This window comes from Dendrobates tinctorius, unplaced genomic scaffold, assembly GCF_039654945.1.
Source record: "Dendrobates tinctorius isolate UK_male_01 unplaced genomic scaffold, ASM3965494v1 ptg000171l, whole genome shotgun sequence".
NCBI classification, from domain to species: domain Eukaryota; kingdom Metazoa; phylum Chordata; class Amphibia; order Anura; family Dendrobatidae; genus Dendrobates; species Dendrobates tinctorius.
The window spans coordinates 2,950-147,128 of NW_027361838.1; the positions used below are offsets into that span (position 1 = coordinate 2,950).

At 44.7% G+C, this 144,179-nt stretch overlaps 1 protein-coding gene across 8 annotated transcripts; it reads left to right on the forward strand.

The window, feature by feature from the left end:
- The first annotated feature begins 6,299 nt into the window (after positions 1-6,299).
- SS18 (SS18 subunit of BAF chromatin remodeling complex) lies at positions 6,300-103,731 on the forward strand. Of its 8 annotated transcripts, none has more exons than XM_073550812.1 (11): positions 6,300-6,318; positions 50,663-50,739; positions 64,739-64,823; positions 69,342-69,495; positions 84,620-84,841; positions 84,995-85,162; positions 86,671-86,775; positions 95,644-95,736; positions 96,397-96,519; positions 101,566-101,699; positions 102,675-103,731. In XM_073550812.1, the coding sequence occupies exons 2-11, from the start codon at positions 50,663-50,665 to the stop codon at positions 102,699-102,701; spliced, it is 1,188 nt and encodes a 395-aa protein (XP_073406913.1). In that variant the 5' UTR covers positions 6,300-6,318; the 3' UTR covers positions 102,702-103,731. The 8 variants fall into 8 exon arrangements, with proteins under 8 accessions (XP_073406913.1, XP_073406914.1, XP_073406919.1 ...); XM_073550813.1 differs by having other exon boundaries at positions 103,041-103,731; XM_073550818.1 differs by lacking the exon at positions 6,300-6,318 and adding an exon at positions 8,922-8,942.
- The last annotated feature ends 40,448 nt before the right edge of the window (positions 103,732-144,179 follow it).

Sequence of the window (144,179 nt, forward strand, 5' to 3'; positions counted from 1 at the left end):
GCTGGTAACACCCAAGGAACCCCCTTGGTTAAATTGACTGGATCTGCCCACCATGCTAAGGAGTGTATTGTTTTTTGTGAGATGTCTAAATTCCCGAGTAGGGAAACACCTGCGTCTAGTATTTCCCACTGTAGGTCTCGAGTATGGGTTTGTGCCCACTGTACAGCCGGCATGCAGGCTGTCATTGATCCCAATGGAGACATTGCTTTTCTCAGGGTAGTGACCGGGGAAGCTGACATTTGTGACACTATCTGTGCCATTTTTTGAACCTTCATCTGCGGAAGATAACATTTCTGTTTGGTTGAGTCTAGTATTATCCCCAAGTACTCCTGTACCTGACTTGGTACAAGTCTGGATTTGGGTAAATTCAGCATCCATCCTAGACTCGCTAGAGATCTCATGACCATGTCCAATTGTTGTTTGCAGTGGTGAAAGGAGACGCCTACCACTAAGAAATCGTCCAGGTATGGGACGATCAGGATGTTTTGCTCTCTTATGTGGGCCATTATTTCTGACATTATCTTTGTAAATACCCTTGGAGCAATAGCTAGCCCGAACGGGAGAACTCTGAACTGATAATGTTTTTTCTCCCCCTGGATCGTCACTGCTACCGAGGTATTTCCTGTGGTCTCTGAATGGGTACATGGTAATATGCGTCTCTCAAGTCTAATACGGTCATGAAGCATGATGGGGAAAGCATTTTTACACAAGATTTTATTGTTTCCATTTAGAAATGCTGAATTTCCAGGAACACGTTCAGTCTTTTTAGATTTATGATCGCCCTGTACGTTCCGTCTGGCTTTCTGCGAAGGAAGAGAGGGGAGTAGAAGCCTTTGCCTTTTTCCTGGTAGGGGACTTCTTGTAATACTTGCTTCTCCCTTAGATTCACGATTTCTTGCTGAAGAGCCAACTGTTCGTGTGATGTCTTTTGGGGCGATATCACAAAAGAATTGTTTGGGAGGGTATTGAATTTTAGTCTTAGACCTTCTTTTATTAAGCTCAATATCCATGAGCTTGTGGATATTTTTTCCAAGGCCTGGAGAAAGTAGGACAATCTTCCCCAGACCCGGGGAGCACCTTCATTGTAGCTTTTTGTTGTCGGGGGGGTTGTTAAACATAAAGCCTTGGTTTCTATTTCTTTTATCCTCCCATCCATCTTTGTTTCCTTTTGGGGGTCTTAGTCACATAAATCTTCTGCTCCGAAAAGGTCATTTGTATGACTGACTAGGGAACCCGGGAAAGGACTTTTTCTTGTCTCCTGCCTTGTTCAAGAGGTCGTCTAGAGTTGAGCCAAATAGAAACTCGCCCTCACATGGGATTGAGCACAATTTGGCTTTAAGGTACTGTCACACTTAGCGATGTACCAGCGATCCCGACCAGCGATATGACGCGGTCAGGATCGCTGGTACATTGCTAAGTGGTCGCTAGTGAGCTGCCACACAGGCAGATCTCACCAGCGACATCGCTGGGGACGGGGATCGCTACTTACCTGTCACACCAGGCGATCCTGCGTCCTCCCGCCCGGCTCCACGCGTCGCTCGTCCTCACAGCAGGAAGCGCCACAGGAAGCTGACGACGAGAAACAGTCCTGAACGTTCTCGCGCGATCAGCGATAACCAGCGGGGGAGCGGGTCGTACGTATCACACACAGATATCGCTAGCAATATCGCTATAACGTCACAAGTTATAGCGATATTGCTAGCGATATCGCTTAGTGTGACATGCCCTTTAGTCTGCAAGTCTCCTGGCCAGCATTTTCGCCATAAGACGCGTCTCGCGGCATTTGAGAAGGAGGCTGCTCGGGCTGCCAACCTAGTCGAGTCCACTGACTCATCCGCCAGGAAAGCGGCTGCTCCTTTCATTATAGAAACTGATCTTTGAATCGTTTCTCTTGAGGCCGTTTCTTTTAGTTGGGAATCTAAATGATCCAACCAGACCATTAGGGCACGTGCCGTACACGTGGCTGCTATGGCTGGCTTTAATCCACCTCCTGCAGCTCCCTAAGAGTTTAAAAAAGCTTCTGCTTTTTTATCCATTGGGGCCTTCAGGGTGCCCATGTCTTTGAAGGGCAGGGCAATCAAATTTTTTAGAAGCTTTTGCAATAGCCACGTCTAGTTTAAGTGCTTTGCTCTGCGGGAATTCCGCAACGTGTGCACACAGCCTTACAGTGATACTAGATTTATATCCTTTTTTCATGTTTAGCTTCTGTCACACACTAAGGCTGTGTGCACACGCTGCGGATTTTGCTGCGGTTCCGCAGCGGTTTTGGCCGCTGCAGACCCGCAGCAGTTTCTGCTGCGGTGTACAGTACCATGATTCCCTATGGGAATCAAAAACCGCAATGCAGACGGTGCGGAATTTTCAGCGCGGATTATCTGCGGTTTTCAATCCGCAGAAAGAATTGACATGTCAATTCTTTCTGCGGATTCTCCTGCGGTTTGCCATCTCCTCCATTTGTCTTTTGACCTGCGGTTTCACCTGCGGATTTTACAAAATTCACGCGGATGAATCCGCACCTAATCCGCAGCGTGTGCACACAGCCTTAAAGATGCTTTTTTTGTAAGAATTTTTTGTAAGAAGTTTTTGCATCGCCGTATTTTGAGAGCTATGATTTTTCTATATTTCAGCCGACAGTCATGTGAGGGCTTGATTTCTGCAGGACGAGATGACATTTTCATTGGTACCATTTTCAGGTACATGACGTTTTTTGATCGCTTTCTATTCAGATTTTTGTGGAGGCAGAATGAAGAAAAACCAGCAATTCAGGAATTTTTTTTTTCCTCCGTTCTGTGTGTGGTAAAATTGGTAAGGCAGTTTTATTCTTCGGGTCAGTACGATTACAGCGATATAGTTTTTTTTATGTTTGTTTTTTTTTTTCTTTTTACACAAAGTTTTATAGAAAAAATTATTTTTGCATCACTTCATTCTGCAAGCGATAACTTATTTTTTGATGGAGCTGTATGGCGGCTCGTTTTTTGTGGGAAAAGATGGCACTTTCAGTGATACTAATTTTATTACCATTTGTTTTTTTTTTTTATCGCGCTTTATTCCACTTTTTCCAAGCAGTATGATGATACCGCTTGGAAAAAGTATAATTTGCTACTTTTTTGTGTTTTTTTTTTTTTTTTTTTTTTTTTTTTTTTTAACGGCGTTCACTGAAGGGGTTAACTACGGTGAAACTTTAATAGATGGGATTTTTACGGACGCGGCGATACCAAACGTGTTTTTTCCGTTTTTTTACATGAAAATGTGTATTTTTTAGGGGAATTTTTTTTAATATTTAACGGGTGTTTTTTTTACAAATTTTTTTAAAAAAGGTTTTTTTTTTTACCTTGTCCCTTTATGGGACTTTCACTTTTCACTGCAGGTATAATACACTGCAATGCTCCAGCAGTGCAATGCATTATGCCCATGTAGAAAGCTAAAGAGACCATACTGTGAGCATGGTCTCACAGGCTTTCCGTAGCCTGATGATCCGGGGGTTGAAATGTCAACCTCAGGTCATTATGGCACAGATCGGGCCCCGCCATTACATCGCGGGGACGCCGATCTGAGGCAGAGGGAGAACCCGACCCTCTGCCTCCCCCTGAACGCTGCGATCACGCTCGATTGCAGCAATCAGTGGGTTAACAGCCAGAGGCGGCACGGGCGCCGCTCCTGGCTCTAAGTGCAGAAAGCTCAGCCACTAGCAGCGCTGAGCTCCTGCACTTAGCGGGCAGGAGATGCTGATCGATCGCAGCGTTCTGGGTGCGGGGACTGACTGCAAGAGTCCTCGCACCTCTTGCTGTGCCTGTCAGCTGTCTATGACAGCTGTCAGCACTGAGGCAGTGACAGTTTAAATGGATGACGGGCATAGCCCGTCATGATGTGGGAACTTACATCCTGCAATGACGGGCTATGCCCGTCATTGGACGTTAAGGGATTAAGTGAGTAGTGATAGCATTTCTTACAAAGCATCTGCCGACATGATCGGTGGGGAGGGTGCATCTGACTTAGACCACATTCAGTATTTGGTCAGCTTTTCGCATTAGTATTTGTAAGTCAAAACCAGGAGAGGAACAATCAGAGGAAAGGTCTAATAGAAACACGTCACCACTTCTGTATTCATGACTCCCTCCTGGTTTTGGCTTACACATACTGATGTATAACACTGACCAAATACGGAGCGTGTGAACGTGGCCTTAAGCTAATGAACAAGACAAGTGCATAGTACTCACCCATTGTGCATGAGACTGGAGAGCTGCAAGGGGTCATAGGGCACAGTCCAAATCTAAAGCAGAAGTGGGCTCTGACGACTACCCCTATTACATTCTAGGGGTCAGAATGATTATGGCGATATCAAATATTAGGAGATTGTTTTGTGTTACAACTTTTGCACAAAATTAATGCATTTCATAAAATAAAGTTGTGTGGACACTTATTCTTCATGTTTCTGTTGATGGCATAAAGTGAATGGCCGCTGGTGTGCATGCAGCATGTAGGCGCACGTTCACACTGGCCACTAAACAGACAAAACCCAAGACAAAGTGAGCATAAATGACTGGCGATAGTGCATGAAAGTCATATAGGGTACATTAACCCAATAATATACAATCAGTATACATCCTGATAAGACATACTGATAGGGAACTTAGATTGTGAGCCCCATCAGGGACAGCGATGATAATGTGTGCAAACTGTAAAGCGCTGCAGAATATGTTAGCGTTATATAAAAATAAAGATTATTATATCTCATACTAAGTCTCCGGTATTATTGGATGTGCAGTCATTTCTGCTTGTGTAGCTGGGCTGGTTGTGACGGGTTCCAGCCCATTCTGGCCATCACTGCCCTGCACACCCCAGGTTTCCTCCACCCTCTGCCGGCCCCTGCTGTAATGAGGGCGGCAGTGTCAGCGCCATGCCAGCCATTGTTCTCAGGTGTAGATGGAGCAGCACCGGGCAGAGCCGGCAGTACTCACCCAGCACCGGGCAGAGCCGGCAATACTCACCCAGCACCGGGCAGAGCCGGCAATACTCACCCAGCATCGGGCAGAGCCGGCAATACTCACCCAGCATCGGGCAGAGCCGGCAATACTCACCCAGCATCGGGCAGAGCCGGCAGTACTCACCCAGCACCGGGCAGAGCCGGCAGTACTCACCCAGCACCGGGCAGAGCCGGCAGTACTCACCCAGCACCGGGCAGAGCCGGCAATACTCACCCAGCACCGGGCAGAGCCGGCAATACTCACCCAGCACCGGGCAGAGCCGGCAATACTCACCCAGCACCGGGCAGAGCCGGCAGTACTCACCCAGCACCGGGCAGAGCCGGCAGTACTCACCCAGCACCGGGCAGAGCCGGCAGTACTCACCCAGCACCGGGCAGAGCCGGCAGTACTCACCCAGCACCGGGCAGAGCCGGCAGTACTCACCCAGCACCGGCAGTACTCACCCAGCACCGGGCAGAGCCGGCAGTACTCACCCAGCACCGGGCAGAGCCGGCAGTACTCACCCAGCACCGGGCAGAGCCGGCAGTACTCACCCGGGGGGATCTGGAAGTTGGCCGGTAACTGGATGGCTGCCGGCGCCGCTTTGAGGGGGGCACCTGGCGGCGCTGCTGCCGTCATCTTTGGAGCACCTGTTACTTTCCTCACCAGGGTGCAGACAGCCGCGGGTGCCGCTGTCACCAGCCCGGCATTATCAGGGGGCTTAGCGGTGACTGACACACCGGTGTAGCTGCCGGCAAGCACCGGTACCAGCCCATGGCTCCCCACAGCTGTGGCGCTGGTAGAAGAGGCTTGACTGGCACTCATGGCATACAGGACACGGCGGCCTGTGGTAGTAGTGTTCTTCACAGTGTCAGTGTGGTGTACACAGAGCCGCCACATTGGCTGCTCATCCCGGGACGCTCCCGTCCGCAACACGCGGCAGCCATGCTTATATAGAGTCCGCCATGTGCTGGCGGCGCCGGCTGTGAGGTGAGGTAAGTGCCGGCAGGGCGGGGCCACCAGCGAGTGGTGCGCTGTGTTTCTGCCGGCTCCCCTCAGCGTGACCCTAGCCCCCTCCATAGCCGGGAAACGGGGCTTGTTTTCAGCGTAACGTATGGCAGTGTTCACACTCCTGTGCTGAGGACGCTACACTATCTGGAGGGGCCGCAGGTCACATGTGGCTCTGGGCAGGCGCCCACTGTACAGGAAAAGCCAGACAATAAAGAGGTTGGCCACTACTTTTACATTGATGCCGGGGTCTGACACTTGGCACTCCTGCCGGCCAGAAGTGTGGAGCTGGCAGTCTGCTTGTAGTGACCTGGGCTTGTTACTGCACATTCCGCCTCCCAGTCAGGTAACTACAAAGCTGTGGGCCCCCACCGATGCTAAAAATACATGCACATCTCCGCTCCGTCCACCTCGTACACACACGGCTCCGCTCCGTCCACCTGGTACACACATGGCTCCATATGGACCTGCGGCCCCTCCAGATAGTGTAGCGTCCTCAGCACAGGAGTGTGAATGCAGCCATATGCTCCGCTCTGTACACCTCCTACACACACGGCTTCTCTCCGTACATCTCGTACATGCGTGGCTCCGCTCTGTACACCTCCTACACACACGGCTCCGCTCCGTCCACCTCGTACATGCGTGGCTCCGCTCTGTACACCTCCTACACACACGGCTCTGCTCCGTCCACCTCGTACATGCGTGGCTCCGCTCTGTACACCTCCTACACACACGGCTCTGCTCCGTCCACCTCGTACATGCGTGGCTCCGCTCTGTACACCTCCTACACACACGGCTCCGCTCCGTCCACCTCGTACATGCGTGGCTCCGCTCTGTACACCTCCTACACACACGGCTCCGCTCCGTCCACCTCGTACATGCGTGGCTCCGCTCTGTACACCTCCTACACACACGGCTCTGCTCCGTCCACCTCGTACATGCGTGGCTCCGCTCTGTACACCTCCTACACACACGGCTCTGCTCCGTCCACCTCGTACATGCGTGGCTCCGCTCTGTACACCTCCTACACACACGGCTCCGCTCCGTCCACCTCGTACATGCGTGGCTCCGCTCTGTACACCTCCTACACACACGGCTCCGCTCCGTCCACCTCGTACATGCGTGGCTCCGCTCTGTACACCTCCTACACACACGGCTCCGCTCTGTACACCTCCTACACACACGGCTCCGCTCTGTACACCTCCTACACACACGGCTCCGCTCTGTACACCTCCTACACACACGGCTCCGCTCTGTACACCTCCTACACACACGGCTCCTCTCTGTACACCTCCTACACACACGGCTCCTCTCTGTACACCTCCTACACACACGGCTCCTCTCTGTACACCTCCTACACACACGGCTCCTCTCTGTACACCTCCTACACACATGGCTCCGCTCCGTCCACCTCGTACACACGTGGCTCCATATGGACCTGCGGCCCCTCCAGATAGTGTAGTGTCCTCAGCACAGGAGTGTGAATACAGCCATATGCTCCGCTCTGTACACCTCGTACACACACGGCTCCGCTCTGTACACCTCGTACACACACGGCTCCTCTCTGTACACCTCGTACACACACGGCTCCTCTCTGTACACCTCGTACACACACGGCTCCTCTCTGTACACCTCGTACACACACGGCTCCGCTCCGTACACCTCGTACACACGCAGCTCCGCTCCGTCCACCTGGTACACACGTGGCTCCATATGGACCTGCGGCCCCTCCAGATAGTGCAGCGTCCTCAGCACAGGAGTGTGAATACAGCCATATGCTCTGCTCTGTACACTTCCTACACACACGGCTCCTCTCTGTACACCTCGTATACACCGCTCCGCTCCGTCCACCTCGTACACGCACGGCTCCGCACATCTCGTACACATGCAGCTCCGCTCCGTCCACCTTGTACACACGTGGCTCCATATGGACCTGCGGCCCCTCCAGATAGTGCAGCGTCCTCAGCACAGGAGTGTGAATACAGCCATATGCTCTGCTCTGTACACTTCCTACACACACGGCTCCTCTCTGTACACCTCGTATACACCGCTCCGCTCCGTCCACCTCGTACACGCACGGCTCCGCACATCTCGTACACATGCAGCTCCGCTCCGTCCACCTTGTACACACATGGCTCCATATGGACCTGCGGCCCCTCCAGATAGTGCAGCGTCCTCAGCACAGGAGTGTGAATACAGCCATATGCTCCGCTCTGTACACTTCCTACACACACGGCTCCTCTCTGTAGACCTCGTACACACAGCTCCGCTCCGTCCACCTTGTACACACGCAGCTCCGCTCCGTCCATCTCGTACACACGTGGCTCCATATGGACCTGCGGCCCTTCCAGATAGTGTAGCGCCCTCAGCACAAGAGTGTGAATACAGCCATATGCTCCTCTCTGTACACCTCGTACACACAGCTCCGCTCCGTACACCTCCTAGTCCGCTCTATACACCTTGTACTCACACAGCTCCGCTCCGTACACCTCCTAGTCCGCTCCGTACACCTCCTACACACAAGGCTCCACTCTATACACCTTGTACTCACACAGCTCCGCTCCATACACCTCCTACACACACGGCTCTGCTCCGTCCAAAATTGTACACAGCACTGCTACATCCAGGGCCGGCGTTTGGGACAGGCAGACCAGGCAGATGCCTTGGGCCCCCACCTACAAAGCGGGCCCCCTGCGTCTGCAGCCCATTTATCAAGTGCCCGGAGGGTGTACAGCAGTGAATAATGCTTTGCATTGCTCTGAAGTCTTGACATGTCTCAAAGCCCCTTGAGCCCCCCTGTCTCTTTCTCCCTGCAGTTACGTTAAAAGTTGAGGGGGAGGGGCCGATTACAGCATAGTGACAGCGCAGGAAGATGCCCGCAGCTCTGTATGTCTCCTCCTGAGTCCTGATCATGACTGCTCCTAGCACTGTCCTGAGAATGGATATGCCTAAGTGAAGCCACAGAACCTGGTAAGAGCAGCAATAACAGGTCAGAGTGCAGTGATTTACTCACTGTGGTCCAGAGCTCTGTGCTGATTGCTGCAGGATCAGGTTTCACAGCCACATACAGCAGCGATCAGCATCAGCTCTGACCACAGTCACTAAATCACTGCTTGTAATGTGGCAGGGCGACCTCCTGTCACTACTGTCTGGATGACACAAGACAGGGATATTGTCTGCTGAATCAGGGGATTTATGATATAGAAATAAATGAATTCCCATGTGAAATAATAAGGGTAAACCATACATATACAGTATATAGTACTAGTACAGGTGTGCATTTGAATCAGCGTTTTTGGTGCATTTTTTTTGTTTTTGCTGCCAAAGCCAGCTCTCTTGGCAGTAAAAACACTGCTTCCAAAACACCCATTTTTTAGGGTATGTGCAGACGATCCGGAAATGGCAGCACTTTGGACGCAGCGGACATCTAAAGTGCTGCCATCTTACGCAGGTGATTCGACATGTGTTCATCCCATCCACTATGCTGTAACATCTGGCCGCTGCGGATGTACGCAGCATCCAGAGTTTACTGATTGTGGACACAGACCCTTAGAGCTTTTGCTGTTTTTTTTTTGTATAGTATTCATTTTGTCTACAGTACATGTTTGATAAAGTTTGTTTTATTCACTAAAAACAGCGAAAAACAACGTTGCGACATTTGCAGCTTTCCTAAAACTTTTTCATTGCTTTCTACGGGTGAAAAAAATTGCTGAAAGAAGTGACACGCTGCGGATTTAAAAAATGCTGCAGTTGTGAAATTCAGTCAGGAGAAAATAAAAGGGTGTGCAGGAGAGCACTGAAAATCTCAGTCTTTGCTTGTGCTGTAAACTTCTTATTTGCAGAAGAAAAAGCTGCAAAAATTCTGCATATGACCGTGGCCAAAAGCGGCTTTTTAAAGTGCCAGCAAAACATATGAGATTTCCGAAATCTCCAGCATGCGCTTGTTTTTTTCTGATTGAATTTCAGAACTGTAGCACTTTTTAAATCTGCAGCGTGTCACTTCATTCAGTGTGTTTTCACCTGTAGAAAGCAATGAAAGAATATAAAAAAAGAAAGCTGCAGATATTGCAATGGCATTTTTCGCTGCAATTTTTTAGTGGTTTTGGTGAATTAAACTATTAAGTGTCGTTTACATGTTTAGTAATTGGTCAGTATTTCACATCAGGATTTGTAATGCAGAAACAGCAGTGGAACAATCAGAGGAAAAGTATAATAGAAACACATCACCACTTCTGGATTTCTCACCCTCCTGGTTTTGACTTGCACATACTGATGTGAAATATTGACCGAATACTCAATGTGTGAACGTGGCCTTAAACATACTGTAGACAAAGCAAACATCCTCACTTTAAAAAAAGCTGAAAAAAGTGTAAAGAACACCAGAAAACAAGCTGAAAAACAGGTGTTTTAAATGCAACATTTTTACTGCCAATAGAACAGGTTTTGGCTACTGAAAAAAAATGCATGTGAACATAGCCATAGCATTTCAGAGTAAGACTATCTGTGGTGTTACATAGGACTGCAGGTGACGTCTACTACATTATCTGTTCTCAGAGAGTTATTACTGCTCTCTCTGGTGTTGCGTAGGATGAGGTCACAGTCATGTGACTGGTCACGTGAGCAGGGAGGGCTTCTGTTCTGGAGTGTGCTGTGTATAGAGGGAATTGTATGGCGATCAGTACACAGTCCCTTCTGAAATTACAGGTGGGCGTGGCGGCTGATTTGCAGTGCAGGAAAACAATCCCGCAGGTGGGAGTGTCAAAATCTGGACTGTCCCGCTGGATCCAGGACGGTTGGGAGCCCTGCTGTTATCTGCAGTGTTAAAAAAAAAAAAAAAAAAGAGGGGGTTGGGGAACAAATCTTTGTCTTTTGGGCTTGGGCCCCCCAATCTTTTCTGACCCTAGCAACGCCCCTGTGTAATGCCAATAGTGGCAGACCCATCGGCCGATATAAGGCCCCTGAATATGGGGGCCACAGTGCCAGCACTGGCTCCAGGCCCCTCTGCCAACTGTTCATGTAATGTAAACTAAATGTATGATTTTACAATGTTAGCATTTGGGGCCCCACTTTAAACTTTTGCCTGGGGCCCCACTTTGTCTAAAACCGGCCCTGGCTACATCCACCCTGTAAACCTCTCCTGACCCCACACACAAACTTTACCTCATCCAGCACAATGACAACCTGCACAGCAGAGTCCTGCAGACACCGAGGCCCCTGATCATGTGACCCCTGACTCCTCCCCTCCTGTGACCTCATCACAGGTCCTGTGCACACATTAGAGAAAATAGCCTAGCAACGTCATTGCAGGCTGTGAGGGACTGCGGTGGGTCTCTGCGGGAGGGAGAGGATGGGATGCATGGGGGGGCGTGGCGGCTCAGTGCAGTGCGGGAAAAATAGACTAGCAGGTGGGGGGGGGTCAAAAACGGGATTATCCCATTGGGAGATATGCCTGCCGGGCCCCTGACTCCCCCTGGGCCCCGTCGCAGTGGCGACTGCTGCGACCGTGGTAGTTACGCCCCTGCCGCCTCCTATTGAACTGAATAAGAGGCAAATATTGTAGTACCCGCTCCACAGCACTTCTGGCCAGGAGCTGGTTGGCGGGAGCGCCAAGTCCCGTACCCCAGCCGATCAGCCTGAGGATAGGGCATCAATGTAAAAGTATGAGGCCTAAAAGTAGTATTTCAGAAGTTTTTCACTTTTAGGCCTCATACCCATTGGCAATTAAAAAAAGGTCCGATTTCTGGACTGGAAAAAAGGGTGGAGTGTTATGCCAATGTCATGCGATTTCTATGCGATTTTTTTTTTTTTTTTGTTTTCCATCCTTTTTTTTCCCCAGCCACTCTTTTTCTACAGTCATTTACAGGACCATTTACAGTGTCCTATACCACAGAATGGTGATGTATCCGTTAAAAACGGATGGTCCGTTTTTGGTCCGTTTTTTAATCGCACCCATTCACTTCTATTGTTTAAAATTGCTGCAAATCGCAGCATGCTGCGATTTTTTTCTCAGACCGATTTTGGCTGAGAAAAAATTTGCAAGTGAGATGTCACCCATTGACTAACATGGGTCAGAGTGCAATCCGATTAAAAATCGGATTGCAATCGGCCGATTTAATCGCCAATGGGTATGAGGCCTTACTGACAAATACATCAAGTTTGTGTAAAAACCTTTATTTTTCAAGTCTTCGACCCTTTGCTCTGGCAGCTGGGTATCTCCTGATTGATGACCGCCTGTTCTTGTCTAATCAGTGCTTTTCCTTGCACTTATTGAGGATTGGTCATTGCTTTTAGCCGCGTTTCACTACGCATGCGTCGTTTTGGCATTTGAGGTGGGGCGTGGCTAACGCAACATGTTGCAATTTTGGAGGCGGCAATTTGCCGCCTCCATACGCATGCGACCGCTTGCGGAAGGAATGCGTCGAAACAATGCATTACAGTCTATGATAACGCATGCTAACGCTAGTACATGCGTTCGCTAGCGTTTCCGTACGCATGTGTTTTTCCTGATTAAACTTGTCTAGACACTGGTTAGCCACCCCCCACACAAAATAGATAAAAAGAGGGGCTGTTCAGTCATTGTCCATTACTCTCAAGACACTGGAGACAGCAAGACTTTACATTACTGAATTCCAGGCAAATGTAAGTATACAACCTAATGTCTGTGTGTCTTTTGTAATTTAACTCCCTGCAGTCTGTAATGTTCTGTCTCTGTCTTGCAGCACTCTTCAGCATGGCCTCTAGCCCTGAGCAGACAGGGCAGGACAGGATTCTGACGTGAGTATCTTTGCAACTATGGTTGGTAAGTATCACTGTACATATGTGCCAAAATCATGTTTTTTCTTTTACAGAACACTTCATCAAGTGGCCAGGAACCACACCAGCAGGAGCAGGTCAAGCAGAGGGAGGCACAAGGACCCGTGGGCAGACGGCATATAAGTTATTTTTTCTTTGAATGTTGCTAGTTTTTCTGGCTTTTTTTTTTTTTTGGGGGGTGGGGGGGATTTTCCTTGTTTTATCTTGACAACAGTAATGTTTTTATTTCATTTCTAGGTTCCACAGCAGGAGGAGGACTGATCTCCTCATCTCCCTCGTTGATTAGAGAGTTGCCCTGTGGGACACCCGGCTTGGTGACCACTCGGAAATGGTGGTGCTTCGGCGGCAGTGGAATGAGGTGGCCAAAGAGCTGATGGATGACTGGGACAACGCTACGCCAAGAGCCAGAAAGGACTTTCGTAAGTATTGCAATGTTGTCTGACACAGCAGTGAACCTGTAAAGGTCGGGATCACACAACCATGTGTGATGCGATAAACTCCTGCGAGTTTCTCGCATCACACATGGTTGTGTGATCCCGGCATAAAGTGCATTGTTTAACCCTTTTTTTTATCCCCCTTCACAGTGACCAAAGTCAAAACCCGGTGGCGTTCAATGAAGGATCGCTCCAATAAGGACCTCAGGCAGGAGAATCAGGCTCGCAGTGGCAGTTGTGGTGGTGCAGCAAGGCTCAGGAAGAACAAGTATCACCATATGCTGGCTTTCCTGAGGCCCGTCCTTGCTCAGAGAACGTAAGTATTTTTGTGTTGTGTTCCCTAATCTGATTTTTTTCTATTCCACAGGAGATGGCGCTTGCACAATATATTGTTTTGTGGTACTAATGTTTGGCTTTTCTTTTCAAAGCACCTGGAGCAGCACCCTGGAGCCTGGTTCGTCCTCTGGAGCGGTCCTTCAACGAACAGCCTCGGAGCAGTCCCAGCCATCCACCAGCGACGCAGAAAGTAGGCCTGCGTCACAAGCTGAAGAACAGGCAGCTAACCCATCAGGCCTTCCCCTGTCCCAGGCCTCCTCCACCTCTTTTTTTTAATGTTTGGTCTTCACGACAACGGCAGAAGGCCTCGGACAGGACAATCATGCCTGAGTTTCTACACTTGAGCTCGGTTTTCCAGGATGGCATGAAGTCGATGGTAGACTGGATAGTGTTAGGAGCCATGTTGACACACTTTTCCAGTCTGTCCACCAGCGACTTGACCGTCTGGAATTCGACATACAGTGGCCAGCACATCATTTTTTTATGGCCATTGAACGGGGCATTGCGGAAAACCTTACGCCTGAACTTCAGCTGAATGTGATGCAGGCCTGCAATGCTGCATACGTTCAGGCTATGCAGCAGACTCGGTTGTACCCGCTGGCACCGGTATTTCCCACTGTGCCACTAGTTACCCGGTTCACAGCTCTACCGAGTTCTGCATACCCCTGTATGGCCACCACCGTGCCCAGTCCTGCCGCACTTCACTACAGCGCCTCCACGATGCCGAGTGCAGCTGAGAGCCACTCCACCACCACACCTAGTCCTGCTCGGATTCCCACTGCCACCATCACCTGGAGTCCTGATCCTGCCCAGCCGTCCACCGCCACAAGTACGCAGGTTCCGGCTACATCAAGGTCGTCCACCAGCTCATAGATTGCGGGTCCTACTGCGTCCACCGCCACCACACCTTCTCAACCCACCACTCCAAGGCGAAGAAAGTCGAGCAGCCACCCAACACATGGGAGACAGAAAAAAAAGAAAAGGGAACAGAGACAAGACAGTGGTGCTCCCTCCACCACCCTCACCTCCCAATGTGTCTGTTATGTCCAATTTGTCCCTCCCGTCTAATTTGTCTCTCCCGTCCCATGTTTCCACTCCTAATGTGTCCACCTCCATCCTTGATCTCCCAGACCCCACACATCTATTAGCCGCTTCCCCTGGTACCCCCTTCAGCATCCACCCCAAGCCAATCCTCCTGTCTGCACACCCCCCTGGTCCGTAACATTTCCCCCTCAGTATGTAAAAATATATATATATATACACTCACTGGCCACTTTATTAGGTACACCTGTCCAACTGTGTGTTAAGACTTAATTTCTAATCAGCCAATCACATGGCGGCATCTCAGTGCATTTAGGCATGTAGACATGGTCAAGACAATCTCCTGCAGTTCAAACCGAGCATCAGTATGGGGAAGAAAGGTGATTTGAGTGCCTTTGAACGTGGCATGATTGTTGGTGCCAGAAGGGCTGGTCTGAGTATTTCAGAAACTGCTGATCTACTGGGATTTTCACGCACAACCATCTCTAGGGTTTACAGAGAATGGTCCGAAAAAGAAAAAAAATCCAGTGAGCGGCAGTTCTGTGGCCGGAAATGCCTTGTTGATGCCAGAGGTCAGAGGAGAATGGGCATACTGGTTCGAGCTGATAGAAAGGCAACAGTGACTCAAATTGCCACCCGTTACAACCAAGGTAGGCAGAAGAGCATCTCTGAACGCACAGTGCGTCGAACTTTGAGGCAGATGGGCTACAGCAGCAGAAGACCACACTGGGTACCACTCCTCTCAGCTAAGAACAGGAAACTGAGGCTACAATTTGCACAAGCTCATCGAAATTGGACAGTAGAAGATTGAAAAAACGTTGCCTGGTCTGATGAGTCTCGATTTCTGCTGCGACATTCGGATGGTAGGGTCAGAATTTGGCGTAAACAACATGAAAGCATGGATCCATCCTGCCTTGTATCAACGGTTCAGGCTGGTGGTGGTGGTGTCATGGTGTGGGGAATTTTTTCTTGGCACTCTTTGGGCCCCTTGGTACCAATTGAGCATCGTTGCAACGCCACAGCCTACCTGAGTATTGTTGCTGACCATGTCCATCCCTTTATGACCACAATGTACCCAACATCTGATGGCTACTTTCAGCAGGATAATGCGCCATGTCATAAAGCTCGAATCATCTCAGATTGGTTTCTTGAACATGACAATGAGTTCACTGTACTCAAATGGCCTCCTCAGTCACCAGATCTCAATCCAATAGAGCATCTTTGGGATGTGGTGGAACGGGAGATTCGCATCAGGGATGTGCAGCCGACAAATCTGCGCCAACTGTGTGATGCCATCATGTCAATATGGTCCAAAATCTCTGAGGAATGCTTCCAGCACCTTGTTGAATCTCTGCCACGAAGAATTGAGGCAGTTCTGAAGGCAAAAGGGGGTCCAACCCGTTACTAGCATGGTGTACCTAATAAAGTGGCCAGTGAGTGTATATATTTTCAATAAAAATGTTTGTTGTTTGCCCCATACCACTGTTTGTTCTTTGTGTCGCCGGCAACTTACACCGTGCGCCGGCAACACACAAATCGCCGTATAAACACACTGTTTTTTTCCACCTCATAGCTCCATGAAACACAATTTTTTTTTATTTTGGTATTGTCTCTGTCATGGAAAACCTATGTGGTGGAAAAAAAACAGAGGCCTGATGCTCCTCACCCCAAAAAAAAGGTAAACAACAGAAATGGTCAGGGGTCTGCAATACTCACCTGCCCAAGTACTATTACACTCAGGATGCTGTATTTTTTGGCATCTTGAGTGCAGTAGTTCTGACACACGGGCTGGTGAGTAAAGATATGAAGTACATTTCCTCCATCTCTTCAGTGCGCATTAATCTATTGGACTATAGATTAATGCAGACTGAAGAGATGATGGCGCTCATGAGAACCAACCATAGCACTGACACATAGAACAGGTGAAGTGTAAAGCATGGGGACATAAAGTAAACAGGTGTTGTACAAATTTTTTTTTATGTAACATAAAACATTTAAAATACAGGTAAACATTCAAAGGCCATAACATTACATACAATTTAAACATTAAACCATTGCATCTTGCCATGCCACACGTCCAACCTCAGAAACAAAGTAGTCTGTAAATGTATCCCTCATTTCGGCAACTTCCCTTGTTGTCCTCAGAGGGTGATGCTGGTAATCTGGCAATGGGTTAGCAACTGGTTTGTCTAGTTCGAAGGATGGTCGCTCTTTAGCCATTATGTAATTGTGGAGAACCACACAAGCCTTGATGACTTCATCGACTGTTTGAATTTTAAGATTAATTGCTGTCCCTAGAATGCGCCATTTTGAGACAAGAATACCAAAGGCGTACTCCACAGTTCTGCGGGTCCTGGTCAGTCGGTAATTAAAAATCCTTTTTGTGTGGTTCAAGTCCCGACTGGAGTATGAAAGGCCTCATCCCCAACCACAACAAATGGCATTGGCGGGCCTTGAATGTTGTGAAGAGGTCGTGGGAGGGGGAAATTAAAAGTATTGGTATATAACCGTTGGCCCATGTCCGTTTTTAAAGGTTTGGGAGTCATTTCCACGGCCAAAAGAACCAATGTCGATGGCAATAAAACTACAGTCTGTGGCTGCTATGGCCATGAGCACTAAAGAAAAGTATTTTTTAAAGTTTAAGTAATCCACTTCGAGACGGTTTTGTTATCTTAATATGTTTCCCATCCACTGCTCCCACACAGTTGGGGAAATTACAAATTTCCCTGAATTTTTCAGCATTTTCCTGCCAGATTTCCATGTTGGGTAGGGGGATAAATTCATGACTAAGCACGTCCCACAAAGCCCGGCAGGTGTCCGCAACAATCCCAGAAAGGGTGGAAAGGCCTATCTGGAACTGGAAATGGAGCGATAATAGGCTCTCTCCGGTAACCAGAAATCTGCCAAACAGAAAAAGAAAACATTTTTATGAATAATAATATTAACGACAAGGGGTTTTGCCCCCCCAAAAAAGGGACATTGCAGAACAATATTAATTATGACAGGCGTGCATTTATTTTTAAATATTACGCACCTTTCTGTCTCCAGCAGACGTTCCTCAGCTGGAATAGCTCTACGGAGCTGGGTGTCCTGTCTGATGATGGCTCCTTCTACATGACCCAGCAATTCCTGGAAGCTCTCGAGACATCCACGTGTAATCAAACTATTTGTCCGGATTTTCACGGAGCTCACTGAATAAGGAGTGGTAGGCTCTATGGCTCTCCCGGACTTCAAGAATGGGGTGTTGACAAAAGCGTCAACGCCATCTTCTCCTTCTTTCTCTTTCCCTTTCTTGCTCACAAGCAAAGGCTAGAGCCAATTTGATATCCAAATCCAGTTTAAACAAGAAACTCTCCTTGGGAATATCCATCTTGACGCAGGATACAGCCTCAAAATCTGCTGTTTTCAGCTCTACAAGGGTCTATATAACAAAATCCCATGAGACATGCCCATTGGGCGTGGCTTGTCTCCCAGAATATCTCCTGGAAAAAAATTTCCAAATGGGAAGCATGCACATAAAAAAACGCATGCAAATGCATAAAAACGCAGCGTTTATTTGACATCTTGTGTAAGATGATGCAGCTAAAAACCGCTGCATTTTTAGGCATTTGCATGCATTTTTGCATGCGTTCATGGTTGCGGACGATACGCTGTGGACTCAACCACAAATGTGAACCTAGCCTTGGCTGTCACTTTTGCCTTGCGGTCTGGTCTCCATCATGCTGGAGAAAGCATTATTCACCACATTGCTACTGGATTGTTGGGAGAGTTTGCTCTTTGAGGATGTTTAGTTCTCATTCTTTATTCCAGGCAGTACTCTTAACCCCTTAGCGACAGAGCCAGTTTGCAGCTTAATGACCAGGCCAATTTTTACAATTCTGACCACTGTCCCTTTATGAGGTTATAACTCTGGAACGCTTTAATGGATCCTGCTGATTCTGAGATTGTTTTTTCGTGACATATTGTACTTTATGTTAGTGGTAAAATTTCTTCTATAAGTCTTGTGTTTATTTATGAAAAAAACAGAAATATGGCAAAAAATTTTAAAATTTTGCAATTTTAAAACTTTAAATTTTTATGCCCTTAAATCAGAGAGATGTGTCACATAAATTTCTTAATAAATAACATTTCCCACATGTCTACTTTACATCAGCACAATTTTGGATGCAAAGTTTTTTTTTGTTAGGAAGTTATAAGGGTTAAAAGTTGACCAGCGATTTCTCATTTTTACAACAAAATTTACAAAGCCATTTTTTTTTTAGGGACCACATCATATTTAAAGTCATTTTGAGGGGTGTACATGACAGAAAATACCCAAAAGTGGCACCATTCTAAAAACTAGACCCCTCAAGGTGCTCAAAACCACATTCAAGAAGTTTATTAACCCTATAAGTGCTTCACAGGAACGAAAGCAATGTGGATGGAAAAAATTAACATTTAACTTTTTTTTGGAAAAAAAATAATTCAGAACCAATTTTTTTTATTTTCACAAGTGTTAAAAGAGAAAATCAACCACAAAATTTGTTGTACAATTTCTCCTGAATACGCCGATACCCCATATGTGGGGGTAAACCCCTTTTTCAGCACACGGCAGAGCTCGCAAGGGATGGAGCACCGTTTGACTTTTTCAACGCAGAATTGGCTGGAATTAAGATCGGATGCCATGTTGCGTTCGGAGAGCCCTTAATGTGCCTAAACAGTGGAAAACTCCAACAAGTGACCCCATTTTGGAAACTAGACCCATTAAGGAACTTATCTAGATGTGTGGTGAGCACTTTGAACCTTCAAGTGCTTCACAGAAGTTTATAACGTAGAGCCGTGAAAATAAGAAATCCATTTTTTTTCCACAAAAATGATCTTTTCACCCCCAAATTTTTATTTTTACAAGGGTAACAGGAGAAATCATACCCCCACAGTTATTATGCGATTTGTCCTGAGTACGCTGATACCCCATATGTGGGGAGGAACCACTGTTTGTGTGCATGGGAGAGCTTGGAAGGGAAGGAGTGCCATTTTGGAATGCAGACTTTGATGGAATGGTCTGCAGGCATCATGTTGCGTTTGCAGAGCCCCTGATGGGCCTAAACAGTGGAAACCCCCAACAAGTGACTCCATTTTGGAAACTAGACCCATTAAGGAACTTATCTAGATGTGTGGTGAGCACTTTGAACCTTCAAGTGCTTCACAGAAGTTTATAATGTAGAGCCGTGAAAATAGGAAATCCATTTTTTTTTCCACAAAAATGATCTTTTCACCCCCAAATTTTTATTTTTACAAGGGTAACAGGAGAAATCATACCCCCACAGTTATTATGCGATTTGTCCTGAGTACGCTGATACCCCATATGTGGGGAGGAACCACTGTTTGGGCGCATGGGAGAGCTCGGAAGGGAAGGAGTGCCATTTTGGAATGCAAATGGTCTGCGGGCATCATGTTGCGTTTGCAGAGCCCCTGATGGGCCTAAACAGTGGAAACTCCCAACAAGTGACTCCATTTTGGAAACTAGACCCATGAAGGAACTTATCTAGATGTGTGGTGAGTACTTTGAACCTTCAAGTGCTTCACAGAAGTTTATAACGTAGAGCCGTGAAAATAAGAAATCCATTTTTTTTCCACAAAAATGATCTTTTCGCGCCCAAATTTTTATTTTTACAAGGGTAACAGGAGAAATCATACCCCAACAGTTATTATGCGATTTGTCCTGAGTACACTGATACCCCATATGTGGGGGGGAACCACTGTTTGGGCGCATGGGAGAGCTCGGAAGGGAAGGAGTGCCATTTTGGAATGCAGACTTTGATGGAATGGTCTGCGGGCATCATGTTGCGTTTGCAGGGCCCCTGATGGGCCTAAACAGTGGAAACCCCCCACAAGTGACCCCATTTTGGAAATTAGACCCCCTAAGGAACTTATCTAGATGTGTGGTGAGCACTTTGAACCCCCAAGCGCGTCACAGAAGTTTATAAACGCAGAGCCGTGAAAATAAAAAGTCTTTTTTTATTTCCACAAAAGTGATTTTTTTAGACCCCAATTTTTAGACCCCCAAAGTTGGTAAATAGTGGAAACCCCTCAATTCTTGCTCCAACCCTAACCCCAACACACCCCTAACCCTAATCCCAACCCTAATCCCTAATCCTAACCATAATCCTAGTTCGCCCTAACCCTAACCCAACCCTAGCCCAACCCTAACCCTTAACCCTAGCCCAACCCTAACCCTTAACCCTAGCCCAACCCTAGCCCTAACCCTAGCCTAACCCTAACCCTAGCCTAACCCTAGCCTAACCCTAGCCTAACCCTAGCCTAACCCTAGCCCTAGCCTAACCCTAACCCTAGCCTAACCCTAACCCTAGCCTAACCCTAGCCCTAGCCTAACCCTAGCCCTAGCCTAACCCTAACCCTAGCCCTTATGGAAAACTGAAAAAAAAAATATTTTTTTTTATTTCATTATGTGTGCCTATATAAGGGGGTGATAAACGGGGGGGGGGGGTTATGTACTATTTTTATTATTTTGATCACTATGATCGTTTATCATAGTGATCAAAATAATGAATGGAATCTGCCAGCCGGAGCCAGCAGATTCCCGGCGGGCGCACTGCGCATGCGCCCGCCATTTTCAAGATGGCGGCGCCCATCGGATGACGCCGGCGGGCGCGGGACCAACGGGAGGGGACGGAGGACAAGGGAGAGGTACCGGGAGGGGTCCGGGGACCCTATTTCTCTATCCTCTGATGTGCGATCACATCAGAGGAAAGAGAAATTAAATGTAAAATCGCGGCTTTTTTTTTTTTGCGGTCGCCGTTATAGGGTTAATAACGGCGATCGCAAAAGCGGGGGTCGGTAAAAACCGACCGATTCATGTTCTCTGGGGTCTCGGCTACCCCTGGCAGCCGAGACCCCGGAGAAAATCCGACACTGGGGGGCGCTATTCACTTAAATCACAGTGCCGTGAATTAACGGCGCTGTGGTTTAAGTACCCTTAATTACCGCCGTTAAAAGGCGTATCGGCGGTCGTTAAGGGGTTAAGTAATATTATGAATGAGCCCCGTCCATGGATGATCTGCAATTCAACACATGAAAGTTTATTATTTATTATTGTTTATTTTATTAGGACATGATTAAAGGGAACCTGTCACCCCCCCCCCCCCCAGGGCATTTTTAACTAAAAGAGCCACCTTCAGCAGCACTAAGGCTGCATTCTGTGAAGGTGGCTCTTCTGTTTCTGACCCCTAGTAATGCTGAAATATCGACTTTTATAAATGGCTCCTCATACCTATAATGTGTCCCATAGGTATGGTGTGTCCCACTGTATCAGCCGCCTACCATCCAACCATCATGATGCCCCTGTGCGTCGCTGCCTCCTCCTGTTTTGAATGCCGGCGCCCCCGCTGTGACAAGAGTTCTCGGGCACACTGCGGGGCGGGATCTGGGGCCTCCGCAACACGCAGGCGCAATTGCCGCCGCTGTCATCATCTCCCCCCCCGGCTTCTGATTGCTCCCCCTCCCAACTCCCGGTACTCACCGAGTGCCGTTATGGCTCCCGGTGTCCCGCGGTCCTGGACCATGGGCGCCGCCATATTGGAAAATGGCGGGCGCATGCGCAGTGCGCCCGCCGGCTCCAATTTCCATTCATTCATTTTGATCACTTTCACAGTGATCAAAATAGAATGAAATGTAAATAAACCCCCCGTTTATCACCCCCATAGGCAGGATCAACTGATAAAATAAAGAAATTATTTTTATTTTTCCATTAGGGTTAGGGTTGGAAAGAGGGTTAGGGTTGGAATTAGGGTTAGAATTAGGGTTGGAATTAGGGTTAGGGGTGGAATTAGGGTTAGGGGTGTGTTGGGGTTAGGGTTGGGATTAAGGTTAGAGATGTGTTGGGGTTAGGGCTGTGGTTAGGGGTGTGTTGGGGTTAGGGTTGAAGTTAGAATTGAGGTGTTTCCACTGTTTAGGCACATCAGGGGGTCTCCAAACGCGACATGGAGCAACCATTGATTCCAGCCAATTTTGCGTTCAAAAAGTTAAACGGTGCTCCCTCCCTTCCAAGCCCCGATGTGTGCCCAAACAGTGGTTTACCCCAACATATGGGGTATCAGTGTACTCAGGAAAAATTGCACAACAACTTTGTGGGTCTAATTTCTCCTGGTACCCTTGGGAAAATAAAAAATTGGGGGCTAAAAAAATATTTTTGTGGAAAAAAATATTTTTTTTAATTTTCACATCTCTGCGTTATAAACTTCTGTGAAGCACTAGGGGGTTCAAAGTGCTCACCAGACATCTAGATAGGTTCCTTGGGAGGTCTAGTTTCCAAAATGGGGTCACTTGTGGGGGGTTTCTATTGTTTAGGCACATCAGGGGCTCTGCAAACGTAACGACGACCGCAGACCATTCCATCAAAGTCTGCATTTCAAAACGTCACTACTTCCAGTCCGAGCCCTTATGTGTGACCAAACAATGGTTCCCCCCATATATGGGGCACCAGCGTACTCAGGACAAACTGTACAACAACTTTTGGGGTCCAATATATCCTGCTACCCCTGTGAAAATAAAAAATTGCTGGCTGAAAATCTTTTTTTTTTTTGGAAAAAAATTTATTTTTTATTTTCACGGCTCTGCGTTATAAACTTCTGTGATGCGCTTGGGGGTTCAAGGTGCTCACCACACATCTAGATAAGTTCCTTGGGGGGTCTAGTTTCCAAAATGGGGTCACTTGTGGGGGGTTCCACAGTTTAGGTACATCAGGGGCTCTGCAAATGTTACATGATGCCCGCAGACCATTCCATCAAAGTCAGCATTTCATAATGTCACTACTTCCCTTCCGAGCCCCGATGTGTACCCAAACAGTAGTCCCCACCCACATATGGGGTACCAGTGTACTCAGGACAAACTGGACAACAACTTTTGGGGTCTAATTTATCCTCGTACCCTTGTGAAAATAAAAAATTGCGCACTAAAAAATAATTTTTTGAGGAAAAAAAAAATTTTTTTATTTTCATGGCTCTGCGTTATAAACTTTTGTGAAGCACTTGGGGGTTCAAAGTACTCACCATGCATCTAGATAAGTTCCTTAGGGGGTCTAGTTTCCAAAATGGGGTCATTTGTGGGGGAACTCCAATGTTTAGGCACACAGGGGCTCTCCAAACACAATATGGTGTCCACTAACGATTAGAAGTAATTTGCATTTCAAAAAGTCAAATGGCGCTCCTTCCTTTCTGAGCCCTGCCGTGTGCCCAAACAGTGGTTCCCCCCCCCATATGGGGTACCAGCGTACTCAGGACAAACTGGACAACAACTTTTGTGGTCCAATTTCTCCTGTTAGCCTTGTGAAAATTAAAAATAGTGTGCTAAAATTCATTTTTGAGGAAAAAAAATATTTTTTATTTTCAATGCTTTGTTATAAACTTTTGTGAAGCACTTGGGGGTTCAAAGTGCTCACTACACATCTAGATAAGTTCCTTAGGGGGTCTAGTTTCCAAAATGGGGTCACTTGTGGGGGAGCTCCAATGTTTAGGTACACAGGGGCTCTCCAAACGCGACATGGTGTCCGATAACGATTGGAGCTAATTTTCCATTCAAAAAGTCAAATGGTGCTCCTTCCCTTCCGGACCCTGCCGTGCGCTCAAACAGTGGTTTATGACCACATATGAGGTATTGGTGTACTCAGGAGAAATTTTTTAACAAATTTTAGGATCCATTTTATCCTGTTGCCCATGTAAAAATGAAAAAACTGAGGCTAAAAGAAAATTTTTGTGAAAAAAAAAAAAGTACTTTTTTTTTTTTACAGATCAATTTGTGAAGTACCTGGGGGTTCAAAGTGATCACTATGCATCTAGATAAGATCCTTGGGGGGGTCTAGTTTCCAAAATGGGGTCACTTGTGGAGGATCTCCAATGTTTATGCACACAGGGGCTCTCCAAACGTGACATGGCAACCGCTAAATATTCCAGCATATTTTCCATTCAAAAAGTCAAATGGTGCTCCTTCCCTTCTGAGCCCTGCCGTGCGCCCAAACAGTGGTTTATGAGCACATATGAGGTATCAGTGTACTCAGGAGAAATTGCCCAACAATTTCTAGGATCCATTTTATCCTGTTGCCCATGTGAAAATGAAAAAATTGATGCTAAAAGAAAAGTTTTGTTGGAAAAATTAAAATGTCCATTTTTTTCTTTCCACGTTGCTTTAGTTCCTGTGAAACACCTGAAGGGTTAATAATCTTCTTGAATGTAGTTTTGAGTAGCTTGAGGGGTGCAGTTTTTAGAATGGTGTCACTTTTGGGTATTTTCTGCCATATAGACCCCTCAAAGTGACTTCAAATGTGAGGTGGTCCCTAAAAAAAAAATGGCTTTGTAAATTTTATTGTAAAAATGAGAAATCGCTGGTCAACTTTTAACCCTTATAACTTCCTAACAAAAAAATATTTTGTTTCCAAAATTGTGCTGATGTAAAGTAGACATGTGGGAAATGTTATTTAGTAACTATTTTGTGTCACATAACTTTCTGGTTTAACAGAAAAAAAATTCAAAATTTGAAAATTGCGAAATTTTCTAAATTTTCGCCAAATTTCTGATTTTTTTCACAAATAAATGCAAAAATTATCAACCTAAATTTACCACTAACATGAAGCCCAATATGTCAGGAAAAAACAATCTCAGAATCGCTAGGATCCGTTGAAGCGTTCCTGAGTTATTACCTCATAAAGGGACACTGGTCAGAATTGCAAAAAATGGCCTGGTCATTAAGGTCAAAATAGGCTTGGTCATGAAGGGGTTAACTTAAAAACGCCCTGGGGGGGTGACAGGTTCCCTTTAAGACTCCCTGCTGGACATTGAAACACCTACATGTATACCTGGTGTCCATATGCTATCTATACCGCTTTTTTTTTTTACTTTTAACTCCAGTTTCAAGTCCCCTGAGGGGACTAACAAATACAGTAGAGAAAAATTAAATAAAAAAAGCATAAAAAGTTGAATCACCCCATTTACCCTAACAAGAAAATATATTAAACATAAATACACAAATGAGTAATCACCGGGTCCATCTATCAAAATATGAAGTTAATTATCCTGACCAGTAAACACTGCAGACATAAAAAAAAAACTAAAAATGACAAACTTTCATTTTTTTTCATCACTGCAGTGCTGCCAAAAAATGGAGTGAAAAGTGATTATGATAATGTTGACTCACACAATAAAAAATAATCTTTCGCTCAACTCCTACAACCTAATATCACATTTTTAGGGGTCTCGGAAAATGGTGACATAATCCAATTTTTTTTTCTAAAAATTTAAGCATTTTTTTCCACTAAAACAGTAAAAAACTGGACAAATTTGCGGTAAAAAAAAATCGCCGTAATCATACTAAGGGCGGAGACACACTGGCGAATTTTTCGTCCGAGAATCGGATTGTAAAACTTGCCCTGGCCGGAACCTCTCCTGACCTGAACTTGACAGCTGCATAGTAATCCATCACACTGTCATGCTTAGGTCAGGAGAGGTGCCGGCCAGGGCAAGTTTTACGATCCGATTCTCGGCCGAAAAATTCGCCAGTGTGTCTCTGCCCTTACCTGGACATTCATAACACTAGGTCATTTTTACCATTTGTTTTCTTTGCAATTTAACTGCACTTAGATTTTTTTTCTTGAGGCAAGGAGCCTTCCTGGAGCCACACGGAACAGCTGTGCAGCTCCAAGGGAGTCCCTCCTCCTTTTCTGTGACACTCTGGTATATATGCGCACCACTCGCCAAGACACTAGAAGTAGAGCTGAGTCTGCGAGGGATCGTATGAACGTTAAGTATGAAATATGAAAAACCTTTTTTTTTTAATAAAATGGGCTTGGGGGTGTGGAAATGGTGATGAATTGAGGTTGGGGGACAAGGGACAATGAATGATGATGAATTGAGGTGGGGGAGCACAAATAATGATGAATTGGGGTTGGGTGACAGAAAAAGATGAATTGAGGGTGGTGGACAAGGGAAAGTGAATGATGATGTATTTAGGTGGAGGAGCTCAAATAGTGATGAATTGGGGGTGGGGGACAGCAAATGATGAATTGAGAGTGGGAGTGAGGACATAACAATAAATTGAGGCAGAGAGACATGTAAATATAATGAATCGGAGCGAGAAGTACAGAGTGTGTGGATTTGAGGATGCAGAAGTGTGACTAGTAATGAATTGGGGGAAAGAGTACAGGTTCTAATTAACATATATTTATTGGGTGGTAAAAGTTGCTATTTCTAGTCAGTGGGGGCACAGTGGTAAATTACAATTTATATTTGGATTGGTGGGTTGCATAGCTACTAATTATATATTAATGGTGGGTGCATGTCTCTATTTAGCTGCATAGCGTAGACATTGCGGAAAAAGTGGGGAATGTGCTGTTTGCGTTATTTTCTGAAGACAATTTCTGGCTGGAAGATGTGATGGCAGTCTGCGCTGGATGAAGAGGAAAAGCGAAGATGAAAAACTTAACCTAGAGACGTCACTAGTCAGTCGTGTGTTACCTGTACACTTACACTATAAAGCATATACAGAGCTCTGTGTATAATGTTACTGGTGATCACTGTATTATCTGTACACTGACACTATGTACAGAGCTCCTGTATATATTGTCACTGTTGATCACTATATTACCTGCACACTGACACTATGTACAGCGCTCTTGTGTACAATGTCACCTGTAATCCCTGTATTACTTGGACACTGACACTATATGCAGAACTCCCATGTATAATGTCACTGGTGAGCCCTGTATTACCTGTACACTATACACCATATACAGAGCTCCTGTGTATAACGGCACTTATGGTAATATTAGTATTGTATATTTTTTATTAATGATCACGATTGTAGTGTTTGGTCACCATGTGGTTGTATTTGTCCATTGTATTTGGTATTATTGATCACTATGTGGTGGTAATATGTGGTTTGGTCATAGTGTGATGGTCTTTCTCCCTTGTACATGATATTATTCAGTCACTATGTTGTGGTAATATGTGGTCCGTCCATGGTGTGATGGCAGAGGTGTAGCTAGGGTTTTGGTTCAGGGGGAGCCAAACTTCTGAGTGGGCCCCTAACCAGGTAACTTTGATTACAACTCGGTGACACACCCTAATAGTGGATGTAGGAGATGACTGCGCTGTTACTGAAAATAATCTCTATATAAAGACCAACATGGATATTACCGCCATATGGTCAGTGGTAAATACCAGTCCTACAAAACATAAGTGATTACTGCACAGTTATAGTTGGTGACTTACTGCTGACGTTCTTTCTGATGGAATCGGTCACTTTTCACGTCTTTTCCATCTGGCCCAGACCGACATGACAACTCCTCCAACCAGGACTCGGCTACAGAGAATACATCAAAGACACGTTTCACTTTTCATATTTCAGCCCCATGACCATGTATCCCCAACCTGCACAAACCCCTCATCCTGCTGATACCCCAATGCTGAGCCGCTGCTGCTGTATATGTCCCTATTACTTCACCTATTGTGTGCTTCTGTGTGACCTCTAAATTCTAAAGCATCCCTCTATAATACAGTAATGCCGGGTGCAAGTGCCCTAGAAAACAGTGCCCACATTTTGTCCCCTAGAATGTAATAATGCCCTCTGTGTTCCCCATTTGACAGTCACAGTAACCTGAGTTCCCCTATAACAATAAGTGCCCACTTTACATTTAATAATGTCCTGAGTCTCCCCCCTGTACAGCTCCCCTATACACAGAATAATGCCCCCTCACTATATACATACTGACCCCTTAGTATTCCCCAAAGGTGGGTCCAACACTGTATGATGGCCCCCTCACTATAATCTCCACATTGTATGATGGCCCCCTTACTGTAATCTCCACACTGTGTGATGGCCCCCTAGATAGCCTCCATATAGTATAATACACCAGCAGATAGTGCTCAATATAGCATAATGCAGCCCCCATAGGTAGACTCTGCAGTATAATGCAGCGTCCCCATAGGCAGACTCAATAGTATATTGCAGCCTATCATAAGCAGACTGTAATATAAGGCAGCACTCCCTCCATAGGCAGACTGTAATATAAGGCAGCACCCCCCCTATAGGCAGACTGTAGTATAAGGCAGCCCCCCATCTCCTCTAGGCAGACTGTAGTATAAGGCAGCCCCCCATCCCCTATAGGCAGACTGTAGTATAAGGCAGCAGCCCCCATCCCCTATAGGCAGACTGTAGTATAAGGCAGCAGCCCCCATCCCCTATAGACAGACTGTAATATAAGGCAGCCCCCATCCCCTATAGGCAGACTGTAGTATATGGCAGCACCCCTCCATCCCCTGTAGGCAAACTGTAATATAAGGCAGTACCCCCACCCTATAGGCAGACTGTACTATAAGGCAGCCTCCCCATCCCCTATAGGCAGACTGTAATATAAGGCTTCACCCCCATCCCCTATAGGCAGACTGTAGTATAAGGCAGAACCCCCCATCCCCTATTGGCAGACTAGTATAAGGCAGCACCCCCATCCCCTATAGGCAGACTGTAGTATAAGGCAGTACCCCACCATCCCCTATAGGCAGACTGTAGTATAAGGCAGCACCCCCCCATCCCCTATAGGCAGACTGTAGTATAAGGCAGCCCCCCTAGAGGCAGACTGTAGTATAAGGCAGCACCCCCCATCACCTATAGGCAGACTGTAGTATAAGGCAGCCCCCCTAGAGGCAGACTGTAGTATAAGGCAGCCCCATAAAAAAAAATCCAATACTCACCTTTCTGGCTCCTGCGCTGCTCACTGCTACCGCTCATCTCCTGACAGCGGGCGCCGGGCAGTGACATCATTGTGCCCGCTGTCAGCCTGCAATCGATGACAGGTGGGGGGCCCACTGCTGGCACCGGGCCCCCCCGCCGGCTCAGGGGCCCATAGCGGCAGTGCGGGGAGATCGATTCTGCGCACACCAATACAGTTACAGTAGCGTAGCTCCGGGTGGGCCCTCTCTGCCCCCCGGTAGCTACACTACTGTGTGATGGTATTTGTCCCTTGTATGTGGAATATTGGTCATTTTACAAAATGTATATGAAACATTCTCAAAGAAAAATAAATAAAAATATACCTAAAAAGAGTATTGGTTATTTTAAAAAAGGTTAATAGGTTAGAGCAGGGGTGGGCAATTAATTTTGCCATGGGGCCACATTAGAAATTGGGATGGTGTCAGAGGGCCGGACTAATATAATTACAAACCCAATACTATGTATGTATATAATATATAGTATACATATGCTATCTTTTCATAAACAAGGGGCTTTATTAGGCGCTGACCACTCTACCCAGAGTCCCAGACCCTGGCCTGACGTAAACACCCAGTCCAGACCCAGTCTAAAGTAATTGATGCTAGCCTTACGTTGCACCACAGTGTCACTGGTCTGCTTGCAGCAGTATAGATCACACCACGCCTCCACGCCCGCACGTTTTAGCACAGAGTTGGAGGAGTGGTGTTATGTATACTGCTGCAAGCAGACGCCACCAACGGCATCTACGCAGCCCTCTCTCAGACCACGCCCCCCTCCAGCCTCGACCAGTCAGCGCCGCAGGTCTGGTGTGTGGGCTGGAGGCAATGTTTCTGTGCCGCTCTCATGAGGTCGGGGTCCACTCCGCTCACCGCCGCGTCTAACGGGACTCCTTCTTCCTGCTTTCCTCATGAATGATTCATGAGGAAATCAGGAACCGGAGAAGTCCCGGACCCCTCAGCGGGCCGGTCACAGGCAGTGGGTGGGCTGGATGCGACCCGGGGGCCGTCCCTTGCCCAGGTCTGGGTTAGAGTAGAGTAAAATAGGATCGGTCAAAAGAGTCTACCTTGTCGTGGGTAATTTTGGGGTTATCCTGTAGTGACCCACACTTTTGTGATTGATTGTGCACATTTTCACCCCTTTTTTTTTAAAGGGGGCTTTTTGTGACTTCAGTTTACCTCCTTCCCCTTGTTATATAGGAATATATGCCTTCATCTCCCATGCTATATGGCGTAACTTTCTCTGCCCGAAATAGTGTGACCAGGGAATTTGTAAGCTACTTTTTGCAATATTTATATTTGTCCCGTTCACTTAAATTAACATGCCTGTGTAGTCACACCATGGTTGCATCATTATCCACTGGTTTTTTATCGTGTATAGTTCACTTGGTATTTATTGTAGATCTATGTATTTGCCCTAATTGTATTTAATAAAACTATTGGCACTTTTTGCATAGTTTGGGCATCGCTCTTACTATTTTCTGCCATGATTTTTCGTATAAACTTATGGAGATGTAAGCTCTCTTCAGTTGTTTCTATGTTTATTCATGTTCTATATAGAGTATCTCAATACTTCATTATGTTCTGTATGCTGGTCCAAAATTCTAGCTATGTTTTCACTTGTCGTGTTTGCAGACATAAAAAATCTTTTGGCCAAAACAAAAGCTGATGGCTATGTATGCGATATGGTGTTGTGTGGTCAAAACGAATGTCTCCCGGTTTGACCCAGGAAAGGAGGGTATGTATGAGTTATACAGTTAGGTCCATATATATTTGGACAGAGACAACATTTTTCTAATTTTGGTTCTAGAAATTACCACAATGAATTTTAAACAAAGCAATTCAGACGCAGTTGAAGTTCAGACTTTCAGCTTTCATTTGAGGGTATCCACATTAAAATTGGATGAAGGGTTTAGGAGTTTCAGCTGCTTAACATGTGCCACCCTGTTTTTAAAGGGACCAAAAGTAATTGGACAATTGACTCCAAAGCTATTTCATGAATAGGTGTGGGCAATCCCTTCGTTATGTCATTCTCAATTAAGCAGATAAAAGGCCTGGAGTTGATTTGAGGTGTGGTGCTTGCATTTGGAAGGTTTTGCTGTGAAGGAAACAAGAGGTCAAAGGAGCTCTCCATGCAGGTGAAACAAACCATCCTTAAGCTGCAAAAACAGGAAAAACCCATCCGAGAAATTGCTGCAACATTAGGAGTGGCAAAATCTACAGTTTGGTACATCCTGAGAAAGAAAGAAAAAGCACTGGTGAACTCATCAATGCAAAAAGACCTGGGCGCCCACGGAAGACAACAGTGGTGGATGATCGCAGAATAATCTCCATGGTGAAGAGAAACCCCTTCACAACAGCCAACCAAGAGAACAACACTCTCCAGGAGGTAGGCGTATCAATATCCAAATCTACCATAAAGAGAAGACTGCATGAAAGTAAATACAGAGGGTTCACTGCACGGTGCAAGCCACTCATAAGCATCAAGAATCAAAAGGCTAGACTGGACTTTGCTAAAAAAACATCTAAAAAAGCCAGCACAGTTCTGGAACAACATTCTTTGGACAGATGAAACCAAGATCAACCTCTACCAGAATGATGGAAAGAGAAAAGTATGGCGAAGGCGTGGTACAGCTCATGATCCAAAGCATACCACATTATCTGTAAAACACGGCGGAGGCAGTGTGATCTCTTGGGCATGCATGGCTGCCAGTGGCACTGGGTCACTAGTTTTTATTGATGATGTGACACAGGACAGAAGCAGCCGAATGAATTCTGAGGCATTCAGAGCCATACTGTGTGCTCAGATCCAGCCAAATGCAGCCAAACTGATTGGTCGTCGTTTCATACTACAGATGGACAATGACCCAAAACATAAAGCCAAAGCAACCCAGGAGTTAACCCCTTCATGACCCAGCCTATTTTGACCTTAATGACCTGGCCATTTTTTGCAATTCTGACCAGTGTCCCTTTATGAGGTAATAACTCAGGAACGCTTCAAACGGATCCTAGCGATTCTGAGACTGTTTTTTCGTGACATATTGGGCTTCATGTTAGTGGTAAATTTAGGTCGATAATTTTTGCATTTGTGAAAAAAACGGAAATTTGGCGAAAGTTTTGAAAATTTCTCAATTTTCACATTTTGAATTTTTATTCTGTTAAACCAGAGAGTTATGTGACACAAAATAGTTAATAAATAACATTTCCCACATGTCAACTTTACATCAGCACAATTTTGGAAACAAAATATTTTTTTGTTAGGAAGTTATAAGGGTTAAAAGTTGACCAGCGATTTCTCATTTTTACAACAAAATTTACAAAACCATTTTTTTTAGGGACCACCTCACATTTGAAGTAAATTTGAGGGGTCTATATGGCAGAAAATACCCAAAAGTGACACCATTCTGAAAACTGCACCCCGCAAGCTACTCAAAACTACATTCAAGAAGATTATTAACCCTTCAGGTGCTTCACAGCAGCTAAAGCAATGAGGAAGGAAAAAATGGACATTTTAATTTTTCCAACAAAAATTTTCTTTTAGCATCAATTTTTTCATTTTCACATGGGTAACAGGATAAAATGGATCCTAAAATTTGTTGGGCAATTTCTCCTGAGTACACCGATACCTCATATGTGGTTATAAACCACTGTTTGGGCGCAGGGAAGGAGCACCATTTGACTTTTTGAATGGAAAATATGCTGGAATATTTAGCGGTTGCCATGTCGAGTTTGGAGAGTCCCTGTGTGCCTAAACATTGGAGCTCCCCACAAGTGACCCCATTTTGGAAACTAGACCCTCCAACAAACTTATCTAGATGCATAGTGAGCACTTTGAACCCCCAGGTGCTTCACAAATTGATCCGTAAAAAAGAAAGGACTTTTTTTTCACAAAAATTTTCTTTTAGCCTCAGTTTTTTCATTTTCACATTGGCAACAGGATAAAATGGATCCTAAAATTTGTTGGTCAATTTCTCCTGAGTACACCGATACCTCATATGTGGTCATAAACCACTGTTTGGACGCACGGCAGGGCCCGGAAGGGAAGGAGCACCATTTGACTTTTTGAATGGAAAATTAGCTCCAATCGTTAGCGGACACCATGTCGTGTTTGGAGAGCCCCTGTGTACCTAAACATTGGAGCTCCCCCACAAGTGACCCCATTTTGGAATCTAGACACCCCAAGGAGCTTATCTAGATGTGTAGTGAGCACTTTGAACCCCCAAGTGCTTCACAGAAGTTTAAAACGCAGAGCCATGAAAATAAAAAATATTATTTTTCCTCAAAAATGATTTTTTTAGCCCGCCATTTTTTATTTTCACAAGGCTAACAGGAGAAATTGGACCACAAAAGTTGTTGTGCAATTTGTCCTGAGTACACTGATACCCCATATGTGGGGGGGAACCACTGTTTGGGCGCATGGGAGAGCACAGACGGGAAAGAGCGCGATTTTGGAATGCAAACTGATGGAATGTCCTGCGGGCATCATGTTGCGTTTGCAGAGCCCCTGATGTGCCTAAACAGTGGAAACCCCCCACAAGTGACCCCATTTTGGAAGCTAGACCCCCCAAAGAGCTTATCTAGATGTGTAGTGAGCACTTTGAACCCACAAGTGCTTCACATAAGTTTATAAACGCAGAGCCATGAAAAGAAAAAAATGATTTTTTTAGCCCGTTATTTTTTATTGTCACAAGGGTAACAGGATAAATTGGACCCCTAAAGTTGTTGTTCAGTTTGTCCTGAGTACGCTGGTACCCCATATGTGGGGGGGGGGAACCACTGTTTGGGCGCACGGCAGGGTTCAGAAGGGAAGGAGCACCATTTGACTTTTTGAATGGAAAATTGGCTCCAATCGTTAGCGGACACCATGTCATGTTTGGAGAGGCCCTGTGTGCCTACACTTTGGAGCTCCCCCACAAATGACCCCATTTTGGAAAATCGACCCCCTAAGGAATTATCTAGATGCATAGTGAGCACTTTGAACCCCCAGGTGCTTTAAAGAAGTGTATAACGGAGAGCCGTGAAAATAAGTAATTTTTTTTTCCTCAAAAAATGATTTTATAGCCCGCTATTTTTTATTTTCACAATGGTAACAGGAGAAATTGGACCCCAAAAGTTCTTGTCCAGTTTGTCCTGAGTACGCTGGTACCCCATATGTGGGGGGGAAACCACTGTTTGGGCACACGTCAAGGCTCGGAAACGAAGTAGTGACGTTTTGAAATACCGACTTGATGGAATGGTCTGCAGGCGTCATGTTAGGTTTGCAGAGCCTCTGATGTGCCTAAACAGTGGAAACCCCCCACATGTGACCCCATTTGGGAAACTAGACCCCCCAGGAACTTATCTAGATGTGTGGTGAGCACTTTGAACCCCCAATTGCTTCACAGAAGTTTATAACGCAGAACCGAGAAAATAAAAAATCTTTTTTTCACAAAAATCATTTTTTTTAGCCCCAATATTTTATTTTACCAAGGGTAACAGGAGAAATTAGACCACCAAATTGTTGTGCAATTTTTCCTGAGTACGCTGATACCCCATATGTGGGGGTAAACCACTGTTTGGGAACACGTCGGGGCTCGGAATGGAGGGAGCGCTGTTTGACTTTTTGAACGCAAAATTGGCTGGAATAAATAATGGCGCCATGTCGCGTTCTGAGACCCCGTGATGTGCCTAAACAGTCGAAACCCCTCAATTCCAACTCTAACCCCAACACACCACTAATCATAACCCCAACACACCCCTAAACCTAATCCCAACTCTAACCCTAACCACAAGCCTAACCCTAATCTTAACCCTAATTCCAGCCCTAACCCTAATTCCAACCCTAACCCTAATTCTAACCCTAATTCCAACCCTAACCCTATTTCTAACCCTAAATGGAAAAAATATTTTTTTTTTTTATTTTATTGTTTGTGCCTGGCTATGGGGGTGATAAACGGGGGGGTGCATTAACTTTTTTTTATCATTTTGATCACTGTGAGAGTTTATCACAATGATCAAAATGAAAAATGAATGGGCGTCCGGCCAATTCATGGGTGCCACCATCTTGGACAATGGCAGATGCATGCGCCCGCCATTTTACAAGATGGCGGCGTCCATTATCCGGACGGCGGGACACCGGGAGCCACAGCAGGGAATCGGAAGGTGGGGGGGAGCGATAGGAAGGGGAGGGGAAGCAGATGATGACGGCGGCTACAGATCGCCGCCGTCCATCGGTGGCGGGGGCCGATCGGTCCCGCCAGTCGGTGTGGGGGGTCGGGTGTTGGTGTCCAGCCATGTCCGATGCTATTGCAGCATCGGTCATGGCTGGATTGTAAAATTTCACCAAATTTCATTGGTGAAATATTACAAATCACTCTGATTGGCGGTTTCACTTTTAACAGCCAATCAAAGCGATCGTAGGCACATGGGGGCTAAGCCATGCCCCCTGGGATTAACCATAGTGTCCTCTATGTGCGGGTCAGGTGACCTTTCAGTGACCCCGGTCACCCGACCCGCAGGAGGGCGATTTATAGCATGACGCCTACGTAGGCATAATGGGTCGTTTGAGCACAACTTTTCATGACGCCTACGTAGGCGTCATGGGTCGTGAAAGGGTTAAAGCAAAGAAGTGGAATATTCTTGAATGGCCAAGTGAGTCACCTGATCTCAACCCAAATGAGCATGCATTTCACTTGTTAAAGACTAAACTTCAGACAGAAATGCCCACAAACAAACAGCAACTGAAAACCACCGCGGTGAAGGCCTGGCAGAGCATCAAAAAGGAGGAAACACAGCGTCTGGTGATGTCCATGAGTTCAAGACTTCAGGCAGTCATTGCCAACAAAGGGTTTTCAACCAAGTACTAGAAATGAACATTTTATTTACAATTATTTAATCTGTCCAATTACTTTTGGTCCCTCTAAAAACAGGGTGGCACATGTTAAGGAGCTGAAACTCCTAAACCCTTTATCCAATTTTAATGTGGATACCCTCAAATGAAAGCTGAAAGTCTGAAATTCAACTGTTTCTGAATTGTTTTGTCTAAAATTCATTGTGGTAATGTCTAGAACCAAAATTAGAAAAATGTTGTCTCTGTCCAAATATTTATGGACCTAACTGTACATACAGCTGTGCTCCAAAGATTACATACCCCAGCAGAATTTTTGCTTTCTTGGCCTTTTTTCAGAGAATATGAATAATAACAAACCTTTTTCTCCACTCATGGTTAGTGGTTGTGTGAAGCCATGTATTGTCAAACTACTTTTTTCTCTTTTTAAATTATAATGACAACCCAAAACATCCAAATGACCCTGATTAAAAGTTTACATACCTCATTTCTTAATACAGTCTATTGCCCTGTCTAACATCAATGACAGCTTGAAGTCTTTTGTGGTAGTTGTGGATGAGGTTCTTTATTTTCTCAGATGGTAAAGCTGCCCACTCTTCTTGGCAAAAATCCTCCAGTTCCTGTAAATTCCTGGGCTGTCAAACATGAACTGCACGCTTGAGATTTCCCCAGAGTGGCTCAATGATATTGAGGTCAGGAGACTGAGATGGCCACTCCAGAACCTTCACTTTGTTCTGCTGTAGCCAATAACAGGTCAACTTGGCCTTGTGTTTTGGATCGTTTTCGTGTTGGAACGTCCAAGTACGTCCCATGCGCAGCTTCCGGGCTGATGATTGCAAATTCGCCTCCAGTATTTTCTGATAACGTACTGCGTTCATCTTTCCTGTGCCTTTGTAGCTCACACATCCCCAAAAACATCAGCAATCCTAACGCCGTGCTTTACAGTAGGAATGGTGTTCCTTTCATCATAGGCCTTGATTACTTTTCTCCAAATGTAATGTTTATGGTTGTGGCCAAAAAGTTCAATTTTGGTCTCATCTCTCCAAATTACCGTGTTCCAGAAGTTTTGAGTCTTGTCTCTGGGCTGTTTTGCTTATTGTAGGCGAGATAATGGCTTTCTTCTGGCGACTCCACCATGCAGCCCATTTTTCTTCATGTGCCTCCTTATTGTGCATCTTGAAACAGCCACACCGCTAGTTTTCAGAGAGTCCTGTATTTCAGCTGATGTTATTTGTGGGTTTTTCTTTGCTTTCTGAACTGTGGTTTTGTTTTTACAGAGCCCCTGATTTTCCATTTGCTAATCACAGTTTGAACCCTGCTGACTGGCATTATCAATTCCTTGGATATCTTTTTGTATCCCTTTCCTGTTTTATACATTTCAATTACCTTTTCCCATAGATCCCTTGACAGTTCTTTTGCTTTCCCGATGACTCACAATCCAGAAACGTCAATGGCTGGATGACATATGCAAGAGTCTGTAGGAATCCCAGAACCTTGCTCAGCTTTTATGCACACACACTGATTACAAGCAAACAGGTCACAGGTGAGGATGTTACCTTTAGTAACCATTCAAACCCATTTGTGTCAACTTCTGTGCATGTTATCAGGCCAAAATCACCAGGGTATGTAAACGTTTGATCGAGGTGATTTGGATGTTTTGGGTTGTCATTATGATTTAAAAAGAGAAAAAACAGTAGTTTGTCAATAAATGGCTTCACCCAACCACTAACCATGAATAGAGAAACAGTTTTGGTGTTATCATTCATATTCTCTGAAAAAAGGCCAAGAAAGCAAAAATTCTGGTGGGGTATGTAAACTTTTGAGCACAGCGGTACACCTGGCCAATGGGCATGACCTCACTCTTCATATATTTGTACACCTCTTGATGGACACGCCCACTAGCTGTTCACGTCACTGGTCAGGGTGCGGCTTTGGCTCTATACAAGGCCAGGGGTATGTATAACTCATTGTAACTCATACAGAGCCTCTGTTCCAGAGTCTGAAATCTGCAAATCCCTGCAGCTCAGTGTGTTCTGGGGGGGATTCATAAGCCTGCAGTCACATAGTGACTGGACAACCCCTTTTGTGTGTGATTGATGAGGATGTGGTGTAGAAGTAGAGGTTTTCCAAGAGTGAGTGGTGGAACTATGGAAGGTTCAGGACCATAGGTGGAGCGTGGGTGGACCCCAGATTCTCAAGGGGGCACAAAAATTTACCAGAATGCATGTAGCACTAGCATCCCAGCATGCTTCCTGCCTCCCCCACCAGGGACGCAGACTCACTGCCGCAACCCCTGTCCCGCACTTCCTGCTGCTGCCTGGGATCTGAGCACGGCTCGCAGATGCACGGGCATTGTATTTAGGGTACGCATGCTGCTGCCTTCTTAAAGGGTTAAAGGGACTGCGTTCCGTTGTAAAGTGTCCCCAGGCAATGGCTGAGAGACACTTTTTTAAGGCACCTCCATTTGTGAGGAGGTGCCTGAGCAACGTGTACACTCTGCTTGTTGCATGCTTGCTAGTTCTCAGGGTCCCTGTTCTAGTTTGTCTTTCAGTATCTGCCCGTACCAGCCTGTATACCTGCCACGCCCACCTGTATACCAGCCATGCCAGCCTGTACCTGCCAGTGCCTTCCTGCATACCAGCTTGCACATGCCATACTCACCTATATATCAGCCTGCACCTGCCGTGCTCACCTGAATACCAGCTTTCACTTGCTGTGCTCACCTGTATACCAGCCTACACCTGCCATTCTCACCTGTATACCAGCCTGCACCTGCTGTGCTCACCTGTACACCAACCTGCACCTGTAGTACCTACCGGTATACCAGCCTGCACCTGTCAGTGCCTGCTTGTATACCAGCCTGCACCTGCGGTTCCTGTCTGTACCAGCTGTACTCTCCTTTTGGGCCATTCCAGCCACTAGGGGGTCAGCTGTCGTGCATCCATGGTTTGTCCTGGTGTCCATCTGGAGCCAAGTCTAACCCCACCATCAGGGACTCTAGTGAAGAGTCAGGAGTCCACCTAGTTATGCCCCTCCAGACTCTCCTCTGACCATGGCACAGTGGTTCCACCACTTTCGTTAAAATGGGGCCCTGAAATTCTTTGTGGCATCCCTGCTTAAAGTATGTCTAACCTACAGTCCCCTATGCAGGAAGTAATTCTACCTGTAATGTGTAATGCTGGATAATGTGGCAGGCAGCAGAATGTTCTGCATGGCGTCTCCAGATTCTGTCACATGTGCTCAGTGTGAACCTGCACGGTGTTGGGCTGTAAGACACCCACTTGTGGACATCGGACCCTCATGGAATGTTTCTGACAGTTTGAGCAGACACATCTGATTGTTAGTGGCCTGCTGGAGGTCACTTTGCAGGGGTCCAACACTGCTCCTCCTTGCACAAAGGAGAAGGTAGCAGTCCTGCTGCTAGGGTGTTCCTCTACTAAGGCCCCCTCCGTGTCTCCTGGTGTACTGGCCTGTCTCCTGGTATATGCTCCATCCTCTGGACACTGTGCTGACCAGACACAGCTACCCTTCTTGCCACAGTTTGCATTGATGTGCCATCCTGGATGATCTGCACTACCTGAGCATCTTCTGTGGGTTGTAGAGTCTGTCTCATGCTACTGTACCTCTAGGGGTGAGAGCAATGACAAATGTGAGCAAAGCAACAGCCAAAAAAGGATGAGAACAGAGAAATGGTCTGTGGTCATCACCAGCACAACCACCACTTTATAGGGGTTGTATTGCTAATTGCCTATCATTTCTACCTGTTGTCTGTTCCATTTGCACAACAAAAGGAGAAATTGATTGACAATCAGTGTTGCTTCATAACTGAACAGGTTGATTTCACAAAAGTGTGATTGACTTGGAGTTACATTGTGTTGTTTAAGTGTTCACTTTATTTTTTTGAACAGTGTATACCTCTTCTATTTCCATGTTCCTCTTCTTTAATTGACAGCTCTGGCTTCATCGATCCATAGAAGAGTGTAAATAGATGGAAAACAAGCAGGTGGAAAGGTGTATATAAATGATTGGCCCAGCCATGGAGCACCGAGCATCTGTACTTAGTTTGAACAGTTATTCTGTGCTGACAAGATCAATATTGGCTTTTTCACTTAGGGGTTAAACCCTTAACCACCGCCGATACGCCTTTTAACGGCGGTCGTTAAGGGTACTTAAACCACAGTGCCGTTAATTAACGGCGCTGTGGAAAAAGTGTATAGCGCCCCCAGAGTCGGATTTTCTCCGGGGTCTCGGCTGCCGGGGGTAGACCCCAGAAAACATGATTCGGGTCGGTTTTTACTGACCCCGCTTTTGCGATCGCCGTTATTAACCGTATAACAGCGACCGCAAAAAAAAGCTGCCATTTTGCTTTCACTTTCTCTCTCCTCTGATGTGATCACACATCAGAGGAGAGAGAAATAGGGTCCCTGATCCCCCTGGTACCTCCCGGTGGTCCTCGGGCCCTCCTGCCTCCTCCGGTGGGCGCCGGCATCTTGGTCCAGGAATATAATGGCGCAATGCGCCCACCGAATCTACCGGCCAGCAGATTCCATTCAATGTACATTTTGATCACTGTGACAAGCCCTATCACAGTGATCAAAATAGTAAATAAACCCCCCCCCCCCCCTTTATCACCCCCTTAGTTAAGGAAATATAATGAAATAAAGAAAATATATTTATTTTCATTTTCCCATTAGGGTTGGAATTAGGGTTAGTTAGGGTTAGGGATTAGGGTTGGAGATAAAATTGAGGGGTTTCCACTATTTATGCACATCAGGGGGTCTCCGAACATGACATGGCGCGACCATTGATTCCAGCCAATTTTGCGTTCAAAAAGTCAAATGGTGCTCCCTTCCTTCCGAGCCCAGACATGTTCCTAAATAGTGGTTTACCCCAACATATGGGGCATCAGCGTACTCAGGACAAATTGCACACCAACTTTGGGAGTCTAATTTCCTTGGGAAAATTAAAAAAAAAAGTCACTTTTGTAGAAAAGATTTTTTATTTTCACGGCTCTGCATTTTAAACTTCTGTGAAGCACTTGGGGGTTCAAATTGCTCACCACACATCTAGATAAGCTCCTTGGGGGGGTCTAGTTTCCAAAATGGGGTCACTTGTGGGGGGTTTCTACTGTTTAGGCACATCAGGGGCTCTGCAAACGCAACATGACGCCCGCAGTACATTCCATCAAAGTCTGCATTCCAAAACGGCGCTCCTTCCCTTCCGAGCTCTCCCATGCGCCCAAACAGTGGTTCCCCCCAACACATATAGGGTATCGGCGTACTCAGGACAAATTGCACAACTTCTTTTGTGGTCCAATTTCTCCTGTTAGCCTTGTGAAAATAAAAAATAGCGGATTAAATAATCATTTTTGAGGGAAAAAATTTTTTTATTTTCACTGCTCTGTGTTATAAACTTCTGTGGAGCACTTGAGGGTTCAAAGTGCTCACCACAAATCTAGATAAGTTCCTTAAGGGGTCTAGTTTCCAAAATGGTGTCACTTGTGGGTTTTTTCACTGTTTAGGCACATCAGGGGCTCTCCAAATGCGGCATGGCATCCAATCTCAATTCCAGCCAATTCTGCATTGAAAAAGACAAACGGTGCTCCTTCCCTTCAAAGCTCTGCTGTGCGCACAAACATTGATTTACCCCCACATATAGGGTATTGGCGTATTCAGGAGAAATTGCACAACAAATTTTGTGGTTCATTTTCTCTTTTAACACTTGTGAAAATAAAAAAAAATTGGTTCTGAAGTAATTTTTTTTGGCAAAAAAAAGTTAAAGGGAACCTGTCACCCCCCCAGGCGTTTTTAAGTAAAAGAGCCACCTTGTGCAGCACTAACGCTGCATTCTGCCAAGGTGGCTCTTTTACCACCGTAGAAATAATCGCTTTTAAAATTGTTCAAAAATACCTCAATTTTGACAGGGGTGCAGGTCTTTCCCCCTCTAACAGACACTTCGCATCCATCAGTCATTTCGTATTTGGCGTCGCCTCCTCAGTGTTCTTTTGAAATGCTGGCGCCTGCACTGTACTATAGTTTCGTGGGCATGCGCAATTAGCGCTGCCCGACATGCCCGTGCTCTCAGATCACATCCTGGCTTTCATATCGCGCAGCCACAGATCCCGCCCCGCAGTCGCTTATGATTTATTCACACTGCGGGGATGGGAATCTTGGGCATGAGAGCCGCAGAGAACTACTGCGCATGCCCAAGATTCCCAGCCCCTCAGTGTGAATAAATCATAAGCGACTGCGGGGCGGGATCTGTGGCCGCGCGATATGAAGACCAGGATGTGATGTGAGAGCACGGGCACGTTGGGCAGCATGCCCACGAAACTATAGTACAACGCAGGCGCCAGTATTTCAAAAGAAAACTGAGGAGGCGGTGCCAAATACGAAATGACTGATGGATGCGAGGCGTCTGTCAGAGGGGGAAAGACCTGCCCCCCTGTCAAAATTCAGGGATTTTTGAACAATTTTAAAAACGATTATTTCTGCGGTGGAACGGAAGCTAAGTAAAAGAGCCACCTTGACAGAATGCAGCATTAGTGCTACACAAGGTGGCTCTTTTACTTAAAAACGCCTGGGGGGGGGGGGTGACAGGTTCCCTTTAAGGCCGGGGTCACACTAACCAACGCAAAATACGGTCCGTATTTTACATGCGTAATACGGATGAATGGCTCCTAAACAGTGCTCCGTATGATCCGTAATCAAGGTGTGGTCGCGTATTTTGCGCATGTAAGCATCCGTATGTAATCCTTATGGCATGATTTTCTCGCAGGCTTGCAAAATGGACATATAATGGAGCCCTATGACAGGTTTTATAACACAAACCAAAGAATAGATATAGACATATAGAATGCATATATGTATTCTATGTGTCTATATCTATTCTTTCCTTTCTTTATTAAACCTGTCAGTGTGAGTTTACTGTACAGCGCACTGAATTGCCGGCTTTGCTAAAAGACACCTGGTGCGTATTTCTCGCAAGTCACGTGTGGGCCGTGTGTAATACGTATTTTTTGCGCACCCATAGACTTGCATTGGCGTATTACGGGCGTAGTACTCTGACTATCGCAGCATGCTGCGATTGGCACGGAGCGTAGAATACGGATGAGAAATATACGGCTGTTGGGAGCTGCCCCATAGAGAATCATTGGTCCGTGTGTAATGCGTGCTTTTAGCGCCTCTCACTCGGCCGTATTCCTCGCCAGTGCGACCCTGTCCTAAATGTTAATTTTTTCCTTCCACATTGCTTCAGTTCCTGTGAAGCACGTAAAGGGTTAATAAACTTCTTGAATGTGGTTTTCAGCATTTTGAGGGGTCCAGTTTTTAGAATGGTGTCACTTTTGGGTATGTTCTGTCATGTACACCCCTCAAAATTACTTTAAATATGTGGTCCCTAAAAAAAAAAATGGTTTTGTAAATTTTGTTGCACAAATGAGAAATCGCTGGTCAACTTTTAACCCTTATAACTTCCTAACAAAAAAAAAATTTGTTTCCAAAACTGTGCTGATGTAAATCAGACATGTGGGAAATGTTATTTATTAAGAAATTTGTGTGACATCTCTCTGATTTAAGGGCATAAAAATTTAAATTTTGAAAATTGCAAAATTTTCGCCAGATTTCCGTTTCTTTCATAAATAAAAACAAGTCATATAGAAGAAATTTTACCACTAACATGAAGCAAAATATGTCATGAAAAAACAGTCTCAGAATCAGTTAAAGCGTTCCAGAGTTATAACCTCAGAAAGTGACAGTGGTCAGAATTGTAAAAATTGGCCTGGTCATTAAGCTGCAAAATGACTGTCACTGAGGGGTTAAACCTGTAGTGTGTACTCTACTAATTACTCCATGTAGGGGGACCCCTGTTTACATGATCAGTGGGCCTAGCAGTCAGTTCCCTTTGATCATACACGTATCACCTATCCTGGCCATATAGCAGGTGACGGTTATTTATTGGCAAAACTCCTTTCGGATATAACACAGTGAAGAATTTTTAACCCCTTACTGACTGCTGACTAGAAAGTACGGCAGTGGTCAGTATCCCCTGCTTTGAGGTGGGCTCCGGCTGTTTTCAACAGCTGACATGTGCCTGCAATAGGCGTGAGCGGAATTGTGATCCGCCCGCTCCTATTAACTAGTTAAATCCCGCTGTCAAACCCTGACAGCGGGCATTTGAATAGAACTTCCGGCGTGCGGCCGGAAATGAGCGCATCCTGACCTCCGTCATGTGATCGGGGGTCAGCGATGCGTTGCCATGAGAACCAGAGGTCTCCTCGAGACCTCTATGGTTGTTAATGGCAGATTATGAGCACCACCCTGTGGTCGGCACTCATAGCAATGCTGTATTTCTGCTACATATAGGCAATCTGAGCATCGCCTCTATGTAGCAGAGCCGATCAAGTATGGCTTGCTTCTAGCCTCCTATGGAGGCTATTGAAGCATGTCAAAAGTAAAAATAAAAAGTGTTTAAAAATTTAAAAAAAAAACAAACATAAAAGTTTAAATCACCTCCCTTTCGCCCCAATCAAAATAAAAAAATTTAAAAAAAAAATCAAACCTACATATATTTGGTATCACCATGTTTAGAATCGCCCGATCAATAAAAAAAAATTACCCTGATCGCTAAATGGCGTAGCGAGAAAAAAAATCAAAACGCCAGAATTATGTTTTTTTTGGTCGACGCAACATTGAATTAAAATGCAATAACGGGAGATCAAAAGATTGTATCGGCACAAAAGTGGTATAATTAAAAAGGTCAGCTCGGCACGCAAAAAATAAGCCCTCAACCAACCCGAGATCACGAAAAATGGAGACGCTACGGGTCTCGGAAAATGGCACAATTTCTTTTTTTTAGCAAGCTTTGGAATTTTTTTTTTGCTACTTAGATAAAAGAGAACCTAGACATGTTTGGTGTCTATGAACTCGTAATGACCTGGAGAATAATAATGGCAGATCAGTTTTAGCATTTAGTGAACCTAGCAAAAAAAGCCAACCAAAAAAACAAGTGTGGGATTGCACTTTTTTTGCAATTTCACCGCACTTGGAATTTTTTTCCCGTTTGAGTACATGAAATACTAAAACCAATGGTGTCATTCAAAAGTACAACTCGTCCCACAAAAAATAAGCCCTCACATGGCCATATTGATGGAAAAATAAAAAAGTTACAGCTCTAGGAAGAAGGGGAGCGGAAAACTAACATGCAAAACCGAAAAAAAGCTCCGGTCATTAATGGGTTAAAAGGTTGTCTCTTGGACAGGTCAGATCACTGGAGTCTCCTTACTTTGTGTCTTCTTTCAGGGTGGGCAGTCCTTCTTGAGTGAAAGTTCTAGTAATAGAAGAGCTGCAGTGTTACAATGATAAGTTCTGCTATAACACATTCAGCCATCATTGGTTCGTTCTGTAGACTATACCGCTAGCATTGTATTTACCTATAGAAGTAACAGGGCATTTGAACAAACATACAGCTCTGGACAGTGAGTCCTGTGATTGGGAGACCTGCTCTGGAAGCAGCCTATGATAGTGAGGGTTGGTGATTTTGCAAGATTAATAACAGCAGCTTGTCAGGAGGTGAGCAGATAACCGTATACAAATCAATGGGCTGGAGAGAGGCGGCTGGAACTTTAAAAGTTAATGCCAATGAGTCATGGAATTATGTTTCTTTATATATTTGAAATTTATCTTAAAAAGTTTATTTAGAAGAGTATAACAGTGACTGGTGTAGTGTCTTTAGTCAGTGCACATCGAGAAGACACGGCTCCCAAACTTAATCCACCCTCATCATTTTGAAAACAGCCCGAAGGGGAGAAGTGACATCACACACATGCGCAGACCCCGCCCACATTTACTGCGGTCGTAATATGAGCTAGCACTACACTAGGTTTTTGATGACAAAAGTCAGCAGCTGCTCCCCATAGTGTGTAAAGGTTGAAAATATCAGAAGTTTTAGATTATTTTCCATATTTTACATTGTATTGAACTATTAGTGCGTTCACACTCAGCCGGGGTCTGGTGGCCGAGCTCCTTGGAAACCAGCTGTACACTATGTAAGATAAGAGCTCTCACAGCAGAATAACAGGAAATAAAAAGCAAGTCACTTGTAAACTTGCTTATTTTCCTGCGGTCCTACTTACTAAAGCAATGTAATAACATGAGACTTTAAACAAACAATAAACCCTTAAAAGAGGTGAAATATATGATATGTATAGACACTGGTGATGAGTAAGAGCTAGCACTGCCCCCCCATGGTGAAGGACTCAGGGAGCCATCTGCTCTTATGCTCCTGCAGAGAAGGTCACTGCACGGTAACGTCAGCCAATCAGAAGCCACACAGCACGGACCCGTGATGCACGTCACGTGACAGCACTCCAGCGTCTCGGCCCGCTCTCAGTGGCGGCCATTTTCCGTATGTCTAAAGCCATTAGCTTCATTTATGTCATTCTGTAGATGAAGCCAATCACATGAGTCACTTGGAGGAGACTTGTCCCCTCTCGGCCTGGGCTAGCCCATGTGTCAGGATATGTGGGGGGAGCTCAGTACTCCTCCTGCTGAATGTGTAATATCGGCCAGTCTTTTGAACGAAAACTGAGCAGCTGCTCCAAACGCCTAGTAAATAATGGAATAAGTCACGTAGCCGGCCATTTGGTACATTCCTACGAGTTTGCCTTTGTGGCCTTAGTAAGCCCGCTCCTGTGTGAGGAGTCAGCCCTGTGCAGCGCGGGAGCGGTTCTCACCCCTCATTTCTACGCACAATGGTGCGGTCACAGCCGCTGTTAGTTTCAGTACTTGACCTCCCCTCTGCTGGGACATACCAAGTGTTTAAGCGTTGTTCCCCACGCAGAGCATTGTGGGATCTCTGCACATCGGAGCGTCTCACAGCTCGCGACGGGGGTGCGGATTATAACAATGCGAGTGTTCGGCGTGTAGTCCCGCTCAGGGTGATGCCACACGTTGGCAGGCTATGTGCACCTCCTCCTACACTTTACGCCGTATCGGACACGTGTGTTTCCGGTTTCTGTCTTTAGGTTCGCTCTGAGAATGTTTGCTGTCCCCCCCCCTGACGTAGTCGCCTGTTGGTTTGGTCTAGGAGCGTGCTGGTGTGTACGCGCGGTGAGGAGGTTGTGTTCCAGCCGTTGTGTCTCAGTGAGGCCTCCGGTGTCCGGACTTCCTCGTTCCTGCTCGCAGCCTGCGCTCTGCCGGAGCTTTCCAGCGATATGTCGGTAGCCTTCGCGGCTCCTAGGCAGCGGGGGAAGGGGGAGATTACTCCCGCCGCCATACAGAAGGTAACACAAGAGCGCCTCCGTCACTAGCCGCGCTGTCTCCCTGAAGAGTCCCACTAGTGAGGAGCAGGGCATCCCGCTGAACTCGGCTCAGGGGTGCTGGGAGCCTCTGATTGGCCGAGGCTTATCAGGAGGATGGTAAAACTGGCTCTGAGAAAACCGATGGCTCTGTCCCATGCGGAGCCAGGACCCCGTTCAGCACAGTACATGTGCAGCTCCGAGCTCGCTGTGCTTCACTTATTCTTCCGCCATGGAGCCAGTGACAGACGCTCCAAACTGAGGCTTAAAGCTGGATTCACCCCCCAGCGCCTGACATACCACATTGCTGGTGGATCCCCAATTTCATCAGGGTTAAGAGCATGGCCCCCATTAAACAACGCCTGTAAAGAGGTGGTCTCTTATTAAAGCGAGCCTGTATATAAGATACGTCCGCCTCCTTTCAGGGCTTATCTACAGCATTCTTTAAAGCTATAAGACCCTGGTCTGACCTGAAAAATAAGTTTTATCCTTACCCGGGGGGCGGTCCGATGGGTGTCGCCGGTCCAGGGCCTCCCATCTTCTTATGTTCACAGTCCTGCTTGCTTTGTGTGGCTCCTGCGTCATCCACAGTCTCCTCGACCCCAAGAGCCTGCGCAGGCGTACTTTACCCTGTTGCGGGCAGAGGAAAGTACTGCAGTGCGCAGGCGCTGGGCCTCTCTGACCTTTCCTGGCACCTGCACACTGCAGTACTTTGCTCTGCTCGCAACAGGGTAAATAAAGGACGCCGGAGCCGAGGAGCGATCATAAGATGGGAGGCACCGGACCTGCAACACCCATCAGACCGGACCGTACCCCCGGGTGAGTATAATAAGTTATTTTTCTTCACTTGCAGGTCAGATCGGGGGCTTATCTACAGCATTATAGAAAGCTGTAGATAATCCCTGAAAGGCAGTGGCCGCATCCTATAGCGGCCAAACATGGTTACAGGTTCCCTTTCAATGGGTGAAAAATTGCCCAGTGCTCGTAAACTTAGCGATTTACCTCCTAACAATCCACTTTGTTGTGTTGTGTGCTGGTCCCTAGCCATCTCGGAAGTGGCCTGTGTCTTAGGTAAAAAGTGAACGCTTGCTAGCGCTGCTGTCAAGCTGACCCCGATCATTGGATTTTTGCCATTTCTGTCCCGCTGTGCTTCTCCCAGGCTACAGAGGCAGTTACCTAACAGCATGGGCGTGCATACAGTGTAGGCCAGCGGCTCGGCCATGTTGTAGGCCCAAACTGTCAGACTTTTGGAGCACAGCAGCTCCCATAGACTTGCATTTGTTGTAGAAAATCCGCAGGTAAAAAAATACGTTTATAGAGTGTTTCTGCTGAGGAAACGCATGAAATCAGCACATGACTGTATCAATAAAGCTTTGTCAAAGCAAAGTACTAGGAAGTATCAAAAGCAAAGTACCGTAGCTTTATTTAAAGCCTGACATACACAGAAGAGACAAAAACGCATGTAAAAAAAAACAAACCCTGCACACAATGAAAATGCATGCAAGTATTTTAAATATACATAATAGATGCAGAAATTCTGCAACATCAAAAGCTCATTGTGGGAATGTAGTCTTAAAGAGAACCTGTCAGCACAATTTTGTAAAGGTATTATTCTAATGGCCCTGTAATACTGATTACATTGGTACCTTTGGTGAAGAAAGCCGCTTTGTTGTTGTTCTGTAATCAACCTTTGATGATTTCTTAGATTTTGGTGCACAGGGGCCGGACTGTGCATCGGGGCTTCTCCTCCCTGTCTGTGATTCCCCAGCCCCTCCGCCTGCCTCTGGTCTGTGAATGACAGGTCATTACTGTGATTTCAAACAGAGGAGGCAGATCATTCACAGACCGGAGGCAGGCGATGGGGCCGGGGAATCACAGATAGGGAGGAGATGTCTCAGTGCACAGTTCGGCCCCTGCGCACCAAAAAGCTAAGAAAACTTCAATTGGTGATTAAGGAAGAACAGCAAAGTGGATTTCTTCACCAAAGGTATCAATGTGATCAGTATTACGGTGCCAATAATAATCTTTATATAGCGCCAACATATTCCGTATCGCTTTACAGTTTAACAGTTCCCACAAACAACAGTCATAAGTAACAACGTTAACAGTACAATATTTAAAGCCAAATAAGACAGCTCTGCTCGTGAGAGCCTACAATCTACATTACAGTTATGTTTTAACATTACAAAATTGTGCTTGTGTACTGGGACTGAACATCTGACTACTGTGGTCAGTAATAAACCACTATGCTGAATATACTGTCTACAGGGGTCTGCAGGTCTCCAGCAGCAAAATCTCCCACATTGTATGGCTTGTGCACATGGTGTGTTTAAGATGTCAGGAAAAGCCGAGTTTTCCAAGGCAAAGTCTCTTCCCCTGAAATGACTTCTGCAGAGGTTGTGCAGGGATTTTTGCATCATCTCCGCCACCAGCCTCTTGGCTGTATACTTTCATTTATATAGAGTGGGTAGCTTCCAAACGAAGCCTCCTGGAGAATGCGCATGTCACTACTTTTAACCACTTCAAGGTTTCCTAATCCTGAAGTAGTTAAAAGCAGTAACATAAGACAGAACATGTGCACAGGACTGTTACTTCAACATTGTTGTGCATTATGTTCATTTATTGGGTGATTTTTATTTTTTTTTTTCCCCGCCAGCACCCACTGGCATCCTATCTGCGCATTTCAGATCATTCACAGATATAGCTTGATATATGTATATAAAAATAAAAAATATTGCAATCTATTAATAAACTTGTGAATTGAAACATGCCTAAAATTCTCTGTGTTGAGTGTTATGTCTGCATCTAGTAATACAAAATGCCAGAGCAGGCATCATACCTACACCAAGGCATGCTGGGAGATTTCCGCTCCAAAGCCTTCCAATAGTGAGCGCATCTCTGGATTACTGTAGGTTATAGCCTGGAATCATGAACAAAATAACCTGCAAATACACTGCTATACTTATTTGAGTGTTTCTCTATAAATCTTATGTTTTGGAAAAGTAGAGGGATTAAGTAGCTAAGACAACCTCTCTTTCTGTGCCTTGTGGATGTCTGGGGGTACGTTCTGTCGACCACTAGGTCGTTTATTTGCCAAAGAGTTACCTTCATGAGACATCCACCTTAAAATAAGTGATTTCCTGCTACTCTCTCCATGCCCATATCCATTATTTTTTTTTTTTTTTTATTTACAGATGTTGGATGAGAATAACCACCTAATTCAGTGTATTATGGATTTTCAAAACAAAGGAAAGACCTCTGAATGTTCACAGTAAGTAATAGGAAATTCTATCTATTTGATGTACAGTTGTGGCCAAAAGTATTGACACCCCTGCAATTCTGTCAGATAATACTCAGTTTCCTCCTGAAAATGATTGCAAACACAAATTCTTTGGTATTATCTTCATTTAATTTGTCTTAAATGAAAAAGCACAAAAAGAATTGTCCTAAAGCCAAATTGGATATAATTCCACACCAAACATAAAAAAGAGAGTGGACAAAAGTATTGGCACTGTTCGAAAAATCATGTGATGCTTCTCTAATGTGTGTAATTAACAGCACCTGTAACTTACCTGTGGCACCTAACAGGTGTTGGCAATAACTAAATCACACTTAGTAGTAGAGCTTTTTGGGCAAAGGCATCAACATAGAGTTGACAGGAGTAAAAAAAGAGGCATTCAAAGAAAAGAACACGGTCCCTACAGTCAAACATGGCGGAGGTTCCCTGATGTTTTGGGATTGCTTTGCTGCCTCTGGCACTGGACTGCTTGACCGTGTGCATGGCATTATGAAGTCAGAAGACTACCAACAAATTTTGCAGCATAATGTAGAGCCCAGTGTGAGAAAGCTGGGTCTCCCTCAGAGGTCATGGGTCTTCCAGCAGGACAATGACCCAAAACACTTCAAAAAGCACTAGAAAATGGTTTGAGAGAAAGCACTGGAGACTTCTAAGGTGGCCAGCAATGAGTCCTGACTTGAATCCCATAGAACACCTGTGGAGAGATCTAAAAATGGCAGTTTGGAGAAGGCACCCTTCTAATATCAGGGACCTGGAGCAGTTTGCCAAAGAAGAATGGTCTAAAATTCCAGCAGAGCAAGAAAGAAACTCACTGATGGTTACCGGAAGCAGTTGGTCGCAGTTATTTTGGCTAAAGGTTGTTCAACCAAGTATTAGGCTGAGGGTGCCAATACTTTTGTCTGGCCCATTTTTGGAGTTTTGTGTGAAATGATCAATGTTTTGCTTTTTGCTTCATTCTTTTTTGTGTTTTTTCATTTAAGACAAATTAAATGAAGATAATACCAAAGAATTTGTGTTTGCAATCATTTTCAGGAAGAAACTGAGTATTATCTGACAGAATTGCAGGGGTGTCAATACTTTTGGTGACAACTGTATGACAATGTAAATGGTTTGTCCCATTTGAACTGCCCTTATCTATTTGGTGGGTACCATGTAACGCTACTTCTAAGGGCAATGTGCGTCTGCTCCCCAAACGTGGATAAACTTGTTATAGGGGTTGTCCTCCTGTGCCGGCTCTGTTCCAGCGGTGTCAGCACTCGCAGTCTAGGGGATGCGCCCAATCAGCACTGGCGTCACTGTCTCTGCCTTCTGTCAAAATGAGGAGAAAATTTGAGATCGCTTGTGGCCCGGACTTCCGCCTCATGTTCAGTCTATACAAAGGCCCCGGACAGTGACACCAGCGCTGATTGGGCATCACGTGTCATTCCACCGCATCACAGCTCCGGGACCGCGTGTGCCGACACCGCTGAAACGGCGCCAGCGCGCAAGGTGAGTATAGGTTTGTTTATTTTGTTTTGGCCAAACATTTAGTTTAAGAAGGGGTTGTCTTAGTAGTGAACGACCCCTTTAAGGGTGTGTGTACACGTTGCGTTTTTTGCTGCGGCTCTTTCTGCAGATAAACCGCAGCTCTTGACAGAAACAGCAGGGCAAAATAATCCTGCGGATTCCAAGTATGTGTTGAGCGGATTTGATGCAGGTTCTAGTGCAGTTTGGCAGTGTAAAGAGACATGTAGAGAGAGAGATACATGGTACTGTAAACCGCATGGAAACTGCTGCGGATCTGCAGGACCAAAGCCGCAGCAAAAACCGCAATGTGTGCACACACCCTAAGGGTTCCAACAACCAGCCCGCTGGTGATACATGGCTCACTTTGACATTTTCATTTGCTGTTACATGAAATCTAATGTTACGTGACTTGGCAATAGAAAAAAATGAAAAGACACAAATTGATTGCTGGGTGTCCAGGCCCAATTATTTCTCTTTCAGGCAGCATGGAAACCCATCTTGGATGACCGTTTACTTTGACAGTTTTTCTGCCTAAATGCATTAAAGGGAACCTGTCACCAGGTTTGTCAAGGTGTCAACTAAAAAGGAGCACTTTATTCAGCACCTGTGCTGCATTCCATAAGTGGTTATATAACTCCCGACTCCCCCTGTATTAACCCCAAAAACCTTTTAAAGTTCTCTTGCGCTGTATGTCTTTCCTGTCGTTCCGTTCCGAGAGGTGTCCGTTCTGGGCTCTCTACCCCTCCTTCCGACTACTGCTTGCTGTCCACCTGCTTTGATTGACGTGGATGACGCCTCCTGCATTATCTACATAGCCGGGCGAAATTCCACGCCTGCGCACTATGCTTTGCCCTACTGTAGATAGAGCTGAAAACATCAGTGCGCATACGCCGGCACACGTACTGGAATTCGTCTTTGTGGATGACACAGGAGATGTCAGCCATGTCAATCAAAGCAGGTGGACGGCAAGCAGCAGCCGGGAGGAGGGGTACACATCCCGGAATGGACGCCTCTCAGACCAAGCTCACAGGATTAACATACAGAGCTGAAGAACTTTGAAAGGTTTTTGGGGAATATACAGGCAACGTCAGTGGGTTATGTAACCATTTATGGAATGTAGAACAGGCTCTAAATAAAGTGATAGTTCCAGTCGACATGACAAAACTGGTGACAGGTTTCCTTTAAAGGGGTTGTCGAGTAGTGCAGCACACTTGCTCAATCACTCCACAGTGCCCCAGTATAAAATACAAAACAATGGATGCCCACTTTCCGCAGCAGCGCCATTCCTGCGTGTTGATGCTGCTTATCCTCAGTGGATCACCTGTACATGTGACCTGCCATTATTTTCTCTGGGACCCGGAATTGATTATTAATTAATTCCCAACATCCGCCATGGGAAGTGCGATCCCGCAAACCACTGTACTTGTAGGGCGCAATGATTTTGCTTGCTCGTAAGAGGAGGTGTCAGAATCATCAGCGGATGTCAGTTCTAAGTCATGGTTGACACTCTGCAATGCTGGCACTGATCACAGCCGCTTAGGCTGGTTTCACATTAGCGTTTTTTTTTGCACAGCGCATCGTGCGTGTCCGTGCGCACGCGTCATGCGTACCTATGTTTAACGTGGGGGGCGCATGGTCTTGCGTTTGCACGCGTTAGTATGCGTTTTCGTGCGCATGCGTTTTTTCAAGGTGTGCGCCTAGGCGCGCCAGACGCAACCTGTTGCATTTTTGGGTCCGCAGAAAGGCGTCAAACGCTTGCGCATGGAATGCGACAAAATAACGCATTACAGTCTATGGAAACGCAGATGTGCGCATGGACATGCGTTCGTCTGCGTTTTAGTGTGCATGCGTTTTTGGCGTAAAAATGTGTAGATGCTGGTTTTAGCCCCTAGAGAACGAATGGCATAAACACATGCAAAAATGCATGATGCGTTTTTTTGCATGCGTTTCTATTGGTCACGATGCGCTGCGCAAAAAAAACGCTAATGTGAAAGTAGCCTTACCCAGTCGGGTACCTCTGTCAGTAGGGGGATCCTTCTTTACCCCATCGACACCTTTCGATTGCAGTCACACTGTGTCAGTGGTAGCCATGATGAGCTCAATCGTGTACTTTAGGTATATTTTACTATGAAACTGTTATTTCAGAGACCACACTACTGTGGCTCTTCCCATGGCTGCTGCAGATAATTGACTGGTCTCTTCCTTGTGTGTACATAGTTAGCGACCTGGAAGAAGACTGATATCTAAAGTATGAAAACAAAAACCCTTTAGTCATTATATGGCGTGTGGAGGGAAGAAAGAACTATCCTCCAAGGCCAAAATGATGCATAAACTCAAACAATGAAATGAATATCAGGAGAAAACATAGAGCAAGCAATATAAAAAATTATATTCAATTTTATTCAAGTAAAGTACTACAAAAGACATATATCTATAGAAATGTGCAATTGTGGACAAAAACAGATAGTATCCGCATACAGTATCCCAAACCTCCAAATAGATGGAAAAATTCCCGGACCATGTCCCAAGGAAGTACAAAAAATTCCCACAATAAGAAATTGTGGCCCCCAAGCACAGTGGCCTAAGCTAGACATTAGTAAGGGGCATCGTTATAGTAGAACAGGCCGCAATGATTAAGCGGCAAAAAACAATGGGGAAGAAAAAGACCCCCAAGGGGCACTTACCAGGAATGGAGGAGAGGGAAAGGGCTGTACCACCCCCGACGCGCGTTTCGCGGCGTCTCAGGCCGCTTTCTCAAGAGGGATATGGTAAAAGGTCCATTTAGGACCTTAATATAGCCCCTGACCTCAGTCATGTGACCAAAACTGGCAAATAGAAAGAGCGCAACCAGCGCATGCGCCTGTAGTAATGCAAAGTCCAGAATAGGACCTTAGAATAGCCCCTGACCTCAGTCATGTGATCCTCAACAGGCCAATAGTAAGGGCACAGTCGGCGCATGCGCCCCAGTCACCGCAAGTCCCGCAGAGCGCCACAAGCATCATGCACCGGCGCACACAGACCCAGAGAAAATCCCCGGGGATGTGTGCACCGCACATAGAGATGCAGAGCGGGACCACAGAAAACTGGAGGCGATGCGCACGGCCAAATACCATAAGGCCAAAGCACAAGTTGAAAAGTTCAATGGGGTCCGGGAATTTTTCCATCTATTTGGAGGTTTGGGATACTGTATGCGGATACTATCTGTTTTTGTCCACAATTGCACATTTCTATAGATATGTCTTTTGTAGTACTTTACTTGAATAAAATTGAATATAATTTTTTATATTGCTTGCTCTATGTTTTCTCCTGATATTCATTTGATATCTAAAGTATGTTGTCTCTGAAACACCTGAGTGTTGTAACCCCTTCACGACCTTTGACGCCACGTAGGCGTCATGAAAAGTCGTGCCAGAACGACCCATGACGCCTATGTGGCGTCATGACTTTAAAGCCCCCCTGCGGGTCGGGTGGCCTAGGTCACTGAAAGGTCACCCGACCCGCAGATACAGGGGGCTTTGTTCTTCGCCACAGGGGGCGTGGCTTCGCCCCCACGTGGCTACGATCGCTCTGATTGGCTGTTAAAAGTGAAACAGCCAATCAGAGCGATAGTAATATTTCATCAATGAAAATTGATGAAATATTACAATCCAGCCATGGCCGATGCTGCTGTAGCATCGGACATGGCTGGAGACACCGATTCCACCCCCCCCCCCCCACCGGCGATCGCCCCCCCCCCCCCCGCAACTGAATGACAGCGGCGATCTGCCGCCGCTGTCATCATCTGCCCCCCTCCCATTCCCTCTGCTCCCCGCCAGATTCCAATAACCCCCTCTCACCTCCCCCGGCACCTTCTAAGTCCCCCTGTCGCTCCCGGTGTCCGGCGGGTCCGGTTCATGGGCGCCGCCATCTTAGAAAATGGCGGGCGCATGCGCAGTGCGCCCGCCCGAATCTGCCGGCTGCAGATTCCATTCTTTCATTTTGATCACTCTCACAGTGATCAAAATGAAAGAAAAAGTAAATAAACCCCCCGATTATCACCCCCATAGGTAGGCACAACTAATAAAATAAAGAAAATATTTTTATTTTTATTTTTCCATTAGGGTTAGGGTTGAAAAGAGGGTTAGGGTTGAAAAGAGGGTTAGGGTTGAAAAGAGGGTTAGGGTTGAAAAGAGGGTTAGGGTTGAAAAGAGGGTTAGGGTTGAAAAGAGGGTTAGGGTTGAAAAGAGGGTTAGGGTTGGAAAGAGGGTTAGGGTTGGAATTAGGGTTAGGGTTGGAATTAGGGTTAGGGTTGGAATTAGGGTTAGGGTTGGAATTAGGGTTAGGGTTGGAATTAGGGTTAGGGTTGGAATTAGGGTTAGGGTTGGAATTAGGGTTAGAACTAGGGTTGGAATTAGGGTTAGCATTGGAATTAGGGTTAGGCTTGTGGTTAGGGATGTGTTAGGGTTAGGGCTGTGGTTAGGGGTGTGTTGGGGTTAGGGTTGGAGTTAGAATTGAGGGGTTTCCACTCTTTAGGCACATCAGGGGGTCGCCAAACGCGACATGGTGCAACCATTGATTCCAGCCAATTTTGCGTTCAAAAAGTCAAACGGTGCTCCCTCCCTTCCAAGCCCTGACGTGTGCCCAAACAGTGGTTTACCCCAACATATGAGGTATCAGCGTACTCAGGAAAAATTGCACAACAACTTTTGGGGACTAATTTCTCGTGTTACCCTTGGGAAAATAAAAAATTGGGGGCTAAAAAATTATTTTTGTGGAAAAAAATGATTTTTTCATTTTCACGTCTCTGCATTATAAACTTCTGTGAAGCACTTGGGGGTTCAAAGTGCTCACAACACATCTTACATACGTTCCTTGGAAGGTCTAGTTTCCAAAATGGGGTCACTTGTGGGGGGTTTCCACTGTTTAGGCACATCAGGGGCTCTGCAAACGTAATGACGACCGCAGACTATTCCATCAAAGTCTGCATTTCAAAACGTCACTACTTCCATTCCGAGCCTTGACGTGTGCCCAAACAATGGTTCCCCCCCACATATGGGGTACCAGCGTACTCAGGACAAACTGGACAACAACTTTTGGGGTCCAATTTCTCCTGTTACCCTTGTGAAAATAAAAAATTGCGGGCTAAAAAATCATTTTTTGAGGAAAAAAAAGATTTTTTATTTTCACGGTTCTGCGTTATAAACTTCTGTGAAGCACTTGGGGGTTCAAAGTGCTGCTCACCACACAACTAGATAAGTTCCTTGGTGGTCTAGTTTCCAAAATGGGGTCACTTGTGGGGGGTTTCCACTGATTAGGCACATCAGAGGCTCTGCAAACGTAACATGATGCCCGCAGACCATTCGATCAAGTCGGTATTTCAAAACGTCACTACTTCCCTTCCGAGCCCCGACGTGTGCCCAAACAATGGTCCCTCCCCACATATGGGGTATCAGCATACTCAGGACAAACTGGACAACAACTTTTGGGGTCCAATTTCTCCTGTTACCCTTGTGAAAATAAAAAATTGCGAGCTAAAAATTCATTTTTTGAGGAAAAAAAAAGATTTTTTATTTTCATGGCTCTGCGTTACAATCTTCTGTGAAGCACTTCGGGGTTCAAGGTGCTCACCACACATCTAGATAAGTTCCTTGGGGGGTCTAGTTTCCAAAATGGGGTCACTTGTGGGGGGTTTCTACTGTTTAGGCACACAGGGGCTCAGCAAATGTAACATGACGCCCGCAGACCATTCCATCAAAGTCAGCATTTCAAAATGTCACTTCTTCCCTGCTGAGCCCCAACGTGTGCCCAAACAGTGGTTCCCCCCCACATATGGGGTACCAGCGTACTCAGGACAAACTGGACAACAACTTTTGGGGTCCAATTTATCCTAGTACCCTTGTGAAAATAAAAAATTGCCAACTAAAAAATTTTTTTTTAGGAAAAAAAAAGATTTTTTCTTTTCACTGCTCTGCATTATAAACTTCTGTGAATCACCTGGGGGTTCAAAGTGCTCACTATGCATCTAGATAAAACTGGGGAAAGAAAGAGCGCAATAGGGTCTTATCTGGGTAACAGATGAAATAAATTCAAAAGAATCTACTCACCTTTTCCAGGAAGGATAAAAGCATGTAGGTCAATGTCAGCCTGCTGCACGCCCGAGGTTCACGTCCGTGACCACAGAGAGAAATCCTTTTGGATAAATTATTTAGGCTTACTTGTGCGCTGCTGAGACCAGGATAAAGTCACCACATGAGAAACTTTTTAACTCTTTATTCCCAACGCGTTTCGAAGTGGAAAATCACTTCTTCATCAGGGGATGACATAGAGTGAATAGATACAGACTTCTCCGATTAAATACATCCAAGATTTATATTTGGGCGCCAAAGGTCCCATGTGATCAGGGGACAGAAGTCAGAGTTCAGGGGTTAATGAAGCCCAATGGTCTCAACGAAATTACAGAAGTTTTCCTATAATCATAATTTTTTATAATATATTTTTCTTTTAATAATTTTTTGGAATGTTTTTAAAGTGAATTCATTATGTATTTGTTCTGTCTTCTATTGGAGCGTTCTTATCAATTGATTGATCTAATTTTAATTATTTTCCTTTTCTCCATCAAGAATTTTTATTCATTTAGGCTTGCTCCCCCTTCGGGTTGCGAACCTATTTTTGGGATACTCATTCCTGTAGGTCCGCTTCTTTCCTCATACACCCATCAATCATTTTGACATTCTGACCCGAGTCATGTTCCCAAACCTATATAATGAAAAAATCCTCTCCAAACAATTATTGATCCAACTCAATTTTATTATTATATACAAATACATTGTCTCTTCACATAATTTTAACAGATTCCTACTTTTAATAAAAGAATTTTTAACCACGTTTTTACATTACATATTTTTTATATATACACTAATTTTTACTATATATATACACATATCTTTTATTACATATATTTTATTACCCCTTTTTCTCCCCCCGTTTTTTCTTTTAATAAAAACATTCATATACATATATATATATATATATATACTCTGCAGTAGCTTTTTCCTGCATCTTATTTTATACTTCTTTTTCCAACGAATTCCGCTCCGTTCCAGCGGTATAGGCTTCGGACTGTGATACATATATATTTTTTCAGTGGGTTCGTTTCAACTATTATATAATTTTTCTCTTCAAGATTTAAATTATTTTCATTTCTATCCATATATCTTCATATATGATCTGCAAAATAGAAATTAAGAAAGTATAATTGTTGTACGTTTGTAAATGGTCTTTGTATTTCATTAACCCCTGAACTCTGACTTCTGTCCCCTGATCACATGGGACCTTTGGCGCCCAAATTTAAATCTTGGATGTATTTAATCAGAGAAGTCTGTATCTATTCACTCTATGTCATCCCCTGATGAAGAAGTGATTTTCCACTTCGAAACGCGTTGGGAATAAAGAGTTAAAAAGTTTCTCATGTGGTGACTTTATCCTGGTCTCAGCAGCGCACAAGTAAGCCTAAATAATTTATCCAAAAGGATTTCACTATGCATCTAGATAAGTTCCTTAGGGGGTCTAGTTTCCAAAATGGGGTCATTTGTGGGGGAGCTCCAAAGTTTAGGCACACAGGGGCTCTCCAAACACGACATGGTGTCCGCTAACGATTGGAGCTAATTTTCATTTCAAAAAGTCAAATGGCGCTCATTCCCTTCTGCGCCCTGCCGTGCACCCAAACAGTGCCCCCCCCCACATATGGGGTACCAGCATACTCAGGACAATCTGGACAACAACTTTTTTGGTTCAATTTCTCCTGTTACCCTTGTGAAAATAAAAAATAGCGTGCTAAAAAATCATTTTTGAGGAAAAAAAATGATTTTTTATTTTCACTGCTCTATGTTATAAACTTTTGTGAAGCACTTGGGGGTTCAAAGTGCTCACTACACATCTAGACAAGTTCCTTAAGGGGTCTAGTTTCCAAAATGGTGTCACTTGTGGGGGAGCTCCAATGTTTAGGCACACAGGGGATCTCCAAACGCGACATGGTGTCCGATAACGATTGGAGCTAATTTTCCATTCAAAAAGTCAAATGGCGCTCCTTCCCTTCCGGGCCCTGCCGTGCACCCAAACAGTGGTTTATGACCACATATGAGGTATCGGTGTACTCAGGAGAAATTGCCCAACAAATTTTAGGATCCGTTTTATCCTGTTGCCCATGTGAAAATGATAAAACTGAGGCTGAAAGATAATTTTTGTTAAAAAAAGTTCCTTTTTTTTTTTTTACGGATCAATTTGAGAAGCACCTGGGGGTTCAAAGTGATCACTATGCATCTAGATAAGTTCCTTGGGGGGTCTAGTTTCCAAAATGGGGTCACTTGTGGGGGAGCTCCAGTGTTTAGGCACACAGCGACTCTCCAAACGCGACATGGCAAGCGCTAAATATTCCAGCATATTTTCCATTCAAAAAGTCAAATGGCACTCCTTCCCTTCTGAGCCCTGCCGTGCGCCCAAACAGTGGTTTATGACCACATATGAGGTATCGGTGTACTCAGGGGAAATTGCCCAACAAATTTTAGGATCCATTTTATCCTGTTGCCCATGTGAAAATGAAAAGATTGATGCTGAAAGAAAATTTTTGTTGGAAAAATTAAAATGTCCTTTTTTTCCTTCCATGTTGCTTTAGTTCCTGTGAAACACCTAAAGGGTTAATAATCTTCTTGAATGTAGTTTTGAGTAGCTTGAGGGGTGCAGTTTTTAGAATGGTGTCACTTTTGGGTATTTTCTGCCATATAGACCCCTCAAAGTGACTTCAAATGTGAGGTGGTCCCTAAAAAAAATGGTTTTGTAAATTTTGTTGTAAAAATGAGAACTCACTGGTCAACTTTTAACCCTTATAACTTCCTACCAAAAAAATATTTTGCTTCCAAAATTGTGCTGATGTAAAGTAGACATGTGGGAAATGTTATTTAGTAACTATTTTGTGTCACATAACTCTCTAGTTTAACAGAATAAAAATTCAAAATTTGAAAATTGCGAAATTTTCAAAATTTTCGCCAAATTTCTGATTTTTTCACAAATAAACGCAAAAATTATCGATCTAAATTTACCACTAACATGAAGCCCAATATGTCACGAAAAAACAATCTCAGAATCGCTAGGATGCGTTGAAGCGTTCCAGAGTTATTACCTCATAAAGGGACACTGGTCAGAATTGCAAAAAATGGCCAGGTCATTAAGGTCAAAATAGGCTGGGTCATGAAGGGGTTAAAGTAAAATATACCTGTTTGCAATTATCCAGCCAGGCTCTGATTCATACTGTCCGTGATTTGAAAGCATGAATCCGATGACAGGTTGTCTTTTAGACCGGGGTCAGATCCGAGAGCCGGCACTTGGATCGGAGCACTCTGCTGCATAGAAATCCATGCAGCCTCACACGCCGGTCCCGAGTGCCGGCGGCAGTGCCGGGTATTGAGGTGAGAGCTTCTTGCAAGTGTGACCCCGGTCTTACTAGTATGGTGAAAACCATAGAAAAAAAATTAAAAACGCACCCAAAGTATGACAGCATCATACTCACACGCAAAAAATTGAATAAATATAATTAAAAAGTTGTATGTTTAATATATCACTGGAAACACCTTCTTGCCAGCAAAAGTTACAGCTATCAGAATATGATGCTGCAATAACAATTTCTTTGCTGTGAAAAAAATAGTTTTTGTTGTGCAAAAGAAGCAAAACATAAAAAAAAAGTATATAAATGTGGTATTGCGGTAATCGTACTTACCTGAAGCATAGTTTTCTTAACACTTCTACTGCACTGAGAATGTTGAAAATTAAAAATAAAACCCATTCACGAATTACTGTTTTTTTGTTCATTCTTCTGCCCAAAAATTGGGAGGGGGGGAAACTCCCACCCCTTTATCACCAGTTAAATATCAAAAAATATAAAATCTTTTTTTTGGTACCGCGAAATCCTATCAAAACTTAAAAATTAATTAACCTGGTTGGTAACTGACATAATGAGAAAAAACTGAAAACACCAGAATTGCAGTTTTGGTCATCAAAAAAGAATGCAAAAAAGGTGATTAAAACATAGTATGTACCCCAAAATTATACAAACAAAGAAAACAACTAACACCGCTCCATTTATGGTAAAATTGGTATTGCTCTCAATAGTCTTCACATGCAGGACACACTTCCGGGGCATAGACCGCGCTGAAAAATACAGGCGCATGCACAGTACTGATTATATGCTTAGCCCAGAGTTGGGCAAAGCATACTGCGCAAGTGCCGGAGGCCTTTTCAGTGCGCAAGCACGGAAAAACTACGGCATCTGTGATATTCACAGATGAAGATTACGTTCAGCAAGCAGGGGGGGGGGGGAGAAGGCGAATAAGTCCCGCCCATCGGACCAGACCGCGGCGATTTCCATACATATCCACCAATATAAAAAAGGTATTTATGCATCAATGGTGCGAGGTCGGGGGAATGAAAAGTCCTAATAGAATCATTGTGGGACGCACAATTGGGTGATATCTTTACATGATCTCACTAAAAATGGGTGACAGATTCCCTTTAAGTGCAAATGTTGAAATGGTGTGGGGAAAAATAGCTGCCAAATAGCAAGCCGCTCCTACTATACGTATGTTTCGTTGTAGGGTAGGGATGTAAACAATTGTCTATCTTGGTTACTCAGATGGATAAATTTGGTGAATAAACTAATGAGGGTGAAAATTCATAAGTATAAAGAATTCCAACGTGCAGCACCCCGGCTAATGGCGTGAAGTGCATTGACTTGTGAATTTTACACCAATCCCTTTGTTTTAGAGCAGTGGTCCCCAACCTGTAGCTCGGCAGCCAGATGTGGCTCGCGGTCCCATGAATTCTGGCTCGCGGCTGTCTGCTAGCTTGGTGCATTAGCCCCAGGTCTAGCAAACAGGTATGAGGAGCACATCTCAAAATGGTGAATCTTGTGAATAACCCTGCACAAAGGAGCAGATCTGGATCCACATATACTGGTTTTAAGGGTTTAGAGATAATTTAATTATGGTACGCTGGGCACAGGATGATGATACCTGTCGAAGGAGGTGCTTGAAGCTGGAAGCGACTGTGTTTGGGGTGCTTGATGCAAGAATATTGAATGGGGTTATTTTGGGAACCCCTTGATCTGGTATACTGCTACGGGGTGATTTCTGAGGAAAAACTTTGGTGGTTATCATTGTAGCTTCAATGGGGGCTGGAGCTGGATGTGGCTCGTGACCCTCTCCAATATCTGACTGTGGCTCGAAAGGTCAGAAAGGTTGGAGGCTACGGCTTTACAGTATACAGGGACAAACGCTGAATTCAGCAGTGCTTTGATGGCTTCACTCTGAATCCCAAAAACGGGTCAATTGTGTCCCCTTGTGCGTCTGAGTTTATTTGAACTCAGATTGTGATTATTGAATGCTTCCATCATGAGAATATCTATGAATAAACGGAACTCTGGCACAGATGGCGCTCATCCAAGTATTACTAAACACAGTCTGAACCTAGCCTAAAGGCCCTGTCACACTAAGCGATCTCGCTAGCGAGATCGCCGTGTGTGACGGGGATCAGCGACCGGCCCCCCTGCCGGTTATCGCTGATCGTGCTCGAGCGGCCTGGGCCGTTTTTCGATCGCTGGTCTCCCGCTGCCCAGCGTGCATCGCTGCGTGTGACAGCGAGAGACCAGCGATCAGCGCCGCTGGTTGCTAATGTAAACGTCGGGTATCTAGGAGCCGTGGCTCCTGGATACCCCGCTGTTTACCTTGGAAACCGGCGTACACGCTGGTTTCCAAGGTAAACGTCGGGTATCCAGGAGTCACGGCTCCTAGATACCCGACGTTTACATTAGAAACCAGCGTCGCTGGTCCTGATCGCTGGGGCTGTCTAACGATGTCCCAGCGATCCCATCATGTGGGATCGCTGGGACATCGTTTAGTGTGACGGGGCCTTAACATTCTTGGCATTTTTTGGACATTTTCTGGTATCACTAGTTGCTACTTTAATTTTCAGGAAGAATAGCTGAAGAGTGGCACAATGCAGTTATAAAAAATATGGTCCAGGCTGATTACACTACTCTGACAGCCCCCCCTTTTTTTTTGCAATCACTGCATTAACTCCAAGTACAGTTAATACACCTAAGCTCACCTCTTGTGCTGGCTCCGTCCCAGCGGTGTCGACATTGCCTCTCCCAGGGCTGCCGTCTCATTGTTCTGCAGCTGTCGCTCTCACTTCCTTCTGACGGCTGACTTGTCCAAAGGAGGGAACATTGAAGTGGCTGCAGGAATCACATATAGATAATTATTTTACTTAGAGGAAACCTACTGATTTATAAGGGCTTGCCTGAGTAGTAGACAACCCCTTTAGTGGGAATGTTTCCAGAACTGACCGGTCCAAGTTCTTCTAGTTCTAGTTTTGAAATGTATTAATGAATTTTGCTATTCGTTTTTCCTGTAATTTAAACATTCTTTACTTTCTATAGGTATCAACAGATGTTGCACACAAATCTAGTTTACTTGGCAACCATAGCAGACTCAAATCAGAATATGCAACCTTTATTACCAGCAGTAAGTAGAGAATATGATGGCATTACATGGCTGTGAAATGTATTATTTGTATTTTTTTTTATTTTTAGCGCAGGATTCTATGGTGCTGTACATGTAAAAGGGGCTACATACAAATATAAAATACAGTTGGAGAGGGCCCTGCCCTTGCGGGCTTATAGTCTACAGAGTATATATATTTTTTTCTTTTTGTCTACTTTAACTCTTTATGGATCATGCAGTTTTTTTTTTTTGGTTTTTTTGTTTTTTAAACATGATTCTCCTGGTCGGTGCTGTACAATTATGGTGTCACCAAACTTGTCTGTATTTTTTATTTAAAATTATTATTATTTTAGTGATCAAAGAAACTTTAATTTGTAGGAGAAAACAAAGATGCAGAACAAATTTTTTTTTTTTCTCCATATAGCTGTGTGAGGGAATATTTTGTTCTCCTTGAGCTGATGCTTTTTAGGTTACCTGTAATTTTGGGTTGCAAATTACATTTTGATCGCTGTTTATTGGATATTTTTCATTTCAGCAACTGAAAAATGGCAATTCTAGGAATCTTAATCCTTTAATGACAATACGCCTTTTAACTGCAGCATTTAAGGGTATGAGCGAGTATACTCGTTGCTCGGGTGTCCTCCGAGTATTTTGGTGTGCTCGGAGATTTAGTTTTCATCGTCTCAGCTGCATGATTTGTGACTGCTAGACAGGCTGAATACATGGGTGGAATGCCTGTTTGTTAGGGAATTCCCACATGTATTCAGCCTGTCTACAAGTCGCAAATCATGCAGCTGAGACGAGGAAAATAATCTCCGAGCACGCCAAAATACTCAGAGGACACCCAAGCATGCTCGGGAAAACCCGAGCAACAAGTATACTCGCTCATCACTAGTACTTATGCCTCAGCGCCGCTTTTTAACGGGGGGTAGCCGAGACCCCAGAGAACATACACCTATATAACTACCGTATTTTTTTTTAAGTATAAGGCGCACCTGGGTTTTAGAGGAGGAAAATTGGGAAAAAAAAGAAGCAAAAATGTGGTCAGAGTGCACTGCTATTGGGGGGTGGGATTTGCTGCTGATACTCTTAGGCTAAGTGCACACGTACTTTTGAGCCCTGCGGATTTTTCCGCACAGAATTTAAGAAATCCGCAGTTCAAATGACCTGCATTTTTCCTGCGGATTTCTTCCTTTTTTCTTGCGGTTTTCCCCTGCGGATGTCCCCCTGCGGATTTGGAGAATGGAGCAGGTGGAAAACCGCACAAAAGAAGTGACATGCTGCATATTTTGAACCACAAGAAAACCGCGCGGAAAAATCCGCAGCGTCTGCACAGCGTTTTTTTTTTTAATTGACTAACATGCTACTGTACATCACAATGCGGATATGCAACGTTTCTGCGTGGTAAAATCCGCTGCGGATCCGCTGGATATCTGCATCATGTGCACATGGCCTTATAGGGGTAGTGTCCCCCAATTCTGAACTAATATCCCCCATCCTGGTATGTGTATGTCCCCAATCCAGGTACAAATGTACCCCCCATCCTGGGTCCCCTCACCCCCCCATCCTGGTTTAATATGGCCCCCATCACGCTGCACACATAAAAAAAATAAACCATTCTCACCTTCCCTCTGCTCCCCCCCCGCTGTGTCCTGTTCTGATGCCAGCAGCTGATTGTTGCATGTTAGCAGCGTGTGGCAGTGACATCATGCACAACTTACAAGCTGAGGTAAGCTTCTGGAATACCCACTCCTCCCCACACCCGGGACTGTAGGAGTGGAGATCAATGGATTTTCATCTTCTTTAATTGCAGGCACACGGTTAGCCGCAGCCGCAAGCTTCCTGCCCGCTATTGTAGAGAATGGATATTCACTGCTCTCCACTCTCATGGGCGTGAATATTCACTGCTCCACAAGGCCATAGTCCCGCCGCCCACCACCCCTCAGCACTGGGTTCAGTGCAAAGAGGTGGGCGGGACTATAGGCATGGGGAGCAGTGAATATTAATTTTCTTTCAAGCAGGAAGAAAAAAGTTCGTCTAAGGCTGTGTGCACACGATGCGGATATCCAGCGGATTTTACCGTGCAGAAACGTTGCATATCTGCATTGTGATGTACATTAGCATTAAAATCAATGTAAAAAAAAACCGCTGTGCAGACGCTGCGGATTTTTCTGCGCGGTTTTCCTGCGGTACAAAATCTGCAGCATGTCACTTCTTTTGTGCGGTTTTCCACCTCCCCAGTCTCCAAATCCGCAGGGGGAAAACCGCAGTGGAAAACCGCACAAAAACCGCATGAAAAATGGAAGAGATCCGCAGGAAAAATGCAGGTCATTTGACCTGCGGATTTCTTCCATTCTGCGCGGAAAAATCCGCAGGGCCAAAAAAGTACATCTGCACTCAGTCTAAGGGTATGTGCACACGATCAGGAATAGCTCAGGATATGCTCAGGATTTGACGCAGGTGACCACTGCACCAAATCTGCATCTGAGGTCACTGGCAGGTCACCTGTGTTTTTGATGCTTTTTTTACATGCGTTTTTGATGCGTTTTTTGATTGCGCGTTTTTTGTCACTTGAAATAAAGCGAATTGAAAGTCTATGGAAATGCAGACTTGCACATGGACATGCATGCGTTTTTGGCGTAAAAATGTGTAGACACTGGTTTTAACCCCTAGAGAACGAATGCGCATAAACGCATGCAAAAACGCATGATGCGTTTTTTGCATGTGTTTCTATTGCTCACGATGCGCTGCGCAAAAAAAACGCTAATGTGAAAGTAGCCTTACCCAGTCAGGTACCTCTGTCAGTAGTGGGATCCTTCTTTACCCCATCGACACCTTTCGATTGCAGTCACACTGTGTCAGTGGTAGCCATGATGAGCTCAATCGTGTACTTTAGGTATATTTTACTATGAAACTGTTATTTTTGCTTCATCAACCAAAATATTTCACCATTCTCTGGATGGAAAATCAATATTACAGTAGCCGCATTATGGATGAGATTGTTCTCCATGTGCTGCAGAGATAATCCATATTGCAGTGTAAGGTCATTGGCGCTGCAGATTTAAAATGTGTTACACAGCTTTCATTCTTTGCCTCTTTATGAGAGTGACATGTGCAACAAATCCACAGCGAATTTCCAAAGCAAGTAAGTGCCGCATGAACAAGCCCTAAAGATATGGTGTATAAATTGCATATAAACATGGAAATGGTGGGGTGCAGACAGCCATTACGAGCTTCAGTAATGGTCTTTTTTATGCTCTCTGTATGGTTCACCATGGGTTTTTTTTTCTTTTTTTTTTTAAAGGATTCTCTGCTCAAAAGGTAAATTTAGCAGTGGACAGCCAAAGCGTTCAATAAATGACCATGCATACTCTGCTACTCCCACGTTCTCGCCAGGCTGGGAGCGGTGATGTCGCTTAACTGCTGCAGCCACTGATCGGCAACTCCTGACCCTGCAGCCAATCAGTTTCTGCAGCAGTTGGGCCGCTGGTGGTCGGTGTCATCAGCAGAGACTGCAAGAGCAGCAGAGTATGCATTTTAAAGGGAATCTGTCAGCAAGTCTTTGTCACCTAATCTGAGCGCAGTATAATGTAGAAGCAGAGAGCCGGCTGGTTAGTGTAGTTTTGATAACATCACTGTTTTCTCAGCAGGAGATTATCACTTTAGGACTAGTAAACCTGCCCCCTTTAGTCCTGCACATTCATGAGCTCTGTATAGCCCTGCTCCCAACATTGGCAGATTTTGGTCCATGTATAGTGTACACAATCAGTGGTCCGGGCGGGGTCATACAGCACTCAATATTCAGAGAACTGCTAAATCTGCAGCAGATAAAGCATGTTTTTATTAAATTGACAGCTATCAGCCCAGTAAGTGACACATCGCAGGAATCCAGGTCCTGCTTCTCCATTTGCTTTCAGATCGGGGATGCCTGGTAACAGATTCCCTTTAATTGTTTTAACCCTTTATCTTTTTAATTTTGAGTAAGGATGACATGTATGACATATGTGGCGACAACATCAGAGATGAAAGCTATAGGTTGTGTGCTAGTACAAGGTAGTTGTGTCCTCTTCTAATGCCACTGTACACATCAGATGGCCAGTGCCAGTCACTGAAAGCAGTTTATCTCCCAAATGGAAGCTAAAAACTGAAGTCAAACAAGGTGTAACATTTGGCTGATATCGTACACATTATACTGATAGCTGATGTTAGTAATGTATAGGGCCAATAGCCCTCCTAGTATGAGTTAGAAAGCAGAGGGTGAGTAGCACAGCAGTGGAGAAGCCGCAAAGTGTCCTTCGAGTTGGCCTACAGATTAGATGGTGTGCCCTTGTAGCCTGGCACTGCAGTATGCATCCTACTCTACTCAGTCTCTAAACCTGCTGTAGATAATGTGCAGTGTACATGTCCCCAAATATTTGCCATCGGTTCCATGGCTTTTGGCAGGCAGCAGTTCTATCTATGATGCCTGCCATGCCAGTCCAACTGTAAAATATGTAATATTTTATGCCTTGCATTAAATATTTTGCAAATCTGCTTTAGCTCCCCACACAGAATATGCCTATGGGTCCAGCAGGGATGAATCAGAGTGGCCCTTCACAACCACCACGCTCACACAGCATGCCTTCAGAAGGAATGGTAGGAGGGGGTCCGCCTGCATCACACATGCAAAACCAGATGAACGGCCAGATGCCTGGTAAGAATCTCTTCTCTAAGGTATTAACACCAATGTTGCTTAGCAACCAATCGACGTGGGGGCCCAGGGGATACTAGATTGTTGATGACAAAACTGCCTGGAATCCCCTGGAGTGCGAGCTCTCTTACAGTTTGTTAGCTCCGCAGCTACGTGACCTGTATTCACTGCTTATCTTTCTGCCCTTGGGCTTCGATGTGGCTGACACACAGCATTGCTGTGATGAGCAGAACTGTCTAAATTTAGTCTGTGCGAGGCCGCACAGTACAGCTGGCTCTCAAAAGCTTTGTGTCGAGAGATTGGCCATTGGCTCCGCAAATGTAAATCCCTTTATGAGCGAAAAGGTACGGCTTTATTGCTTCCATCACCCCTTCACTGCCAGGTCATAATTTAATTGTTTGCAAGTGATTCCTGTGTTGTAATAAAAGACTACTCTTTGTCTTGTTCGTGTGTGAAAGAAAGCTGGAATATATATACTGTGTGTGTGTGTGTGTGTATGTATATGTGTGTGTGTATATATATATATATATATATATATATATATATATATATATATATATATATATATATATATATATATAATAGATAGTGGTACAGCAAAGGGTGTGTTGCTGGATGGGAGATACATTTCTCCTAGCAGGTTAAAGTTTGGACGGGATTGTCCCAAAAGACAAGGACCTGCGATGATGTCACGTGATCAGCCCATGTGATGTCGACCTCACATGTGGCTGGGTCTATGGGCTATATAATGGAGGTTGGTATTTGGCACATGGTGAGTGTGTGTGTGTGGAAGATATAGGAACTTGGCTGGACTTAGCCTGAATTTGTTAGCAGGATTACCCATGTTGCAGAGCTATAGCAGCAAGACTCCAAACAACCCTGGGAATGGCACCTGGCGGATGCTGCTGACCTGGCAGCCGCTTAGATAAGCCCGTCCCATGCAAGGGTGAGTCTGGGACCAGTGGTTCTCCAAGCTGGAGCATGTTTATGTTTTCCGTTACTTTCTGTTAACCTGCTGTTTTTCAAAGTGACATTAAACCACTGAAGTTGGACTTTAAGCCTGTGTGTTGCCTCGTTACTGCGGCCCTACCATTGCCTACCAGAGCAAATCCCTACAATTGGTGGCTTGAATGCGGGCATACGCTGTGAGGCCGAGCTGCTTTACCCCGGGACCAGTGGGTAGAAATCATCTCTCTGTTTCTGGCCCCAGGACCGCAGAATCCTATATGGACTTACCCACTGAGCAAAGGGCGGACTACACAATCGTCAAGGGTGAGATACTTGCACATCTTTGGGTAAATGTGTTAGACCGGGCCCAACGGGTACACCAGTGGGAGTTTAACCCCTCCAAGCCGGCTCGGTCCCAGTATTATGACCTTATGCACGTGTTACAAAAGTGGTTGCAGCCTGAGGTATTGTCTCCCTCGGCCATGCTGGACCACATAGTGACTGATAAATTTTGGAGGGCTTTGCCCCACTCCCTCCAAACATGGGTCGGACAGGCCTCCCCTACTAATGCCCTTCCGATGATAGACCTCATAGAGAGATATGGGGCTACCAAAGAACTACAGGGAGGGACTTCCCGGAAGGTAACAGGAAGGTTCCCTAAGTCTCCACCCCTGACTAGGTGAGCAGAGCCCAGGAAGGCTGCTCAGGACTTATCTGGGGAAGAAAGGAGCCCCATAATCTGCTGGCGGTGCCAGGAACCAGGTCATATGAGAGCTGATTGCTTCCACCTGACTGAGCCCATGGACACAAACTTTGGGTACCGCCAGTCCCACTATGCCGAACCGATGTGTGCAATGGGCACCCCAAAGGGTCCCAATATTGAACATTTGTGTAAGGTTGAAGTGCAGGGCACCCCGGCTGTGGCCTTACTGGACTCGGGGAGTCTCGTAACCCTGGTACGAGCCACCCTGAACCCCAACCAGCGAGTATACTGGTCGGAAAATTGGGATGTTGTGTATACATGGGGTCCTGAAAGTCTATCCTACCCCACTAGTGGTGATAAACATGCCAGCAGGGAGGCAGTGCCACGAGGTAGGGGTTGTAATTTGCATTATGAAGTGATAATTGGAAGAGACTTTCCTTTTTCTGTGCTGTGGCCAACTGTTGTCCCACTCCCTGAACAGCTGCCAGCACCAGTGGCAACCAGGTTACATTCTCCAGAAGTAGGGCATGAACCTGGTGGCCCAGAGGAAGAAGTGCTGGCGTTAGGGCTAACCTTCCCTTCGGTGGAGGAGGGGAAGAATCCTCCCATAGAAGTCTTGGCTGGAGAGGTGGAAGATTTGCTGCCAAGACCTGAATTGTCAGACTTAAATGTTTCAGGTGACAATTTTGGTACGGCGCAACTCAGAGACTCTACTTTGGCTAGAGCCAGGGAGAATGTACTGTTTGTCAATGGGGTACTCCAAAACCCTGAGGCGGCTACAGTGTTGCCACGCTTTGACCTAAACCAAGACTTGTTGTATCGAGTCGAGAAAATACGTGGGGAAATGGTAGAACAGTTACTGGTACCTCAGGCATAACGTAGGCTGGTAATGGACTTAGCGCATGTACTCGGTGGACATTTGGGCCAAAAGAAAACCCTAGACCGAATTCTGCAGCGGTTTTATTGGCTAGGTGTCCATGAAGCAGTTAAACGGAACTGTAATTCCTGTCCAGTATGCCAGGTATCCAGTCCCCAGCCTCACTTCCGGAGTCCTTTGGTGCCTTTACCAATTATAGAGGTCGAAAGAGTGGCAATGGATCTGGTAGGGCCTGTCAATAAGTCAGCAAGGGGACACCAACACATCCTTGTAGTTTTAGATTATGCTACCCGGTATCCTGAGGCCATTCCACTGCGCCACACGTCAGCTAAGCTCATAGCAAAAGGGAATTCCTCAAGAGATTTTAACAGACCAGGGAACCCCCCTTTATGTCAAAAATCATGAAGGAACTCTGCCGCTTGTTAAATGTTAAACAATTGCGCACGTAAGTCTATCATCCCCAAACAGATGGTCTGGTAGAAAGATTCAATAAGACGCTGAAGAGCATGTTTAAAAAAAGCTGTTTCCAAAGATGGAAAGGATTGGGATCTCTTACTGCCATATTTGTTGTTTGCAGTGCGGGAGGTGCCCCAGGCATCTACGGGGTTCTCGCCCTTTGAACTATTGTTTGGCAGACATCCACGGATCTTACTCGATATAGCCAAAGAAGCATGGAGAATCAACCCACCCCCCATAAAAGTCTGATAGAACATGTTGCAAAAATGCAAGAAAGAATGGAGACAGTCCTACCGTTAGTCCGGGAACATATGGAGGCAGCACAACGGTCGCAGAGTGGGGTCTATAACCGGGAGGCTCGGGTAAGAACCTTTAGTCCTGGGGATCGGGTGTTGGTACTTGTGCCTACAGTGGATAGCAAATATATTGCAAGGTGGCAGGGGCCCTATGAGATTATGGAGAAGGTGGAACCAGACTACAAGGTACACCAACCAGGTTGGAGGAAGCCAGAACAGGTTTACCATGTTAATTTGCTTAAACCATGGAAAGATAGAGACCACCTTGGTGGGGATAGTCCGCTGCCTGCATTTCAGACGGATAAGTCTCCATTACCTCTGGGGGAGTCAGGAGAAGCCCTCTCCGTAGTCAAAATAGCAGATACTTTGTCTCCTAGACAGGTTCAGGAGGTCTGGGAGTTTGTTAGCCAAAATACAGATTTTTTTTTTTTGGAGCTCCCTGGGCGCACCTCCTTAATCCAACATGACATTGTCACGGAGCCACAGGCCAAAGTCCGACTAAAGCCATATCGGGTGCCTGAGGCCCGGCGACAAGCCATTGCGGAGGAGGTAAAAACTATGCTGCAGTTAGGGGTCATTGAAGAGTCCCAAAGTGAGTGGGCCAGCCCAATAGTCCTAATACCCAAAGCTTGATGGGATGCTAAGGTTCTGTAATAACTTTAGAAAACTTAGTGAAATTTCAAAATTTGACGCCTGCCCCATGCCCCGAGTCGATGAGTTGATAGTGGTTTTGGCATGCACGGTATTTTTCAACCCTTGACCTCACAAAAGGTTATTGGCAGGTACCCCTAACAGAGGCGTTGAGGGAAAAAACAGCGTTTGTAACACCCGAGGGGCTGTTCCAATATAAAGTATTACCCTTTGGGTTACATGGCACGCCAGCGACATTCCAGCGGTTAATGGATAATGTTCTTCGTCCCCATCGCCGTTAAGCCTCAGCCAGTCTAGACGATATTGTTGTGTACAGTACAGACTGGGATAGTCACTTACCAAAAGTTTAGGCGGTGATAGATTCCTTGCGACAAGCAGGGCTAACTGCCAACCCAAAGAAGTGTTCCTTAGGGTTGGAGGAAGCTCGGTACTTGGGTTACGTCATTGGGAGAGGAGTCCTCAAACCCCAAGTAAACAAAGTGGAGGCAATCCAGAACTAGCCCCGTCCCCTCACAACAAAACAGGTGAAAACCTTTTTAGGTTTAGTCGGTTATTACAGACGGTTTATTCCCAACTTTGCAACCCTGTCCACGCCTTTAACAGACTGCTTGAAAGGGAGGAAGTCTGTGATGGTCCGCTGGAATGATCAGAGGCCTTTGTAAAGCTAAAATTGGTACTGTGTGGTACACTAGTTCTGAGTTCAAAAGAGAGTTCATTGTGCAGACTGATGCCTCTGAGACAGGGCTTGGTGCCGTGCTGTCTCAGGAGGTTAACGGGGAAAAGCATCCCGTTAGTTTCCTAAGCCAGAAGCTTACCCAAGCCGAAGCCAGGTACAGTATTGTGGGAAGAGAGTGTCTGGCCATTAAGTGGGCACTTGAGTCATTGCGCTATTATTTGCTGGGGAGATCGTTTTGTTTGGTGACAGATCATTTCTCTCTTACACGGATGAATCAAGCTAAAGAGAGGAATGCACGAGTCACCAGGTGGTGTGTCTGTCCCTGCACAATTTTAGTTTTTCAGTAGAACATCGGGCAGGCAGACTGCAGGGGAACGCAGATGCCCTGTCCAGAGTTCACTGTATGTCATGTGTCCACCCCCCTAGGGTTGAGCAAAGGGTGTTTTTGCTGGATGTGAGATACATTTCTCCCAGCAGGTTAAAGTTTGGACGGGATTTTCCTTCAAGACAAGGACCTGCGATGATGTCACGGTCACATGAACAGCCCATGTGATGTCTACGTCACCTGTGGGTGGGGCTATGGGCTATATAATGGAGGTTGGTATTTGGCACATGGTGAGTGTGTGTGTGGAAGATATAGGAACTTGGCTGGAGTTAGCCTGAATGTGTTTATTGGACTGCACATGCTGCAGAGCTATAGCAGCAAGACTCCAAACAACTCTGGGAATGGCACCTGGTGGATGCTGCTGACCTGGCAGCCGCTTAGTTAAGCCCGTCCCATGCAAGGGTGAGTCTGGGACCAGTGGTTCTCCAAGCTGGAGCATGTTTATGTTTTCCGTTACTTTCTGTTAACCTGCTGTTTTTCAAAGTGACATTAAACCACTGAAGTTGGACTTTAAGCCTCTGTGTTGCCTCGTTACTGCGGCCCTGCCATTGCCTACCAGAGCAAATCCCTACAAAAAAAAAATAAATATATATATATATATATATATATATAATATACATACATACATACATACATACACACACACACACACACACACACACACACACACACACACACACACAGTGGGGCAAAAAAGTATTTAGTCAGTCAGCAATAGTGCAAGTTCCACCACTTAAAAAGATGAGAGGCGTCTGTAATTTACATCATAGGTAGACCTCAACTATGGGAGACAAACTGAGAAAAAAAAATCCAGAAAATCACATTGTCTGTTTTTTTTTTCATTTTATTTGCATATTATGGTGGAAAATAAGTATTTGGTCAGAAACAAAATTTCATCTCAATACTTTGTGATATATCCTTTGTTGGCAATCACAGAGGTCAAACGTTTTCTGTAAGTCTTCACAAGGTTGCCACACACTGTTGTTGGTATGTTGGCCCATTCCTCCATGCAGATCTCCTCTAGAGCAGTGATGTTTTTGGCTTTTCGCTTGGCAACACGGACTTTCAACTCCCTCCAAAGGTTTTCTATAGGGTTGAGATCTGGAGACTGGCTAGGCCACTCCAGGACCTTGAAATGCTTCTTACGAAGCCACTCCTTCGTTGCCCTGGCGGTGTGCTTTGGATCATTGTCATGTTGAAAGACCCAGCCACGTTTCATCTTCAATGCCCTTGCTGATGGAAGGAGGTTTTCACTCAAAATCTCACGATACATGGCCCCATTCATTCTTTCATGTACCCGGATCAGTTGTCCTGGCCCCTTTGCAGAGAAACAGCCCCAAAGCATGATGTTTCCACCACCATGCTGTACAGTAGGTATGGTGTTTGATGGATGCAACTCAGTATTCTTTTTCCTCCAAACACGACAAGTTGTGTTTCTACCAAACAGTTGCAGTTTGGTTTCATCAGACCATAGGACATTCTCCCAAAACTCCTCTGGATCATCCAAATGCTCTCTAGCAAACTTCAGACGGGCCCGGACATGTACAGGCTTAAGCAGTGGGACACGTCTGGCACTGCAGGATCTGAGTCCATGGTGGTGTAGTGTGTTACTTATGGTAGGCCTTGTTACATTGGTCCCAGCTCTCTGCAGTTCATTCACTAGGTCCCCCCGCGTGGTTCTGGGATTTTTGCTCACCGTTCTTGTGATCATTCTGACCCCACGGGGTGGGATTTTGCGTGGCGCACCAGATCGAGGGAGATTATCAGTGGTCTTGTATGTCTTCCATTTTCTAATTATTGCTCCCACAGTTGATTTCTTCACTCCAAGCTGGTTGGCTATTGCAGATTCAGTCTTCCCAGCCTGGTGCAGGGCTACAATTTTGTTTCTGGTGTCCTTTGACAGCTCTTTGGTCTTCACCATAGTGGAGTTTGGAGTCAGACTGTTTGAGGGTGTGCACAGGTGTCTTTTTATACTGATAACAAGTTTAAACAGGTGCCATTACTACAGGTAATGAGTGGAGGAAAGAGGAGACTCTTAAAGAAGAAGTCACAGGTCTGTGAGAGCCAGAAATCTTGATTGCTTGTTTCTGACCAAATACTTATTTTCCACCATAATATGCAAATAAAATGAAAAAAAAACAGACAATGTGATTTTCTGGATTTTTTTTTCTCAGTTTGTCTCCCATAGTTGAGGTCTACCTATGATGTAAATTACAGACGCCTCTCATCTTTTTAAATGGTGGAACTTGCACTATTGCTGACTGACTAAATACTTTTTTTCCCCACTGTATGTATGTATGTGTATGTGTATATATATATATATATATATATATATATATATATATATATATATATATATATAATATATATATATGTATATGTAATATTTCTCCTTCGACTCATTGGGGGACACAGAGACTGTGGGTGTGTGCTACTGCCGTCTGGAGGCTGACACTAGGCATACAAAAAACAAGTTAGCTCCTCCTCCACCGCATACACCCTCGCCCCTATAGCGGGCGGAAACCAGTTTTTTGCTTAGTGTCTTTGGAGGCACACGCAGTCTGGTTTCTCCAGACTAGGTTTCTTTTTCAGTTCTCACTATGAAGAGGAGATATGGGCGACGGATCCTATAGAAAGGGTCCGATCTCCCCAAACCATCAACGGGCGAGCACGCGTTGAGCATCGCTCCGCGTATCCTTTCCCGCACCGAGGGACACCTCTGGGACTTTTCCCCAGACATCTATTTTTCGTGTTTGTTATTTTTTGAAGACGAGAAGGGGCAACGCATCTTATAGAAAGGATCCGATTTCCCCAAACCAGCAACGGGCGACTACGTGCGAGAGTCCCTCCACGTCTCCTCTCCCGCGATGTGGGACACTATGCCAGACTTAGCCCTGTCCACCCCTAGGTATGGAAACCATGGGCTTGCACACGGGCACAAGACTAGTCTGTGCGCCCCCACTGCTCCACCAACGCTTGACGGCGGTGCTGCACGGCGGCGGACGGTCCCTCTCCTCGCCCCTACAGGGCAGACGGAGTTAGGGTGCCTGCACCGTCCAAGAAGGAGACTAGCAGGTGCGGAGGGCCCTGGGCGCAGAGTCAGGTGGACCACCCCCCCAAAACCCCCCCCCCAATACCTGGGGCAGAGCGGGCAGTGGCTGCACAGGAGGTGGAGGAGAGGACGTCGCTGGGGCCCGGCGTTTGGACCCCAGGTGGGTAGCGCCATTAATTTAGCCCGCGGCTTCGGCCTAGGCTGCGGGCGGAAGTGGGCGGCAGCGCTCCGGCCGCGTCTTAGGCGGCGTCGCTTCGGCGCCCCCCCGTCCCCGGTATCGGCGTTACAGGATCCGGGGCGGGGGGTATCGTAATTTAGGCCGCGGCTCCGTTCTGATCCGCGGGCGGAAGTCCCGCCCTCAGTGCGGCGTCCGTCGGCGTCACTTCCGGCGCCGCCCCCCTCCTGGCAGGGCGGGCGCCGGATAAAATGGAGTCCCCGACGGCAGTCCGGGGTAGGCCGCAGGAGCTTACCGCAAAGCGCGGCAGTCCCCGGAGACCGCCACCAACGCAGCTGGAGGGGCCTCCCACGGCAGGAGCCGGGAAAAGGACTACAAAGGGGTAAGTGTGACCCCGGCCTGAAGGCCACGCTAGGGCATATAGGGCTCCCCTCTCCTCCGCATACGCCCTCCTTGAAAAAGGGAAAAGAAAAAAAAAAAAAAAATTATATATATATATATATATATAATATGAGAATCTATTTATCTATTTAATTTTTTTTTGGCCTTTTTCCAGCAGTATCTCTGGAAAAGGTAAAGCGCACGCATCCTTCTATGCCGCATGCGTTTCCTGTGGGGTTAGATTCCCACGAGCGCAGACCAGTAAATTATGTGAAACCTGTGTCACCGAACGCGCCCAGGAGCCCTCCCCCGCAGCAGAGCCCAGGGGTCCGGAACACCCAGAGTGGGCGGTATCCCTCTCTCGGTCTATGGTATCATTAACAAAGGCAATTGAGACCCTTCAGGCCCCGGATAGGGGTAGAGATGACGGCTCGCCTGGTTGGGAGGCTTCTGCCTCCTCACATGAGCCGCCGGCCTGCAGGGGCCGCACTCTCTCTAGGCAGGCACATAGGAAGGGAACCCATACTGTGTCGCCAGGCCCCTCCGGTGCTTCAGCATCTGCGAGTGTGGCATCACGCTCGCCGTCACCCCTTTCAGGGAGCGAGCAGAGCTCAGTAGAGGATGTGGAAGAATCCTTGGACCTGGACACCCAAGGGTGCCGGGAGACGGTGGACAGTCTCATTGAGGCTGTCAACCAGACTCTGGGTATTGATGAGGTCACCCTAACCGCAGGGCATAAGGTGTCTTTTAAAAAGGCCCGGAAGCCGCGGAGAGTGTTCAGCACTCATCCTGAGTTCGAGGATATAGTGCAGCGGCACCGGGAACGGCCAGACAAGCGTTTTTCAGGACAGAAGACGCTAGGATCAAGATATCCATTTGCGCCAGAGCTCTGTAAAAAATGGGCAGAGTCTCCGGCGGTGGATCCCCCGGTATCCCGCCTGGCCTCGAGATCCCTGTTATCAGTGCCTAGTGGTTCGGCCATCAAGGACCCCACGGATCGGCTCATAGAGGGATTAGCGCGCTCGGTATACGAAGCATCAGGATCAGCACTCTTCCCTTCCTTTGCGGCAACATGGGTAGCCAAAGCCATGATGTCCTGGTCGGACTCTTTAAATGAGATCCTGCAGGATAGGGAGTTGCCAGCAGAGGTGGCTGAGATAACAAGTCAGATCGCAATGGCGGGTGACTATCTAATTAATGCATCCTTGGATGCAGCTAATAGCGCAGCACTTGCAGCAGCAAACACAATCGCCATTAGGAGAGCCTTGTGGTTAAGGCTGTGGCGGGCTGATTCGGTGTCTAAAAAATCCTTGACTTCCCTGCCCTTTCAGGGTAACCGACTATTTGGGGAAGAATTGGATAGACTCATTTCTGACGCAACAGGGGGTAAAAGTAGTTTTCTCCCACAACAGAAGACAAGGGCGCCATTTCGTCAGCCTCAGGCGCGTTTTCGGGCATTTCGCGCACCCGCGTGGACGGCAACGGCCAGTACCCCCGCTCCTGCGCGCTATAACCATGACAGAGCGTCAGGTCACCTACAGGACCAACCCGCTGGGTAGGATGCGAGGGCGTCCGCCCAGATCAAGGGGGGCCAGGTCCCAGAGGCCCTCTACAAAATGACTCGAGAAGTGCGGTACCCGAGGACAGCAGGATTGGCGGTCGTCTGCAACGGTTCTGTCACATATGGGCTGCGGTGGCACGCGACGCATGGGTGACGGAGCTGATATCTTCCGGGTACAAGATAGAGTTTATAAAAAGTCCGCCAACACGATTTTTTCCCTCCCGGCTTCCCAAGTCAAGGTCTCGGGCAGAGGCATTACGGGGGGCCATCGAAGTGCTGCAGCACAAAGGGGTCATCGTTCCGGTGCCAAGGAGCGAAAGAACCCAAGGGTTTTGTTCCAACCTGTTCGCAGTGCCCAAAAAGGATGGAGCGGTAAGGCCGGTTCTGGACCTAAAGCTACTAAACAGGTTCATCAGGGTCAGGCATTTTCGCATGGAGTCCCTCCGGTCGGTTATATCCTCCATGGAGAAGGGAGAATACCTGGCCTCAATCGATGTTCAGGATGCATATTTACACATCCCTATTTTTCCCACGCATCAGAGATTCCTACGGTTTGCGGTCGAGGGACGGCACTTCCAGTTTGTGTCGCTGCCTTTCGGTTTGGCCACGGCCCCCAGAATATTCACGAAGGTGATGGCGGTCGCCATGGCCACTCTTCACTCCCGGGGCATTGTGGTGTTGCCATACCTGGACGACCTTCTGGTAAAGGGCCCGTCCCGTCCAGCGTGCGAGGAGAGTGTCACCATCACACTGGATACCTTGTCTCGTCTAGGATGGATGATCAACAGGAAGAAATCATTCCTCACGCCGGCCCAGAGGATTGTTTTCCTAGGGATGATATTCGATACCTCCCAGGGATTGGTAATTCTCCCTCAGGACAAGGCTCGGGCACTCCGACAGGGAGCTCGAAGACTTCAACAGCCAGTCCTCCATACTATCCGATTCGGGATGGGGGTCCTGGGCAGGATGGTGGCAGCGATGGAAGCAATCCCGTTTGCTCAGTTTAATCTCCGCCCCCTGCAGCATGCCCTGTTAGCGGCTTGGGACAGGAGCCCGTTCTCACTCGATCACCCATGCAGGTTGTCCTCTCAGGTCCGACAGACCCTTCGATGGTGGACACGCGATCGGTCGCTTCTGCAGGGAAAGCCCTTTCCTCCGGATCATTGGTTAGTGATCACGACCGATGCGAGTCTCTCCGGTTGGGGAGCAATCTTCCGCCACCACACGGCACAGGGGCAGTGGTCGCCTCAGGAAGCTCGTCTCCCTATCAATCTGTTTGAGATTCGAGCAATACGGTTGGCCTTGCAGCAGTTCCAACACGTGCTAGCAGGATACCCGATTCGGATTCAGTCGGACAACGCCACGGCAGTGGCGTACGTGAATCACCAGGGGGGCACACGCAGCAGGGCAACCATGCGCGAGGTGGGACATGTGCTCCGCTGGGCCGAGAGGACCCACTCGATGATCTCAGCGGTTCACATTCCAGGCGTCGAGAATTGGGCAGCGGATTTCCTAAGCCGCCAGGACATCACGGCCGGGGATTGGTCACTACATCCCGAGGTGTTCCAGCAGATTTGCCAGCGCTGGGGAACACCAGACGTGGACTTGATGGCCTCCAGGAAGAACGCCAAAGTGGGCGTGTTTGTCGCCCGGTCTCAGGATCCGCAAGCAATCACAGCGGACGCATTGGTGATACCCTGGAACCAATTTCGGCTCCCATACTTGTTCCCGCCGCTGCCACTTCTCCCCAGGGTTATCTGGAAGATCAAGACAGAGGGGGTTCCGGCAATTCTGCTGGCCCCGGATTGGCCCCGACGGGCATGGTACGCGGATCTGGTACAGCTCATCGCAGACGTACCATGGCGGCTACCGGAACGACCAGATTTACTGTCCCAGGGACCGATCTGCCACCCGAACTTAGGGGCCCTGCGTTTGACGGCGTGGCCATTGAATCTTGGGTGCTGACCCAGGCGGGGTTTGGGCGCGAGGTAGTCGCGACAATGGTAAGGGCCCGAAAGCCAGCCTCGGCAAGGATCTATTATAACACTTGGAAGGTTTTCTTCCAGTGGTGTCGGGAACACGGGGTTTCGCCATTGTCCTTCTCTGTGCCCAACATACTGGCTTTCCTTCAGTCTGGCCTAGACGCAGGTTTGGCGCCAAGTTCCCTTAGAAGACAGATATCGGCCCTGTCGGTCCTGTTTCAGCGAAAGATCGCTACCAATTTGCAGGTCAGAACGTTCCTGCAGGGGGTCGTTCATTTAGTACCTCCCTTCAGAGCACCATTGGAGGCCTGGGATCTTAATCTGGTCCTGTCGGTACTACAGGAGGCTCCGTTTGAGCCACTACAGGATGTTTCATTGGCATATCTATCCAGAAAGGTTGTGTTCCTGGTAGCCATAACATCCATTAGGCGAGTATCTGAGTTGGGAGCGTTATCTTGTAGAGCCCCTTTCCTGACCTTTTTTAAGGACAAGGTAGTCCTTAGGCCTCCGCCACCTTTTTTTACCAAAGGTGGTGTCCTCGTTCCATATTAATGAGGACATTGTGCTGCCTTCTTTCTGTCCAGCGCCAGTTCACAGGGTGGAAAAGGCGCTCCACACATTGGATCTGGTAAGAGCTCTCAGGAGATACGTGTCGAGGACAGCACCTTTCCGCCAGACGGATTCGTTGTTTGTGATCCCCGAAGGGCGCAGGAAGGGCCTCGCAGCCTCACGGTCAACCATAGCCAGATGGATTCGCCTAACCATTCAGGAGGCTTACCGTATTAGAGGCACGCCAGTTCCAGCTGGAGTAAGGGCGCATTCTACTCGGGCAGTGGGCGCCTCGTGGGCGCTTCGGCACCAGGCTTCGGCAGAACAGGTATGCAAGGCAGCAACCTGGGCCAGCCTGCACACTTTTTGTAAACATTACAGTGTGCATACTCAGGCTTCGTCAGATGCGAGCCTGGGCAGAAAAATTCTCCAAGCAGCAGTGGCACACCTTTAAACAGGAAAGCATGCGGCTTGGATCGGTGAGTGTTATCCCACCCAGGGACTGCTTTAGGACGTCCCACAGTCTGTGTCCCCCAATGAGACGAAGGAGAAACATGGATTTTTGTGAGTACTCACCGTAAAATCCTTTTCTCCGAGACGCTCATTGGGGGACACAGCACCCGCCCTGATAGCCGGTTGGCTCATACTTATTATTTAACATATTTTCTTGTTTAAGACAGGGTGATCCTTTTTTCAGACATATGATTTATTGCATTAAGGCTAATTTTTGTATGTCCTCCTACTGCTTTTGCACTAAACTGGTTTCCGCCCGCTATAGGGGCGAGGGTGTATGCGGTGGAGGAGGAGCTAACTTGTTTTTTGTATGCCTAGTGTCAGCCTCCAAACGGCAGTAGCACACACCCACAGTCTCTGTGTCCCCCAATGAGCGTCTCGGAGAAAAGGATATTACGGTGAGTACTCACAAAAATCCATGTTTTATTTACATAATAAGAGCAAACCTGATTACTCTTATTAGGCAACAGTGATTCCAGTGGTGATGGGAGCACTTGGAGCAGTGACCCCCTAAGTTGGGAAAATGGCTACAACAGTTCCCAGGAGCAACATCTGAGCTCTCTGTTCAGAAAAACTAAGATCCTGTGCAGAACCCTCAAACTCCAAGGCCTCTAGTAGAGAACTCGAGAATGGGAAAGGACAAAAAAGACAAAAGAATACCCCCATTGTGGGGTGAGAAGGAAGTTTTTTAAAATAAGAGTAATTGATTCATTTTTATTTAATAAATTAATATTACATTTGAAAATAAGAAATGTTTGTAATATGAATTTTTAGAGAAATCTGCTTCTTTCTCCTACCGTCTGATCATTTATTCTCAAAAATCTTAATTCATCTGAGAAATTTGTCTTCAGTGAATACAGATTTTCCCATTCCTGCAATAGATGATAGTTGGTGCCTGTAAAGTTCTGAAGAGACATGTAATTGTCATTTCAGGAGAACTTGCAGTAGAATGTCTCTCTGCTTCTCAAAGGGAACCTGTCACCCCCCCCCCCCCCCCCAGGGCTTGTTAAAGTAAGAGAGCCACCTTCAGCAGCACTAACGCTGCATTTTGTGAAGGTGGCTCTTATATTTATTATCCGTAGGAACGCGGAAATAAAGACTTTCATAAATTGCCCGCCATACCTCTATTGCGTCATGGAGGTATGTTTTCTCCCCCTGTCTCAACCGCCTCGCAGCCATCCATCATCCCCCTCCTGCCTCCGTTCGCCGCCGCCTCTTTTGCTTGTTACGTGACTGATGCCTTCGCTCTGCAAACATTTCTCGGCCGTGTGCTGCCCGGGAACTTACATCAAGTGATGTAAGGATATTGCTCCTGCGTGTAGGGAGGCCCCAGATCCTGTCCCGTAGTGTGTTATGATGTATTCACACTGTGGGGCTGGGAATCTGGCGCCTGTACAGTGAAGATCTCTGCGCCTGTCACCATCTCCCTCCACCTCTACGGTCTACCATCATGGCAGGCACAGGGGTCTTCAGCAGATCCCTCAGCTGTTATGGTAACCCATCGGTGCCCTGCAGTGGAGATCGCGGTGGTGCTGATGGGCAGTTAAAACTGCGCAGCCCTGTTCAACCCCTTCCCTTACCTTTTATGACACATGCTGTAAATGCTCCTGATACAAATTGACAGTGTTTTTTAACCGAATAAGAGCTGTGTGCGGAGCTCAGATCCACTTGTGCCTGTTAGAGGCAGATGATGATTGACTACCACATCCATCATTTGCCGGCAAAGATGTGGGCTCATCCTGTGAGCCAGCAGCAAAATCAGGGAGCGGACATATAGTGGTATAAAATTTTAGTTCTATGCGTTTTTAGATTAATTTGTGTATAATGTATTGGTAACAGCATGTGATGGGAAAGTCTAATTTATTTTTTTTTTCATTTTGCCCATTAGTTTTTGATAAAAATATTTCTGTTTTGATTTCCAGGACCAAACCACATTCCTATGCAAGGACCAGGACCTACTCAACATAACATGACTAATAACGCGATGCCTATGCCTTCTACTAATCATGGTTCCATGGGAGGCTATAATCACTCTGTGCCATCTTCCCAAAACATGCCAGTTCAGAACCAGTTGGGAATGAGTCAAGGACAGTCAATGGGTAATTATGGTCCCAGGCCAGGCATGAACATGCAGCCAAATCAAGGTAACTAATATTCTTCTCATGGTCCTGTCTTGTTGAGGCACATAAGTGAATATGATTTAGAGGATAATAACATATTTTGGGAAGGTTGACCTTGACAACATTTTCATGGTTCTGCCATTCATGCTGGGTAATTATGCAACTGATCTCTTTTAGGACCAATGATGCATCAGCAGCCTCCCTCACAGCAATATAACCTGCCTCAGGGTGGCGGGCAGCATTATCAGGGCCAGCAGCCACCTATGGGAATGATGGGCCAGGTTACTCAAGGAAATCATATGATGGGTCAAAGGCAAATTCCTCCTTACAGACCACCTCAGCAAGGTACAAATTAACGCCAAACGAATGCAATATTTGTGTAGCGCATCCAATCTGGTATATTGTCACAGTCAGCCTTTCTTAGGCTGGTTTCACATTTGCGTTTTTTAGCGCTGGAAAAAAACGCTAACCTGCGCATGCGTTTTTTCCCCTATATTTAACATGGGTGCGCATACCTGCGCGCTGCCATGCACATGTATGCGATTTTCATGCGCTGCGTTTTTTTGGGGTATGCGTTGGTATTTTCCAGACGCAGCATGTTGCATTTTTTGGCCCTGCAAAAAAGCGCATGCGCACATATGCGCACGTTTTGCGCTAAAAATGGCCATTATAGCCTATGGGTGCGCATATGTGCGCATTGGCATGCTTATGTATGCGTTTTTTTGCACAAGCGTTTTTTTTTTTTAACCATGGAATTTAGGGGTTTGGGTTAGAGTTAGGGTTAGTTAAAGGGGTTTAGGGTCAGGGTTAGGGTTAAGTATGGTTTGGTTAAGGGTTAGGGTCAGGGTTAGGGTCAGGGTTAGGGTTAAGTATGGTTTGGTTAAGGGTCAGGGTTAGGGTCAGGGTTAGGGTTAAGTATGGTTTGGTTAAGGGTCAGGGTTAGGGTCAGGGTTATGGTTAAGTATGGTTTGGTTAAGGGTCAGGGTCAGGGTTAGGGTTAAGTATGGTTTGGTTAAGGGTTAGGGTCAGGGTTAGGGTTAGTTAGGGTTAGGGTCAGGGTTAGGGTTAGTTAGGGTTAGGGTTAGTTAGGGTTTGGGTTAGTTAGGGTTTGGGTTAGGGTTAAGTATGGTTTGGTTAAGGGTCAGGGTTAGGGTTAGTTAGGGTTAGGGTCAGGGTTAGGGTCAGGGTTAGGGTCAGGGTTAGGGTTAGTTAGGGTTTAGGGTTTGGGTTAGGGTTAAGTATGGTTTGGTTAAGGGTTAGGGTCAGGGTTAGGGTTAGTTAGGGTTAGGGTCAGGGTTAGGGTTAGTAAAGTCTTGGTTTGGGTTAGTGTGAGGGGCCACCTAATGTTGGAAAAAAACGCAAACGCGGTAAAAACGCACTAAAAACGCTTACAAATGCATAAAAACGCTGCGTTTTTTTCATGCATGCTCATAAAAATGCTTGAAAAAAACGCAGCAGTTGTATGCTTTTGTATGCGTTTTTTTAATGCGTTTTTTTGCGGGAAAAACGCGCTGCAAAAAAAAGCAAGTGTGAAACTAGCCTTACAGATTGCACACGGTTAAAATAAAAAGACAAAACCAACCCGATCTGTCCTCAGTTTGTGTGTAGTAGTGCAGCTAATAATAATAATCTTTATTTTTTATAAAGCGCTAACATATTCACAGCATTTTACAGTTTGCACACATTAGCAGCTAATCCCTTTTCTTCAGTTCAGTGGACCTGAGCTGCAATACCAGGCATTGAGGCCGTATAGTCATTAAAGGACAATGCACCCAGCTCTCTTATTTAGCACTTTCAACTGCTATGTAGAAATCAGATCGCTATTCCTAACAGGTGAAATGTTTGTTTTCTAGGTCCACAGCAACAGTACTCAGGCCAAGAAGATTACTATGGAGAACAGTACAGTCATGGCAGCCAAGGTCCTCCGGAAGGCATGAGTCAGCAATACTACCCCGACGGTAATGGTCACTTATCAATGGCAATATTTCAGAACTACAGGAACTTTGTTAGTTAATATAAAATACAGTTTGTCATTGAGGCCGTATAGTTATTATTTAATAAGACCCCAATTTTGCCCTGTGTTTTATAGCATTCATGGTTTGGTTTAAAGTCGCATTTATTGTGTATAGAAAGGTCTAGATCTATAATCTATATGATATATTTATACTTTCTAATATATATGTATATGGGATGGGCAAAATACTGCTAAAATAAGTATTCTAGTGTGGGTCATGGCTGCATAAGTCCAAATCTTATTAACAAAAAAGTAAAAGGAAACAATAATGTTTGATCCTTTTTAATTATACGTTGCAACTCTTCTGTATTGCAGTGTATTATGTCTTTGTGGGGTACACTAACAAGCAGCCTCTTAGGTTTTTGTGCATGGCAGTAGGAGATCTGCCTGCTCTACACTCAGTACTTTTGTGCTTGAAAGGGTTAAATTGTTTTTCTTTTCTTTTTTTTTTCCCCCCCCCATTTTGAAAGAACTAATGTAGCAGCTGCCAGTGACATATACTTTCCTGTTGCTCCATCAGAGAGTGGTCACTTGTCGCTCTGCAGTGCTTACACACTACATGATCAGTCTATATGGCTTAAGATCTCTGCAGCCAGCAGTGCAAATGGTCATTATTGTTAACATATATTGAGCACTTTTTCAGGCATGTTGCAGGCAGAATGCACTTAGAAACCACGCTGTGCGCACATACCGTAATAACTCTAAGACGGAAGGCGTTGCTTACTCTGAAAATGCTGCCCTGCGGTGTGATTTTTGAAATCCACAATATGTTAAATAGTCTTGCAGTAGATGCACCTTTTTCTTGTATGCTTTAAAGCGTCACTCCAGTGTTTTGTTTTCATTGCACCGCTGGAGTGGTGCTTTACATGTAATCTCATACTCACCTTCCACCGCCGTCATCATTTTCCAGCGTCTCTCCCATTGGTCTCTGGTGAAAAGTGAAATGTTGACAGCTCCAGTGTCTCATGCAGCGTGCCATAGGTCGCTATTAAATACACGTATGAGAGCCTTGTTCTGGCCTCGTTCTGACTCTCGTAGACTTGCATTGAGAGCTTGTGACGTAGGTTCTAACTTCCTGCCAGTCAGAAGCTACGCTCACAAGATGGCGCGGCGAGACTGGAACAGCACCAAAAATGTTAATGCAGCTGGAGGGTGAGTATGTAACCAGGGGTTTACATTTAAAGTGCCATTCCAGCGCTAAAAACAAACAAACGTTATATAGGTGCTTTTAATGAGGTGTGGAAAATCCTTAGATTGAAAAAGGCTTATAAGCGTCTTATTATTCGTTTTCCACATGTAATACACACAGAAAGAATGAAGTTTCATCAAACTTCAGGCCACAAAGCAATCAGGAACTTTCCAAGGCAAAGTAGTTTTATTTAAAATATGATTTGCACATAAGGCAGCAAAATCCTAAAACACATAAAAAATACATGTTGAAAAAACACTAAAAACTGCAATGAAAATAATCAAAATCCTTCTTTGGCCTATTAATGCATTTTTGATGTTATAGACTTTCCGCAGCATTTCTGCATTAGTTATCGTGAGAACATAGCCATACCAAGAATTTAAAGAGAACCTGTTATGGCCGCTATAAGATGTGGCAACTGCCTTTCAGGGCTTATCTACAGCAATCTGTAGATAAGCCCCCGATCCGACCTGCAAGATAAGAAAAATAAGTTTTATTATATTCACTCCAATGCGGTCCTCTCTGATGGGTGTTGCAGGTCCGGGTCCTCCCATCTTCTTGCGACGCCGTCCTCCTGCTTGCTTCCTCGCTCCCGCCATCGCACTTCTGCGCAGAAGTGCAATGCCAGGAGCAAGGAAGCAAGCAGGAGGGCTGAGTTGCAAGAAGATGGATGGCAGAGGACCCGTGACCTGCGACACCCATCGGACCGGACTGCATCAGACCGCCCCTCTACCCCCTGGGTGAGTGTAGTAAAACTTACTTTTTTTTATCTTTCAGGCTGGACCGGGGGCTTGTCTACAGCATTATAGAATAAGCCCTAAAAGGCTTTGGCCGCTTCTTATAGTGGCCAAAACAGGTGACAGGTTCCCTTTTAAAAAAGAGCACTCAAATGAAATTGTCACATTTTTCATGCTGAAAACTCTTCAGGAAACGCTAATGTATTTTTTTTTTTTTTTCCTGTATAGCTTTCCTGTGGTTTTTGTGTGGTCTTTTTTCTACTCCATTGAATAATTGGGAAACCACTTGCAAAATGATCCAGAAGACATCTGGACGTCTTTTGAGCGTTCCCATTGATTTGCATTGTACTGTAAAGTACAGAGTGACTTCCAAGCGGAAAACGCCAAAAGAATGGTCAGGTCACTTTTTTTTTTTTTTTTTTTTTTTAACAGCTTTTTCAGTGTTTTTAGAAACCTGAAGCCATTAAGAAAAGCCTGAACATAGAGTTGTGTGAAAAAGTTTGCCCTCTTCCTGATTTCCTATTCTTTTGCATGTTTGTCACACTGAAATGTGTCTAATCACCAAACAGATTTAAACATTAGACAAAGATAACGCAAGTAATCACAAAATGCAGTTTTTAACCCCTTAACTACCGATGATACGCATTAAATATCCGCCGCTAAAGGGCTTTATTCCCTCATGGCCGTTTTAAAACTGCGATTGGGCATAAGGAATAGCGCCCCCTAGAGTCAGAAAATCTCCGGGGTCTCAGGCCCTGGAGAACATGATCAGGGCTGGATTTTACAGTCCCTGATCACGTGATCGCCTTTATTCAGGGAATAATGGTGATCTTTGAAAAAAAAAAACTGCTTGCTGTTAAAATAATTTCTCTCTCTTCTGACATGATGTAGATATCAGAGGAGAGAGAATTGAGGTCCTCCCGAGCTTCCCCTGTAACTCCGCCATCCGTAGGGCCGTTTTACTCCATCTCCTGGTCCTCTGCATCATGTTCCTGGAAAAAAAATAGTGGGCGCATGCACAGTGCTGCACCCGCTGAGATCTGCCGACCCGGTACCTGGTAACCATAGGGAATTTTGCTTTTGATCACTGTGATAGACCCTGAGCTGCGACAATGCATTCGAAACACGTTGCTCTGCCGATTCATTTATTTTTTTTTTATTTTTTTACATTTTAATAAACGCTGGAATTTTCCCATTTTTTTCTTTTTCTGTTTACACACATGTGGTCACGCGGTATCCCTGCACGCCTAAGACTGAGGAGGTGAGCTGGTTTCTGAACCTTTCTGCCTCTCACTATAAAAATTAAAAGTTTGAAAATTGCTAAATTTTCCGTTTTTGTTTTTTTTCCACAAATTAACGGAAGCCATATCAAACAAATTTTTATCACTATCATGAAGTACAATATGTCACAAAAAAAAAATGTTAGAATCGGTGGGATCCATTGAAGCGTTCCAGAGTTACCTCATAAAGTGACACTGGTCTGAATTGTAAAATTTGACTTGGTCATTAAGTTAAAAATTGGCTCTGTAACTAAGGGTTTAAATGAAAGTCTTTATTGTTAAGGGAAAAAGAAATTCAAACCTACAGGCCCTTGTGTGAAAAAGTGATTGTCCCCTAAATCTAATAACTGGTTAGGTCACCTTCGCAGCAGCAACTGCAATGAAGCGTTTGCGATATCTGGCAATAAGTCTTTTATAATGATCAGGAGGACTTTTGGCCCACTCTTCTTTGCAGAATTGTTGTAGATCAGCCACATTGGAGGGTTTCTGGGCATGAGTTGTTTTTTTTTTTTTTATTTTAAGGTCATGCCACAGCATCTCATTCGGATTAAAGTCAGGACTTTGATTAGGCCACTCAAGTCTTAATTTTGTTTTTCTTAAGCCATTCAGAGGTGGACTTGCTGGTGTTTCTTGGATCATTGTCCTGCTGCATAACCCAAGTAAGGTCACAAACAGATGACCGGACATTCTCCTTCAGGTTTTTTCAGTAGACAGCAGAATTCATGGTTCCATTTACCACAGCAAGTCTTCCAGGTCCTGAAGCAGCCAAACTGCCTCAGACCATCAGACTTCCACCACCATATTTTACTGTTGGTATCATGTTCATTTTCTGAAAAGTTGTGTTACTTTTATGCCAGATGTAATAGGACATACAGAATCCAAAAAGTTCAACTTTTGTCTCCTCAGTCCACAGAGTATACTCTGAAAAGTATTGGGGATCATCCAGTTTTGTGGCAAAACTGAGACAAGCCTTTATGTTCTTATTGCTCAGTAGTGTTTTTTGCCTTGGATCGCTGCCATGCAGGTTATTTTTGCCCAGTCTTTCTTATGGTGGACATCCAAATAAAAAATGAAGACAGCGCCTCAAATGTTGGTGAAAAATTCTTTCTGTTTCTTTATTCTGCCATCTGTGGCAACGTTTCGATCTTACATGATCTTTTTCAAGCACGTAAGATCGAAACGTCGCCACAGACGGCAGAATAAAGAAACAGTAAGAATTTTTCACCAATTTTTGAGGCGCTGTCTTCATTTTTTATTTAGATGTCTGGATATTTTCCGGGAAGGACTCTCTGGAATTGACGTGCGCCTCTATTGTGGGTAAAGTTGTCCCCTTATTGCTATGAGGTGCTGTGGATTTTTTATTCTTTTCTTATGGTGGAGTCATGAATACTGACCTTAAAGGGAACCTGTCAGCACTTTTGGCCTATATAAGATATAGCCATCACCTTTCAGGGCCTATACACAGCATTCTATAATGCTGTATATAAGCCCTCGATCTGACCTGTAAGAGAAGAAAAATAACTTTTATCATACTCGCCTACAGGGCGCTCGGGTCCGATGGGTGTCGCTGGTCCTGGTCTGGCGACTCCCATCTTCATGTGATGCCACCCTCCTTGCTTTGTGTGGTTGACGTGTCCCTGCATCATCCACACAGTCTCCTCAGCATCGCTCTCTTGCACCCCTGCTGAGGGCAGAGCAAAGTGTTGCAGTGCACAGGTGCCGGGGTTTTTTGACCTTTTCTGGCACCTGCGCACTGCAGTACTTTTATCTGCCCTCAACAGGGCAGGTTAAGTACGTCTGCGCAAGACCGCGATGCCAGGTAGCCTGAGTGGATGATGCAGGGACGCGTCATCCACATGAAGAAAGCAGGAGGGGCGAGATCGCATGAAGATGGGAGGTGCCGGACCAAGACCAGCGACACCCATTGGACCTAAAGTCATTTTTCTTCTGTGTATAAGCCCTGTGAAAGGTGATGGCTGTATCTTATATCTGCCAAAACTTCTGACAGGCTCACTTTAAGTGAGTACTGCAGTTCTTTGGATGTTATTGTGGGGTCTTTTGTGACCTCTTGGTTGAGTCGTCACTGCGCTCTGGGGGTAATTTTAGTCAGCCAGCCGCTTCTAGGAAGGTTCAACCACTGTTCTATGTTTTTGCCATTTGTGGATAATTTCTCTCGCTGTGATTCACTGGAGGCCCAAAGCTTTAGAAATGGCTTTATAATCTTTTCCACACTGATACATCTCAGTTACTTTGTTTCTCATTTGTTCCAGAGTTTCTTTGGTTTGGCATGATATCTAGCTTTTGTGGGCTTTTGGTCTACTTCAGGCATGTTCTATTTAAGGGTATGTGCACACGGAGTTTTTTGGCTCTGCGGAATTTGTAGTGAATGCGGATTTGCCTGCGGTTTCACACCTCATAATGGATGAGGTGTGAAACTGCAGCGGTTCTGCACAAAACAATTGACATGCTGCGGATTGTAAACCGCAGCAAAACTGCGCGGAAAAAACCGCAGCATGTGCACAGCGTGGTTTTTTTTTTTCCGTAGGAAATAAAGGTACTGTACAACGCAGCAAAATCTGCTGCGGACCCGCAGAGCCAAAACCGCTGCGGATGCACAGCAGAATCTGCACCGTGTGCACATACCCTAAGTGATTTCTTGATTGAGACCAGGTGTGGCTGGGGAATTTGAATTCTGCTTCCCAAAAGTGGGATAAATCACAGTTCATTTAAGTTTTAAGGAAGAAGGGGCAATCACTTTCACCCAGGGCCCTGTAGGTTTGGATTTTTTTTTTTTTTCCATTAATAATAAAGACCTTCATTTGAAAACTGCAATTTGTATTTACTTGTGTTATCTTTGTCTAGTATTTAAATTTGTTTCTTGATCTGAAACATTTAAGTGTGACAAACATACAAAAGAATAGGAAATCAGGAAGGGGGAAACACTTTGTCACATAACTGTATGACCAGCAAGTCTTTTATACATGAAAATTAATATTTGTTCTTTAGCGCTTTCAGATTCCGCAGTATATTTTTTGTCGTATTCACATTCCCTTAAAGTGCCTTTCTCACAATAGACACGGTACCTATCCACAGTATGCGCTTGGAGATGCCATAATCAACAGAGCTAGGGTCCTAAGACCACATTCACACTTTCTGTATTCATCAGTATTTTACATCCGTATTTGTAAGCCACAGTTACATTTTTCACCCACTTCTGGTTTTAGCTTATATACTGACGTAAAAAATCTGGCCAAACACTAACCGTGTGAACATGGCTTTCTACTTAGGGTAACTGTTGCGATATTCACCTTCTCTATTATTTACCATCTACTATAAAATTGCCTCCAGTTATAGGTCGTGTTCTTCTTATGTTCAGTGGTTTTTCGAAAGTCTAACTAATATATGGTGGAATACTAATAGTTTTTACCCTTCCTGGAATCTAATCTTTGTCTTGGCAGATACATAAATAACAAAGCTTTCACAAAGGAATTTTCTAGGTGATTTCCATTCTTTTTTTGCCAGGAATTATGGATGCAGGGCACAGGTAATTGTAGTAATTATTTGCAGTGACTGATATTTGGCAATTCCAATCTTAGTTCACAATCACAAACATTAGACACATTGTCAGATTTCGGTCGGGGTAAGACAGTGTATGAAAAATCATCAGAGTTTCATCCAGATCCTTAAAGGGAATCTGTCACCCTTTTTTTCGACTATGAGCTGCCGACACCGATATCAAGGGCTTATCTACAGCATTCTGTAATGCTGTAGATAAGCCCCCGATGTAACCTGAAAGAGAAGAAAAAGTAGTTAGATTATATTCATCAGGGGGCGGTCCGGTCTTGGTCCGATGGGTGTTGCCGTCCGGCGCCTCCCATCTTCTAACAGTGACGTCCTCTTCTTTGCTGCCTGTCGTGGCTCTGGAGCAGGCGCACTTCTCTGCCCTGTTGAGGGCAAGCAGAATACTGCAGTGCGCAGGCACTGGACCTCTCCCGGCGCCTGCGCACTGCAGGACTCTGCTCTGCCCTCAACAGGGCAGATCAGTGTGCCTGCGCCGGAGCCACGACAGGCAGCAAAGAAGAGGACGTCACCGTTAGAAGATGGGAGGCGCCAGACCAGATGGCGACACCCATCGGACCGGACCGAACGCCAGGGTGAGTATAATCGAACTCTTTTTTTTTTTTTTTTTTTTTTCTTCTTATCTTTCAGGTTACATTGTGGCTTATCTACAGCATTACAGAATGCTGTAGATAAGCCCCTGATGTCGGCTCCGGCAGCTCATAGTCGAAAAATGGGGTGACCGGTTCCCTTTAAAGATTGCATGCTATGCAGATGATCTCTTTATGGGATTTTTTTATTTATTTTTTTTTTCCTCCACTCGGACTCGCAGTCTATGTAAGACAAAACTATCTGAACTGCCTTACTGAACACATCTGTATTATATGCTCATCTACATAAACCTTTAGTCCTATGTTCTCAGTTCGTAGACAGACAGCCGTGATCAGGTGGTCTGCAGGTCTCCAGAACCATAATTACAGGCTTATTTATATCTGAGGTGGTAAGTTTACGTAAGGAGACCCACAGTCAGTCTGGGCATTGCTGTCTGTATACAGACCACAAAATACAGGCTTCTGGACTGAACCTTAACCATCTCTTGAAGACCCCTATCAGTAGATGGACATGCACCTCTGAATTGGAAGGACGAGACACTCAGAACAGCTCACTTTCTGGCAGACTATCCAAACTTTCTCTGACCTTGTATAACATTGACAAATTAGCAACTCTGATGAATGGGCCTCATCATACTGCATTTGTCTGCCCAACTGTACCAATCCCCATTGGACTCACCTTGAACCAATGAGGGTTTTCTTTTATATTACATTTTGTTTTGTTTTTTGTTGTTTTTTTTAATTCAGTTATTACTTCTGATGCTCTTATTCTATTTTCATACATTTTGTCTTCAATCTCAAGTTTGATGTTGCTCACATGAGGGATCCCCATCAAAGCGTTGATTCATCATTTTTTTTCCCCCCCTCATGGAGCAGTTTTTAAAACCCGGTTAGGGGACGAAAAATACTCGCTGTATAAACAGCACTGTTTATTTCCCCATTGACCTCAACAGGAGATGTCTTCTGAGTGTGTTTGATGTACTTTTTATTGTGTATTTTGGAGCGAATCTGCCCCAGTTGTCCAAATAGCTCTGTGAACATACCCTTAGTAATGGCTCCATACGCTGTAAAGTTTCTAGAATATTTCCACATCTTGTGGGCGCAGTCGCACACTGTAGCCTATCTAGAATAGTCGCTTGCCAGATGTTTAACCATTGTAAAATGTTCTAACGTTGAAATTACGACATGTTTTCTCTATTGTAATGTGTGCATTTTCATGATGGGTTTTATTACAAATGCATCTAAAAAAATGTTCCAATTGGCAGATGGTCAGCTATGTAGTGACTGCTGGATAGCCAGGGAGCGCTGTCCAGCTCTTTATTGTGCTGTATACTTTCTTATATGTGACATATAAGCTGAAATAAGTAGAGCTACTTATATGCATCTCCAGCATAAGGCCATTAACGTTTCTTCCTGTTTCTTGTCGAATTGATGTAGGTCATAGTGATTACGGTTATCAGCAACCGTCGTATCCTGAACAAGGCTACGATAGGCCTTACGAGGATTCCTCCCAACATTACTACGAAGGAGGTATCTATATACCTTCACACACACTCTCACATATACCAATCCTATTTCCGTTTGAAAATCCCGGAATAAGGGTATTGTCACGATGTCCATATTAAGCTTTCATAGAAATAGTGCTGGCTTATTTTTATTTATTTTTTATTACTCCTATACAATAAAGCTAGGCTCCGTCTCCCACCCACTCAATAATTGTTCACAACCCCCTTACTGACCATACATGACTAAAACATGTTAATTCTCTCCGCTAAATGAACCTAACCCAACAAAACCATTGATATTTCAGCTCTGTTTCCATACACACACAATGTTTGTAGGATCCAGCTTTCTGATCTCGTCTAGCTAGTCTGTGCTCTTTCAGCTGTCTCTTAATTTTCCTTTTCTTTTGCTCCTCTGATCACAGCCATAATCCTGTGATACTTCTCCAATATGTCTCCAACAAAAATGCCGCAGTCCAGACTTGCAAAACTAGCTTTATTACGTTTGTGGGCTGACTTCCCTATGTTTGTTTTTATATTTTTTTTTTGTTTTTTTTGGCGTGTTGCGTAACTATTTTTATATATTGGTTTTGTATTTTTGTTTCCTTGTTTGGTGTTGGTTGTGATGGTGTGACACTTTCTGAAGTAAGCATTTTATTAATTTTGTGTTCTTTAAATTCACTTTTAGGAAATGCACAGTATGCTCAGCAGCAAGAGTCCTATCAAGGACCCCCCCAGCAGCAAGGCTACCCACCTCAACAACAGCAGTACCCAAGCCAGCAAGGTTATCCTGGCCAACAACAAGGTTACGGTGAGTACTTTTCAAAGTCTCTTTATCTGACATGACCTGGTCTGTTGACATTCCTTTTACCAGCTAGCGTGTGTGTTGGACTAATTAAAAATTACCTCGGTCTATAGCTTTGACCCTAGAAACTTTACATGATGGCAGAAAATAAAGCTCATTAGAAAATAAAAGTCTTGGGCATCTTTCAAACACCAGCTATTTTTTTTTTTTGTTGTTGTTTTCATTCCCTAAGAAAAAAAAATCCTTCACTGTAGTTGGTACAGTTTTCAAATTTTCATCTTTTTTTTTTTTTTTTTTTTTTTTATCTGTCCCTTTTTACAATCAAGTTACAGCCGAAAAAAAAAATTCTTAACTTCTCCTAAAATTGCTTGCATATGTTTCGGCTGTCAAAACAGAGGCTAGAGATGCAGGGGCTCAAACATATTCGACTACGCCGAAGACACTTGGTTAACACCTGAGCATGATAACGCCTTATCCAAGCATGTTCGCTCATCATTACTGCCTACCATACTATTACAAGGTTGTTCTGTCCGCTTTTAAGTGAATAGTAGAGTAATGCAGCATTTGATGAGATGTGCCTCAACTTCCTTTTTTTTTTCTGTTCAATTCAAATGCATTTGAAAGGAATTGAAAAATAATAAAGACCTCCATGTCTTCAATATAGCTGTGTGAATTTGCAGAAGACCCCACAGAAGTTTTGTATTTTGCCTCAGTAAGACTCAGAAACTGTGCTAAGCCACATTACAACCTCTCTCTCGCAAAATATTTCATTTTTTGTCAATACTTAAGATTGTACCAAAAATGTCAGTCTTTGGCTAACACAACAGATTTCTGCTTACCCATGAACAGCACAGTTCTGAAGTCCACTTTTCTTCTAGACATGAAATCCCTTTACTGTGCCCACATTATTTGGGGTCTTTGCACTTTTTGTTTCCCATGTGGTTTTCACTTCAAAATAGTTTATCTGCATTGCTATATATGTATAACCAATCATTTGTCCAGAATTTTCTCACATTTATTAAAGGGAACCTGACAGCGGATATATGCTGCCTGTGGATCGGGCAGCATGTATCAGATCGTGACTGAATAATCTTAGCCACATAAGTTACGTTCAACTCTGCAATTCCGAAGCCCTTCAGAGAAAAGCGTTGTTTAATCCCCTTCACGACATGCGCTGTATATATTTATATGGCGCTGCGGGAGCTGAGCGCCGCCGCGATCAAATGCGGGTGTGAGCTCTACATGAGAGCTGACACACTGGAACAGTACCCACAATCTGTGCTAGCACCGATCCCAGGCGTTTAACCTCTCTGATGTCACTTTCAATAGCGACATTGATGGGCATCGTGGAGGTAGTGAGCTGCTTCTATGCTCTCATCGGCACAATGCGAATCGCGTTGTGCCGATTGTCTCCATGGTGACCCCGGGCCGAAAGATGGTTGCAGGGTCGTCCAGGGACCGTGGCCTGTAAGCTCCTGCTCAGAACAGAAGGTGATGAGCCTCCTCCCTGCTTGCAATGTACTGATCTAATGCCCTGCAATGCAAAAGAATTACGGAGTATTAGATCAGCGATCAGGACAGGGAACGTTGTCATTGTAACAAAGAAAAAAAAAAATAAGTTGTAAAAATGAAAAAAATCTTAATCCAAAGAATATGGTACATTTATTTATGTAAAAACTAGAGATGGGCGGACACCTGCATGTTCGGGTTCGGTCGAATAGTTACAAAAAGTTCGGGTTCAGGTACCAGAACAATACCCGGACACCATTCACTTGAATGGAGGCCGCACTGTCATGTGCATGACAGCGTGGCAAACTCCGCTTCTGATCACCACCAGTCGTACAGCCGCAGATCCCACGCAGTTAAAAGACGGCGTGAGCCCACAGCTATGATCGGAAATGTAAAGTTTACCTCTGGTCACTGGTTTCAGCTGATGGGACTACTGCTCCCATCAGCTAACGCCTGCTGCCATTAATAGCGGTGCAGTTCACCGGTAGAATTTCACTGCGGTGAATTTGAACTGCGGTGAACTCTTCTCTGCACCGTGAGACTTTTTCTCTCTGGTCTAGCAGTGGTATCACTGGAAGGAGGTCAACGCAGTTCATTGGCCTGGCTGGGACGCAGCCTCAGTGACATGCAGTAAGTAACCTCGATGACATCACTAGTCACTGACGCTGTGCTCGCAGCAGCTCATTCATCAGTGGTTCTCAGCCCGGACAGTCAAATCTTGGCACAGTCTAGGATGAAAACTGTATCCCCAGACATGGATTACGGCGTGGGACAGAACAATGGACAGGTGAGGGATATTGTTGTTTTTTATTTTTGTTTATTACAGAAGACCATGGATTTAAATAATTTAAAAAAAAAAAAATCGGATTGGGGACCCCTCTACTCTTGATAACCAGCCTTGCTAACAGCTGAAGGTTACAACCACCAGCTGTGAGGTCTGTCTAGTTATCAAATATACAGGGGAATCCATGCCGTTTTTATTTTTTTTTTTTTTTACTGCGCGGGCCTGCTGAAGAATACTCCCCTCAGTCGCTCCTGCTCTCGCTGTTATTATTCTATATTACTATACTATAATACTTCCAACAGCTGACACCAGTGACAGGAGGTTCACCCATCTCTAGTAAAAGCAAGTCTAAACAAAAAAAGTACACATATTTGGTATCACTTGTGTAAGGAATGACCCATACCTATAAAACTGTCTCACTAGTTAACCCCCTTCAGTAACCATGAGGCAAAAAAAACTATGCTTTCTTATCATATCGCCAAATAAAACGTGGAATAAAACGCAATAAAAAATATGAATGTAAATAAAAATGGTATTGCTGAAAACGTCGTATTGCACCACGAAAAGGAAGCTGCCATAAAACTCCCATCAGCGGAAAAATAAAATTTATAGCTCTCAGAATAAAGCAATTCAAAAATATTTTAGTGTGTAAAAGCTGCAAAAAATAAAAAAAGATGTGTGGTATTGCTATAATCGTACTGACTCGAAGAATAAAGTTGCATTATTGATTTTACCACACTCGGAAAGGCATAACACCCCCCCCCAAAAAAAAATAAATAAATAAATTTGAATTTCTTGTTTTTGTTCATTCTGCCTCTCAAAAATCAAAATAGAAAGCAATAAAAAATATCATGTACTTGAAAATACTACTAAGAACGTCAACTCGTCCCACGGAAAGCAAACCCTCCTATGACTGTCAGCCAAAATATAGAAAAATTCTAGCTATATAAATGAAGATGCGCAATAAAAACATCTTTTGGTGTGTGACAGCCCAAAAAAAGATATAAATGTGGTATTCCTGAAGAATAAAGTTGCCTGCTCAGTTATACTGCATGAGGAGCAGCGTAAAAAATAAATAAAACAAATTCTTCACCTGCTGTTGATTTGTTAATTCTGCCTCCCAAAGATCGCAGTAAGGCTAGGATCACATTTATCCTGCGCTGTACGCTGAGCTCTCTCACCAGGGTTTCCGTGTAAATCTCTTAAATACGTGATTCAGACGGAACCACTGGTGGAAGAGTCCGTATAACGAGGAAGATGGAGGCACTGTGGATGCCGTCTGTAACCTGTGAGTATGTGATATCTGACTTTTTAGGCACTCAAAGCGCGGTTCGCCGCAGTTTTGTGAAATTTTTTAAGAAAGGACAATGCTGAACAGAGGCCAGACGAAGAAAGAAGTAACTCTTCAGACTCATTATAGTGAGTGGTTCCCTCGGGTTTCATTGGAATCACGTCACTCAGCATTATCTGGCATTCTACGCTGAGCACTTATATTGATAAGTGCTCAGTGTAGCGCGCCAGATAAATGTGATCCCAAATGTTATGTAAAATGTTCCCAATAAAAGCTTCAAATCAATTCACAAACAAAGTAAGTTCCCACTCATGTCCGTAATTTACTAATGGAAATTCAGTACGCTTCCACGTTGCTGGTAGTACAAAGGCTCTGGAAAAATGATACATAGGATCCTATGAAATGTTCCAGATTTATTCTGTCCTGTCTGCATCCTCTCTTTTGCTTCCTCCCTTGCCCAGGAGCTGTGGTATGATCAGACCATGCTCCTGCACTGTCAGAGGCAGCCATTACACAGAACACGGCAGGGACACATTTATAAGATTATCTCAGCACAGGAACTTTTTTTTTTTTTTTTTTTTAACATATCCAGTTGTGGAAATTATTATTATTCCAAGATGTGTTTATTAAAATTGACTTTAACATTAACTTTGTTCATGGGAAATCCTCTTTATGAAGAGATGCAAAGTGCTTGTTAATAAAAAGGAAAAAGTTTCCAATTTGCTTGCCTTTAAAAATCCTGTCCTTTTTCAAAAGCGGATGATTTATTTTTTTCTATCTCCAACTTGTTGCCTAGGTTCCCAGCCACTGCTGTAGTTTAGCGGCGGTGGCTGAACCTGCGCAGTAGAGCTTGTAAGTACTGCTTTTGAGTTGGTTGGAGCATGCCGTTGGTGCCTGATCCAGGGTAGCTTCAGTGTTACTGCGTTCAGATGCTGCAGAGACAAAGGTGTATAGCAGCATTGGAAAGCGGCACTGGCCAAAGCTGTGTACAACGATGCCACTGATTCCAGCTGTCAATAACGCAGGAAGCCAGGAGTGGTGCTCCTAATGTACATCATGGGACCACTCTTTAAAGGGAATCTGCCAGCATGAGTTCACCACCACAAACCATATATATGCCCATGTAGATCTCTTCAAGCAAGAGGAGGCTGACGATCACTCCAGTGCTATTAATTTGCCATGCCTGCTATAGGGATTTCTTGAAGCAGTATCAGAGATGTACATGTGGCATCTTCGGGAACAAAGCATCGGGTTTATATTGTATTAATCTGTATTACAGTACTATGGGGCATTGGCAGGGATTACCAGATCATACAAATTACTTACCTGCCATAACAGATGACAATTGGCGCATTGACTGTCCGTTCTTCATCATCAGAACATATGAACTCCATTTTGTGCCTTAGGGTAGACTGTTTTTAACTTTGATTTTGTGACACTTGACATTTGTTTTTCTAATTTCCTGTAGGTCCATCGCAAAGTGGTCCTGGTCCTCAGTACCCTAATTACACTCAGGGACAAGGACAACAGTATGTGCCATACAGACCTTCACAGCCAGGACCTCCACAGCCGCAACAGCAGAGACCTTATGGCTATGATCAGGTAAACCTTCCTACAGTAGCAAAAGAAAAATAACGCAAATCTATACTCTATTTTTCCCCCAAATATTACATTGTGTTTCAATGGTGTATTCAGGAAACATAATAAAAAGTGCTGTAACTGATCACATGTGCAAGACTGTACCTAGGAATTTAGAATGTGCAGATTGCCAGCTTAGCGGATGTCAGTGAATAGATGGTGTCTGTCAGAACTCATTTATCTCGATTTTTTGGTATCGATGTAGGGCCACCATAATCTGCAGAACGCTATAGGGGCGGTCACCAGTGGTCTCGGGATTCATATTCCTCATCCCAGTACTACACCTTCCCATTCCAAACCAATTCCATAAGAAGGCAATTATTTTTCGGTATGTTTTAGATGAGGTTTTTTCCCCTTGCCAGGTTGCTCCACCACTTCATAATCGGTGAGGTTATACCCCTCTACTGATCCTGGGAATAATAGTTATCTCTGCTAACAAAAAATTAGAAAACCAGCTCTGTGGCCCCTTCATTTTCAGTATCATGGGCCTTTCGGAGGTCTGATCCAGCTGTATCATAAAGTGATAACCTAGGAATGCTCTATTACTTTCCTGTAATGGCTCCACATTAGCGTTTGCCTTTTTTTCATGACATGAGGTCCTATTTCTAGCCCATTCCTTATAGTCTGGTCATTGGTATTGAGAGCCACAATAGTGTCAAGCTTAGAAGTGCTTGATCCCCTGTATAGGTGGAGAGGTGAGTGCAGATTGATGGCAGATGGGACTTATTGCCCAAGAGATGCCAGGCAGTGACCACGTTGGACCTCTCATTATGAGCCGTGGGCTAATGGTGAGAGGGGGTGTACTACTTGCTGAGACTTTCCTATGGATATGCCATCAATAATTGTAGCTGGTGTTGCCCTCATTGCTCTCCACTAGCCATTAGTACAATGGATCATAAATGGCCATCTTTTTGTAATGTATATTTTTTTGTGTTTTAGGGGCAGTATGGAAACTATCAGCAGTAAAGACCTTGTGGATTCCTGTAGCCAGTCAGTGTAGCTGTTGTGGTGTTTCCTTTGGACTGTGGACATCCATCTTCCTTTTGAAGATATTTTAACTTCATTCTATCTTTTGCATTTGGGGAAATTATGTGAATTGCGGGCAGCTCATATCTATTCCCATCCAAAGGGATTAATCCCGGAGAACTGCAGTAATTCACATAATGTACTCTAGGTGGGGATGTTGCCTCATACAATCCAGGCTATCCATGTAATGCATAGGCCACAGATCTGTCAGATCATCAGTCAGTAATGGGAGAATTTTTTTAATGACTTGGGTGATCCCTTTATTTTTTTTCGTTCCAGGTACAGCTGCATACTTAAAGGGGAACTAAATCTCAGAACTTTGTAACATTTGGATATCGCTATGAAATTAAGGAGAGTGAGAGATTTTTTTTTCTCTGAGATGTGTCCTACGGTTTGGACACATGAAATGTTCATAAAATGCATCATTTTTTTCCCTTAAGTTGCAAAATCTAACACTTTTTTATTATTATTATTATTTTTAATAAATGAATTTGCAATTATGTCTACAATTTACAAACGTAATATAGCAGGGATCGCAACATTGGTCTATTATTGACCAGCAAACAAGTATATTTAAGCAGTAAAGAGCACATGCTGCAATAAATCCTTTCACGTACTAGGTAATTTATGCAATACACATCAACAGATCTTTGATATAAGTTATGATAGGTCACATTATGTCATGGTTTTTTTTCTTTTATATTAGGAAAATAAATCTGCAGATATTTGTATGTTTATTTTACAGAGCAATATTTTTCCTGTTTTTAAAACTTAATAAAACACACAACACAATTGAAACTTTAATATTGGGCAGTATTTTATTTTTATTTTTTTTTCCGTTGCTTTTATTTTTTTCATCTTGTGTGGGAAGGAGGGAGGGAGGATCAAGGGTTCTGTGCCAAAAGTATATCATTGTACTTACAATGCTATTTAACTGTACTTTACAATAATAAATTATTTGTGACTTGAATTTTAATTTTGTTGTAATGTGTGTACAGGATGCATTTTTAATTGATAATTTAAGTACATTATGTATTGTAATGTTTTAGCAAGGGTAATGGCAAAATACAAAGTAAAGTAGTTCCCAATGTCAACTAATCATGTTAATTATTCTTTGGCTACTAAATCTGTACAAACAAATTACAAATTTATCTCTAGCTGAATAAGGTGTTTAAAAAAAAAAAAAAATTGTAAAAAATGCCACCTACAACTTGGAAAATATAAAAATATTCGGTAACCACTGTAACTATTCGGAGAAGCACTTATCTGAAGCTATTCGATCAACCCTAGTAATAACTAATTTGGAATTTGAAAAATAAATATATATAAGGGAAAAACCCTTAAAGGGTTTGTCCGGGCTTATCATGAAAGTCTGCAGTCTCGGGCGCTGTGAGGAACCTCTGGTGCTGACAGTGAGACCGAGGGGTCGTGACTGCAAGTATGTACAGTAGTGTTCAAAATGATAAGTGTGTTCAAAAACATGAGTTAAATCACAAAATCTTTATACTAGTTTTTATTTCCATGCATTGGGAACATGGCACATCTGCAAGGAGTTTGTATGTTCTCCCTGTGTTTGTGTGGGTTTCTTCCTACATTCCAAAGACAATACTGATAGGGATTCTAGATTGTGAGCCCCATCGGGGACAGTGCCAATAATGTCTGTAAAGCGCTGTGGAATTAATAGTGCTATATAAATGAGTAATTAAATACTTCCATGTATTGGGAACATTACACACTGTTTTCTAATTCAAAACATGAAAGAAACATATATAATCTTTTTAGCTACGTTACAGAAAATAACAAAAAATGAACATTGGGCTGTTCTACAAAAAAAAAAAAAATAGCAGTGTCTGCATTTGTCTTTACAAACTCAAAATATGTACTATTTGTTTTTTGAGGCTTTAGCAGTCCTGTGAATCATTAACCTAATATTTAGTTGTTACCCACAGTGTTGTAGAACAGCTTCACATCTAGGTTGCATAGAGTCAAACAACTTCTGGCTCTTGTCAAGTGTTTTTCCAGCCCAGGATGCTTGGACTACATCCTACAATTTTTTGGCATTTGTTGGCTTGGCCTCAGAAATGGAATTGTTTGTCGCCCCACAAGTGGTCTATTGTATTAAGGTCTGGGGGTTGGATTGGCAACTCGATAACCTCAATTTTGTTGGACTGGAACCAAGATTTTGCTCGATCACTGGTGCGTTTATGGTCGTTGTCTTGCTGAAACGTTCATTTCAAGGGCATAGCCTCTTCAGCGTAAGGCAACATGAGCTCTTCAAGTATTTTAATATATGCAAACTGGTCCATGATCCCTGGTAGGTGCTAAATAATTCTGGCACCATAGTATGAGAATGGTAGTCTTCCATTTTCTTCAGTGTCTCTCTGGCTCGGCTTTCCATGTTAAAGCATAAGTTTTACCCTCTCCAATCAACTTTTTCGTCAAAGTACACTGTTTCTGAACAATGTCTTGATGGAACCATATTTCTCACTCTTTCAAGGAGAAATTAATGTGTAACATGTCCTGACTTGACCCTTAAATAAGAGCCACCTGAGTCACACCTGTTTCTTCACATAATGATTGACCTCACTAATTGAATGCCTCATTGCATTATTTTGAACCCCCCTTTCAATTAATTAATCTAATACACAGACTCAAAAACCTGCAGATCATGAATGCGGAGTCTGTTGGTTTTCTTAGAATCTACTGCACCAACTGGTAAATTGTTTGACATGTGGTAATATAATTTATACCAAAAATGATTAATTTGGTTAGTCATATTGGACTGCTATTATTTTGAACATTACTGTACAGAGCTCCTGTATATAATATCACTGTATCACCAGTCCACTATCACTATATACCATCTACAGAGCTCTTTTTTATAATGTCACACTGGTGATCTTTCTGCACTCTATACACTGCATACTAGCGCACATACAGAACTCCTGTGTATGATGTCAGTAATGATCACTATATTACCTGTACACTAAAATTATTTAATATATACTATGTACAGAGATTGTGTAAAATGTCACTGATGATCACAGGATTTACCTGTAGACCTAACTAAATACCATCTACCTCCTATGCATAATGTCACCAGTAATCACGTATTGCCATGTTTTGATGGGTCAAAGCTGTAGTGAAACCTACTAGAGATGAGGAAATCTTTTGAAATTTAAGTTTGCCAACTTTTACTGAACTTTTCCCCAAAATTTGATTTGTGGCTAATTGACTCGCCGCAAATCGCAAGTTTGGCAAATCCGTCAATTGTCTTGAAAACACGTGTGTAACAATCTTAGGACTCTTAGTTCTGCTTTAAAGGGGTTGTGTGAGCACTGTGTCTCTAATGACGCAAATACTGATGGGAGCAGCCTGTCCAATCAGCAGCTGTAACAGTGTGAAGTGTTGGGGGTGTATGTATGTATGTATTGTGCTGCTTTCACAAATACAGGATCACTGCTGTGTTCTTTCCAATACTGGAATAATGATAAAGATGAGTGCTGGTGCAGTTTACTGCCAGCCAATGAGTGGGCAGTGGGTGGTGCTGGTCACTGGAGCTTGCTGGGAGTTTGGTGGAGCTTCGCACATACACTGCACCAAATCTGCTGCTGTGTGAAGACATCAGTGACACAGCTGTCTCATTCACACAGCAGAGGCTTTGTCACACAACAGATTACATCAGTGACTGCCATCCCCTGTGCAGATTAGAAGCTGCAGACCCCCATCACTGGCCATCACACAGTCTTTTCTCACTGCTGCCAGCAGCCTGGGACAGTGAGGGAAGGAATTACTGATAATGTTATGTATTGTAATCATGGAGTGGCCCAGAATACAGGACGATTTTCCCTCCTCACTAGTTTCACTTTCCATAGATAACTGTTCAGCGTGTGTCTGGGGGAGGAGCAGCTCTCTGCTCTCTGCACTGAGGCTGCTGGAGGGGAAGAATTCGTTACTGTGTGATGAGGGCTGCTTCATGTGGACGGGGAGGGCCTTTAGCTATGGAGGGTGGGGTTGTTGCTATAGAGGGTATGTTTGGAGTAGAGTAGGAGGTTACGACTAGTTCTCATTTCAATGCCATAACACACCCCCCTTGGACGTTCTGTTCAGAATATCTAGAAACCCGTGCAAACTAGTGACAGAAAGTAAATTACTTATTGTCATAATTCTGCAGCCCAGATATGTACTGAGATTATGTGAAAAGCCCGGACAACCCCTTTAAGCGTTTTTTAAGCTCTTTAAGAAAGCCTTAATAGTATCCGTGACCTCAGCATACAATATATGTCTATGTGTAAACAGATTGTAGTTGATTTTTACTGCTGTTCCATTGCACACACTATCGGTAATAGTTATTCAGTGTTTTAGCTTTCTCTTTCCATCTCTATTGGCAAGTTGTGAACTGTGAGCTCTCACCAGGGTTGAACTGGAGAACCGGAATATCCTTCAATTGGCATTGGCATTTTTAGTGGCGTCCATAGCAGCAGACATCTATGGGGCACCTGAGTCAGGGAGAACTTGGTGGGTGCCGAACTGTGTGCCAGTGTTGAAGCCCGAGTTTGCAGATACCATTAAATGCAATGGTGGAAGATAACATTGAATACAATTTTTTTTTTTTTCTCCAGCAAAATGGCACTAGCGCAGTAGCATCTATTCGGAACACAAAATATGCTACTGCATAGGCATCATTTGATGAAGATAATTTTTTTTTCTCTCCACAAAGCTACATGACTAAATCATAAATTAATATATGCATATTAGCCATTGTATCTTGTTGCAGTGCCGGTGTTATTTTGATGACTTAATTTTTTTTTTCTCCCCACAATATTCCATGCAGGATGTAAAATAGGGAGCAGGTTACTGAAGGCTCAGTGACATGTCATAAGCCCATAAAGATACATATGTAAGCAAAGCACCACATAAAATTCCGCCCACAGGTCGCCCTGAAGCATGAGAATCTCATTAGCTGAAAACAAATAGATTAACCCCTTCCCGACCAATGACACCTACATAGGCTTCATGAAAACCTGTGCCAATACGACCAGTGACGCCTACGTAGGCGTCGTATAAATCACATTCCTGCAGGTCGGGTGACTGGGGTCACTGAAAGGTCACCTGACCCGCAGATATAGGACCCTTTGTGCTTCACCCCAGGGGGGTGGCTTTGCCCCCCTCCGTAGCTACGATCGCTCTGATTGGCTGTTTCACTTTCAACAGCCAATCAGAGCGATAGTAATATTTCAACAATGAATTTTGATGAAATATTACAATCCAGCCATGGCTGATGCTTAAATATCATTGCCATGGCTGGAGACAGTATTCTGACCCCCCCCCTACACCGACTGGGGCGATCTGCCCTCGCCACAGACTGACGGCGGCGATCTACCGCCGCCGTCAGCATCTGCTCCCCCTTCCCTCCACTCCCCCCTCCTTCCGATCACTCCCCCCGGTACCTTCTGAGTCCCGCTGTCACTCCTGGTGGATCATGGGCGCCATCATCTTCCAAAATGGCATGCGCAGTGTGCCCGTCGAATCTGCCAAGAGGCAGATTCCATTCATTCATTTTGATCACTGTGATAGGATCTATCATAGTGATCAAAATAAAAAAAATAGTAAACCACCCCCATAGGTAGGGACAAATAATAAAATGAATAAAATATTTTTATTTTTCTATTAGGGTTAGGGTTGGGATTAGGGTTAAGATTAGGGTTAGGGGTGGGATTAGGGTTAGGGGTGTGTTGGGGTTAGGCTTGTGGTTGGGATTAGGGTTAGGGGTGTGTTGGAGTTAAGGTGGTTAGGGGTGTGTTGGGGTTAGGGTTGGAGTTAGAATTGAGGGGTTTCCACTGTTTAGGCCCATCAGGGGGTCTCCAAATGCGTCATGGCGCCACCTTTAATTCCAGCTAATTTTGCGTTCAAAAAGTCAAACGGTGCTCCCTTCCAAGCCCCGACGTGTGCCCAAACAATGGTTTACCCCAACATATGAGGTACCAGTGTACTCTGGACAACAACTTTTGGGGTCCAATTTCTCCTGTTACCCTAATGAAAATAAAAAATTGCGGGCTAAAAAAATCATTTTTTGAGGGAAATTTTTTTTTTATTTTCACGGCTCTGCATTATAAACTTCTGTGAAGCACTTTGGGGTTCAAAGTGCTCACCACACATCTAGATAAGTTCCTTGGGGGGTCTAGTTTCCAAAATGGGGTCATTTGTGGGAGAGCTCCAATGTTTAGGTACACGGGCTCTCCATACGCGACATGGTGTCCGCTGACGATTGGAGCTAATTTTCCATTCAAGAAGTCAAATGGCACTCCTTCCCTTCCGGACCCTGCTGTGCACCCAAACAGTGGTTTATGACTACATATGAGATATCGGTGTACTCCGGAGAAATTGCCCAACAAATTATATGATCCTTTTTATCCTGTTGCCCATGTGAAATGAAAAAATTGAGGCTAAAAAACTTTTTGTGAAAAAAAAAAAGTACTTTTTCATTTTTACGGATCAATTTGTGAAGCACCTGGGGGTTCAAAGTGCTCACTATGAATCTAGATAGATTCCTTGGGGGGGGGTCTAGTTTCCAAAATGGGGTCACTTGTAAGGGTACTCCAATGTTTAGGCACACGGGCTCTCCAAACGAGACATTGTGTCCGTTAACGATTGGAGCTAATTTTCCATTCAAAAAGTCAAACCGCTTTTGTTGGAGAAGTCCATTTTTTTTCCTTCCACGTTGCTTTAGTTCCTGTGACGCACCTGAAGGGTTAATAATCTTGAATATGGTTTTGAGTAGCTTGAGGGGTGCAGTTTTTAGAATGGAGTCACTTGTTTTTTTTCTGCCATATAGACCTTTCAGTGACTTCAAATGTGAGGTGGTCCCTAAAAAAAAAATGGTTTTGTTGTAAAAATGAAAAATAGCTGGTCAACTTTTAACCCTCATAACTTCCTAACAAAAAATAATTGTTTCCAAAATTGTGCTGATGTAAAGTAGACATGTGGGAAATGTTATTTATTAATACTATTTTGTGTCACAAAACTCTGCTTTAACAGAATAAAAATTCAAAATTTGAAAATTGTGAAATTTTCAAAATTTTCGCTAAATTTCCGTTTTTTTTTCACAAGCACAAAAATTATCGCCCTAAATTTACCACTAACATGAAGCCCAATATGTCACGAAAAAGCAATCTCAGAATCGCTAGGATGCGTTGAAGCGTTCCTGAGTTATTAACTCATAAAGGGACAGTGGTCAGAATTGCTAAAAATGGCCTGGTCATTAAGGTCAAAATAGGCTTGGTCATGAAGGGGTTAAACAGCCAGAAGAGGGATTTCATCAGCCAAGGTATCAGTTTAATCAGGTTCACTTTAAATTACTGAAGTGAAGTGATAAACTTGTCTAAAGAGATGTATTTTTAAATCACACTTAAACATGTGGTTGTTAGTTATTAATCGGATTGTCTGGGGTAGTGCATTCCATAAAATGTGCTGCATGAGAGAAATCTTGGAAACGGAAGTGGGAGGTTTGGAATATGTAGGATGTTATTCTTAAAATTAGTTGCAGAATGTAGGGCACGGGTAGGGTGATTGAGATGAGGGAGGAGATATAGGGGGGTGCAGAACTGTGGAGAGATTTGTGGGTGAGACATATAATCTGTAGCAGATGGGTAACTAGTGCAATAACAGGCACAAGGTGGAGGCATCAGTGAAGCAACTGGACTGCAATAAGACCCTGCCTGCCACATTCAGGATGGTTTGGAGAGGAGAAAGTTTGGTAAGAGGGAGGCCGATCTGCCCCCATGCACTGAATTACAGTTTTCCTGTCGGAAAAATAAAGTTATGACTTGGAAAACAGATATGAAAACAGAAAGTAAAACACTTTCATTCAAGCCAATGAAAAATGCTATTTTTAAAGGCCATATTGCCAAAACTTGCTACATTTCTTTGCTGCCATTTTTTTCTTAACCTAATAAAATGAATAAAAGATGAAGATTTTACTTGTCCCCAGTGCTTTGGACTCTTGGATATTGTAAAAGAAAAGGTAAGTGAAGATCCATGGTAGGTATATGAATACTACTGCATATAATGCTGTAATACCTAATAGATCAAAAATATTGAGGGCGCTCCCATTTAAATAAAAAAAAAAAAGAGATTCAGGAGTATTAGCCAACGTAAGGAAAAAAATCATTATGGAATGATGACAAACTATAAAAAGGGAGAATGCCAAACAAAAGCATACAGGGACCCTCCAAAAATAAATGCAGCCAATTTATGCAGCTTGAATGCACACAAAGCAAAAACCCATAAGAAAAATTGACAAAGGAAATGTAATCAATAATATCAAAAGGTATTGTTCAATCACATTATCAGAAATACTTTGTGGAATAAATCTTACATATAAAGTAATAATATAAAGTACTAATGTCAAATGATGGTATATGAACCTCACACAAGGTATGGCTCAAGAAAATTGTGCACAAATAACGAAATAAGAAAAAAGATAAGCAGTACTGGAATAGTCCCAAAGGGAAATATATTAATGGGTTAAGTTAAGGGGCCTTCCAGTCTAGATGTTTAATTTTTATTCGATTTTTGATATTTTTTTGTGGAAAAAGTATAAAGATTTTTGGGGTAGGTTTTTGGTTTTTTTTTTTTTTTTACAATATATTCACACATGTTTGAAGTATGCTTGCACATTTTTATATCATGAAAAGTTTATAAATAAGTACTGTAAAAATGCAGTAAAATGGGCAAGGAAAACAAAACAGTGGCCATGATCCCGGGTGGTGTACTTATCTAAAATTGTTGCTATCTCTGTTAGCAGAATTTAACCCCTTCACCCCCAAGGGTGGTTTGCACATTCATGACCGGGCCAATTTTTACAATTCTGACCACTGTACCTTTATGAGGTCATAACTCTGGAACGCTTCCATGGATCCCGGTGATTCTGACATTGGTTTCTTGTGACATATTGTACTTCATGTTAGTGGTAAAATTTCATTCAAATAACTTGCGTTTATTTGTGAGAAAAATGGAAATTTGGCGAAAATTTTGAAAATTTCGCAATTTTCCAACTTTGAATTTTTATGCCCTTAAATCACAGAGATACGGCACACAAAAAACTTGATAACTAACATTTCCCACATGTTTACTTTACATCAGCACAATTTTGGAACCAAAATTTTTTTTTGTTAGGAAGTTATAAGGGTTAAAAGTTGACCAGCGATTTCTCATTTTTACAACACCATTTTATTTTTAGGACCACATCACATTTGAAGCCACTTTGAGGGGTCTATATGATAGAAAATACCCAAAAGTGACACCATTCTAAAAACTGCACCCCTTAAGGTGCTCAAAACCACATTCAAGAAGTTTATTAACCCTTTAGGTGCGTCACAGGAATTTTTTTGAATATTTAAAAAAAAATGAACATCTAACTTTTTTTCATAAAAAAAAAATAATTCAGGTTCAATTTTTTTTATTTTACCAAGGGTAACAGGAGAAATTGGACTGCAAAAGTTATTGTGCAATTTGTCCTGAGTACGCAGATACCTGATATGTGGGGGGGAATGGCGCATGGCAGAGCTCAGAATGGAAGGAGCGCCGTTTGACTTTTTCAATGCAAAATTGGCTGGAATTCAGATTGGACGCCATGTCACGTTTGGAGAGTCCCTGATGTACCTAAACAGTGGAAACCCCCTACAAGTGACCCCATTTTGGAAACTAGACCCCCCAAGGAACTTATCTAGATATGTGGTGAGAACTTTGAACCCACAAGGGCTTTACAAAAGTTTATAACGTACAGCGGTACAATTAAAAAATCATATTTTTTCCACAAAAATGATCTTTTCACCCCAATTTTTATTTTCCCAAGGGTAACAGGACCCTAAAAGTTATTGTGCAATTTGTCCTGAGTATGCTGATACCCCACATGTGGGGGTAAACCACTATTTGGGCGCATGGCAGAGCTCGGAAGGGAAGCAGCGCCATTTGACGTTTTTGGCTGGAATTGAGATCGGACACCATGTCGCGTTTGGAAAACCCCTGATGTACCAAAACAGTGGAAACCCCCCACAAATGACACCATTTTGGAAACTAGACCCCCTAAGGAACTTATCTAGATGTGTGGTGAGCACTTTGACCTCCCCAGTGCTTCACAGAAGTTTATAACGCCCGGGCGTGAAAATAAAAAATTCGTATTTTTTCCACAAACATGATCTTTTAGTCACCATTTTTTTATTTTCCCAAGGGTACCAGGAGAAATTTGACCTTAAAAGTTGTTGTCCAATTTGTCCTGAGTATGCTGATACCCCATATGTGGGAGAAAACTACTGTATGGGCACACGTCGGGGCTCGGAAGGGAAGTAGTGACGTTTTGGAATGCAGACTTTGATGGAATGGTCTGCGGGTGTCATGTGCGTTTGGAGAGCCCCTGATGTACCTAAACTATTGAAACTCCCCACAAGTGACCCCATTTTGGACACTAGACCCCCCACGGAACTTATCTAGATGTGTGGTGAGCACTTTGAACCCCCAAGTGCTTCACAGAAGTTTATAACACTTGGACGTGAAAATAAAAAAATCATTTTTTTCCACAAAAATTATATTTTTGCCCCCAATTTTTTATTTTCCTAAGGGTAACAGGAGAAATTGGACCCCAAAAATTGTTTTGCAATTTGTCCTGAGTAGGCTGATACCCTACATGTGGGGGTAAAACACTGTTTGGGCGCATGGCAGAGCTTGGAAGGGAAGGAGCACCATTTGACTTTTTCAACTCAGAATTGGCTGGAATTGAGATCAGACGCCATGTTGCATTTGGCGAGCCCCTGATGTGCCCAAACAGTGGAAACCCCCAATTCTAACTCCAACCCGAACCCCAACATGGCCCTAACCCTACCCCAACACCTCTAACCCTAGCCCTAACCCTAATGGAAAAATGGAAATAAATACATTTTTTTTATTTTATTATTTTTCCCTAACTAAGGGGGTGATAACGGGGGGTTTGATTTACTATTTATGGCGGTTTTTATTTTTGGCAGCTGTCTCACGCTAAAAGACGCTTTTTATTGTAAAAATAGTTTTTGCATCACCACATATTGAGAGCTATAATTTTTCCGTATTTTGACTCACCGAGTCATGTGAGGTCTTGTTTTTTGCGGGACGAGTTGACGTTTTTATTGGTACCATTTTCGGGCACGTGACATTTTTTGATCGCTTTTTATTCCGATTTTTGGGACGCAGAATGAAGAAAAACCAGCGTTTCATGAATTTCTTTTGGGGGGGGTGCGTTTACACCGTTCCGCGTGCGGTAAAATTGATAAAGCGGTTTTATTCTTCGGGTCAGTATGGTTACAGCGATACCTCATTTAGGTCGTTTTTTTATGTTTTTGTCGGTTTTATGCAATGAAAACTATTTTATATAAAAAATAATTATTTTTGCATCGCTTTATTCTGCGAGCTATAACTTTTTTATTTTTTCGCTGATGATGCTGTGTGGCGGCTCGTTTTTTGCGGGACAAGATGACGTTTTCAGCGGTACCATGGATATTTATATGCGTCTTTTTGATCGTGCGTTATTACACTTTTTGTTTGGCAGTATGATAAATCATTATTTTTTGCTTCGTTTTTTTATTTTTATTTTTTAAGGGGTTCGCTAAAGGGGTTAACTAATGGGACAGTTTTATAGGGCGGGTCGTTACGGACGCGGCGATACCTAATATGTGTACTTTTATTATTTTTTTTTTATTATTTCCAAAAAATGGATTTATTGGGGGAATATTTTTTTTTTTTCTTCTAATTTATTTGGCGATTTTTTTTAAATTATTTTTACACTTTTTTTATTTTTTTTTTTACTTTATTAAATAGTCCCAGGTGGGACATCACTGTCCTGTGACAGATCGCTGATCTGTCACATCACAGATCACTGTGACAGATCAGCGATCTGACACAGGCACTGCTGAAGGCTTCCTCATGCCTGCGCTTTGCAGGCACTGAGGAAGCCAGCTTCCTCAGGCCCCCGTCGCCATCTTGGATTCGGGGGCCTGGAGGAAAGGAGTCCCCCGCAGCAGCGCTGCACATTGCGCTGCTGTGGGGGGCTCAGGGAAGCACGGAGGGAGCCCCCTCCCTGCCGATGCTTCCCTTTAACTCCCGGTACACCGCGATCATGTTTGATCGCGGTGTGCAAGGGGTTAACGTGTCGGGGGCGGTCCGTGACCGCCCCTGACACATTGTGCCGGGTGTCAGCTGTGATAATCAGCTGACACCCGGCCGCGATCAGCGGCGCTCACCACGTGGGTGCCGCTGATCGCGCCCGACGTACTATCCCGTCCATGGGCATAGGGGCCCAGGTCCCATGGACGGGATATACCGTCGGATGTCAGGAAGGGGTTAAAAAAAAAACATGAAAATTAAAAAAATGGTGTCATGCTGAAAATTGAGTAACCATTTTTGGCACAATTGGAGGCCTGTCAAAATTTGAAAAAGAAAAAGATTTAGACTTTTTTCTGGTACAGGCAAATAGGCACTTATATACTGAAAAATGTGCTCAAGCACGATTCAATTGACCAGTTGGTTCTGGAGATATCGCTGATTTGAAAAAAGTGGTTTTGAGAAATTTGTTATACTGATTACACAGAGACTTGCTTAACTTACGATCAATTAGCTATTACAGGACCACTGAGTGATCCTTCCTCATGCTCATAAACTTCCTACAGAGCTGCTCTCTCTTTTCTGCATTGAGATCTGTCATCTCAATTTCAAACAAACGCCACTTGGATCAACTTAAACAAGCCTTGTGGCGAGTGTGCACGTACATCTCCACTTGCTGTCCAATAGTCATTCCCATCACATCCATTACTTTGACAATTGGCATAAATGTCTCGATAAAGACAATTGTTACTAAAAACGTAGCTATGTTCGCAATCTTTGCACCGAATGAGGATGTTTTGAAGCAAAAGTTCAAATAAGTGAGTTGAGCGTTTCGTTGTTCTTTTTGCGTTTCTACTCCAGAACAAATTTCCAGCAAATCATCATCCTATTAGATCTCTGATAAATGTGAGGTGATTACTAAGGGTGATAGATAATATTAAACTCCTTCACCCCAAAGCCTGTTTTTCACCTTCCTGACCAGGCCTAATTTTACAATTCTGACCACTGTCATGTTATGAGATCATAACTCTGGAACGCTTCAGTGTACATGGTAGTGCTAAAATTTGTTCAGTATGGCTTGTTACTTGCATTTATTTGTGAAAACATCGGAAATTTGGCCAAAAAATTGGAATTTTCAAACGTTAGAGTTGTCACACAAAATAGTTAAATAACATTTTGCACACGCCTCCTTTACATCAGCACAATTTTGGAAACATAAATTTTTTGTTAGGAAGTAATAAGGATTAAAAGTTGGCTGGCAATTTTCAAACAAAATTTACAAAACGATTTTTTTTAGGGACCACATCACATATGAAGTGACTGAGGGGTTTAGATGACAGAAAATACCCAAAAGTGACACCATTCTAAAAACCGCACCCCTCAAAGTGTTCAAAACCACATTCAAGAAGTTTATTAACCCTTCAGGTGCTTCACAGAAATGTGGAAGGAAAAAATTACATTGAACTTTTTTTCACAAAGTTTTACTTTAGACCCCAATTTTTTTTTTTTTTGCAAGGGTAACAGGAAAAATTTGAGCACAAAATTTGTTCCATTTCTCGAGTATGCAGATACCCATAAATGGGGGAAAAAACAATGCCACAAGGCAGCTTCTAGTGTCTCATGGAGACTATTGAAGCAAGTGAAAAGTAAAAAAAAAAAAAATGTTTTAAAAATATTTAAAGAGAATCTGTCACCCTTTGTTTGTACTATCAGCTGCCGGCATTGACATCAGGGGCTTATCTACTGCATTCTCTAATGCTTATGCAAAGAAAAAACTCCAAAACAATTCTTCATTCATAACTGTAAGTACAGATATAGTGCCTCATAAAGTCTCAATCGATAGAGATGACTCTCACTTATACTGGAAAAACGAGAGGAAAACAGTCCAGATCCATCTAAAAAATGCAAATTTTATTATAGATAAACATGCACATAAAAGAGAAACGACAATTTTGTTAAAATAACTTGGTCAGTAAGTGTAACCCGAAACCAATAAAAAGAAACAAGCAAGCAACCAAGTGGTTAATGTTAACTCCCTGAGGACCACTGCAGAAATAGTTTGGTGTGCAAAATGAGCTGTGCTGAGGAATCTATGCTTAAGGATGATGAGTCCTGTTGTATATTGTATTGCACTATGCCCTAGTAATATAAATCTATGGTGGAGGGTGCAGCCCATATCAGCCCAGAGTCCAATTGCATGCACAGTTGCCCATAAATGGATTGTGTCAGCTAAGGTAGCAGACTCCACCACTGCTGTGTAATGAAAACAGGCGCTGAACAATCAGGGCAGAGAGACCACTGAGTGCACTAATTGCACATGTATTGCACAAGGTCCATCAGAGAGAAAAAAAGGAGTATCTATGTAAACATACCCACCCACAGAGCCACGACAGGAAGGGAAGAAGAGGATGGCATCGTATGAAGATGGGAGGCACCGGACCGCCCCCTCCGGTGAGTATAATCTAACGTGTTTTTCTCATCTTTCAGTTACATCTGGGGCTTATCTACAGCATTACAGAATGCTGTAGATAAGCCCCTGATGTCAATGCCGGCAGCTGGTAGGTGAAAAAAAGGGTGACAGATTCCCTTTAAAAGTTCAAATCACTCCCTTTCCCCCCATTGAAAATAAATTTAAAAAAATACACATTTGGTATCGCAGCATTCAGAATTGCCCAATCTATGAAGATATTAAAAAAATCCGTTTGGTCGTCAGTGTGGCAAAAAAAAGTAAAAACGCCAGAATTAAGTTTTTTGGTCGCCACAACATTGCATTAAAATGCAATAACGGGCCATCAAAAGATCATGCCTACACCAAGATGACAAAAAATTCTCATGAAAACAAACAGCAAATCGAAAAATCCATATAAATGTTTAAACTAATAGTAATAGAATAATGCTGACATAATAATAGGATCAAAATATGGACTAATCACTAAACATAGATCAAAGCGAGAAGGTATGAGAACCAAAAAGGGACCAATGAGTCCGTAGTATGTAGAAAATATAAATATATAATTTTATTGAACAATTAGACAAGCAGGTGGGGAAACAGTGGACAAAAAAATGCAGCCAGGAGTACTATTGCACGGCTGTACGAGGGCGCACAGACAAAGAGAAGCCAAAATTTCCACAATATCATACCAACAAAATCAGAAAATAGGATAAGATAGCGGGAGAATCTGCCATAAATCGATGTATGTAAATGTGCTTAGGACATGAGTACAGCAAAAAAATTAACAATGGGTATCATCCACATTGATGACTTCAATATATTGCTTAGTAAATAATAAGGAAAATTGGAGATATTTGGCACATAATTTGGCCAGTTCATGTATACCCAGCAGCTAACGACAAGACAATCTCCGGTTTTGCTGGGAAATTATCTAGTGTGAACATCTCTCTAAGGCTAAAGCCTAAATTTAAGGGTAGGTAGGATTCTGCTGCCATTAAAACCGCCATAGGCTGGAGGGTGGAGTGCTCGGTCAGAGAGCTAATATACAAATAACAAAAGACTGACTGGCACTTCCAAACGGAAAACTGGTGTGCACAGGTGCGAACTAAGAGTAACCATCTCTATACATAACACATAAAGTAGCGCTCTGAAGTGCTATAGCATGTAAATATGAAATACATGAAATATGAATTGCGTTACGCCTACCTACCCATAAATTTCTGCCTTTCAGCAGGTTTTAAAGTCAGCTGAGTTGACTCATTCATTGTTTTGTGTGTGGGAGGAAAAGGACCTTGTGGAACTGGTTCATCTCTGGCAGAGATTCAGAGTGGACCTTTTTTTCACTCAAATAGATTTTTATTAAAGATAAACATAACAGGATACAATCCCTTCAGAATACATTCAATTTCCAATTAGCCAAACCCAGTAACCAATAACAACCCCGCCCCCACCCTTTAGACAGCACATATTGTCATTTCAACATTTCCCATCACTACAGAATAGAGGTTACTTACAATAATCCATCTTATATAGCAGGGCAAGAGAGTATACCTGTATGCGAGTTCTCAAGACCCTCCCTAGCAATTTTTAATGTCCCTATCCATGTTCCAGCCATGGTGTCCACAACTTTTCATATAGAGCCGTTTTCCCTCTTTTCCTATAAATTCCCTTCTCTAGTTTAATGACGTTTCACTTGTTTGAGATATTCTCCCCTAGATGGCGGCTATTCTTTTATCCAGCATCTTGCAATCACCTTCCGGGCCATATAAAATAGTCTGGCAATTGCCTCCTTCAAGGCATTATCCACTATTATCTCCTCAAGATATCCCAGCAGGCATACTACCAGTTCCCTTGGGATCACACATTTATATGCCCCCTCGAGACGACTAAGGACCATTATCCAGAAAGAAGCCAATCTTAGACATGTCCACATCATATGATGTATACCTGCACATTCATTCCTGCACCGGGGACACTCTGAAGTAGGTCTCAGACCTGCCTTAATAACACGCGTACTGCTGCATGGAGTCCAGCATGGGTAATTAACCATCAGATTTTATTAGCCCCCCTATGTTCCCTACTTTGAGGATAGACCTTTTTATCATGTTTAAGACGGCACTGGCATTGCATATGATTATGAGGTTTCACTTATATGGCACTTTACCATGATATGTACGTTTTATAGGGTGGTGTTTCTTGCTGGACCATGTCACAGTGCGCTGTAGTTCTACCGGTGCACCAGGATCTTCACCATCTACTCTCTGTTTATGTTTATCACATTAAGTAAATAATTGTAGTCCTTTTTGTATTTAATAAAATATCTTTATATCTAATGAAAATATGCAGACTTGTGGTTATGGGTTATAGGCTCCATTGTTGTTTGTGTATTTCTCAGTGTAGAGGAGCTCCATAGGGTAAAATTCCCATCCTGGATTATTGACTAGGAATTTGGTCATATTATGTTTTCTGTGCTCAAGTTCTTGTTTCTCACTGCCTTAATAACACGTCTGGGGACTTGTAGACTCTATCTATAATATATAAATTAGACTGCCTACTCGGCTCACTCAACGATAGTCTTGGTACCCATTCCAGAGTGGAGTTCCACATGTCATCCTCCAAGGGGCTCAACACCCTCTCCCATTTAGCCCTGGCTTTAATTTGGAATTTGAGTAGAAAAGTATGCAGCAAATCCCCATATAAGGAGGAAATTACCCCACTTGTGTTCCCGTTCCCACATCCATAATCCAGCACAATGTCCTCCTGAATAGTGAGGCACTCACCACTGTTTTGAGCCATGCATGCATGCTTCATCTGTGCATATTGGAAGCTTCCTGATGCCCAGAGCCCAAATTCTGACTGTAAATGAGTAAAGGCTTTCAGCCCCCACTGATCCATCAACTGATAAACTACCCCTTTAGCCTGCCGTTCCCTCAAACACCCCAGGGCCATAAATTTTGGTAGATTACTATTATTCCATATCGGTGAAAACCGAGTCAAGTGGGTAACCCCACAAATTTGTTAAATCTTCCCCCGCAATTTATGTATTAGAAACAGTGTGGGGTATGTCTTCCCAAGTGCCCCCAAAGAGCCATTTCTAAGCACTGTACCACAGGACCTCAATTCCTCCATTATATATTGTATCGCGTTGGAGATTGCCTCATGTGCCCAGCCCCTTAAATGTTGGCACTGGGCCGCAAGGAAATATATTCCAGGATTAGGCAGAGCCAGTCCCCCATTATCCTTGGGATGCTGGAGAGTCTCCAGCTTAATATGAGGATGCTGTTTCCTCCAAACTAAGTTTCTAAATAAAGAATTAATTTGTTTAAATTTCCCCTGAAGTATCCATATAGGCGCATTGTGTAGAACATGCAGTATTTTGAGCATCAGAATCATTTTAAGAAGATTAATTCGGCCCACCACCGACAAGTGTAGTTTATTCCAGGCACCTGCCTTCGCCTTAAGGGTTCCTAAAATGGGGGTCAAATTCTTATCCAAATAGTCTGATCGGTAATGATATCCATATACCCAGATACTTGAATTGTTCCACTACTCTAAGTCTGCCCCCCTCTACATCACTATCCATTCCATCAACTATACCATCTATGTTAAACAAGTTTGACTTATTCCAGTTAATCACCAGCCCCGACAGATCCAAAATTCTCGATAAGCTGTATAGCGCTCCTTAGAGATGCCTGTGGATCACTTAAGAATAACAGGATATCATCTGCATAAAGCGCTATTTTTTCTTCTACGTCCCATATTTAAATCCCAAGACCTCTGTAGATTGTCGTATTTTTGCGTCCAGTGGTTCCACAGCCAAAGCAAACAAAAGAGGGGAGAGCGGGCAGCCCTGCCTTGTTCCTCTATGCAATTCTATAGTATGAGACAACACCCCATTCACCCTAATTCTAGCCAACGGTTGTGCATACAGAAATCAGACCCATGAGATGAACTGCGGGCCAAATCCCATACAACGCAAAACTCGCCACAGATACCCCCATTCTACACTATCAAATGCCTTGTGGGAATCTAACGATGCGATAACCCTCTGGCCAGAGTTGTCAGCATGCAGCTGCATAATCATAAAAAGCCTTCTCAGATTGACAGCCGTAGACCTGTCGGGCATAAAGCCGGACTGATCCCGATGTATTAATTTGGAAATGATGCACATCAGCCAATTTGCCAACACCTTGGCCAGGAGTTTGACATCCATTGTTAGCAGTGAAATTGGTCTGTATGATTCTGGCATTCGTAGGTCTTTATCTTCCTTTGGTAATACCACTATTATGGCCTCTCATAGATATTGGCAGTATGCCTCTTACCCTTGCCTCCTCCAACACTACTCTAAGTTTGGGTATTAGCACCTCCTCTATACCTTTAAAGATCTCTGCTGATAACCCATCCGCCACTAGTGCCTTCCCCTTTGCCATTGAACCCAGTGCCCTACTTAACTTCTCATCCGTGATAGGTGACTCCAAGCTTTCCCTGTCGCAATCTTCCAGTCTGGGAAGTTTCACCCCCTTTAGGAATGCCACAATGTCCTCGGCCGATTTTCCCGCCCTAGAGGAATATAAATCTTTATAGAATTCAGTGAAAATATTCAAAATATCTGAACTACCAGTCATCTTCGTGTCATCTTTTGAATTTAAAGAATGCACATATGGAGTTCCCCTCTGGGCCAAGGCCACCAGCAACAACATATGGCCCACCTTTTCCCCATCCTGATAGGAGGCCTGCTGCTGAAACTCCATTTTCCTCTCTGCCTGTTCCAAAAGGAGTTTATTCACATCTTCCTGAGCTTCCCTTAATCTTCTAACGTGTTAAGTGTAATCATCTCATCCTCCGCTTTCCTCAACTTCTCCATAGTTTTTTTCTATAAGGCCGGCATCACACTAGAGAGGAATACGGACGAGTGAGAGGCGATAAAAAAACGCATTGCACACGGACCAATAATTCTCTATGGGGCAGCTCCCATCAGCTGTATTTTTCTTGCGTATATTTTACGGTCCGTGCCAATCGCAGCATGATGCGATTGCCAACGTACTACGGCCGTAGTAAGTCAATGCAAGTCTATGGGTGCGCTAAAAATACGCATTACACATGGACCACACGTGTGACTTGCGAGAAATACGCACCCTGTGTCTTTTAGAAAAGCCGGCAATTCAGTGCGCTATACAGTAAACTCACACTGACAGGTTTAATAAAGAAATGAAAGAATAGATCTAGACACATAGAATACATATATATATATGTATATATATGTATATATATATATATATATATATAAGAACAGCAGCACCCTGTGAATGCCAAGACATATAATGTCAATGGAAATAAAAACTTCCAAACGCTCTGTCCCTCAGCAAGATGTACTTACAAAAGCGAAGGTTCTTAGCGCATGATTTGGCCAATTCATGTGAGCCCGTCAACCGTGGCAAGGTGACACTTCTCTGACGGGTCCTGTCTGAACCCTACCATATCCTACTATATATGCCACTTTCAGGTTAAAAAAAAAAACCTATTATAATGGACAAACATGTCTCTCCTGGGCTGCAAGCCTACAAGTGAATGGGCTAGTAGAACTGGCTGAGAACACCTGCAGGTTAACGGGAGGAGTGCAAGGGTCAAGCAGAGGGAGTCACACACCCCTATATTTAGCTATACAAAAAAACCTGACCAGCATCTTCCAAGTGTGAAGATGTGCAAGCTGCAGTGACTGCAAAACATATATAAAAAAAGCACAGCAGCACCCTGTGAATGCCAAGACATATAGTGTCAATGGAAATGAAAACTTCCAAGCGCTCTGTCCCTCAGCAAGATGTACTTACAAAAGCGAAGGTTCTTAGCGCATGATTTGGCCAATTCATGTGTGCCCGTCAACCGCGGCAAGGTGACACTTCTCTGACGGGTCCTGTCTGAACCCTACCATATCCTACTATACTGTATGTATGCGATATGGTGTTGTGTGGTCAAAACGAATAAGTTTCCCGGTTTCACCCAGGAAAGGAGGGTATGTATGAGATACAGTTAGGTCCATAAATATTTGGACAGACGTTTTTCTAATTTTGGTTGTAGACATTACCACAATGAATTTTAAACAAAACAATTCAGATGCAGTTGAAGTTCAGACTTTCTGCTTTCATTTGAGGGTATCCACATTAAAATTGGATGAAGGGTTTAGGAGTTTCAGCTCCTTAACATGTGCCACCCTGTTTTTAAAGGGACCAAAAGTAATTGGACAATTAACTCCAAGGCTATTTCATGGACAGGTGTGGGCAATCCCTTCGTTATGTCATTCTCAATTAAGCAGATAAAAGGCCTGGAGTTGATTTGAGGTGTGGTGCTTGCATTTGGAAGGTTTTGCTGTGAAGGAAACAAGCAGTCAAAGGAGCTCTCCATGCAGGTGAAGCAAGTCATCCTTAAGCTGCAAAAACGAAAAACCCATCCTAGAAATTGCTACATTAGGAGTGGCAAAATCTGCAGTTTGGTACATCCTGAGAAAGAAATAAAGTACTGGTGAACTCATCAATGCAAAAAGACCTGGGCGCCCACGGAAGACAACAGTGGTGGATGATCGCAGAATAATCTCCATGGTGAAGAGAAACCCCTTCACAACAGCCAACCAAGAGAACAACACTCTCCAGGAGGTAGGCGTATCAATATCCAAATCTACCATAAAGTGAAGACTGCATGAAAGTAAATACAGAGGGTTCACTGCACGGTGCAAGCCACTCATAAGCATCAAGAATCAAAAGGCTAGACAGGACTTTGCTAAAAAACATCTAAAAAAGTCAGCACAGTTCTGGAAGAACATTCTTTGGACAGATGAAACCAAGATCTACCTCTTTACCAGAATGATGGAAAGAGAAAAGTATGGCGAAGGCGTGGTACAGCTCATGATCCAAAGCATACCACATCATCTGTAAAACACGGCGGAGGCAGTGTGATTGCTTGGGCATGCATGGCTGCCAGTGGCACTGGGTCACTAGTGTTTATTGATGATGTGACACAGGACAAAAGCAGCCAAATGAATTCTTAGGTATTCAGAGCCATACTGTGTGCTCAGATCCATCCAAATGCAGCCAAACTGATTGGTCGTCGTTTCATACTACAGATGGACAATGATCCAAAACATAAAGCCAAAGCAACCCAGGAGTTTATTAACCCCTTCATGACCCAGCCTATTTTGACCTTAATGACCTGGCCATTTTTTGCAATTCTGACCAGTGTCCCTTTATGAGGTAATAACTCAGGAACGCTTCAACGGATCCTAGCGATTCTGAGACTGTTTTTTCGTGACATATTGGGCTTCATGTTTTTGGTAAATTTAGGTCGATAATTTTTGTATTTATCTGTGAAAAAAACGGAAATTTGGCGAAAATTTCACAATTTTCGCATTTTGAATTTTTATCCTGTTAAACCAGAGCGTTATGTGACGCAAAATAGTTAATAAATAACATTTCCCACATGTCTACTTTACAAAAAAAGAGGCATTCAAAGAAAAGAACATGGTCCCTACAGTCAAACATGGTGGAGTTTCCCTGATGTTTTGGGGTTGCTTTGCTGCCTCTGGCACTGGACTGCTTGACCGTGTGCATGGCATTATGAAGTCTGAAGACTACCAACAAATTTTGCAGCATAATGTAGGGCCCAGTATGAGAAAGCTGGGTCTCCCTCAGAGGTCATGGGTCTTCCAGCAGGACAATGACCCAAAACACACTTCAAAAAGCACTAGAAAATGGTTTGAGAGAAAGCACTGGAGACTTCTAAGGTGGCCAGCAATGAGTCCAGACCTGAATCCCATAGAACACCTGTGGAGAGATCTAAAAATGGCAGTTTGGAGAAGGCACCCTTCAAATATCAGGGACCTGGAGCAGTTTGCCAAAGAAGAATGGTCTAAAATTCCAGCAGAGCATTGTAAGAAACTCATTGATAGTATCTGGAAGCGGTTGGTCACAGTTATTTTGGCTAAAGGTTGTGCAACCAAGTATTAGGCTGAGGGTGCCAATACTTTTGTCTGGCCCATTTTTGGAGTTTTGTGTGAAATGATCAATGTTTTGCTTTTTGCTTCATTCTCTTTTGTGCTTTTTCATTTAAGACAAATTAAATGAAGATAATAATACCAAAGAATTTGTGTTTGCAATCATTTTCAGGAAGAAACTGAGTATTATCTGACAGAATTGCAGGGGTGTCAATACTTTTGGCCACAACTGTATATGCCACTTTCAGGTTAAAAAAAAAAAAACCTATTATAATGGACAAACATATCTCTCCTGGGCTGCAAGCCTACAAGTGAATGGGCTAGTACAACTGGCTGAGAACACCTGCAGGTTAATGGGAGGAGTGCAAGGGTCAAGCAGAGGGAGTCACCCCCCCCTATATTTAGCTATACAAAAAACCTGACCAGCATCTTCCAAGTGTGAATAGGTGCAAGCTGCAGTGACTGCAAAACATATATAAAAAAAGCACAGCAGCACCCTGTGAATGCCAAGACATATAATGTCAATGGAAATAAAAACTTCCAAACGCTCTGTCCCTCAGCAAGATGTACTTACAAAAGCGAAGGTTCTTAGCGCATGATTTGGCCAATTCATGTGTGCCCGTCAACCGCGGCAAGGTGACACTTCTCTGATGCACGTCCTTTAGATACCCGATGTGTACGTTAGTTACCAGCTCCCTGCATCAGCACACTGGTAACTAATGAACACAATGACGCTGTGCGCTCGGCGTCGCTGTGCTGATCGCTGGTGAAGCTGTCTGTTTGACAGGTCACCAGCGATCACATAGCGACTTACCAGCGATCCTGACACGTTGATATCATTGTCCGGATCGCTGGTGAGTCGCTATGTGTGACTCCAGCTTAAGCCTCAGCAAACAGATGCACATTCAGGGGATGAGAATGGAGGCATTTCACTACCGTTTCTATCAGAGGAGGATTTCTAAAGGTTGACACGTTTGACTTAAAATTGATCTAATGATTATGACAATTGTAAAAATTAGAATAGTGAGTAATAGAAACTGAACATTAGCAGTAATTGTAAGATACAGAGATTGACAGACCTATACAGAAAGAGGAAGAAATGAACAGATGTGATGTGAACAAAGCATGTGGTGGAGAAGCTGATTAGATGGGAGGTGATGAGTGCAGATGGTCTGCTGATTCAGGTAGGAGATGAGATTCTCCACAGCTGTTTGCCATGCTAGGCTACTGCAGTTACTGCAGATTCATTAGGCTTATTTTGCCACTTGCTTTCATTATCATGTGTGTTTACTATGGAATAAATGCCAGTTTTCACATCATTAAGATCAGGACATGAATGATCCAGTTTCACACACTGACAATGGTGGAGGTTATGCTGTTTCATAACCAAGAGAAATTGGTTGCTTGTAAGCTAGGTGGTAGCAAGAGCCTACCAACGATATTACTGTCCGTGTAACAAAAGATTTAGTTTGAAACTCGTTTATTAACTATATATGGGTGTCAGTTGGGAGTACAGTTATTCATCATGTCCCACTGAGGTTACAAATCCAAAAGATTTCCCCAGTTTTTAGATGCACGACTCCAACCTATATCATGATGAGCGTCAGACTGGAGTACTTTAGGCCCACAAGAGAAAAATCATTCTTGGGGCCCACCATCATACCCTCCCAACTTTTGAAGAAGGGAAAGAGGGACAAAGGCTGCAGCGTGCTGTGCGCGTCACAGCAAATTTTAGGCCATGCCCTGAACACACCCATTTCACAACTAGTCACACCCATGTCCACGCCCCAAGCACACCAATTTAGCACTGCTGATCACACTGACAGGTACTGAGGGGACAGTGGCTGGCATTATGGGCACAGTGGCTGGCATGGGCACAGTGGCTGGTACCGTGGACACACTGACTGGTACTGAGGAAAAGAAAGAAAGAACAGAGAGAGAAAAAAGAAAACAGAAAAAAAGGAGAGAGAAAAAACAGAGAGCGAAACAAAGAGAAAGAAAGAACAGAGAGAGAAAAAGGGGAAAGAACAGAGAGAGAAAGAAAGAACAGAGAAAGAAAGAGAACAGAGAAAGAAAGAAAGAAAGAACAGAGAAAGAAAGAGGGGAAAGAAAAAAGAACACAGAAAGAAAGAGGGGGAAAGAAAGAATAGAGAGAGAAAGAAAGAACAGAGAAAGAAAGAGGGGAAAGAAAGAACAGAGAGAGAAAGAAAGAACAGAGGGAGAAAGAAAGAAAGAACACAGAGCAAAAGAAAGAACAGAGAAACAAAGAAAGAACAGAGAGAGAAAGAAAGAACAGAGAAAGAAAGAACAGAGAAAGAAAGAAAGAGAAGAAAGAAATAAAGAACGGAGAGAGAAAGAAAGAGAACAGAGAGGGAGAGCGAAAGAAAGAACAGAGAGAGAAAGATAGAAAGAACAGAGAGAGAAAGAAAAGAGTGAAAGAAAGAAAAGAACAGAGAAAGAAGGGAAAGAAAGAACAGAAAGAAAGGACAGAGAGGGAAATTAGAGAGGGAAAGAAAGAACAGAGAGAGAGAAAGAATGAAAGATTAGAGAGGGAAAGAAACAGAGAGAAAGAAACAAAGAGAAAAAAAGAAAGAACAGAGAAAGAAAGATTAGAGAGGGAAAGAAAGAACAGAGAGAGAGAGAAAGAAACAGAGAAAGAAAGATTCTATAAAGATACTATAACAGCCCAGTTCCCATTGTAGTGCCCACCTGAGCCTCCCGATGCAGGACATATCATGATCTGCTCACATGGCCGGCATCCCTGATTTCAAAGCGATTACCTAATTTCCGGTCAGCTTCCAGCACGTCACTTCCGATGGAACGTCACGTGCGAGTTTTAAAGTGCTCCTCGGGGCTCTGTCGTGTACTCCTGTGTCTGTGGGAAAAGTAAGCTCTCAGTCGGAACAGCGAGGCAGACTCTCAAAATCAGGACCATCCCACTGGAGCCGGGACGGTTGGGAGGTATGACTGCTCCCCACCATACACCTTATACACACACGGTTCCACTTTGTATACCTCGTACACACACGGCTCCGCTCTGTACACCTCGCACACACACACTGCTCCACTCAGTACACACATGGCTCCACTCGTAAACCTCATATACACATGGCTCTGCTCCGCTCCGTACACACACGGCTCAACTCCATACACTTTGTACACACAGGGCTCTGTTTCGTGCACCCCGTACACACACAACTACACTTCATACACACAGGGCTCTGATCTGTACACCTCGTACACACACAGCTCTGCTCTGTACACCTCGTACACACACGGCTCCGCTCCGGACACCTTGCACACACACACGGCTCCGCTCCGTACACCTCATACACACACCGCTCCACTCCGTACACCAGGTACACACGTGGCTCCGCTCCGTATACCTTGTACACACACAGCTCTGCTCCGTACATCTCGTACACACGCGGCTCCACTCCATACACTTTGTACACACGTGGCTCTACGCCATACACCTTGTACACACAGGGCTCTGTAAACCCCTCCTGACCTCACACATAAACTTTCCCTCATCCAGCATCATGACAACCAGCACAGCAAAGTCCTGCATACACCGAGGCCCCTGATCTTGTGACCTCATCACAGGTCCTGTGTGCACAGAAGGGAACAGCCTAGCGACATCATTGCAGGCTGTGAGCGGCTGCGATGGGTCTCCGGGAGGGCAAGGATGGGGTGCAAGGGGGGCATGTGGCTTATCTTAGTGCAGTGCGGGAAAAATAGACTCCCGGGTGGGAAAGGGGGAGTTAAAATCAGGACATACTATTGACATGCAGGGCAGGGACTAATGAAGGAGGCAGGGGCTGGGGGCAGGAACCACCGGAGGATGCTCCGGTATCCCGATACCTCAGTCCGACCCTGATCATGATTAATATTCTTTTACGTTACTGTGTTATGTCGTGGTGCTTTCTCTAAAGTTACTGTTATTATGGTTGTGGTGTTTGCTTTTATAACCACAAGAGACTAGGAGCTGCTATGCAGTTCATGACAGCAGCCATTTCCGTATTGCAGTTCTGCTCCACCCAATGTATACTGTTTGTAGCTAATAACTGCTATAGTGGGGTTGTCGGCCCTAAACTGATCAGTGATTATTGTCCTATCCTATGAATAGATCATTAATATTAGATCCCCTGACAACCCTTTTAAAAGTAAATGCTTGCGTTACAGATTTGCAATGGATTTTTCGAACCAAATTTACAACTAAAACTACTAAAAAAAAAATCATCAAAATCTGCACATCTAGGGTTTTGCTGTGATTTTGTTGTGCGTGTCTCAGATTTTCTCCAACATATTGCAAAGGATTAAAGTCCACAATGAAATTGACATGGTGCAGATTTTAAAATCCATACCGCAGCTCAATTTACAGGAGGAAAACTTCCACAACTTGCAAATGAGATTTTAAAATTTTATTTACTGAGCCAGTACTGTATTACTCTGAATATTCTCCATGTTAATCCGTGTGGAAAAAGCTTGAATTTACTCTTAAGGTTATATAAAGAAATTACTTAGATATTGTCACAATTTGAAATGCAAATTAGGCTGCAGTGCTATAGTAGATCTGAAGCCTCTGTCACTCCAGCTCTATTCCTCGCCCAGCTGCATCTCCTTTTACTTAAGTGACCGCCTCTACACTGTGTGACTTCAAAGGAGCTGTTAGTCAATCAAGAGCAGGCGGCTGAGGTTTCAGATCTACAAATACTAATTCAGCCTTAGTTTTATGTCATTTCATACGCTGATTTCTCAGTAATGGAGGAAGGGACCATGTAAGGATATTGCTGGACTTGTGTCTGAAAGAGTTACATGTGCAAATAAATAGTTTGTGGAAAATCCTGCTGATAGAAAACATTTCTTAAGAACACTCATTTCATGATAATGTTGCAGTCTAAACATGCTGCCGATCACCCAATGATTGAGCAAAGTATGCTGCTCAAAAGATCATCATTCTCAGCAGCATATCATCCTGTGTAAACAGGACCTGCACTGCTGAGAACAATGGCAGCCTCTTTGTTTCAGGTAAATGACAGAAACTGCAGCAGTAAAGGTCCCGTTACTAGAGTTGAGCGACTTTTGGTTTTTTAGGGTCGCGTTTCGTTTCGTGAAACCCGACTTTTCCAAAAGTCGGGTCGAGCAAGATCGTCCGATTATAGGGAAAAGTCGGGGTCGTCCCGAAACACGAAACCCAATGTAAGTCAATGGGGAATAAAAGTCGGCAGTGAGAGGAGGACAGTAAACACACCAACAGTGCCCATTTGAATGCCAAAAGCATCAATTCTTCTTACTTAAGCTTGTCAACCTTAATTAACTTCATAATACAAGTTACGCACTGAAAAATGGGGGTTATTTGGCTACAGACTGTGGGGGGGGAGGGCTGGCTCCAGGTTTTCATGTGCCCTGGGCGAAAGAGCGCCCCTTTAACACATACCACAACTCATCATGCTCCGATACGGCAGAGAAATAGCGGTATAGTACAATGAAAAATACCTCACTTTTTACATCTCATGACGAGGCCCATCTATTTCTCCATACAGAATCATTGGTCCCATATAATGTTTGAAACAGTATATGATGAGCTCCACATAATGCTACAGTATATGTTGGTCCCCATGGATGAAGCTCTACTGTCTTATGGGCCCAAATAATGCTCCAAACATAATGGGCCCCATTTCTAATGCTCTAGTGTATAATGGGCCCTGTAAATGCTGCTCCAGTGTCTGATGTCCACCTTTGGAATGTTCCAGTGTATGGTGGGCCCCATCTATCATTCTCAGACGGTGTTAGGCCCAGTATGGATTGCACGTGATTGCACAAAGGTTAGAAAGGGTACCGTATCCCCAGATAACATGTATGGATAGCGTACACATTCAAAATATATGTCTCAGGAGGCAGGCTCAGACGGTGTTAGGCCCAGTATGGATTGCACGTGATTGCACAAAGGTTAGAAAGGGTACCGTATCCCCGGATAACATGTATGGATAGCGTACACATTCAAAATATATGTCTCAGGAGGCAGGCTCAGATGGTGTTAGGCCCAGTATGGATTGCACGTGATTGCACAAAGGTTAGAAAGGGTACCGTATCCCCAGATAACATGTATGGATAGCGTACACATTCAAAATATATGTCTCAGGAGGCAGACTCAGACGGTGTTAGGCCCAGTATGGAATGCACGTAATTGCACAAAGGTTAGAAAGGGTACCGTATCCCCGGATAACATGTATGGATAGCGTACACATTCAAAATATATGTCTCAGGAGGCAGGCTCAGACGGTGTTAGGCCCAGTATGGATTGCACGTGATTGCACAAAGGTTAGAAAGGGTACCGTATCCCCGGATAACATGTATGGATAGCGTACACATTCAAAATATATGTCTCAGGAGGCAGGCTCAGACGGTGTTAGGCCCAGTATGGATTGCACGTGATTGCACAAAGGTTAGAAATGGTACCGTATCCCCGGATAACATGTATGGATAGCGTACACATTCAAAATATATGTCTCAGGAGGCAGGCTCAGACGGTGTTAGGCCCAGTATGGATTGCACGTGATTGCACAAAGGTTAGAAAGGGTACCGTATCCCCAGATAACATGTATGGATAGCGTACACATTCAAAATATATGTCTCAGGAGGCAGGCTCAGATGGTGTTAGGCCCAGTATGGACTGCACGTGATTGCACAAAGGTTAGAAAGGGTACCGTATCCCCGGATAACATGTATGGATAGCGTACACATTCAAAATATATGTCTCAGGAGGCAGGCTCAGACGGTGTTAGGCCCAGTATGGATTGCACGTGATTGCACAAAGGTTAGAAAGGGTACCGTATCCCCGGATAACATGTATGGATAGCGTACACATTCAAAATATGTCTCAGGAGGCAGGCTCAGACGGTGTTAGGCCCAGTATGGATTGCACGTGATTGCACAAAGGTTAGAAAGGGTACCGTATCCCCAGATAACATGTATGGATAGCGTACACATTCAAAATATATGTCTCAGGAGGCAGGCTCAGATGGTGTTAGGCCCAGTATGGACTGCACGTGATTGCACAAAGGTTAGAAATGGTACCGTATCCCCGGATAACATGTATGGATAGCGTACACATTCAAAATATATGTCTCAGGAGGCAGGCTCAGACGGTGTTAGGCCCAGTATGGATTGCACGTGATTGCACAAAGGTTAGAAAGGGTACCGTATCCCCGGATAACATGTATGGATAGCGTACACATTCAAAATATATGTCTCAGGAGGCAGGCTCAAACGGTGTTAGGCCCAGTATGGATTGCACGTGATTGCACAAAGGTTAGAAAGGGTACCGTATCCCCGGATAACATGTATGGATAGCGTACACATTCAAAATATACGTCTCAGGAGGCAGGCTCAGACGGTGTTAGGCCCAGTATGGATTGCACGTGATTGCACAAAGGTTAGAAAGGGTACCGTATCCCCGGATAACATGTATGGATAGCGTACACATTCAAAATATATGTCTCAGGAGGCAGGCTCAGACGGTGTTAGGCCCAGTATGGATTGCACGTGATTGCACAAAGGTTAGAAAGGGTACCGTATCCCCGGATAACATGTATGGATAGCGTACACATTCAAAATATATGTCTCAGGAGGCAGGCTCAGATGGTGTTAGGCCCAGTATGGATTGCACGTGATTGCACAAAGGTTAGAAAGGGTACCGTATCCCCGGATAACATGTATGGATAGCGTACACATTCAAAATATATGTCTCAGGAGGCAGGCTCAGACGGTGTTAGGCCCAGTATGGATTGCACGTGATTGCACAAAGGTTAGAAATGGTACCGTATCCCCGGATAACATGTATGGATAGCGTACACATTCAAAATATATGTCTCAGGAGGCAGGCTCAGACGGTGTTAGGCCCAGTATGGATTGCACGTGATTGCACAAAGGTTAGAAAGGGTACCGTATCCCCAGATAACATGTATGGATAGCGTACACATTCAAAATATATGTCTCAGGAGGCAGGCTCAGATGGTGTTAGGCCCAGTATGGACTGCACGTGATTGCACAAAGGTTAGAAAGGGTACCGTATCCCCGGATAACATGTATGGATAGCGTACACATTCAAAATATATGTCTCAGGAGGCAGGCTCAGACGGTGTTAGGCCCAGTATGGATTGCACATGATTGCACAAAGGTTAGAAAGGGTACCGTATCCCCGGATAACATGTATGGATAGCGTACACATTCAAAATATATGTCTCAGGAGGCAGGCTCAAACGGTGTTAGGCCCAGTATGGATTGCACGTGATTGCACAAAGGTTAGAAAGGGTACCGTATCCCCGGATAACATGTATGGATAGCGTACACATTCAAAATATATGTCTCAGGAGGCAGGCTCAGACGGTGTTAGGCCCAGTATGGATTGCACGTGATTGCACAAAGGTTAGAAAGGGTACCGTATCCCTGGATAACATGTATGGATAGCGTACACATTCAAAATATATGTCTCAGGAGGCAGGCTCAGACGGTGTTAGGCCCAGTATGGATTGCACGTGATTGCACAAAGGTTAGAAAGGGTACCGTATCCCCAGATAACATGTATGGATAGCGTACACATTCAAAATATATGTCTCAGGAGACAGGCTCAGACGGTGTTAGGCCCAGTATGGATTGCACGTGATTGCACAAAGGTTAGAAAGGGTACCGTATCCCCGGATAACATGTATGGATAGCGTACACATTCAAAATATATGTCTCAGGAGGCAGGCTCAGACGGTGTTAGGCCCAGTATGGATTGCACGTGATTGCACAAAGGTTAGAAAGGGTACCGTATCCCCAGATAACATGTATGGATAGCGTACACATTCAAAATATATGTCTCAGGAGGCAGGCTCAGACGGTGTTAGGCCCAGTATGGATTGCACGTGATTGCACAAAGGTTAGAAAGGGTACCGTATCCCCGGATAACATGTATGGATAGCGTACACATTCAAAATATATGTCTCAGGAGGCAGGCTCAGACGGTGTTAGGCCCAGTATGGATTGCACGTGATTGCACAAAGGTTAGAAAGGGTACCGTATCCCCGGATAACATGTATGGATAGCGTACACATTCAAAATATATGTCTCAGGAGGCAGGCTCAGACGGTGTTAGGCCCAGTATGGATTGCACGTGATTGCACAAAGGTTAGAAAGGGTACCGTATCCCCAGATAACATGTATGGATAGCGTACACATTCAAAATATATGTCTCAGGAGGCAGGCTCAGACGGTGTTAGGCCCAGTATGGATTGCACGTGATTGCACAAAGGTTAGAAAGGGTACCGTATCCCCGGATAACATGTATGGATAGCGTACACATTCAAAATATATGTCTCAGGAGGCAGGCTCAGACGGTGTTAGGCCCAGTATGGATTGCACGTGATTGCACAAAGGTTAGAAAGGGTACCGTATCCCCGGATAACATGTATGGATAGCGTACACATTCAAAATATATGTCTCAGGAGCCAGGCTCAGACGGTGTTAGGCCCAGTATGGATTGCACGTGATTGCACAAAGGTTAGAAAGGGTACCGTATCCCCAGATAACATGTATGGATAGCGTACACATTCAAAATATATGTCTCAGGAGGCAGGCTCAGACGGTGTTAGGCCCAGTATGGATTGCACGTGATTGCACAAAGGTTAGAAAGGGTACCGTATCCCCGGATAACATGTATGGATAGCGTACACATTCAAAATATATGTCTCAGGAGGCAGGCTCAGACGGTGTTAGGCCCAGTATGGATTGCACGTGATTGCACAAAGGTTAGAAAGGGTACCGTATCCCCGGATAACATGTATGGATAGCGTACACATTCAAAATATATGTCTCAGGAGCCAGGCTCAGACGGTGTTAGGCCCAGTATGGATTGCACGTGATTGCACAAAGGTTAGAAAGGGTACCGTATCCCCAGATAACATGTATGGATAGCGTACACATTCAAAATATATGTCTCAGGAGGCAGGCTCAGACGGTGTTAGGCCCAGTATGGATTGCACGTGATTGCACAAAGGTTAGAAAGGGTACCGTATCCCCGGATAACATGTATGGATAGCGTACACATTCAAAATATATGTCTATACATCAGGAGGCAGGCTCAGACTGTGTCAGGCACAGTATGGATTTGACGGCCCAGATTACACAGCGGAGGAGCAGGGAGAGGTAAAGATTGCAAATGCTGGGGCCCTGCCCAAGCAAGGGGGGCCCACTCGTGGGCGTCGGTACTGGCACTGGGCCCCTCATAGTACAGCGGTGTGTCTGATGGCGGGTGTGCACCACCACCGTCAGAAACACTTGATTGCACTATGAGGGACCCTGTGCCAGTGCCCGCGCCCAAGAGTCGGCCTACCCACCTGTCCAGGGCAACGGCACTCGCACGGTGTCGTGCGCTAGGTGGTGACCCCGGCCATGGGGGGGAGGCAGCTCAGTTAGGGAGTTTTAGAAAGTGGCATATGTTGATGTTGGACATTCAGCTGATGCAAAAGGCGAAATAGGTGAAGTACCAGGAAGAGGTGGACCAAAGCAAGCCATTTTTCTGTCACCCTATGTGTCATCAGGGGAAGGTGGGACAAAATCCTTGGAAACCCATGCGTGGTTCATTTTAATGAAGGTTAGATCATCCACATTTTGGGTTGACAGACGGGTCCTTTTTTCTGTCAGGATTGATCCAGCTGCACTGAAGACTCTTTCCGATAGCACACTTGCAGCTGGGCAAGCGAGCTCCTGTAAGGCATATTGGGCCAATTCAGGCCAGGTGTCCAGTTTAGCGGCCCAATAGTCAAAGGGGAATGACCTGTGTGGGAGAACATCGATATGGGAGGAAAAGTAGTTTGTAACCATAGTTGACAACTGCTGTCTCCGGTCACTTTCCATCGATGCAGTATTACCAGTTGTGTGAGCGGTATTTGAAAAATCAGTCCACAACATTGTCATGAAACCCCTGTCTCCAACGCCACTTCTGCTGTGTGCACCACGAACACCTCTGCCAAGCTGCCCCCGGCCCGTACGGCTCGTGTGAGAACCATCACCACTGCTGTGTGCTGGGAATGCCTCAAGCAACCGATTTACCAGAGTTGCTTGTTTATTAGCCAATATTAGGTCAAGGTTCTCCTGTGGCATGATGTTTTGTAATTTGCCTTTATAGCGTGGATCCAGGATGCTGGCCAACCAGTAGTCGTCATCGTTCATCATTTTGGCAATGCGGGGGTCCCTTTTTAGGATCCGCAAGGCATAATCTGACATGTGGGCCAATGTTCCCGGTGTCAATGATGCACTGCGAGTGCTGGGTGGAGGAGCACTTTCTGGCAAATCCACATCCCTCCAGTCACGCAAAACCCTGTACCAGACCTTGCCACGCCAACATTTTCACTTGCCCCACGAGATGCATCCTCCTCCCCTAAGTAATCATCCCCATCATCATCCTCCTCCTCCTCTTCTTCCTCCACCTCGTCCAGGAGAGGTCCCTGAGCAGACAATGGCTGAATGTCATCAAGGATTCCCTCCTCCTCATCAACATTGGCTGCAGACGCCTGCTCCTTAAGGTGCGTCAAAGTTTGCATGAGCAGACGCATAAGTGGGATGCTCATGCTTAGGATGGCGTCGTCTGCGCTTACCAGCCGTGTGCATTCCTCAAAACACTGAAGGACTTTACAAAGGTCTTTCAGCTTCGACCACTGCACGCCTGTCAACTCCATGTCTGCTCTCAAAGTGCCTGGCCGTGTATCCTCCCACAAATGCATTATGGCCTGCCTCTGCTCGCACAGCCGCTCCACCATGTGCAGGGTGGAGTTCCACCTTGTTGCAATGTCGATAATGAGGCGGTGGTTGGGAAGGTGGAGCAATCGCTGCAGCTTCTGCATACGAACGGAGTGTACAGGCGACCGGCGGATGTGTGCGCACAGTCTTCGCACCTTCTGGAGCAGGGCTGTTAACTCCGGATAATTTTTGAGGAAGCACTGCACCACCAGGTTCAAGGTGTGAGCCAAGCAAGGTATGTGGCTGAGTTTTGAAAGGGCTATGGCTGCCACAAAATTACGGCCGTTATCACTAACTACCTTGCCTGCCTCAAGATGTACACTGCCCAGCCATGACTCAGTTTGTTGCTTCAAGTACTCGGCCAGCACCTCGGCGGTGTGTCTGTCGCCCAAACACATCATCTGCAACACAGCCTGCTGACGCTTTCCACTAGCTGCTCGATAGGGGGACACATCGTGTGCAACAGTGGCAGCTGCAGATGGAGTGCTCGTACGACTGCGCTCTGTGGACGAGCTTTTGCTTCTGGAGGAGGAGGAGGAGGGTCGAACGCCTACAGCCAACTGTTTCCTATACCGTGGGCTAGGCAGCACTGTCCCACCACCGCTGTCCCCTGTGGACCCTGCATCCACCACATTAACCCAGTGCTCAGTGATGGACACGTAACGGCCCTGGCCATGCCGACTGGACCATGCATCAGTTGTGAGGTGCACCTTTCCGCTCACTGACTGCTTGAGTGCATGGACAATGCGGTCTTTCACATGATGGTGGAGGGCTGGGATGGCTTTGCGAGAGAAGAAGTGGCGACTGGGTAGGTCATAGCGTGGTACTGCATAGGCCATGAGTTCGCGGAAAGCTGTGCTTTCCACCAACTGAAAGGGCATCATCTCAAACGAGATTAGTTTGGCAATGTGGGCGTTCAAACCCAGTGTACGCGGATGAGAGACTGAGTACTTTCTTGACCTACTCATAGTGTCTGGGAGGGTAAGCTGGACTTGAGAGCTGCATATGGTGGAAGTAGCGGTGGACAGGGCGGACTGAGAGAGGGTTGATGATGGTGATGGAGTTGGTGTTCTTTCTGATGGCCTAGAATCAGTCTTTCGTTGATATAACAGTGGGATTCCCTGACTGCTGTGGTCTTGCAACGACACCTCAACATTTGCTGCTGTGCTAACCGGTGGGCTTACAGTGGGGGAAACAATGTAGCGTTTCTGACTACCTTCGTTGTGATCAGTTGCACATGTGGCACTTGAGGTTTGGTGTTGTGTCCACGCTTGCAAGTGCATGCTGGTTAAATGTCTAAGCATGCAACTGGCATTCAAATTTTTCAGATTTTTCCCTCGGCTAAAGGTCTTTGCGCACTTCTTACAGATAACCTTGGCCTGATCATGAGGATTTTGGTCAAAAAAGTGCCACACTGCACTCTTCCTACTTTGGCAGACATTTTGCGGCCTAGCACGCTGTGATCTTTTGACCCTCTGGATAAGCTGTCCAGCAACTCTTTTGATGTTTGGAACCTGTCTTTGGAGTGCTCCGGGCCTGCCAGATAACAGCTGTTGCGATGTCGATGTCTGCTGTGGATGCTCCTCATCTGAGCTATTGGAAGCAGCACCCTCTTCCCCCAATGGATGCCAATCTGGGTCAACAACTGGGTCATCCATCACCTCCTCTTCTATGTCATGTGCACCTTCCTCTGTGTCACCGTGTATGGTGGTATAGTGTGCGGGAAGGGGCACCTGAGTCTCATCAGGGTCAGAATCTGGCTCTGTACACTGCGAGGACAATGTAGTGCTCTGAGTGAATGTACCAGCAGAATCATCCATCAGCGGCTGTGCATCAGTGCACTCCATGTCAGATTCATCTTGGCCTGGGTAATTCACCATTTCACTTGATAATCCAGGCATGGTATGTGAAAACAGCTCCATGGAGTAATCAGTAGTATGGCCTGCGTCATCCTTCAATCTTGGTTGGGGTGAAGGACACAAGGAAAGGTGTGGTTCATGAACATGAGCCTCCAATGACGACTCAGTGCTTTTACTTTTTACAACTGAAGAAGAGGAGGCGATAGAGCTGGAGGCTGAGTCAGCAATGTAAGACAAAACTTTTTCCTGATGCTCTGGCTTTAAAAGCGGTTTGCCAACTCCTAGAAAACTAAGCGTTCGAGGTCTTATGTAGCCAGACGATGACGCAGGGTCAGCACCTCCTGCATTCGGTCCTATTTTGCTCTTGCCACTACCATCAGATCCACCACCAACACCATCATTACCAGCTGCCAACCCCCGCCCAATTCCACGGCCTCTTCCACCAGCCTTCCTCATTTTTGGTAGAAATGTAGACAAAATCCAACAAACTATATAGTAATGTAAAACAAGGTACAAGGTGTCTATAGGACAGGGGAGATTTTGAATTTCTGCAGACATTTGTGGACACTGGACACTTTTGGATTGTGTGAGGCCCACTGATATCTGAGCGCTATGTGACAGGCTCGATGGCACAGCTGTGACCAAAGTGACTAGAGGATAAGGGAGATTTTGAATCTCTGCACACACTTTTGGACAGTGGATGGACACTTTTGGATTGTGTGAGGCCCACTGATATCTGAGCGCTATGTGACAGGCTCGATGGCACAGCTGTGACCAAAGTGACTAGAGGATAAGGGAGATTTTGAATCTCTGCACACACTTTTGGACACTGGATGGACACTTTTGGATTGTGTGAGGCCCACTGATATCTGAGCGCTATGTGACAGGCTCGATGGCACAGCTGTGACCAAAGTGACTAGAGGATAAGGGAGATTTTGAATCTCTGCACACACTTTTGGACACTGGATGGACACTTTTGGATTGTGTGAGGCCCACTGATATCTGAGCGCTATGTGACAGGCTCGATGGCACAGCTGTGACCAAAGTGACTAGAGGATAAGGGAGATTTTGAATCTCTGCACACACTTTTGGACACTGGACACTTTTGGATTGTGTGAGGCCCAATGAATATCTGAGCGCTATGTGACAGGCTCGATGGCACAGCTGTGACAAAAGTGACTAGAGGATAAGGGAGATTTTGAATCTCTGCACACACTTTTGGACACTGGACACTTTTGGATTGTGTGAGGCCCAATGAATATCTGAGCGCTATGTGACAGGCTCGATGGCACAGCTGTGACCAAAGTGACTAGAGGATAAGGGAGATTTTGAATCTCTGCACACACTTTTGGACACTGGATGGACACTTTTGGATTGTGTGAGGCCCACTGATATCTGAGCGCTATGTGACAGGCTCGATGGCACAGCTGTGACCAAAGTGACTAGAGGATAAGGGAGATTTTGAATCTCTGCACACACTTTTGGACACTGGATGGACACTTTTGGATTGTGTGAGGCCCACTGATATCTGAGCGCTATGTGACATTGTGTGAGGCCCACTGATATCTGAGCGCTATGTGACAGGCTCAATGGCACAGCTGTGACCAAAGTGACTAGAGGATAAGGGAGATTTTGAATCTCTGCACACACTTTTGGACACTGGATGGACACTTTTGGATTGTGTGAGGCCCACTGATATCTGAGCGCTATGTGACAGGCTCGATGGCACAGCTGTGACCAAAGTGACTAGAGGATAAGGGAGATTTTGAATCTCTGCACACACTTTTGGACACTGGACACTTTTGGATTGTGTGAGGCCCAATGAATATCTGAGCGCTATGTGTCAGGCTCGATGGCACAGCTGTGACAAAAGTGACTAGATGATAAGGGAGATTTTGAATCTCTGCACACACTTTTGGACACTGGATGGACACTTTTGGATTGTGTGAGGCCCACTGATATCTGAGCGCTATGTGACAGGCTCGATGGCACAGCTGTGACCAAAGTGACTAGAGGATAAGGGAGATTTTGAATCTCTGCACACACTTTTGGACACTGGATGGACACTTTTGGATTGTGTGAGGCCCACTGATATCTGAGTGCTATGTGACAGGCTCGATGGCACAGCTGTGACCAAAGTGACTAGAGGATAAGGGAGATTTTGAATCTCTGCACACACTTTTTGACACTGGATGGACACTTTTGGATTGTGTGAGGCCCACTGATATCTGAGCGCTATGTGACAGGCTCAATGGCACAGCTGTGACCAAAGTGACTAGAGGATAAGGGAGATTTTGAATCTCTGCACACACTTTTGGACACTGGATGGACACTTTTGGATTGTGTGAGGCCCACTGATATCTGAGCGCTATGTGACAGGCTCGATGGCACAGCTGTGACCAAAGTGACTAGAGGATAAGGGAGATTTTGAATCTCTGCACACACTTTTGGACACTGGACACTTTTGGATTGTGTGAGGCCCAATGAATATCTGAGCGCTATGTGACAGGCTCGATGGCACAGCTGTGACAAAAGTGACTAGATGATAAGGGAGATTTTGAATCTCTGCACACACTTTTGGACACTGGATGGACACTTTTGGATTGTGTGAGGCCCACTGATATCTGAGCGCTATGTGACAGGCTCGATGGCACAGCTGTGACCAAAGTGACTAGAGGATAAGGGAGATTTTGAATCTCTGCACACACTTTTGGACACTGGATGGACACTTTTGGATTGTGTGAGGCCCACTGATATCTGAGTGCTATGTGACAGGCTCGATGGCACAGCTGTGACCAAAGTGACTAGAGGATAAGGGAGATTTTGAATCTCTGCACACACTTTTTGACACTGGATGGACACTTTTGGATTGTGTGAGGCCCACTGATATCTGAGCGCTATGTGACAGGCTCGATGGCACAGCTGTGACCAAAGTGACTAGAGGATAAGGGAGATTTTGAATCTCTGCACACACTTTTGGACACTGGACACTTTTGGATTGTGTGAGGCCCAATGAATATCTGAGCGCTATGTGACAGGCTCGATGGCACAGCTGTGACAAAAGTGACTAGAGGATAAGGGAGATTTTGAATCTCTGCACACACTTTTGGACACTGGACACTTTTGGATTGTGTGAGGCCCAATGAATATCTGAGCGCTATGTGACAGGCTCGATGGCACAGCTGTGACCAAAGTGACTTGAGGATAAGGGAGATTTTGAATCTCTGCACACACTTTTGGACACTGGATGGACACTTTTGGATTGTGTGAGGCCCACTGATATCTGAGCGCTATGTGACAGGCTCGATGGCACAGCTGTGACCAAAGTGACTAGAGGATAAGGGAGATTTTGAATCTCTGCACACACTTTTGGACACTGGATGGACACTTTTGGATTGTGTGAGGCCCACTGATATCTGAGCGCTATGTGACAGGCTCGATGGCACAGCTGTGACAAAAGTGACTAGAGGATAAGGGAGATTTTGAATCTCTGCACACACTTTTGGACACTGGACACTTTTGGATTGTGTGAGGCCCAATGAATGTCTGAGCGCTATGTGACAGGCTCGATGGCACAGCTGTGACAAAAGTGACTAGAGGATAAGGGAGATTTTGAATCTCTGCACACACTTTAGGACACTGGATGGACACTTTTGGATTGTGTGAGGCCCACTGATATCTGAGCGCTATGTGACAGGCTCGATGGCACAGCTGTGACCAAAGTGACTAGAGGATAAGGGAGATTTTGAATCTCTGCACACACTTTTGGACACTGGATGGACACTTTTGGATTGTGTGAGGCCCACTGATATCTGAGCGCTATGTGACAGGCTCGATGGCACAGCTGTGACCAAAGTGACTAGAGGATAAGGGAGATTTTGAATCTCTGCACACACTTTTGGACCCTGGACACTTTTGGATTGTGTGAGGCCCAATGAATATCTGAGCGCTATGTGACAGGCTCGATGGCACAGCTGTGACAAAAGTGACTAGAGGATAAGGGAGATTGGATTGCTTTTAAAAAAGCAGTTTGCGGAGCAGTGGGTAAACAGCAATGCAGGAATGTCAGGAAGCCTTAGAAGGCAGCCCAACAACCAACACCACTGATACACCACTATATAGCCTCCCCTTGCACTGCACACACAGTGACTGGTGTGTTGTGCAGGCCAAATTGCTAGCAGCAGAAGCAGTTTTTTTGTCTTCTCAGTAGGACAAAAATAAAAAATTGGGATTGCTTTTAAAAAAGCAGTTTGCGGAGCAGTGGGTAAACAGCAATGCAGGAATGTCAGGAAGCGTTAGAAGGCAGCCCAACAACCAACACCACTGATACACCACTATATAGCCTCCCCTTGCACTGCACACACAGTGACTGGTGTGTTGTGCAGGCCAAATCGCTAGCAGCAGAAGCAGTTTTTTTGTCTTCTTCCCTGCCTAACGCTCTCCCTACAGAATCAGCAGCAACCTCTCCCTATACTAAGATCGGCAGAAGTAAGATGGCGGTCGGCGTGCACGCCCTTTTATACCCCCTGTGACGCCCACCAAAGCAAGCCAATCACTTGCATGCCCTTCTGAAAGATGGTGGTGACCCGTGCCTATGTCATCACGTTGCCCACAGTGTCCGTGGATCCTGATTGGCTGAAAAAGAGCGCAAAACAAACTTTTGAAACGCGACTTTGGCGCGTAAGTCGCCGACCTCGTGGCCGACCTCATCCTAGGGTCGGGTTTCGTTTCATGAAACCCGACTTTGCCAAAAGTCGGCGACTTTTGAAATTGTTCAACCCGTTTCGCTCAACTCTACCCGTTACATTTAGTGATGCACCAGTGATCCCGACAACGATACGACCCAGTCAGGATACCCTCCAATCCATCAGCATTCAGTTATTTGTTGTTAAACTGCCTCCCTAACCAGCTCTGTATAACATAATTGTGATGCTAGTCACTTCTCACGACCAAGCCGTGAGTCAGAGTGGTCAAGGAGTCCAAGATCAGAAGCCAGGAGGGTACGTCATAAACAGAAGGAAGAGACAAAAGCTTAGTCAGGTAACGTTCCGAGGTCAGAGTACCGGGAGGATAATGGATCAATGCTGAATGGGTTAAACAGGCGGATGGTCAGAACGAAGTCCAAGGTCAGGCAACATATCAACCATACAGAACTGAAGGCACAGGAAAGCACAAACCTCACAAGATAAATGTACATCTGGCAGTGGTCTGGA

Coding starts and splice junctions, on each gene's coding strand:
- SS18 (XM_073550814.1), top strand. CDS start 47,385: ATGTCGGTAGCCTTCGCGGCTCCTAGGCAGCGGGGGAAGGGGGAGATT. Junction 64,824..69,341: donor TGCAACCTTTATTACCAGCA/GTAAGTAGAGAA, acceptor AATCTGCTTTAG/CTCCCCACACAGAATATGCC. Junction 69,496..84,619: donor GATGAACGGCCAGATGCCTG/GTAAGAATCTCT, acceptor TTTGATTTCCAG/GACCAAACCACATTCCTATG.